Source organism: Ochotona curzoniae, unplaced genomic scaffold (genome assembly GCF_017591425.1).
Source record: "Ochotona curzoniae isolate NIBS_2020 unplaced genomic scaffold, NIBS_Ocur_1.0 scaffold_4506, whole genome shotgun sequence".
NCBI lineage: Eukaryota > Metazoa > Chordata > Mammalia > Lagomorpha > Ochotonidae > Ochotona > Ochotona curzoniae.
In genome coordinates this window covers 80,099,110-80,243,288 of record NW_024467119.1, presented here as the reverse complement: position 1 = coordinate 80,243,288, position 144,179 = coordinate 80,099,110, and the positions used below count along the sequence as shown (strand labels likewise).

The window sequence follows — 144,179 nt, the reverse complement described above, 5'->3', positions numbered from 1 at the left end:
CAAGTCGAATGACCTGGAAGAAATGAATAGGACCTAGGAGAGTAGTCACGGCTCAAGTTCTCAGATCCCATACGATTGCCAGTCGCAGCCTGGGAAAGCAGTCAAAACAGCCCAAATCCTTGGGAGCCTACACCCATCGGGGGACCCAGAGGAAGTTCCCGGATTCTGGTTTCTGGCTCAACTCTAGTCATTGCAGCCAGTTGGAGAGCAAACCAGCAGATTGAAGATCTTTCTCTCTGTCTCTCCTTCTCTCTGTAGATCTGACTTTCTAATAAAAAAATAAATAAATAAATCTTTAGGAAAAGAAAAAAGAAATGGGTGCATAACAATTTACCAAAATTGAATCATGAGGTAATTAAAAATCACAATGGACCTATAACTAGGATGAAGATTGAATCAATAATTAATTTCTTCCCAATAAAGAAAAGCCCAGGACAGCATGGATTCACTGCTGAATTCTACCAAATGTTTCAAGAACCTACCACAATCTTCCAAAATAGTCTCAAAACAGTACAAAGACAGACAATTCTTCCAAACTCTTTCTAGGAAGCCGACATCACCTTAATACCAAAACCAGATAAACATACCACAAAATAAGAGAACTACAAACTAATTTCACTGATGAACGTAGATACAAAAAGCCTCAACAAAATATTAGCCAACAGAGACTGGCAACGCTTCAGACATATCATTCACCTGGACCAAGTGGGATTTATCCTTGGCATGCAGAGTTAATTTAACACTAACAAATCGACAAACGTGACTCACCACATCAACAAAATAAAGAATGAAAACCATAAGATCATCTCAAAAGATGCAGAGAAGGCATCTCATAACATCCAACACCACTTTCTGCTGAAAACCCTAAGCAAGTTAGGCATAGAAACAATTCAAGCAATATACAAAAACCCAATACCAGCCTCTTACTGATGAGGAAAGGTTGGAAGTTTTTCCACTGAGTTCTGGAACTAGACAAGGATGTCTGTTTTCACCACTGCTTTTCAATATAACATTGGAAGTGTTCGCTAGAGCTGTTAGGCAAGAAAAGAAATTAAAGAATTCAAATTGGAAACAAAGCATTAAAATTAAACCTGTTCACTGATAACATGATTCTATACATAGGAGACCCAAAAGACTCAACAAAGAGACGACTGGAATTCACAAGAATTTGGCAGGACACAAAACATCAATGAAATTGGCAAGATGGTTTCCTTATATTAAAGAGAATATATGGTATTTGTCCTTTTGTGTTTGACTTATTTCACTGAGGATGATGGTCTCTAGTTGGAACCATCTCATTGCAAATGGTATGACTTCATTCTTTTTAATGGCTGAATAATAAGGAAACCATCATGCAAATTAGGCTTTTATGTTTTCTTTTTGTCAACCGTGTGTTGGTCATTTAGTGGTGTGTTTTTTAGACTCTATGGTGATGTATTTTTTTTCTTTATTCGTTTTGTATTTAACTTCATATCTGTTGTCGACCTCATTTTGTGACTTCTCACAGGAATGTATAGTGATGGAGTAACAGAGACAACCATATCTAGATGTGAAGCTACAATGCAATATAAATCCCTATCTCCAAATCAAAGATGGACTCCCAATGAAACTGTTGGACATGCCTACACAATGGGATACTAGGACTGTCTGACACTGTTTATAACAGCAATGCTGGGACACACTTAATAACAGACTCATGGAATTATAACTTGTTGTGAGGGACTATACTATTGTAAGAATATGGGGAAATCAGTCAGGGGGAGGGAATTTTGGGGAGAATCTCAGACCCTAATAATTGTAATTGTAATAAAAAAAAACTCAATGGGAAAAACCAATGAAAATACATTGATGGCCCTAGTATACACAAATAACTCCATGGCTGAGAAAGAACTTTTAAGTACAGTCCTCTTTAAAATAATAGAGAAGAACCTCAAATGCCTGGGTATAAACCTAACCAAAGTCACCTATGACAAAAGTTACAAAACACTTTTAAAGAGAGAGAAATAGAAGATGGCGTTAAAAGATGGAGAAACTTACCATGTTCCTGGATTGTCAGGATCAACACCATCAAAATGTCCAGTAAAATCAGCCAATCCAAAAAGAATAAATACCATTGTGTTCTCTCTGATATAAAGCAACATTCATGCAAAATACATAGCAAACAGTTATATAGGTGAGCCTGTGTATACAATTACGTTCATAGATAAATTGTACATTGGAGACTAGCATACCCTGGAAGTGAAGATACTTGTAGTACCCCTCTCTACTCCCGAATAAAAGGGGGACTCCCAATAAAACTGTTACGTATACTTTGACAATATGATACTGGATTTTATACCATCGACTATAGCTAAAATGCCATAATAATCTTAAATGGCAGAATATTAGACTTGTGAATGTTGCTGAAGAACTCTACTATTGTAATAATATGGGGAAAGATAGTGGGGAATGAGGGGAATGGAGAATGAAGAGGGAAAAAGAGGAGGTTGAGGAAGGAATCCCTGTACTTATAAAACTATACAAAGGAAGGGAGGGGAAAACTACACATGGATCTCAAAAGTTTTACTCCGGAATAAGCCTCTTGCACTCCTATGCTTCATGAGCTTCTTGGAGTCTCTTCTAGTTACACAGATAATTCTCACAGCTAAGGACATGAGAACTGATAAGCCATGCACATCACCCAAACTCCACCCAGCTGGGCAACCAGTGGGCTCTTGACCACCAATCCGCAGGGCTACAGAATCCAGGCCATCAAATCCCCTCTGTGAGCCATCTGGTGGTTTTCTAACAGAAAAACAAACTTGCTCAAAAGCCTTCCTTCTTTGCCTTTTTTTTTTTTTTTTTAAATGCAAGAGCTCAATTCACCTGAGCAGAGCAACAACCCAGGTACAAATGAATATAAGTCCACTCCCCTTCCCACCGACTAAACTAAACTCGGCAAGATCCAGAAATTATTGTCAGAAATATAATGTATGGGAAGAAGCAGACCCGCCCAAGATAATGCTAGTTTTCCATCTGACTTAATATATTCAATGTGTGCAGGGAAGGGAGAAGGCATCCAGTGTGAGCTCTTTATGCTTCAGTTCTTTGAAAAATTGAACCTTTACTACAAATAAGATGTTAACTACACCTTCTTCCCCTGCAAACTTTTACTACTTTAATCTTGATAACAACCCATGTGTGAGAACCAAGCTATCTGAGTCATATATGGCATTGTATTTATTGCTATATAGTGCTTGTAAGGTAAGCCTTACTGGACAGTTGTTAATAAGTATTTATTTAGCATATCAACCACTCGGATACTGGTAGATCACATCAAATACTTGAAAAACCTTATTTAACACCAAGGGATTCTTAATGTGAGAAAACCCCTGAGTCAATGTGTAACCTTCCTCTCTAAAAACGGACTGTTTATAAGTTCTCCACTCTTACATTCACTCAAAACCATTTTTTCTGTGAATTTCCACTGAGTATAGATACAGCACAAGCCATCACAAAGTTTCCAAAAATAAAAATTCCACAAGGACCAACAGTTGGACAGAAGAAAAAATACAGGACCACTAAAAGTAATCTGCAAAAATGCCACATGTGGCAGACATAAATTCCTGACTACACACAGGAATCATTTGACGAGCCTTAAAAAAAAGTACTAATAACTGGGACACAGCCCAAGAGACTTTTATTTAATTGATTTGGGATGCAGCCCAGGCACTGGTATATTTTTAACAGCTCCCCAGGTGACTCTGCAGTGCGGCAGAAGTTGAGAGCAGTGCTCCAGGAGTGTACAGAGGAGGGACACGGGGCTGTGGAGAACCTTCACGCACACGCCCTGTGTGACAGCCAACCCCACGCATGGATGGTCTGGATAGAGGATGGACATCTGGTCACACAACATGCCAGACCCGATCACAGATGAACGGTGGAGCAGGCCCATAGGATAACTGCCCATGCCCTGTGGAGAGCTACTTCCTTCAATTCCATCTAAGTAGGTCCTTTTGAGTCAGGGAGTACATACATACCGCCATGAGGAACAGGAAACCTGGAAGCATGGAGCTGGGGGTGGAAGAAGGATAGAAAAAAAAACACACGGTACCCCACTAGAAAGAAATATTTTAAACCAAGCAAAAATGTGAAAAGGAAGTGGGAGGGGCCCTCAACATGGTACAGTGGGCACTAAGCTTCTGCCTTGTGGTGCCAGCATCCCATGTGGGTAGAAGTTCATGTCCTGGCTGCTCTGATTCTGATCCAATTCCCTGCTGATGGGCCGGGAGGACAGCAGAGCACAGTTTCAGATCCTGAGGACACTGGACCCACATGGAAGTCCTGATAAAAGCCCACCTCCAGCCATTACAGCCGTCTAGGGAGGAAAATGGCAGATGGAAGATCTTTCTCTGGGTCTGTCTGCCTCTGTTTGTCTGCCTCTTTCTCTCTGTAACTCAGCCTTTCCAATAAAAATAAAATAAATCTTTAAGGAAGCATTCATGGATGTTAAATTTGGATAAAGCATGTTCTTGTGAGGCAGCAAGGGCAAATAATAGGCTAGAAATTTGGGCAGAGTGGGCCCAGTGACATAACCTAGCAGCTAAAGTCCTCACCTTGCACAAATCAGGATCTATATGAGTGCCAGCTCTAATCCTGGCTGCCCCACTTCCCATCCAGCTCCCTGCTTGTGGCCTGGGAAAGCAGTCAAGGATGGTCCAAAGCCTTGGGACCCTGCATCCATGTGGGAGACCCAGGAGAAGCTCCTGGCTCCTGGCTTTGGATTGACGCAGCACAAGCCGTTGCAGTCACTTGGGGAGTGAATCGTCGGATGGAAGATCTTCCTCTCTATCTCTCCTCCTCTCTGTATATCTGACTTTCAAATAAAAATAAAATAAATCTTTTTAAAAAAAAATTTGGCAGAGTGCAAAAGTAGTGGGTCTCTGGGCAGTGAAGTTTAGAACTGATATCAGAATCAATAAAAAACCAGCAATAACGGGTGAGCCAAGGAGCAATGTAATCAAAGACCTGTCATGTGTTGCAGCGCATGGCTTGCCTAGAGGAAAGGACTGAGTGGACCTGTAAGGCTAACCAAGCCTAAGCTGAGGGCACAGAGAGGTCAGCTAGGAGAGCAAAGGTCAGAGGCATTGCTCAGGGCCATGGCAAGCAGGGGGCAGAGGACAGACCCCAGGCCCTGCCATGGAGGGAGTGACAGGACTTAATTGGATGGCAGGAGACAAGGAGAAAGAGATCAAAGATGCTCAAAGATTTAGCTCTTAGTGGCATAATTAACAAACAGGGTACTCGGGAGAGAAGCAGGTATAGCAGAATATAATGACATCCACGTTACATACATCAATTCTGCTTCAAATGTTACCATGTCATTGGTTGGGTCTAACATTAACAACTAGGCAGAATTTTTAATGCAGAAGCAGATACATGGGGTCATATTGCCCGACATATAGGTCGTTAGAGAAGGTCACCAGTGCATTCTCTGAGGACTATGAAGATGAAATGGCACTTTTACATGTGCCAAGCAGGGTGGGGGTGAGAGGAACCTGAGGGAACTGTTGGACCCAGAGAGAGACAAGCACAGTCTGGGATAGCAGACTGAATGAGAAAGATCCCAAGAGCATGGGGTGATCTGTAACAGCCAGTGTGGCCAAAAAAAAAAATCACTTTTTTGGCCAATTACAGATCAAAAACATTAGTGTGTTTTTGAGGCATCCTTACATGTGATGCAAGAGCAAGACCTCAGGGAGTGGAAGGTGGAAGACAAGGAAGTGGAGGTGATTAAGTCTGCACAAGCAGAGACAGCAGGATGGAGCACTGGGCATCCACTGCAGCCAACAGAGAAGTACTGTTGATATGGGTGTGTGCAGACATATAGAGTCCTTGCCGGGGAACTTTAATGCCAGAGATGGTTGGGCCAAAGCAATCAAGGGTAGGGATGAGGGAACAGGTTTCCAGAAAGAAAACCCAATCCATTTTTCTTGGAGGCAAAAGGAAAGGGGAGATGATTAACAACAAGACAGCTCAGAAAGCTTCAAAAAGACAAGGAAGCCCCAAAGCGTGATGACCTAGATTTTCTCAACGAAGCAGGCAACAAGGGTGCCTTCAAAAGAGGGGAGAAAGAATGCTGCCCAGAGCTGCTGTCTGCCACCAGATGGAAGCTCTTTTATGGACTTGCTGTCGCCCAGGCAGCCCACCTAAAGTTACCAAGGAGTGTGCCCAGATCAAAGGCATGTTTATAAGCTCCTGTTCAAGCCTGATTCCCCCTACAGGTCTTCAGCCAATCCCTTTCACACCTTCAGTGTAGGGTGCCAGGATTTCCTCAAAAGTTTGCAAATGTTACCCTGCTCTGCTTCAATCCACTCATCCCATTTCAGCCTCACTGCCATTCTCTTCCCCCACAAGTCTCCCATGGCCCGTGTGGGCAGATGCTCCACTCAGCCTGTGCCCTTGAACAAGTCACATATCATTGGTTCTCGCCTGGAAAATGAAGGGCAATGATGATGCTATGCTGCCTCCAGGACAAAGGGCTGGTGTGGATGAAGTGACAAATGGCTGAGCAATTTGCAGTTCGGAAGCATGGAGAAAAGCTGGGGGATCATCTCTGCCTGGCTGGGCACAGCGTAGCTCAGCCAAATACAAAGGCCACATTCAGACCTTCCCAGGTGCCGGGGACCAACAGTGAGCTGGCCAAATGAAGCAGAATCCGAAGATAAAAGAAAATCCCTCAACAAAACAAGGCTGGGGAAAGAGGGTGCCCAGAGGAAGCAGATTGGGAGGTGAGAGGGTCAGGGGGGATTCAGCCACTGAAATTCGCCTGAACAAAGAAGGCATTTCATGTTTCTCTTCGGGGTGCAGTATGCTAGTGCACACACTGAAGACAGCACACAGGCCCTGTGGCCATCCGGGAAATCCATCTGATGGAAAGGAAGAGGTCCCAGATAGGCCCTTTCTTTCCAATGAAGCCAGCTGCTGTGCCATTTCAAAGCTTTCATAAGGAAATGTCACTTTCAGCACACTTCTCTCCTAAAGGGAGGCAAGGCGAAGCAACCCCTTTAAGGGCAGACTATTTGGCAATTTTTTATACTCAACCAGAAACTTGCTCCATATTAACATCTTCGTGAATTTTGGAGTCTTTAAGAGATGATCATGAGGGCAACACTTTATAAGAGCCTCCTGAAGCCTGAAAGTGGCTGAACTTGTTCAGTCCTGTTGATAGTCCATGGGGCTATCTAAAGAGTACCACAGTGACCCCTTGGGGTCACTCACACTCCAGTTTGTAGCATAGCCCAGGGAATCCCTAAGGCACCCTACCCCGTGTGAGGGACCCACTGCCAGGTGTTTGAATACTGTACAGCCTGGTTGCTTAATGCATGGCCCTCACCTACTAGACAGCGATTATCTGGACAATTCCTGCTCCCTAAGTCTGTAGTCTATAGGAGAGTAGAGAGAGAGGTGGGGGGTCTTGGACCTGTGCTCCAAGACTTTTCTCCAACACGCAGCTCTGGGCTTCAGTGCCACAGCCCCCATACCTTGTGCCCACCTGCTCTTGGCTACCCACGCCCCAGTCTCCAGCCTGCTCTGCATTCTACCTGCTGCTCATTACCGTCACCAGTCTCCAGCTGATAAGAGACACAACTTCTCATTCCACATCCTCGTTGTTCAGAAAGGTAAAGGTCACCCCCAGCTGCAGGGCTGTGATCTTATGGCACCGTTATCCCGTTCCTTTCTCACACACAGTCCTTTTGCACAGAACACACAGGTGTGGGAGTCTATCCTGGTGTGTCCTGGTCTACCCTGGATTCTCTTCCCATGCTCCTGATATCAGGTCTTGATCCAAGTCATCCTTTCCTAGTCGTTATTCATGCCAACTTTCCTGTAAGACTCAAGTTCCCCATCTTCCCTGCACTGGATGTCCAGGGTAGAGAGAGGCAAACTGTTCCTGAGCTAGTCAACACCAGCAGACCAAGACTTCAGCTGTGGATGAGATCCAAATTATTTCTAAGGAGTTTTCTGGACCCTAGCCTGAAGCTCTTGCTTTCTGAAGTTCCCATAAGAACGACTCTAGCCTGTCTTCCCTTTTCAATGTCCAACTGGCCATTGTGAATTCCCGTGTGTGTCCTTCTTTGCACAGAGTGTCTGGGCATTGCCTTCCCTAGAACTCAGCAACTTCTGAGAATTTTCTCCCAGACAAGCATGCCGGTGCACCACTGGGACTGCTGAACCTGAGGGTTCAAACCAAACTCCAGATGGGATGCAAGTTCGCCTCTCCGCTAGTTTGAATGGTATACCAATGTCTGTGAGCACTGAGCACCCACTGATCCTCAACAGGCACATGCACCCTGTGTGTACACACACACACACACAGAGCCACTTCCTAGAGGACATAATTCTTTCAAATGCTTACTCTTTACCTCTCCTAACCCCTCGTTCATAGGCTAACTCTATTAGACTGCAGGTGGGTGACAGCATTGATTGTTTCAGCTGGCTCTGTTCTTCTGCAGATCATGCCAGCTGAAATGTTATTCAGCCTTTCTCCGAAATGCAGGAGACATGTGTTGCTTTGTCCTCAGCCCTGCTGAAATCAAGACAAAAGGATATCACCTTTCTGTGTGTGCATGTACATTTACCAAATGCAAATTCAGTGCTGCAATGAGTAATAATTGTTTAAAGGCTATGTTTCCCACAATTTTGACATATGCTAGCCAGCAGCTTTTCTGCTTTCATGTCCAGTATATACCTACGATTTATTGCACACGGACTTAGCAGAGAATAAGAACGATACCAATTACAGCAACATTAATACAATTTCCTTACTGGAAATCCACTCTAACACTTTCTCTGCCAAGCTTACACCAGCCAGTTCTGATCACTCCAAGAGCTCTCCAAGAATTGAAAATCAGCAAATAAATTGGAAATAAAAAACTGCCCTATGCTCTCTTCATATTAAAGCCAGGAAAAAGAATCATCTGTGCAAGGTCTGATTAATGGGGTGAATCATTCACTTAATGGAAGCCTTAACACCAGAGCTTATTCAAGTAAAATAAAATTCAGACCCACAAATATGGCTCCTAGCTAAAGCCACAAGTCATGTGTGCCGTTTCACATCACCCAGAAATGGGCACACAAGATACATCTGGCTTGAAGCTTAATCACTGCTGTCATGGGGAGCGGGGTGGAAGGGTGTGGGAAGGTGCTCTTTCTGTATCACTGACCCAACCACCATATTAACTTGGATTCTCAACCCAGATACAAGAAACCCAGTGTATTTTCTGTTTGGGATCTTTTCTCAGACCAGGCAAGCACTGACTTGTCAAGAATTGAGAGCAGAGGCAACCCTGGCAGCCTACTGCAGACCCATCCCATAGCTTTCTCTTCAGTAGTGGAAGCCCCCATGGAGGCTGCAGGGGCCACAGGTGCTCCTCAGGCAGCCTACCCACCTGCCAGGACCCCACACGTCCTCCCTGCCTCAGAAGTCACTCCCTTCGGGGCTTGTTTGTTCACCAGATTCAACAAAGCACGGCCACCACATATTACCTGTCCATGCCATTCTTGACTGCCAGGTGCCCTCAAGCCACTGCTCACAACCAATTGAGAAGACATGTCCAATTGTTCCTCATCTCCCTTTCTCCCCTTCTTCCTTCTCAGACTTACCCGTGTCCCAGCTTCCTATCAATGTGCATGCTCAGGAGAGCATTCAAGACACATCACGGTAGCCTAATAGCTAAAGTACTTCTCTTGCATGCACCAGGATCCTATATGGGCACCGGTTCCTGTCCCAGCTGCTGCAATTCCCTTCCAGCTCGCTGCTTGTGCCCTGGGAAAGCAGAAGAGGATAGCCCAAGGCCTTGCAATCCTACACTCGTGTGGGAGACCTGGAGGAAGCTCCTGGTTCCTGACATTGAATTAGCAGTTGCAGCCACTTGAGAAGTGAACCAGGGAGTGGAGGATCTTTGTCTTTCCTCTGTGTACATCTGACTTTCCAATAAAAATAAATCTTTCTTAAAAGGACTAATACAAAGGATTAACAAGACATCACCATCTTTACAGATGTTAACATATCCTGTTTAACTTTATTTCAAGTTGCAAGTGTAGGTCTGACCCATCACAACACTCCCACCTCCCAGCGCAGATACTCCATGGTTTTCAAGATTCCTCTCACCTCTTTGCCAGCTGTTCCCCTTGTCCCTCCATTGTCCTCAGTCCTAAATCTTGCCTTAACTGCCCCCTACACACTGCACTCTCCACTCCCTCCTTTAACCTCAACAAATCTGTAAAACAAACTTTCTAGGAAAACTCTCGCCCATAAACTCAAGAGAAAAAGGAAGCAGTAATCTCTAAAGTGAGTTTATAATTCATTCCTGCATTGCTGGGGTGGGGGAAGGAGAAGCAAATGAAAATGAATAAAGCCCTCATCTATTCATGGCAGACTGAAACCAATTTTCTGCGTTTTTATGTAAACCTCTAGGATGCGATAAAATTAACCAAAGGGTTACTAGGTTAAACATTTGAAGAGTTCATTTTAAAAAGTTATGATTTTCAGGAAGCAAATGTAAAAGTTACATGAACAAACAATATGAAAAGAGGAAATACGGTCACAAAAAGGACATATTTTCTCTTTCTCTCTCTCACACACACACAATTAAAGTGTCAATGAAATTAGCACTTTTCCAATACAAAATTAGGAAAAATCATGCCCAGTGTTGTGGGAGAAAAACCTTTGTGATCCTTTGGCACAGCAATTTTTGAAACTAGTAGTCTTTTTTTTTTTTTTATTTAATTTTGACAATCCTTACAAATTTAATTGGGGTAAAAAAGGGTCAAGGTCTAAAGGGGGATATAGAGGAAGAAGCCCCACCCAATCTCCCGCCCACCCCAAGTCCCGGAAGTGGGGTGCGCTCCGAGATACTCGATCAAGTGGTTCCAATAGTTCACTATTCATGGGTCGTTGCCAGTCTCGCCACCCCAATCATGACGTGGTCATTGAAGAGTTCATTGATTGGCTCAGTCCCGTCTAGGGTCTCCATTTGCCCAGTCTCTGCTGCCAACAGATGGCTGAGGTTGTTGCTTGATTTGTCCTGTCTTTCCCTGGTTAGGACTCCGAGTCCGGTGTCTCGAATGGGAAGATCCTCGAAGAAATTTTGAGGTATTCCCAGTCCAGATTCCTGCTGTTTTAGTAGCATAGGGCCCATCACAGTCCACTGCCCCGGTCAGCTGGCGGCTGCAGTTGCTGGGCCGGTTCTGTCTCCACCCATGTCTTCTTGCAGTCCCGCCTGGTTCCACCCTGGACGCATTTGTCCCTCGCACGAACTAGTAGGAGTTGCAGCCCAGTCAGGGCGGCCCACAGTAGCCTCAACCAGGCCCACCTCCTACCCTGGCTTGCCAGTATATATGGCATACTAGCCCAGTCTGTCCCCAGTACCCTTCTGTTGCTACAACTAAGCCCAACAACCCTCACCAACTCTGGTTGTAGCTTACTCTAGTGGGATTGGTCAGCCTAGCCTGGTTTTCACCCAATCTGGTCCACATGAGGTGCACAGGCGCTGTGTCCCTGCCTGGTCTAGTCTACCCCCCACCCAGCTCCCGCTCCTCAGTGTAATTTGCTGTTCAGCTAGGGAGCCTCCCCTTTTTCTCCTGTCAGCTCTGCCGCCTCCTTTCCTGGTTCTCACTTGTGTTGGTTGGGTGCTGCGGCTGCATCCGACTCAGGCTACCTCACCTTGGCATTCCAGCCTGCGTGTTGCTTTTGTTACAACCGGACCTGGTTCGACCCACACTCTGTTCTGGCGGTCAGATTCACCAGTGGATGACATGAACAGATTCAGCCTGATCTGCCCCCGACCCATGCCAAATGCATGCCAGTGGGACACTTTCTATGACCTCTTGGCTGTTGCCTTGCATGTTCCTTGTGCTGACTTGCAGGGTCTGTGTCCTGCCAGAGGAGTTGAAACTAGTAGTCTTAAAAAATTCAGATTCACTCAGTAATTCCACTGCTAGGAAAAATTCTAAGAGCAGAAAAGTTTAAAAGTCAATTTTAAAGCTTGCAGCAGCAATGCTCATCACAGCGAATCACTGAAATGACCTAAAGATTTACTGAGACAAGACAGTAAGAGAATGCTTTACTGCAATGTACAGCTCTATTCATTTAACAGCATCATGAAGCAGAATAAAGATCTAGATAAAGGAGAAGATGAAAGGAAATGCCCCAAATTGTTATCACTGTTTTCTCTGATAGATGAACCCAATTGTGCTTAGGTTTTTTTTTTTTTTAATCTGGTATCTTCTAATTTTCCATGATGGATATGTGTTATACTTTTCCAAAAACATACTTTAAAAGAAATCACCAATAAACTATGCTTATCCTCAGTCCCCTAAGTCTAGAAATTCAAAAAGCCCAGTGAACTCCACTTCGCTGTTTCAACCTCAGATGCATCCTGGTACCTTTGTGATGGCCACTGGGACGAAAAACATCCATAGAAGGTGTAACAAGGCATTCTAGCAGAAACTGACAGAGCACAGACACAGGCAGAGCATGAACACAGACACACACACACACACTCACACACACACGCACACACACCCTACCTGCCTTCCCCAGTGAAGAGATGTAACAGACCGCAGTCTGTGCTGCCGTGTTCTCTTCTCCCGCCAGGGTACCCAACTAAACTTCATTCCCCAGCTTTTCTTGATGAGTTCAGTCGAAGAACACAGCAGATGTAACACAACACCATTTCAAGACCTTTCTCTAAAGCTTGTCTTCCTCTTCTTTCGTCCTGTATCTCCATCCCTGTCTCGCCCCTGCCTCCATGGCTGGAAGTGGAAGGACTCACAGTTTTGAGAACTGACTGAAGGGGCTGTCTCAAAAACAATATCAGCCTGATGCCATCTGTACTGCTGTAACCACTTGGATGTTAGGGTTTGTTTGCTTGTTACTGTAATACACTCTCACCTACTCTGACTCCAAGGCCATAGAGGAAAGTAAAGAAATCCACAGAGAAATAAACCTGCAGTAGTTGTAGCAAGCATTTAGCCCAGTAAGATACCTATAGTCCTTATCAAGGTATCTGGATTCAATACCCAGCTCCTGATTTCAGCTTCCTGCTACTGCAGACCCTGCAAAGCAGCAGTGATGGCTCAAGGAGTTAGCTCCTTTCCACCCATGTGGGAAGATCTGGATGGAGTTCCTGTCACCTGCTGACAGCCTGGCCAACCCCAACTATTATGGGCATTCTGAGAGTGAACCAGCAGATGGGAGAGCTCTCTATTCCTCTCTGCCTTTCAAATGAGAAAGTAAATTTTTAAAGAAATCACCACTTTCTTTTGCTTCCATTAACAATGATTAGGAATTTAGTGTATTTATACTTCCATCGGTCAAGAAAAGATTGAAATCACTTATCAAATAATATAATAAGGATTTAAAAGAAAATCCCACATTGGTAGAAAGAGAAAATCCAGCAGCCCCACAACAGTGATGTGGATGGAATGATGAAGCATGAATCCGACCATTACATCACCTGGCAACTGAGAAGGGCTTCAGAAAATAGAAGAAAACAGACCTGTTTCTTAAGAAACACTAAGGTTGTCCTTGAGTCATTGTCAAAAGACAGACAGCAGGCATTACCAACGAGACCCTGAGAAACAGGAGGGCCGCTTCTTCTAGCAACTTCTCAGCATTTGCAGAGACAGACCTACCCTTTGGCTCCTTCCTTATCATGCACACCCTTGGTGCCCTTCCTGCTCACCCAAGGTGAGTGATGCTCAGACTTACTTGATAGCAGCAACCAGCCCATCTACTTTGTGGAGGAGGAGATTTGAGGAGTCTGCCCATGTGAGCAACCAGGTTTAGGAATCTGGTGATAGGTGATCGTCAATAGCTACAAATAGGCTTGCTGATCACACCTGGCTGAGTAAGCTGCCTCAATTGTTTGCAGCACTTTAAAGCCTGGGCTCTCTGGAGGATCGCCTGCTCTGCCATGCGTTTGCAAGAAAGTATTGGAGAAAGATAAGGAATGTAACATTTGTTGCTTACTGGTAATAACTCACAACCCCTCCCCTCCCTTCCTGCATAGCACTCGTTTCATCAGTATTACCCTGAAAATTCACTAGAGGCTCCATGTGCCATCTATCATACTTGAGTACAACTGTGCTGACCTGCACATCTTTTTATCATTAGAGATAAGTCAGGCGCTGCAGCACACTTTTTTTTCTCCCCTCCCCCCCACCCGACTTCGTCTATGATTTCTGAAGTGAGTCAGAAACAAAACTCCCTGGGAAACAAACTGCAGGCAAAGAGGCACACAGTCATTTTTGCTAGACTCCCGTGATGAATTAATTACATGTCAAAGACATCCTTAGCTGAACCACAGTTCAAGAAGGCTCTCAGCTACAAACAACAAACCCCTTCTATGCACATTGAACTCAGAAAAGCCAGCAGATTAGCCCCCACAGGGTCTTGTTTCTCTACTGCCATTCATGAGAAAGCCGGTACAAGAATTTGCAATTGCAGGGAAATTGGAGAGGAAAGGGTCCCAGGCCTAGAGATGTGTTTGGCCTAAGGGCAGTTTTAAGTGTTCCAGAACAAAGTGGAAAAGGTCAAGGAAAGGGTTCAGCTTTCTCTAAAACAGAGACCAAGAGCTTTGCTTAACTAAAATCCTAACAAGAGCAGGAAAGAAACTCGAGCTGAGGCTTGATAGCACTTTGTTGTCTTGGATGAATGCTCAACTGAATTGTCAGAACTCATAGAAAATCAAACTGTGTGTGATGCCTAAAAGAGCAGCACACTCTATAAACAAATAAAAGCCATCCTTCATCATGGCTTAGGAGTGGTGGCCCCCGAAAATGCATTGCCCGTGGGCTCCAAGTTTCAGAATGGCATTGCACCATCAAAACAGCCAACTGGAGAGGTCTGCCTGCTGTGTGCATTCCAAGCCAGCCTGGGCCACTCCAACCTTGGCCATCTAGAAAGGATTAAGGATTAGTTATCATTTCAATCCTATGAAAGAAGATCTGTATTTCTTTTTGAGACCCAAAATTCTCTAGAGGATGGTGCTTGCCAATGCTCTGAAAAAATAATCTCTCAAAATTCTTGCAACCCACTGGGTTATGATTTCATCTCATGAAATACAACACCTTTACATTAAACCTCATAAAACTAAATCCCACTGGATCTCCTCCAGACTTGGAGAATAAGCAGCTCTGTTGGTGATGCTTGGAAAAAATGAAGTCCAGCCCATTCTCACTGCACTCATTCCCAGCCCGGGACCCATTTTGCAAGAAGCACATTTGCTTTACTTCCACACAAATGTTTTCATGTGATTAAGCTCAAACATAATTGATCTCGCAAATGTTTCATGAATGAAATAAAACATCCAACATCGCCGTGCTAATTCCCCTCAAAAGGAACTTTGAAACCATAACTTTTTCCACTTCACTCTGGCTTCCCAAGGTGTGGCTGCCATCTCTGGATCTTCTGATTTCTCTTGTATGGTCAAGATGTAAATATGAGGGTCATAGAGCAGGATCCTGTATGGGAATGCCTAGGTATGCATTTCAGCTCCCAGTACCAGCTTCCTGCTAATACAGACCCTGGAGGGTAACAAATAATGGGCTACCAACAAGCATGTGGGACTACTAGGCTGAGTGTTCAGTACTTTGACCTGACCCAGGCACTGAGAAATAGTAAGTGGAAAAGGGAACTCACACTCAGTTATAACAGGATCAGAAAGGAATAAAATGAAATGAAATGTCTTTCTGTCTAAACAGAAATTCATTTCAGTTTCCATTATGCTATTTAAAAAGAAAAGATTCATTCAAGTCTTTTGAAGGAAAGAGTCACAGAAAGGGAGAGACATAGAAGGAAAGAGATCTGACTGCCAATTCACTGCCCAAATGGCCACAAAGGCCAAGGCTGGGCCAGGCCAAAGTCAAGAGCCCAGAACTCCATCTGGGTCTCCAATCATATTAATAGGAAACTGGCTAGGAAGCAGAGTAGTTGGGAAACAAACTGACATTCCAATATATGATGTTGGCATTGCAAATGGTAGCTTAACTACTACAGTCTTGAATCAAGAACTAGAAAAAGCACTTAAGTGACAATATCTCCATGTAACATACACACCTATAAAGCAAATCTGCATGTGTTATCATCAGTAGATATGCATTTTTCCCAATACTGTGATTCCTCTACATGAGATCATTATTTAATAAAGATTTGAATAAGAAATGATAATATATTTATACCTAATGAATTCTTACCCTTTCCTCACACTGATCTTCAGTGTTTCCATTTGTCAAAAGTCAGCTCATACTTCATTAAGATGTCTCTCTTTGCCCCATCAGGACGGTTCTTGATTCCACATGTGTTTTCACATGGCCTTTGAAACTATCCTTTTGATGACAGAGGTAAATGCCAGGGTAGGGACCATCCTTTACGACAACGATAATTTCCATAGACTTCAGCACATACTACTTGAGATAGAGGACAGTTTGTTGGCTGGGAAAAACTTTACCCCAACTGGTTATTCTTATGGTGGAAGGGAGTTCCCATTTTATTCAACAAATAGCTACTGAGTGGCTCTGTTGAGCTGGCAGCCAGTGTAGTCATACAAAGAGGATCCCTAGAGAGTAATAATTACCAACTCCATATAGAAACTATCCTCATGGCCCAGTGCAATAGCCTAGTGGCTAAATCCTCACTTGATATGCACTGGATTTCCATATGGGCACTGGTTCATATCCCAGCTGCTCCACTTCCCATCCAGCTCCCTGTTTGCGGCCTGGGAAAACAGTTAATGACAGGCCAAACCATTGGGACCCTGAACCCACATCAGAAACCTGGAAGAAGCTCCTGACTCCTGGCTTTGAACTGGCTCAGCTCCAGCCATGTGGCTGGTTGGGGAGTGAACCAACAGAGGGAAGATATTTTTCTCTGTCTCTCTTTCCCTCTGCAAATCTGACTTTCCAATTTAAAAAAAAAAAAAAATCTTAAAAAAAAAGAAAGATACTATCCTCATTCATGCATCTTTAAATGGGGGATTTTATAGGCTGGACTTGCCCCTTTCCTTTTCTACATACAGATTTATGTGGATGGATTCTCAAGATTCAAACCATCGCTATACATGGGGCCGGGGTAGGGGAGGGGAGTGCAGGTTGAGGAGTCCGCACATTTAGCTTCAGCCTGGAAATTCCAATGTTCTTCAAAGCTCCTAAAGCATTCAAGTTCCTAGACACTCATATCGCCACTTAACTGTAAACCTTTATTAATAATTAATCCACGGTCAGGATCTCATGCCTATAAATACATGCTTTCCACCACTACCACATTAGTGAGAGGAAAGAATATCATCTCCATGTCTCAAGATAAGAAAACATGTGCATAAGAGGTCTACCTATTCTTTCTCCCATCAAATGACTATGAGCCGTGAAAGCTTAAGAACCCTGGATCTAGGCCTCCTTTATCTTCTTTCACTTGTAAGTCACAGAGACTGTAAATCAATACAGACAAGAGAGGTTCTCTGTCAGAATGTTTCTCCCACCAACATTGGCTGGTTCTAGAAGACTTCCTATAGACTTTCTGGCTGGTCACTTGATGGTAGATAAAGGACAGTACTTATATTCCTACAGAGCTGGGAAGGGACTCTTTGTGGTCCCTCTTTCTCACATACACATAAAACTCTTGTGCTCTGAACAACTATTTAAAAACCTGTAAGATGATCACATGCTCTTTAATTAATTTCATTACCATGAGAGCCCTTACTGATCACCTTACATCTCTCTCTACAGACAAAAAAAAAGAACCTAGGCTCCAAATTTTGAAATACAATGATCATGAGGCATAAGACCTTGAACCTTTTAACCTCTAGGCCTTCTCCAATTATTTTCAACTATAAAATAGAAATGCTATTTTTCAGCAACATATTTATGAGCATGAACTGAGCAACATATTTCTGAAAATACTTAATACTAACATTATTTATGGCAGTGGTTATTGCTATTGCAATTGATAAGCTCAGGCTGAACATCCAGAGGCCAATCTCACTCTAGACCCATTATTCATTTCACACACACAAACCCTTTCATAGTATAGAAGAAGAGAGCCCAGTAATGGGATGCATCAAGTTAAGCTGCTGCTTGAGACACCTACATCCAATACTACAACATTGCACCCCAGCTGCTCTACTTCTGATCCAGCTCCCTGGTAATATTTCTGAGAAGGCAACAGAAGATGATCCAATCATATGCACCTGCCACACAAAAAACCCAAATGGAATTCCTGTTCCCTAGCTTTGGCCTGGTCCAGAAGGGTCTATTAGGACCATTTGGGGACTAAACCAATGGATGAAGATCTTTCTAACTCTTTGTAACTGTTCCTCTCTCTATCTATTTATCTATGTTACTCTGATGTTCAAACAAATCAAGCCTCTTTTTAAAAAAGCTAGTGGATAAGCATATTGAATCTCTAGAAGAGATGTATAGATTTCTGGACACATGCAACTTACCAAAATTGAATTCATGAGGTAATTAAAAATCACAATGGACCTATAACTAGGATGAAGATTGAATCAATAATTAATTTCTTCCCAATAAAGAAAAGCCCAGGACACCATGGATTCACTGCTGAATTCTACCAAATGTTTCAAGAACCTATCACAATCTTCCAAAATAGTCTCAAAACAGTACAAAGACAGACAATTCTTCCAAACTCTTTCTAGGAAGCCGACATCACCTTAGTACTAAAACCAGATAAACATACCACAAAATAAGAGAACTACAAACTAATTTCACTGATGAACGCAGATACAAAAAGCCTCAACAAAATATTAGCCAACAGAGACTGGCAACGCTTCAGACATATCATTCACCTGGACCAAGTGGGATTTATCCTTGGCATGCAGAGTTAATTTAACACTAACAAATCAATAAATGTGACTCACCACATCAACAAAATAAAGAATGAAAACCATAAGATCATCTCAAAAGATGCAGAGAAGGTCCAACACCACTTTGTGCTAAAAACCCTAAGCAAGTTAGGCACAGAAACAGTCTAAAACACAATTCAAGCAATATACAAAAGCCTAACACCAGCCTCATGCTGAATGAGAAAAGACTGGAAACTTTCCATCTAAAACCTAGAGCTAGACAAGGATGTCCGTTTTCCACCCCTGCTATTCAACATAGTATTAGAAGTTCTCACTAGAGCTTTTTAGGGGAAAGAAAGAAATAAAATCACTTCAGGCTGAAGACAAGGAAGTCAAATTATTCCTGTTTGCAGATGTTATGATTCTATATACAGAAGAAACAAAAAGACTTGACAAAGAGATTATTGGACACATAAGAATTTGACAGGGTATAAAAATCAGTAAACACAAATTGATGGCCTTAATTATACACATATAACTCCATAGCTAAGAAATACTTGTAAAAAAATCAGCCCCATTCAAAACAGCAGAGAAGAATCTTACATTATCTTGGAGTAAATTAACAAAAGAAATGGAAGCCTCTATGATGAAAATCATAAAACATTAAAAAATGAAACAGAAAAAGAGATTAAAAGATGGGAAATTTTTACTATTGTACTGAATTGTTAGAATTAACACTATCAAATGACCATATTACAAAAAAACAATATTCAGATTGCAATCCCAAACAAAATCCCAACAGAATTCTTCTGAGAAATAGAGAGAAGTGATACAAAAATCCATTGAGAACACTAGAAACCATAACCATAAATAGCCAAAGCTATCAAAGATTAAAATTCAAGCTGGAGGGATCACAATTCCAGACCTCAAGACATACGACAGGGCAGTGATCATTAAAACAATCTGGTAGTGGTGTAGAAACAGAGAAGAAGATCAGCATAACAGAATAGAAACCCCACAAGGGAGCCCAGGCATGTACAGCCAACTCATCTTTCACAAGAGCACTGAAAACAATCCAGGGGAAAAGTCTGGTCTCTTCAAAAAATGCTGTTGAGATAACTGGATAGCGGCCCACAGAAGTAAGAACAAAAACACCCATCTTCAACCTTATACAAAAAAAACCATCTCTAAATGGATCAAGGACCTAAATCTGCACCTGGAAACCATCAAACTTATTAGAGGAAAACATAGGCAGCACTCTGCAAGATATGGTTGTTGGTAACAACTTCTTAGGAAAGTCATCAAAAGCAATGGCAGTCAAAGCCAAAATACACAAATCGGACTATATCAAACTAAGAAGCTTCTGTGCATCAAAAGAAATAATCAATGAAGCAAAGAAGCAACCAACAAAATGGGAGAAAATCTTTGTACACTACACAACAGATAGGGGACTAATATCCAGGCTTTACAAAAAGCTTCAGAACTCAACATCAACAGCCCTGTTAGGCTGAAGGAATAAAGAGAGAAACAACCAACCCTGTTAATTAATGGGCAAAGGAAATGAGCAGGTATTTCTCAAAAAAACAAATTCAGATGACTAATAGACATATAAAAAATCCTCAGGATCCCTAGCTATCAGGGAAATACCAATAAAAACCACATCAAGATTCCACCTAATTCCAGTGAGATTGGCCTACATTCAGAACTCTACCAGTAACATCTGCTGGCATGGCTATAGGGAGAAAGGTACCCTCCTTTATAGTTGGTAAGCATGTAGACTAGTGCAGCCACTATGGAGAGTGCTAAGATGACCAAAAATTGATCCACCATAGGACCCAGTTCTCTCTCTCTTAGGAATATACCCAAAAGAAGTAAAATCTGCATATGAGAAACTGACCTGCAATCCTATATTATCCCAGGTAGCAATGATGCTTGAGTCCTTGCACTCATGATCCCTATACTGTAGGTATGTTTTAAGTTCCCAATTCTTGGCTTCAGCCCTAGGCCTAGCCCTGGCCATTTGGAGATGGAACCAGCTGATGGGTGTAAGCATTCTCTTGCTAACTGTCTCTATTTCCCTATTTCCCTCCTTCTGCTACTCAAATACATTTCAAAAATTTTAACTCATGTAAAATGAAATTAAAAGTTAAATTTGGGGCCCGGCGCGGTGGCGCAAGTGGTTAAAGGTCCTCGCCTTGCACGCCTGGGATCCCATATGGGCGCCGGTTCTAATCCCGGCAGCCCCGCTTCCCTTCCAGCTCCCTGCCTGTGGCCTGGGAAAGCAGTCGAGGACGGCCCAAAACTTTGGGAACCTGCACCCGCGTGGGAGACCCGGAAGAGGCTCCTGGCTTCGGATCGGCATAGTATCGGCCCGTTGCGCTCACTTGGGGAGTGAATCATCGGACGGAAGATCTTCCTCTCTGTATCTCCTCTCTGTATATCCGCCTTTCCAATGAAAAAATAATAAAAATAAATCTTAAAAAAAAAAAAAAAGTTAAATTTGGTTTAGTGAATTTTTTAAAGTCCTTGCATATGTGCAGTCTTTGAAAAGTTAGCAGAGGGACCCATAACCTATTCTGGCACAGTATGTTAAGCCACCAGCTGCAATGCCATCATCTCACCCAAGTGCCTATTCAAGTTCTGGCCCCTGATACCATACCTGGAACAGCAACAAAAGATAGCTCAAGGACTCTTTTTCTCTCTGTTTCTCTCTCTGTCACTTCCTCCCCCTGTGTAATTTTCCCTTTCATAGAAAATAAACTTTTTTTTTCAAGGAAAATAGTTATCAATGGGAACTGGCTTGACTCCAAGGGTATGTAGCAATGTCTGGAGAAGGGTTTAGTGTGATAATTTGGGGCTGGGATCAAGGGAGAAACAGACCCCCAGAACTGGCTGTCCTTCCTCTCAGTAGAGGGAGCATCCAAGAAGACAGGAGCATACCTGTGCGAGGAGCACCTAGGAAAGGTCAGCAATGAAAATACAAGTCCAGGCCCAGCTCTAAGGTGACAGCCAAAACCCAGCCCATCCCCACTATGTGTAGAACTAAACGTGCAAGGAGGTGCAGCACTGTAGCTTGGGAATCAACACCACTGAAGAGGCTAGCAGAAGTGTCCTCAGCAACAGCAAGCAGGAAGGAACAGGAGGGACACAGCAGCTGCCCAGGAAGGGTAGGCTTTCCAAGCCAACTGCTGATGATCCAAGTGAGCACAAAAGATGTATCTGCACAGAAAACTCACAGGTGAATGTTTGTACCAACTGTATTTCTAATTGCCAAAACTTAGAAGCAGGTGCAATGTCCCTGAGTATATGATAAACTATGGCCCACCTATGCAAGGGAATATTACTGCATAATAAAAAAATCAAATAGCTCTTCATCTATGAAAAGATGTGGAGGGAGACCAACTTCATGACAGAGCAATATAAGCTGTTCCCTTTGATGCCAGCCTCCCATATCACAGCACCAGTTTGAGTCGCAGCTGCTCCGCTTCTGATCTAGTTCCTTGCTAATGCAACTGGGAAAGCAGCAAAAGATGGCCTGAGCAGTTAGGGCCCTGATACCTATACAGGAGACTTGGATAGAGTATCTGGCTTCTACTTCTACCTTGGTCCAATCCTGGAAGTGAACTGCCAAATGAAAGATAGCTCTTTCTCTCTTCCCTCTCTCTCTCTCTTTCAAGCAAACAGAATAAATGTTTAAAAAATAAGAAAAGAGAAAAGTTAAAAATCCTAATGAAGGAAAGAAGCAAAGTGGGGGTGGAAGGGAGGGAGAGAAGGAGGGAGAAGAAAAGAAGAAAAAAACAGAAGAAAAAGAAAAGGCATGAAACAATCTAAAAAACTAAATGAAATAAGTCCGTGTGAAAAAGCTATATACCATATGGTTTCAACTATATGAAATTTGGGAAAAAGCAAAGCTCTAGAGATTGTCAAAGAGCAGTGATTGCCAGGGGCTGTAGTGTGGGAAGAGGGGAGACCGAAAGATGGAGCACAGTGGATCCTTAGGCCTATGAGACTCTCCTTGGCTAATGCAATGGTGGATATGCGACACGATACACCTGCTAACCCAATACATATATGCAATGCAAAGAATGCATCCTAATGGAAATCAAGGATTTCATTTAACAACAGTGTATCAGAATTAATCATCAATTATAGCAAAGAAATTATACTAAGGCAACAGGCTAACAACATAGGAGAGGTGTGCAGGGAAAAGGAAATAAATGAAAATTTTCCTTCCCACGCAATTTTTCTGTAGCTCTTGAAGTCACTCTAAAAATTAGTCTGCTCATTGTTATTTTGAACTTGAGTTCAAAATATTTAGTAACTTGAGTTCAATTAGTATCTATGCTAATGGAATAGAAAACGAACCTGGTGAGTAAGATACGCCTGTCCCTTCTCAGAGTGTCTGGGTTGGATTCCTGGCTCTAGCTCCTTATTCCAGCTTCCTGTCTATACTGCGAGGCAATAGAAGCTCAAGTAATTGGAATCCTGGCTCCCACTTGGGAGACCTGGATTACATTCTAGGTCCCTGATTCTGACCCTGCCTATTGTGGGCATTTGAGGAGTAACCCAGTAGAAAGGAGAATGCTCTCTCACTTCTGCTATCCCTCTCTTTGAAATAAAAAAAAATTTCTGAAAAAAATCAGAGACGTCAGCATTGTGGGACCACAGGTTAAGCTGCCACATTCACTCCACATCAGAGTGCCAGTCTGAATTTTAAACAAAGTGATCAAAGCAAGGATTGCTACTGGCTAATCATTGAGGAACTGCAGAAACTAAGTGTGGATAACTCCCAAGGAGATAAGCTGTGAAAGAAATGATACTGAGATGAGAAATGTAGAAGGTCATAATACAGGAAGGATCTGAACACCTCATACACTAAGGGAAGACCTGTCAAGGAAAGGAAGCCTGGAAACACAGCAAAAGAGAGCTGACTCCTGCAGAACCAAGGTCAGTGAAGAAGCCAGGGCAGAAAGTGGACTCATGTCTTGGAGGGGGAAAAAAATGAATATTTTTAAAGATTCTTTGCTATTTTAATAGAGAGTTTTTGAAAGATAAAGAGTAGTAAACAATTATCAAGCAGGAGAGAAGCTAGATCAATTTTTCTCTCCCACCATCCACCTGACCCTCAGACTCTCACAGACCAGCATCAGAAGCACTAAACAAGCTGACACTGTCCAGTTTGGGACTGGATTAGGAATCAGGGATCCTAACCACCCTTCATTCCCTCCAGCCCTCCATCAGCATCATTTCCTTTCGACGTGGCTAAGTTCCCGTGGTCCTCTTGGGACCTCAGCTGCCTCACCTGTTCATACAGCAGAAACACTATTTTCCCAGTCTCGGGTTGGGTCCCCAGTGACCTGACCTTTTGGAGTTCTTTTGTTGCTAAGATCAGCAACACTGCAGATGGGCCACCACTTTCACTGTAAGTAAAGCCTTCTGGTCAGGGAGATTTTCCTGATAACATCATGGAGAAGAAAAGCAAGTCAACCAAGCAATGTTCTCCGTGGAAATTTCCAATCTCTATCCTCCCCAAAGTCAAAGCAACCTCAAAAGATAAACTTCCACTTTGAGGTCAATATGACTCTAAGTAGGAGCCAATGCTAACGCTAACCCACCCTGGAATTCATTGAATGTTTTTTAAGCCCTTGTGTTTATATCAAGGATAACTGCACTGAGGTCATCACAAAAGCACTGAACAACCTCTGAAGCAAAAACATGCTACATGTCTGTATAAGGACTAGAAATCTTAATCTCAAACTTTCAATATCATAAGCTGCCATGTTTTAATCAAGATAGAGGACGTTCAAGAAAGGTGGGAAAAGACAAGCAGACTAAAACCACATCACATTCCTGTGCATGAGATCCAAGTTTAAAGACCCAAGGCGTCTTATACCCATATATGAACTATCCTGGTCTAAGAAGTTTAGCAAAGTATGCTTTAGTCAGAGGGTTTCCGCAGAAGACATTCCAGCCCCATAGCAATGAGTTGGCAGGTTTTCCCTAACCTCAGCCCCATTCCCTGACACTTTCAGTTGGCCCTGCTGCAGCATCTGACAAAGTCTGAGCACACTGAAAGTGCCAGGGATGGACCATGGGACCACGCTACTCAGCCAAGACCATGATAACTGCAAAACCCTTGGTAATATCCTCTTAGCAGCACTAATGAAACCCGAGAACTGATAGTTCTAAATGGCCCCCAACCCATTTTCCTGGAGTTTCTTCAAGCCAAGCAGGACCTGGGATGGGGACTCTCCCATGGCCATGCTCTTTCTATCCTCTCTGCATATCACAGCACCAGTCTTCAGGCCCTGAGCAGAACCACAGCACACACTCGGGGGGAGACACCACCCATCCTTGCTGTAGAACGTATTCACCTGAGTCACAGAAACCAGAAACTGGTCAGAATGTTTGCTACCCAAATTACAGCTAGGGGAATCAGGTTACATCTAGGTCAAATGATGACCAAGAAATACAACTATATCTAACCAAGAAGCATCTTAGTCTGTGCTGCTATTTAAAAATTACTATAGAATGGATAATTTATAAGTCATAGAAACATATTCCTTAAGGTTGTGGAGGTTGGGGAGGCCCAAGGTCAAATGGTAGCAGCTATTGACTTCCAAGTTGGCTTCATATTGCTACATGGCTCACATGGCACAAAGGGTGGCAGAGAAAGAACCCACGTACAATGTACAAGGGCTCTGCATCATAACTTCCTCAGCTCTTAGAGGTCCTATATTTTATTTTTTTTTAAAGATTTATTTTTGGGGCCCGGCGCGGTGGCGCAGTGGTTAGGGTCCTCGCCTTGCACACCCGGGATCCCATATGGGCGCCGGTTCTGGTCCCGGCAGCCCCACTTCCCTTCCAGCTCCCTGCCTGTGGCCCGGGAAAGCAGTCGAGGACGGCCCAAAGCTTTGGGACCCTGCACCAGCGTGGGAGACCCGGAAGAGGCTCCTGGCTTCGGATCTGCATAGCACTGGCCGTTGCAGCTCACTTGGGGAGTGAATCATCGGACGGAAGATCTTCCTCTCTGTCTCCCCTCTCTGTACATCCGCCTTTCCAATAAAAACATAATAAAAATAAATCTTTAAAAAAATTTTTTATTTTTATTTTTATTGGAAAGGCGGATGTACAGAGAAGAGAGACAGAGAGGAAGATCTTCCGTCCGATGGTTCACTCCCCAGGCGGCCGCATCGACTGGAGCTGAGCCAATCTGAAGCCAGGAGCCTCTTCCGGGTCTCCGACGCGGGTGCAGGGTCCCAAAGCTTTGGGCCGTCCTCAACTGCTTTCCCAGGCCACAAGCAGGAAGCTGCATGGGAAACGGGGCTGCTGGGATTAGAACCGGCACCCATATGGGATCCCAGCACGCTCAAGGCGAGGACTTTAGCTGCTAGGCTAAGCCTCTACATGAGACACTGGCATCCCATATGAGCACTGCTTCAAGGTCTGAGTGCTTCACTTCCAATCGAGCTCTTTGCTAATGTGCCTGGGAAAGCAGTTGAAGACGGCCCAAGTGCTTGGGTCCCTGCTACCAATGTGAAAGACCATGCTGGAGTTCCAGACTCCTGGCTTGAAGTTCCAGGTTCCTGCCTTCCTCCTGGCCCAAGCTCAGTTATTGCAGCCATTTGAGGAGTAACCCAGGAGTTGGAGGACGTTTTTCTTTCTCACTCTGCCTTTCAAATTAAAAAAAAAAAAATCAATCTTAAGATATTTACTTTATTTCTTTGAAAGGCAGATATTTACAGAGATAGAAAGAAAAAGGTCTTCTACCCAAGTGGCTGTAATGGCCGGAGCTGAACTGATCCAAAACCAGGAGTCAGGAACTTCCTTTGGGTCTCCCATATGGATGTAAAGTCCCATGGCCTTAGGTCATGTTCCACTGCTTTCTCAGGCCATTAGCCAGGAGCTGGATGGAAAGTGGAGCAGCCAGGACATGAATTGGCACCTATATGGGATGCCGGTACCACAGGGTTGGGGATTAGCTGTGTCACCACCATGCCATCCCCCAATAAAATAAATCTTGAAAAAGAAAAGACATTCCCAGTAAGGTTTATTTTGCCTCTGGCAGTAAGAAGTGTAGTAGAAACATCAAGGTTGCCAGAGTGGCTCAGAAGTCCCCAGGTCTCAGTCCTCACTCTTTCTAGAATCTGCACTTCAGATTCCACTTCCAGTTTCCCAAGAGGAGGAAGATAAAGAGGCCAAATGCTTCGTTGCCAGACAGCACTGCCTTCCGGTCTGGGAAGGAATGTTCTCTGCGTGCATCACTGACCAAGGCTGAGCCACAAGGCAGAAAGGGACTAAGAAAAGGGGTTATGTAACTTTCAGCAACTTTCTACAAAAGGGCAAGGGCAAAGGAGAAGTCAGCAGGGAATGAGACTGTGAGCCAAGTCCCGGTGCTCTAAACAGATGGCCCCTTTTTTCCAGGAGTTAAGTGGCTTTCACATACCTGCACTTCACCAGTACTGTTTTGTTCAACGTATTCACTTCATTTATTTCAGCTCTTGAGGCCAGTGTTATTAAGGCTCTTCATTGTATTCTCCTAGGAGTATTTCCAGAGCCTAGTGGAAAGCCTTCTATTCCAGCCCTTCCTACCACTTGAAATTGCTGTGGACAGCTCATATTTCAATATCAAATTTCTGTTCATTATGTTTATTTCAATATCAACTTTTGCAAATTCAGTTACTATGCTGGCATTTTTACCTTGCTCTGCTTATAATAAGGGACGTAGAATTCAGTTCTATGGTTTTTATTCATCATTTAAGATGATTTAGGAACACCAATGACTACACGGACATGAACATACAGCATTGTGATTGAGGGCACTTCCACAGTTTTTGCTCTGCGTGTGTGGGTGGTATGGGGGTAGGCATAGCTGTCTTCCACAGCTTTTGTTCACTGAAGCCTGCACACTTGCATAGCATGAGACAAGCACATAAAACAAAATTGAAAAACAATTATTTATTGGCTCAGAGAGCTGTCTATCCTTTTGGGGAAAAAAATTTCAACCCTGCCTCACACCATACACAAAAACTTAATTCCAAGCCCGCTAAAGGTTTAAATACAAAAAATTTCCAGAAATTCTAAAAAGACTGTAGAATATTTGATTTATGAAATTTTTTCCTTATGAAAGATTTCCTTGAACGTGTCAAAGAAAACAAACTATAACAAAACAATTTTTGGCTAAATTATTTCTGCATATAAAACAGACATCATACATTTAAAATGACAGAGAGGGGGTGAATTCACATGAAATTCATTTCATCATTTTTTAATTCTGTTTTTTATCTGTTTTAAAAGAGAGCTCCCAGCAACTAGTTCACTCACCAAATGCCTGCAACAGTACTGACAGAAACAGGCTAAAAGCCAGGTTCTTCGAGCTCCATCTGGGTCCTGCAGGTGGCGTGACAGCGACCCGAGCACTCAAGTTGTCACCTGCAGCTTCCCAGAACACACAGCAGTGAGCACTCAGCATTAGAAGTGGAGCTGGGACTAGAACCCAGGCACCCTGATAATGGGATGTGGGGAGACCACGTATGTTAACCACTGAGCCAGATGCCTCTCTCTCATTCATTTTGTAACATGTGATATCAAGAATGCGTTAGGAAAATCTATAAATCAACAAGGAGCATGACAGAACATAGGAAACAGGAAAAAGAATTTGTCCACTTGATTGAGAGAAATTGAATGACCCATAAATACACAGTAACTACCATAAACCTCACTTGTCAGTGAATTTAAAAAATGAATGACATTCATTCATACCCATCAAGTGGTGACAGTGTATGGCCCCCACACTGCATGTAAGGACACAGGGAGGGCTTTCTCAGAAACTGCCAGTGGGGGATTCTGTTAACAATGCAGACTACTACCACATACCCTTAACTCAGCAATTGCATTCCCACGCGCATCTCCTGGAAAGCCACTCAAATGTGCACCAGAAGACATTGGAAATTACTTCAAAAGATAAGTAGGAAAGGAGACTAAAAGGTAATTATCGGACCTGTTGCAATAGCCTAGTGGTTAAGTCTTCACCTCACATATCCGGGATCCCATCGATGCACCCAGCTACACCGATGGGATCCCAGCTGCTCCGTTTCTCATCCAGCTCCCTGCTTGTAGCCTAGGAAAGCAGTCGAAAACGGCACAAAACCTTAGACCCCTGCCCCCACATGGGAGACACAGAGGAAACTCCTGTCTCCTGGCTTTGGATCAGCTCAGCTCTGGCCGTTGCAGTCTCTTGGGGAGTGAACCAGCAAATGGAAGATCTTCCTCTCTGTCTCTCCTCCTCTCTGTATATCTGACTTTCCAATAAAAATAAATAAATCTTTTTTTAAAAAAATCACTGTGTTACAGATATTATACTGTTTTTTTTAAAGGTAATTGCATTTTGGTACAAGAAAAATTGAAAATCATAACACTTTTCCTATTATAAACTTCCATGAAGTTTTTAGAGATCTTTAAATACAAGGTTTTGTAATTAAAAAAAGAAAAACTCTGCAAGCAATCGAATGGCCCACCAGGAGAATGGGAAAATAAGTGATTACATATTCATCTAATGAAGTGCCATAAAACACTAAATGAAGAAGAGGGAACTCACGTGTTAGGCGTGGGTAAACATCCCGAACATGAGGGGGAGAACAAGGCACCCTCAATCACGTGCCATGCCCTGCTCACCTCTTCTTCCGTCTGACTTCAACCCTTCCTTCAGGCCGTTCCTGAAGCCCTAATCGCCCAGACACAGTCCCTGCTGTTCTCAGTCTTAGTACTTCTCGTCATGGACTATGAAATACACCCCAACAGCTGTACAACAAAGTACGCCCAGTAGGGCCAGTGTCATGACACAAGGGCACAGCCACAGCCCGAGACACAAGTATCCCTTCTGGGCACAGGCTTGTGTGCCTGCTGCTCCAGTTTCAATTCAGCTCTGTACTACTGACCTGGCAGAAACAGAACAAAAAGGTCCAAATGCTTGGGTCCCTACAGGGAGACCTGCAAGCTCCTGGTTCCTGGGTTTGACCTGCTCCAGTCCAGCCTTTTTAGTCATCTGAGGAGTGAACTAACAGAAGGAGGCTCTCTCCCTCTCTACTTTACAGCTCTCTGATTTTACAATTAATAAATCTCTAAAAAGAAAATACGGTCCCAGCCTTATTACTTTGCCAATAATCTTTTTTTTAATTTTTTTTCTTTGTAAGATAGATTTACAGGGAAAAGGAGAGACACAAAGAGACAGATCTTCCATCAGCTGGTTCACCGCCCAAATGGCTGCAATGACTGAAGCTAAGCCAATCTAAAGCCAGAAGCCACGAGCTTCCTCTGGGTCTCCCACCTGGATTTGGGACAGACAGAACCAAGAACCTGGGGAATCCTGCACTGCTTTCCCAGGCCATAAGCAGAGAGCTGGATAGAAGTGCAGCAGCTGGACATGAAATTGAAGCCATACGGGATGCCAGCACTGCAACACAGAGGATTAGCTTGCTATCCACCACACTGGTTCCTTGAAAATAATTTTTTTTCTGATAATGTTTACATAGTTGATTAAGGTACAAAGGGTTGAGGACCAGGGGAAAGTGGATGAGGCCATTGTTTCCAAGTTTTCTTTTTCTTATTCCTGTATTTGCGGGAAGGAGGGAGCGAAAGGGAGACGCCACACCCAGCCTCCCAACTGCCTCAATACCCAGGGATTGGGAACAATTACCTGATGTCATCACAGGGTCCCCAATGTAGAGCATGCTCCAAATGTTCTATTCAATTGGTTTTGATATTTCTGAAAGGCTGTATATTTCCCTGATCCAAATATGAGGAAATCCTTCCAAGGTCCATTAGCTGACATAGTCCACCTTAGAGTCTCCTTTTGACCAGATATTTGCTGTCAATGCTTGGCTGGGGTAGTTTTCCAATTTGTTCTGCCCTCCACCCTCTGCTATGGAAGCAGATGTCCTCTGCAGGCTCCAATGGACTGCCATATCCTCCATGTACATCTGGGTGTGCCATCCATTGCTACATCTAAGCCACTGAGGAGGCCCAGTTCTGACATATGCAAAAATCCGATAATCTTTTACCTACAGCCCAGGAACAAAAATCCTATAATTCTCCCCATGATTGGAGTTCTGAATCCAGAAATTCAGCTGGGGGAGTCCCCAAATAAACCTTGCAAGAGGTGACCCCAGACCTGATTCCTGTGTGTGCTTGCCAATACGGGTTCCAGCTCAGGCCGTCACACACATCAGCCTACACACACACTGGTAGTTGCAATTGCTGCATCATTTCTGTCTCCAGCTCCATCTCTCAGATAAGCCAATGGGTGCTGTAGCCCAGCCTAATCCTGCTTATCACACACTCAACCCTCATAAATACCAAATGGGTACTGCAGCCTAGTCAGAACAACCCCCAACCCTGGCTCCTGTGCTTGCTAGAATGTGTAGCAAACTGGTCCAGTCTGTCCCAAATCCTATTCAGCTCTCATACACGTCAATGAGCGATAAAGCCTAGCTCAACCCAACAGACCCTACTATCCAGGCCACACTCATGCCTGTGGGTGCCACCACCTATCTAGCCAGTTCCACCCCCAGCCCTAGATCTCATGCTCACCAGTGGCAGTTGCAGCCTATCGGACAGGTGCCCAAAGTTTCCCTATTGGGCCCACTCCCAGTCCCAGATCTTGCACTCTCAATGTGGTTCTGCAGTCCAGCTTGAAAGGATTTTCTCCCCCAACCCCAGCATCTGCCATCTGATGCTGTGGCAAAGCCCAGCAAGTCTGCACTTACTCTGGCTCATGCATGCACCAGTGGATACTGTCAGTTAGCCCAGCCTGACTCTCCCCTAACCCAGTTCATATATAGGTCAACAGGTATCATAGCCCTATCTAGCCTGGTCTGCCCTGGTCCGCCATGGTCCCAGTTCTCACACTCACCAGTGGGAGCAGGGGCACAGGGGAGGCCCCTCATAGTCTCCCTGCTTGGCTCGCACTCCCACCCAGCGGTCTCATATGTGCTACTGGGTGCTATGATCCAGTCTGACATGGCCATCCTCACCTTGACATTTGTCAGCGGTGTTGTAGCCTGGCCCAGCCCAGTGTGCTCCCAGTTATAGCTCCTGCTGGTGGGTAATGCTACCTAGCCCAGACTAGCCAGCCCCCAGTTCCAGCCCTAATGTGAACTGACTGGTGCTGCAGCCCAACCCAGCCTGTCAAACACTCTGTGCTGATTCTCAGATCTACCAGTGGATATTATGAACTGGTCCAGCCTGGCCCGCCCCAGACCTGACCCCAATGTGTTGCCAGTGGGTACCATAACCTGGCCTGATCTGAGCTGCTCTAAGCCTTCTTTCTTGTGTTCACCTGCAGGAACTGAGTCCTGACAGAGGAGTTCCCTGAGCTTCTGTACTGGGCCTCCTCCCAGTGATAAATCATACACACATCAATGGGTCATTTGCCCAGCCTGATTTAGTCCACCTCAAGTCATGGCAGGAACCATGGACTTGCCCAATGGGTCCACACCCATTCCAATTCTTACTTTTGGGTGTTACAGCCCAATCAAACCTGGTCCATGCCCAGACATAGATGATAGCTCTTGCATGGTTCAGCAGGTACCAAGACCTAGCCCAGCCCGGCATACACCCACCAGGCTCTCACAAGCACCAGTGGGTGCTGGACCTGGACCTAATCCACCCCAGACTTAGTCCACACCCGTGCTGAGGAACACTGAAGCCATGCCCAGCCCAGATCACTATCCCCATTCCAGCTCTCATACTCACCAGCAGGAACCACAACCCAGCAAGGGCATCCCCTTGGTTCCCCAACAAGGACTGTTCCAGCTATAGGTCCTACATGTACCAGTGGTTGCTCTGATCCAGCTCAGCATAGACCAACCCAACCTGTTCCCAATCCCAGTACTCATGAGTATCGGAGGGTTCCATGGTCCTGCCTTGCTCAGTCCATCACCACCCCCAGCTGTTAAGCAATCTAGTGGATATTGCAGTTCCACAGTAATGGGCCCACATATCCCCCAAAGATCCTGCCCCCAGACCTGGTTCTCTCAAGTGTTAGTGTCATGGCCCAGCCTATCATGACCCATCCCCTATTCCAACACTCAGTGGCAGGTACTGTTATCTATTCCTACCAAGTAAGCCCCCAACCCTAGCTTTAGTGTGCACCAGTGGGTGGTAGGTAGGTATGGTCAATGCTAACTAGCCCAACTCAGGTCTCCCACTGGGGCAGGGGCATTAGTCTGACCCAGAAATGTCCTCCGGCCTCCCCCCTCCAAAGAGCTCAGTCTGAGACCCCTCACTTACTTCTAAGTGTATGGTAGCCTTGTCAATGAAAAATCCTCCAGAGGTCATTCCTCACCTGCAACATATTCCCTTAGCGGTCCTCCCTCCCTCACATTCTCAATCCCCTTCCCTGAGCATTCCACAGCCCTTGCCAAGGATGCGAACACATGGGTTCCCCAGGCCATTCTTAACAACTCAGTCTTCCAGTGGGGTGGCATGCTGGCCTAGAATTCTGCCTGCCCACCAGAGACCCAAGATCACTGAAGGGTTCCCAGTCTTGGTCCTCTGACAGGCATGCAGGTCTGGGACCTTACTCTCCACCCACCTGGGACACAAGTGCGTGCATAAGACCCCTGGCATGGCCCACGGGCACAATATGCTAGCTGTGCCCTTCCCCTCCCTCCCCACCACCTGCCCTTGGAACTGAACCACATGCACAGTCTCAGGCCTGCTCAGACAAGCCCCAGTGAGCCCCAGACCCCAAAGCTCATGGAAGAGAGTGAAGCCGCCAGCAGCTCTGGCTCTGCGAACGCAGAAGGAAGCTACCGGTGGCTCCCGCTCCACAAATAATCATTTATTTTTTCCAGTAATCTTTTTGGCCAAAAATCTTTTCATTTTCATTTACCTTGGATAATTTGATAGCAAATGCTTTCTTATTTTAATATGTGTTAGGAAAAAAATGAAATTTTAATGGGCTAATTCTTTTCTATTTCTTCTATTTCTTCTGCCTTATTTCCAGCATAAAGCTCATAACACACACTAAAATCAGGAAGCAAATTTGGAAAAGAATTACATTAAAAGCTAGGAATCAAAGTGAGTTGACAAAAATACATAGACATAACACTTGGAATAAGAGTGAGACCACCGTCTAACAGCCACATCCCATGAGAGTGCCTGCATTCTGGTTCTGGTTCCTCCTCTTCCGCTTCTCGCTACCGCGCATCCTGGGAGACACCAGCTCATGGCTCTTGTAGTTAGGTCTCTGCCACACACATAGGAAACTGCAATCTTGCTTCTTCACTTCAGCCTGGCCCACTTCCAGCTGAAGCTGGCATTTTGGGAGCAAACAGCAACATGCATGGTTCTCTGTCTCTTGGTCTCTGACTTCATGTCTTTCAATTAAATAAACATTTAAAAGAGAAAAACAGACAAAGCATACAGAAGTTATAGAAGCATATAAGGGCTGCTGTTATGGCACAATAAGTTAAGCTACCACCTCCAATGCTGCCATTGCATATAAGCGCCCATTGGAGACCCAGCTGCTCCACTGTTGATCCAACTTCTTGACGATGTGCCTAGGAAGACAGCAGAAGCTGACACAAGTTCTGATACTCACTTTGGAGACCTGGATGAAGTTCCTTGCTCCTAGCTTCAGCCTGGCCCAAGCCCTAGCCATTGTGGCTATTTGGAGAACAAACCAAAAGACAGGAGATCTCGCCCCCTCTCTCTCTCTACCTCTCCCCTGCCCCCTCTCTCTTTCTGTAACTTTGTCTTTCCAATAAATAAATAGGCTTCTTTGAAGAAGTGTATCACTAATACTACAAATTTGCTTGCGAAGACCCTTTCCTAGTATGCAAATGAAACACACATCTTCAGTCATGTGATGTTGGGTATAGGAAGCATCCCTTTAGCCATGAACAGTTTCTTCTGGTTTGAGCAGCCAGCAGCATTGAATACAGACAGAAAGAATACTGAAGTCAAGAGAATGCGTAACAAATGCTATCACTCCCTACAAAGACCCAAACATGAGAAAAATACTCCTCCCAATAAATCTGAATTTCACAAATGTGTGGCCTGATTCCCTAAGTGAACATAGGGGCCTCTAGAAAAGGTCTTAGTAACCTTAAGCTAAGAAGCAGAACCAGAGTTAAAATGATTAAATAAGTGCAGTCACCTTTTCCCAGAAAATGCAAGGGCTTTTTTCTGTTCTTGTCACATGGCATTTGTTAACGCCTGAGTTTTTCATTATTCCTTCGTAGGATGCTGGTGATTCCCAAGTATTATTTACAGACAATACAGTTTCTGCAAACAGCTGCCTGTAGCTTGTTCTATGATTCAAATTCAGGGATTCAAATTGAGAATCAATTGTTCAACTGTAAAGAAAATAAAAAAGAAAGGAGAAAGTAAAGAAAAGCATTTATAGCTAAAAATATATCTATAGGGGCTGAAACAATAACTCAACGAGCTAATCTTTGGTTTACAAGTGCTGGCATTCTGTATCAGCACTGGATCATGTCCCGCCTGCTCCACTTCCAGCTCCCTGCTTGTAGCCCTAGAAACAGTTGAGGATGGCCCAAAGCCTTGGGACCCTGCACCCATGTGGGAACCGGAAAAGGTTCCTGGCTCCTGGCTTTAGACTGGCTCAGCTCCAGACATTGTGGTCATTTGGGTAGTGACCCAGCAGAGGGAAGATCTTTCTCCCTGGCTCAACTTTTCTCTGTAAAACTTCCTTTCTGATAAAAAAATAAATAAATCTTAAGAAAAAAAAAACAGAACTCTAGAACTTGAACATTGGCATAAGCCAGGGGTCATCATTTCAATAGGTTCCTTTCTTTTTACTTGTGAGTAATTTATCTCTCTGTCCACATTTTGACAGACAGTGTCAGACAGTATCCAGATCTTGAAATAGCCCTCAGTTCTCATGGTGCTGAACAAACAGAATCTTTTCTTTGTGAAACGCAAGGATGTTGGGGAGTTGCTTACTAGATTTACGCCAGAATATTACCTACTAAGGTCATCATTTATACAACCCAATGGAATCAGTCAGCTAACCAACAAGTTTTATGGTTGTCATAGGACCAGAAAACAATCATTGTGGACAAATTTGTCATATTTCCATTTCTTTACCCCTGCATGAGTATCTGCAAGAAGAAAATTAAAAAAAATCTTCTCTAGTTGTAAAGTCAAGTCAATGAAATAATAATGGAAACATTGCCCAGAAATATCCTTCTTTTTCTGACCATCCCACCAGCTTCTCAACTGTATTTTCCTAGACATAAATTTATATGGGATGTTACCTTGGCACCATAAGATGTCTGATTTATGGTTCTACTGCTATCCATTTGGAGTTCTGAATTGTTTTTAGAATCACATAAAATAAATAAGAATTTGTCCTAAATCTACAGTTACTGAATAAATACATTTAATGAAGTTTGTTTTAAAATTAACCTAAACCAGACTTTGGTTTATATGAAAAAGTTCCCTAGGGAACTGTGTTTTACATTTGAGACCCTGATTTAGCCACAAGATTTATAAGGGCACATGAAGAAATACAGGTCCCCATTGGGTGATGAACCCAGGCTGAGACATAATTATGATTCTTTGCTCTCCATTCCATTACAAACTGCTCCCGGGAGCCCAGAGGCAAGCTGCTTGTCAAAGGAGAGTATGAATGCCATGGAACATGACCAACCTGCACCACCTTCCCAATACCCAAGCCCAAGGACATTAGAAACGGTGTCCATCTCCTCAGTGGGAACACACTCCTCCCTGGAAACCAACAGCAGCACTCTGACTAATGACTTCAGAGCTGCACTGAGTGGGATCTGTTTGCGCATCACCGTTCCGGGCTGCTGCTCACGTCTGGTGTAAGCACCGTGGCTGGACCCATGAGCCTAAATGAAAAATTATGTCTCTAAGCAATATGTGTAAACTAGTCCAATACTGGAAAATGGAAATTTTCCTTATAAAACAAATTAAATTGCTTAATAACATGGTGAAATTTCTCAGGAATAATGTCTCACACTGGGAAACCTGATCTTAGTGCCTGTTTTACTTGCATATGTCACCAAATCATCACTTTCTGGGGCAGAATAAGAGAATTGATTGATCAGCCCACAGGGAGGCACCATAGATGGAGCTACAGCATTGTTCAGGTGTCTTTTTCCCACTGCTACATCTGTCCTTTAATTGTAACAGCCAAGACCTGAGCCACCCAGAAAACTCCTCAAGGAAGTCTGATCATCAACAGCAAGATCTCAAGAACACAGGGGCTGGATAGTAAATCCAGTTATAGGACAAAGGCAACCAGTAACAAGATCAGAGGACAGAACCTGTGCCGTGTCTGGATGATAGCCTCTGCCCTCAGCCACACATCCTCACCTCTGCTTCACAAGTTTGCATAGCTCAGTACAGCAGGAGTCCAATATTGCAAGATAGTAATAATCGCCTATAGTGGCTGCCATAGTGGTATACCAGGCTGAGCTTCAGCCTACAGCACTGGCACCCCTTACAGGTGCTGGTTCAAGTCCCAGCTGCTCCATTTCTGATCCAGCTCCCTGCTGATGCTCATAGGAAACCAGTGCTCAGGCCCATGCATCCAAGCAAGAAACCAGTAAGAAGCTCTTAACTCCTAGCTTCGGAGCCAGCTCTGGCCATTGTGATCCTTTGGGGACTGAACCAGCAAATCAAAGACGTCTCTCTGCCTCTTCTTCCCTTTCTGTATGGTCTTTCAAATAAAAATTAAGATTTCTATAAATCATCTGCATAATATGAAAAACACCATGTTAACAATTCTTGCTAAAAGAATAAATACACCCACCTTATGAGCCCAGCACAGTAGTCTGGCCATTGATTATTACCTTGCAACCGCCAGGATTCTATATGGGTGCCAGTTCATGTCCCCGTTGTTCCACTTCCAATCCAGCTCCCTGCATGTGGCCTGGGAAAGCAGTAGAGGATGGCCCAAAGCCTTGGGACCATTCCCCTACAAGGGAGACCCAAAAGCAGCTCCTGGCTCCTGCCTTCAGATGGGTTCAGCTCTGACTGTTACAGCCACTTGGGGAACGAACCAACAGATGCAAGATTTCTTTCCTCCTCTCTTTTCCTCTCTATAACTGTCTTTCAAATAAAAAAATAAATGAATCATTTTATAAGTCACTTGCATAATATGAAAAACATCATATTATCAGTTCTTACTAAAAGAAATATAGCCATTTTATACACATATCTTTTTTATACTCAGGGTAAGTAGGTACATAAACAATCAGAATTATACAAATCTTACGAGAACATCAAGACAGTTCTTTTTCAAGTGTTTTGGGGATGTCTGATGGTCAAATAGGTTCCCTGTGGAGAAACAACTTGAGTGAAACATCGGTCATTGTAAATTGTTGATTCCTAACATCACATTGTTGGCATGCTTCTTTTGCATTTCTCTTGAGACTCTCCTATTCCCTTGTGCATTTATCAAGATGCCATGATTATCTTTCAACATTATTGTATCTCATAATACCCACTATGAACATTTCTTTGTATTTTAATCTTATAAGTTTTTTTTTTTTGCGTATTCCTAAATCAGCCTTCTCTAGATTAGAGTTCATTTCATCAACCAATGTGTGTAGGCTCAAACCCACCAGCAGGTGTTGTCTGCCTTGGGGCATATAGTTTAGCTATTGGGCAGTGGAGTCATAGATATACCTTCTGATTCCAGAGGTTAGGCCAACTGGTTCATGAACTACAGCCACACAAAGTCTGCTACTAAACCTCTCTCTAGGTGCTACATGAATACCATGTGAGGTTTTTCCAAGACTGCCAGCCTTTCTCTTGATCTCCTACTGCTTCACAAAAGTGCAATGACTTAAGTTGCCTGCACCTTATTCCCAGTCCTCAAAGACTGTTTCCATACCCATGGGCGAGTGGCAGTCCGAGGTCTGGGGCAGCAATCACCACTACACCTTACCCAAGAAGAATAAACTTCACTCTCTCTGTTGAACTCACTCAGCCCAAATGAAAATATGCTGGTAAGCTTAAAAAAGAATATGTGCATTGAAATACTCATTCTAAAGAAGTAGAAATATTTTTAACAATTGACTTTCTGTGCTAGAATCTTCCATGTTTATAAGTGTCCATTCTACCCAAAGTAATTTCTATATTCAATGTGATCCCAGTCAGAACACTAAAGGCATTTTTTCCCATCCAGAAAAAGCAATGCTAAAATTCACATGGAAACACAAGGGACACCAAATACTTAAAACAATCTTTACAAAGGCAGCACAATACCAGATTTCAGGACATACTACGGGATGGTTACAATCAAAACAGCCTAATACTGGTGAAAAAATGGACATGTGCGCCAACAGAATAGAATAGAAACACTGAAAATTAATTCATGCTGCTATAACCTACTAATCATTGACAACCAAACTAAAACTAATCCCTGGAGAAAGCACAGTCTCTTCAACATTTGATATTGGGAAAATTGGATTTCTGCATGAATAAACATGAAACTTACACCTTATGCAAAAATGAACTCATGACAGATCAAGCATCTAAAGTTATCATCAAGATACCATCAAGTAACTAGGGGAAAATATCAGGGGAACTCTGCAGGCATTGGCATCAGCAAAGACTTCTTGCAAAAGATGCCAGAAGCGTAGGCAAGAAAAGTAAAAACGAACACGCCAGATTACACCAAGCTAAGAAACTTCTATAACATAAAGGAAACACTCAACAAAGTGAAGAGGCAATTGACAGAATAGGAGAAAATATTTCCACACTGTAAAGGATTAATAGCCTGAATCCATAAAGAGCTCAAGAAACTCAACAACAACAAATAAATAAGAAAGTTAAGAAATGACCAAATAACATGAACACACATTTTTCAAAGGATAAAATACAGATGGCCAATAGACACATGAGAAACACTGAGGCTCCCTAGCTGCTAGGGAACTGCACAGGAAAACCTCAATGTGGTTTAAGCCTAGTTAGAAAAGCTTTAATTTAAAAATCAAAATATAATAAATGCTGGTGAGGGTGTGGGTAAAATGGTATCCTAACACAGTGTTGGTGGAAATGTAATCTAATATGACCAATATAGAAGACAGTTGGAGATTCTTCAAAAATCTGAAAATATAAGCAACCTATGTCCCAGCCATCCTGCTCATGGGAATTTACCCCCTGAGAAATCAGTATATGAAAAAGCTATTTGCACCCTCATGTTTACTGTGGCTCAATTCACAATGGGTAAGTCTTGGGATCAATCAGATGTGTATCAATTTGTGGTTGGATTTTTAAAATGTGATATGTATATATTATGGAGTACTATTCAGCCATACAGAAAAGTGAAATCCTGTCTTTTACAACAAAATGGATGCAACTGAAAACCACTATACAGAGTGAAATAACCCAGTCCCAAAAGGACCAATATTGTATGTTTTCTCTAATATGTGGTCATTACAAAATACCAGGAAAAAGGGATAGAAATGAAGAAGTCATTTCATGTGACTGTTGTTTGCTTATACTCCTGTGGAACTGTGATCTTGCTATTTTTCACTTACTTAGTGATTCATTAGACTCATGATAATAGAGTAGAATGAAAAATTAAAGGAAAAAATGAAGTAAGGAAGAGAGAAGGAGGTGGACTGAAAGAGGAAGAGGAGCAGGGAGGAAAGCATGGTTATCTTCTAGAATTGTACCTATAAAATACGTGAAATCTGTTCCCTTTATATTAAATGATTTTTAAGTGACCTTCTAAAATCAATAGCAACTTGATAAAGCAGCAAGGAATACCAAAACAGAAGCAAAAGCAAATGTAAAGTGCCCACGACATGAAGACATCTTGGACATCCGGAAGAAGTGCTCATAGCACAAAATAGGGAAGCCAGATGCAGGTTCCACCAAGCGAGCAATCAATGACGGGTGAAAGTGAGCTTCATTAGTCAGAACAGGGCAATTTCTCTGCTGCCAAGGAAGAACAGACTGTAGATCTCATTGAGCAAATAGGGCAGAGAAAGAAAAACAAAGTGAAAGAGTATGTCTCATTGAGCAGAGGTAATATAGAATATAATGTGCTGCCCACAAGTCAGAAAGAAGCCAGAGTAACATTTGCTGACAGTGTGGACAGAGCAATTCATGAGCCATGCAGAGTGAACCTTTGGGCTTTAATGTATATCTGCAATCATCTGGCCCTAACCAAATGGCAATGAGACACCATCACACCCCACTTGGTAGTGGTCTCCCGTAGGAATGCCTTTCACTTTCAAATGAACACTCACCCGGTAACTTTGTATGCAATCCCAAACACAGTCTCACAGTTAAGACTTACACGACGTGCTCATGCAATCACACAGAAAAATCACCCATATTATATGTTCAGGAAGCATTCTGAAGCTGCTCTCTCACTTTTTCCTCCCTTTTTGGCTCAAACCTGCTTGGGCTTACCATATAAGATGCTCATGGCCAATTAATAGATGTGTTTCAGTTCATTTTTGTTGTGCTTTTCAGCTGCAGTTCCTTGGGCAGCATGTTGAACGCAGGCAAGATATTTATCTGGCAACCACTGAATTACCTTAAAAGCTTTAGGTTGATGGCACTTTTTACAAGGGAAAAAAGTCACTGTTGTCAAAGAAAAACACAGAACAAAAAGAGAGGAAACGGGTGATGGAAAGAAAGAAGAAGAAAAGTGGTCTACTCTAAATGGCAGGATGGTACATTACCGGAAAACAGACGGAGGGACTGCAGGGCACAGTAAGAGGAGGCCGTGATTTCTACTTGTCGCCTTTTTCTGCTTTGCTCTCGGAGGTGCTGGCCATCAGAAGCATGGGGACACTCTAACCTGCAGTCTCCGCCCTGTCCTACTTCCCTGCGCTTTGTCACCTTTCACCTTGGAGTGCCTCTCTCTGAGCATCACTGTGATGACCAGCCCCCTGAAGCCATGCGAAAGCTCAAGCACAGACCAGACACTCTCCCGTTAGTTCTGGGTGACCTTGGTCAAGTGTTCCACCTTTTCTGAGGCTCATTTCCTTGCCTGAATAAGCAGAAGCACTGGTGCAAATAATGCCACATCCCCTTTCCAGTCATAAACCTGGAAGATTCTACAATTCTTTTTTTTTTTTTTTTGAATACTAAGCCACATACTCTTCTATTTCCCAGAGTTTCATGATGGTTCTTGTGTTAGAATTCTGATGGCTGTCTTGGGTACTACAAACCAAATCACAAACAAACCAAAAATGAATAATTCTGCTTGTGATCATAAAATAAACTTGATTTTTCCTAACTAAATCCTGCCTGGTTATTGCAGGTAGTTTAAGTGCTGCTTGGTCAATGCTTGTGAATCAATTATGTCCTAATAACTCAATCCAGTTTAATAGATGCCCAAATATAATTATAGGTTTGCTTCCTAAGGCTTGTGCTTCATTATATGTAATTTTGGTTTCATAGAGCTGGAAAAAGAGGGAGAGAGACATCCTCAGGATCATGCAGCCACCTTCATCTGCATGGTTAAGAGATGAGTTACTCCACGCTTCTTCAAATCTCAGCTCACTTCCTTGCCACAAAGAGATGCATACTGGGGCCTGGCATGATGGCTCAGTGCCTAAATCTTCACCTTGCAAATGCCAGGATCCCATAGGGTTACAAGTTTGTGTTCCAGCAGCCCCGCTTCCCTTCGAGCTCCCTGCTTGTGACCCGGTAAAGCAGCAGAGGACGGTCCAATGCCTTGTGACCCTGAACCCACTTGGCAGACCCAGAAGAAGCTCCTGATTTCCGATCAGCTCGATTCTGGCTGTTACAGTCACTTGGGGAGTGAACCAGTAGGTAAAAGATCTTTCTCTGTGTCTCTGCTTTCTGTAAATTTGTCTTTACAATAAAAATATTAAAAATATTTTTTTAAATAGAAGGAAGAACTCTTGACTAGTCTCCTTGCACCTCAAGAGGCTTTGAAATTTCACACAAATTGGTGCAAGGAGACTAGTCAAGAGTTCTTCCTATCTCTGCAGGGAAGGACATCGCTGCAGAATGAAGAAGCAACAGCGAGCAGCTGACTCTGTCCATTACGTGCGTGAACCGTTTCAGTTTCCTAGACTCTGGCTTCTGATGCCTGAGTGCCGGAGCCCAGGGAGGCAGAGGAGAAAGTAGCCACAAAGCCAGCTTCCAACCTGCACAAGAATAAGACGTGAAATGAAACTACGAAGGAGAAGGACTCATCCAAATGCCACCCTAACAGTAAAGTTCAAGTTCAGAAATATTTCTAAGACGGGAGGAATACATTCACAACAGCTTCCAGCAACTTCAGGAAGAAAAGAGACACAGAAATGCAACCTGTTATCTATACACATGGACACATTGAGTAACAACTTAAAGGTCATTAAAATAATAATTTAAAAAAAACATAAACAAGGAGTGCCGAAATACAAAGTACAGTGTCCAAGGTTCGTGACTCAAATATAAAAGTGTGGGAAAAAGAATCAGAAAACAGAGCAAGCTGTAGTATCTTCTGGTGGAAGGATGTCAGAGTGTGGTTATCTGGGTGACCAGCTGCTCACAGGTGGCTGTAGCTTCCCGTGTCACTAAGGAACAGAGAGCCTGGTCTCCGGGAATGGCTGGTCCAGAAACACAATTGTTGTCAGTGCATACAAATCAATCAGACACCGATCACACACTGAAGCAGCTGATGGTGAGCCAAAGGATGATGCATGTGGAGAGACAGGGCTGCACAGCCCTGCCAGCTTTTGTCTCCCAGCTTTTGGTAGCTTAGCTAATCAAGTCCTCGAGCCTAAGTCAGCTCAGAGGACAACCAGCTGATATCAGCTGCTGGGCTGCCAAGACTCTCCTTGCGCCTCCTGCAGCAGGAGCCTGTTACTGCAGAGGCAGAGTGGCACCAGTGCTGTCTGAGCTCATGCCACTGTGTTCAATTGGCAGCCTGGAACTGTTGATATTGGTCCACAGGTTGCATCACACTATGAATCAATACATCACAGTAAACACAATCTAGGTTGTAAATACTTTAAGTCCAAAAAACTGAGCCCAGTTAATTCTGTAGTTTGTGGTGAATACATATCACCTTTACATGATTGTAAAATTGAGAAATTGTAAGCCAATCTATCTTAATTTGGGGACTTCCTAAACTTCCTTCATCAAGAAAGCTTTATACAAGACCAAAAAAAAGATCTGCTAAACTAGACATTGTTTTTTAGGGACTTGGTAGGTTATCTTCTAGTGCCATCTCTTTATGTCCTCAAGGACTGGCAACCGCCATTTGGCACAGCATGCAGCAGGGCAGCGTGGGACGGCACCCCTATCCTGGAGCACCAGGCACCCACTCCTGCTGAGACCAGCCTAAGCATCTCCACGTGGCATGATGGGAGCTTGGAGGTTCCTGGCAACTTTGCTCGTTGAATACTCTGCTCTAAGTTTTCTCCTTACGATCAATCCCATTTTGCATCTATACCACTAAACAGTGAGAACAAGCAGTAAACCCACTTTACAAGACACCATATTCATCTAGATTGAACCACAATCAACTTGTTGTATAATTATTCTCTCCAAACCCAGCCGTGGAATAGAATGGTCACTCCCATCATCACACAGCCTCAGATTCTGCCATCCAGAAGTTACAAAGCAAAGCAGAGTCACATGTGAAGCTTTTGCCTGGCTATTTCTGCCCCTGCCTTTGCTGAGACCATTCCTTTCACAAACCTGAGGCCTCTCCTTGCTGCTGTTACACATAGGACACAGAGAGATAAGATGATTCATCAACAGCCACTGTTGCTGCAAGAAAACAGCATTCATGGGCCCGGTGCAACAGTGTAGCGGTTAAAGTCCTCATCTTGCACATCCAGGATCCCATATGAGTGCCAGTTCTAATCTCAGTGGCCCTGCCTGTGGCCTGCGGAAGCAATTGAGGATGGCCCAATGCCTTGGGACCCTGCACCCGTGTGGGATACCCAGAAGAAGTTCCTGGATCCTGGCTTCGGATCGGCACAGCACCAGCCGTTGCAATCATTTGGGGAGTGAATCACCGGATGGAAGATCTTCCTCTCTGTCTCTCCTTCTCTCTGTATATCTGACTTTGAAATAAAAATAAATGAATCTAAGAAAGAAAGGAAGAAAGAAAGGAAGGAAGGAAGGAAGGAAGGAAGGAAGAAAGAAAGAAAGAAAGAAAGAAAGAAAGAAAGAAAGAAAGAAAGAAAGAAAGAAAGAAAGAAAGAAAGAAAGAAAGAAAGAGAAAGAAAGAAAGAAAGAAAGAAAGAAAGAAAGAAAGAAAGAAAACAGCATTCAGAACCCTCCACCAGGCTCAAGAGTGGCATAGTGGCATGGTGGCATGGTGGATTAGGCCACCATCTGTCATGCCAGAATCCCATATGTACACCAGGGGCAGAGAGTCCCAGGAGCTCCACCTCTGAATCAGCTTTTTGCTAATGTACCTGGAAAATTGGCAGAAGATGGCCCAAGGGCTCGAGCCCCTGCACCCAGATGAAGAGAACCCAGCTGAAGCTCCTCACTCCTGGTTCAACCTGGCCCTGCTCTGGCCATTGCAGCCATTTGGGAAGTGAACCAGATCGCTTTCCTTCTCTCTCTACTTAAGTCAGCCTTTAAAATAAATAAATCAATCTTTTATAAATGGTTCATTTTATATTTTCTAATGTGGTAGACCAAGGTAATATGAAATGTCAATTATCTAAGATAACCTCCATGAGCATTTAAAGTTTCCAAAAGATTAGGTAACCAACGTATAGAGCCATGCCGGTCAGCGTGGTGGGGTGGGGCAGGAATGGGAGGTTGAGAATTACATCATCTTTATCCAGACCGACGTACCAGTCTTTACTCTGACAATGACGCCCCATCTGAATCATCTGCAGAACACTGCTCGCATTGTCCTAGTGGATTTTACAGAGCTGTGCGCTAGCTCTGTCTGAGTTACTCTTTTCCAAGCACTGTTTGTCTCCTGTTTCTAAGGGAGAAGGTCAGGGCTCAGGATGGAGGCCAGACTCCAGATGTTGTGGCTCTAACTGTCAGAACCAAATTCACTCTTTCCGTTTGGATTGCCTCTCAACAACAGCACGTGATTAGAAAAGAGAATGGCCCCATGCCAGAAAAATAAAAATCTGTTCTGTGTTTTTGTTAAGTATATAATTTTTATGTTTAACCCTCAATGCAGGGTAGTAACAAACTACATTGTTTATGCACTTGCTATATGCAAAGCATAACACTTAGCCATAAGGCTATGATGATACAGAAAGATATATGTATATATGTATATATATATATGTGTATATATATACTCATTCCACCACCAGGCGTGGAATCTGGATGGGTTGACAGAACATGTTTCTAGTTAGCAATGGTTACCCCAAGGACATTACCAGTGATGATTAATTACAAGGGATTTCCTTGGAGTGCCAAAACTCTTTCCCTCAGTTAATATTTCAACTACTTGTCATCTATTTTGTAATACAATTTTGAGTTAAAAAATCCAAATTCCAACAACAGTCACAACATTTTTAAAATAATTAGATCTATTTCTAATTTAGTGAGCCTGATTTTCTTTTGAAAGTGCCGCAAAGTAGAAGTCGGGTTTGTTTTTTCTCTTCCCGGGATGATGGTGTGGACTCGATTCTTGGCTCTGACATCCAGGGCTGCGTGGAACTCTAGCTCTGCTAGTGACTTGGGATTTTGCTTGGGACCTGGGGCCGTGTCCTAACACCTCATTACATACACAGGGCCCATTCCCAGAGGAAGTCTCTGTGTTGGACTTGGCCGCCACAACCCACTACTGACTACCTGGAGGATACAATGATAAATGGCACCATATAACGTACTTACTGTATACTTCTCCTAAGAACTTTATGCTTTTAACCCTCACAACGTGCTATTACTACCCCCACTCACTGATGAGCAAATGGGCAAAGAGAGTCGAAAAAAACCCATCCAGGATCTCACAGTTCAAATTAGCAAAGCCAGTTTGGAACCTTGTCTGATTTCTCCCACCAGCCTGTCCCATGCATCAACTCGAGAAATGCTCACCTTTCCCAGAGCCAAACACATACCTCAGATGAACCACAGAGGTGCTCTCTCTGCTTCCAACTACACAGATCCAGAAAAATCTCTGCAGTCCTCATCCCCCGCCTCTCCCCTCCCTGGGGAGTGCTGGGGTCTGCCCTTCCTCCATTGGCCTTTCCTGTGCCACAGAAAGCAAGAGCATCGACAGAGCTGGGAGGATTCTTCTATCGTTTTCTCCTCCATCTTCAGTCTATAAAATTTCCTAGTAATTGACATTTTGCTGGACATGCTTTCGTAGCTGGCTCACCTCAAAAGGGAAAATTTTTTAAATAAAATAAAACCTTCAGTGAAGGCCAAAACATGCATATTCCTAGTTATAGCGGCAGCACATTTGGAGTTGCTCAAGAATTTTATCTGATTGGGAGAAATTAATTCAGAAAGTGCCTTTCTTTTCAAAAAGCATTTTAATCACTCAGGTTAGAGTTTTATACAAAACACTCTCTCAGATATATAATACACATCAGTGTTTGAAGTGTTATTTCGTATGATTTGTCTTTGCCAGTAACACTCTCATTTTCCTAAAAATGAATACCTATAGAAAACTCCTATAGGAGTGAATTAAAATTTCTAATTACAATCATACAACTTTTGGAGGCTCATCTTGTACCTCTAAGCTCTAGGTAATGACTCATATTTCTTTAGACATCTTCACAGTAACCTGTCTTTATTCTCTCATTTTAGTTGAGATTACCAATTGCAAATTCAAAGGAACAGAATCATAACCTATGAATTTTACTGTGACACTAATCAAACCATAACCATAGAGAAGGATTCATGTAGTATTTTTCAGATATTAATTTGTTCACTAGCCCCAACTTTACAGCACATCAATCCATAAAATCTGTATTTACCGATCGGCAAGCAGAGGGGATCTGAATGCTAGGCAGTACTAGTTATCAATCAACAATAGCTTCTTAAGCGTTATTCAAAGCAATAAAGTATGTGCATAATTGAGTATTTTAAAAAGTTCTCTCTCTCTATCTCCCCTTCCCTCTGTAAATCTGACTTTCCAATAAAAATAAATAAATCTGGAGAAAGGAAAGAAGGAAGGGAAGAACAAAAGGAAAGAAAGAGAGAAAAAAAGAAGCGAAGAAATAAAGAAGAGAAAAGAAAGCTGACCCGGCATGGTCCCACAAGGCACCAGTTTATACCCTGGCTGCTCCACTTCCCATCCAGCTAACTGCTCCCTGCTTGTGGTCTGGGGATCCTGTACTCACATGGAAGACCAGGAAAGAAGCTTCTGGCTCCTGGCTTCGGTTCATTTTGGGTCATTGTGGCCACTTAGGGAGTGAACTAGCACACAGAAAAATCTTTCTGTCTCTCCTTTTCTCTGTAAATCTGATTTTCCAATATAAACAAATCAATCTGCCCCTCTGAGCTTAGGACTAGCTGTCTCACAGAACTAGTCAACGAATTCAAGATTGAAAGTGACATGTGTCACTCTCAAATACAGTTATTCAACTTCCGCTGATGAATTCACCAGCAGTGCTTTGGGGAGAGCATCTTAACGTGGGAGAGCCATACCCAAAGCAGCTGAGAATGCTGACCTGGGAGTAAAGCTGCCCTGGAAGGGTCCTTGGCCTGCCTTGCATTGCTGAGACACCTTTGCACTGGTGAGAGACAAGTTTCTATTGTTGCATGGTGTGATTGTTGGAGCAGTAGAACCTCAGCCGTCCTAGCTCAGAGTGCTGTATGCGATCCATGACTTGCATCATACTAACACCTGAGCCATAGGTGCTGGTCTCATGTAAGCTAGTCAACTGCCCCTGTCTTTAGGCCAGTTATCATTGCCACACTGCCATCTTACAAATGAACGTGAATGTATGGCGATGGGGAGCACTGGAAAAAAGAATTTCCGTAAATCAATGTACATGACTTTATTTTTAAGGTCTGTAGTAATACCTAATATCTTGTATTTTATGGAATACAGTGCGATAGTTCAACATGTGTACCCAGTCTAACCGATCGTTCCAGACAAGCAGCTATTCTATTTCCTTACTATAAAGCGCAGTCGCCTTACTGCTGTGCAGCACACCAGAACCTGTTACTTTGTTCCCACTGCATTCCACCATCTATTCCCCTTCCATTCCCCCACTCTCCACACTTCCTGGACTCCAGTAATTGCTAGTTAAAGTCAGACTGATGATGTGTGCATATATACACACATTTAACATCCGTATATGAGAAAATAGGAGAGCTTGTCTCTCTGTGTCTGGCTTTCTTCACTATACATAATGATCTCTAATTCCATCCATTTTTACTGCAAATGTCAGGATTTCATTAATTTTTATGGTAGAATAATATTCCATCATGACTTACACCACATGTTCTTTATCCATTCATTCATTGATGGACTCTTAGGTGGATCCCATGCCTTGACTATTGTGAATTTTCTTTATTGCTATTGTTACTGGTTTAACAATTATTTATATGCTAGAAAAACATAGAAACAGGGAAAGACAGTGACATTGAGAGCAAGAGAGACCTTCTGTCTGCTGCTTCACTCCAAAATGGTCACGAAGCCAGATCTTGGGCAATTCAAACCCAAAAGCCAGGAACTGCATCCCAGTCTCCCACATGTGGAGGAAGAGCCCAAGTGCTTGATCATCTGGAGCCCAACACTTGATAATCCAGGGATGTGCTGAAGAGCAGAGCAGCCAGGACTTGATCCAGTGGTCCAATATGAGATACAGGCATTGCAATTAGCAGCTTAATCCACTATGCCACAACACTAGCCCACTTTAATTTTAATAGGGAAATCAGTGGCACACATCTTCATGACCAATGTTCAAGCAACCTACCCTTGCTGCTAAAGGAAAGACCACTTACCCACCATGTAAATCAACTCTGTGTTAGCTCAATTAGTTCTGATAGTAGAATACAGGTAGAAACAATACAGGAATGACTTCCAGCTGTTTTATACTAGTACAAATTGATTTATCTGTAGCTTTATAAAATGCCTTCTGAACCAGAAGAGCCCCACTCATGTGACATTGTTCCTTTCCAAAGCTTCCATTGCATGAGGGAATCGTTCCAACTCAACCTCACTCCACCTTCCCTGGCTACTGCCCTCATGAGAAGCAGAAGCGCGGCTTTCTGAGGATGTTCACCAGGAACCAGCAAGCTCTGGGTCTCCAAGCACATTGTGCCTTGAAATACATGAATGGGAACCCTGGTTCAGAACAGCAAGAGTAACCATTCTCAAATGCTCACTGCATTATTTTTCCCAAGTCAGTAGCCAGCAGTCAGCAGACCAGAGGGAATGACTTGAAAATTAACTCAGGGCCTGACGGCGTGGCCTAGCAGCTAAAGTCCTCACCTTGAACACCCTGGGATCCCATACGGGTGCCGGTTCTAATCCTGGTGACCCTGTTTCTCATCTAGCTGCTTGCTTATGGCCTGGGAAAGCAGTCGAGGACGACCCAAAGCCTTGGGACTCTGCACCTGCAGACATTAGAGGCCCGATCAGATTCTGATTGGATGGATGGAATTAAGCCCCATGGCGCTTGAAGAATTCCCTCTTCCCATGGTTACAGAGCAGAGCAGGGCACAGGCTGCGTGTTCTATCCATGGTGATGCAGTGACAGGTCAAGGAAATCATCCCACTGGCTACTTAGAAAGTCTTTTACGATACTTTGAGAATTTCTAGAGAATCATACACCCTTTCCCCCAAAACTTCAACCTGAAGGAAGCTTGGTTTGAAGCAAGCTCAACCCATTTCTTCTTCTGCTTCCCATCCCTGCTCCACTTGCAAGTCGTCTGAAAGAGCAACCAGCCTCCCCAGTGAGCGTCCACCACACCAATCAGAAAGGGCTAGAGGTAAGTCTTAGGCCTGTATTCCAGAGAACGGATCACGGAACAAGCTCAACTGAGCCTGCTCGTCCTGAAGCTCTAATCCAGACAAGTTTAGATGTGGAAGGGTTTCTGGAATCCTACAAATAATAACTGTAGCCATAAAAACATGCTTTCCCCTTATTTTCTTCCAGGGCAGAACTTGTCATGAATTTCTTCAACCAATTAAGGTTTCAAAGAAACTAACAGAAAAAGGAAAAAAAGAGAGAAAGAGAGAGAGAGAGAACATAGTCAGACACTTCACAGACTGGCGGTGCACCAGCAACCAAATTTAATATTTGGACATGTTCCTTCTCTGTAATATTTCATTACCTAATGCACCACTGGAGCATTCAAAACTATTAAGAAATGTAAGTGATGAAACTTCTTTTAAGCTTCATGTCAATGAATTCAGATGGCTCCATCTACATGTGATGGAAACTATAGTTTGAAATTACTCTCCTCGCCTGAAATTAACCAAAACAAATGCTATTCCAAAGAATAGACCTGATTGTCTCTGAGAATTTTGTGGCATCCTGAAGCTGAGCATGTCATACAAGGATGTATCCCTTCTGTGGCCAGCACAGAAATCCACAACGCTAGAGAAAAACCCAAACACACACGTAAAAGCCTCTAGAAGTGCGTCGACGGAGCCTAACAAAGGGCTGTTTGTAGTGAGATGTGACTCGAAAGATCCTACGTGTGTGCAGGAGGGCGGATTCCATGTGTCGGCTCAGAGCCAGCAGGCTTTATTGTATTGACTTTGTGCTCTTATCTGATGGCCATAAATTCCAAGCAGAGTGAAACAGCAGCTTAGCCAGTGACCCCTGCTGTTCGCATCAGACAATGGAGCGCTCTTTCGTCCCGGACACACCGCGGCCGGGACACATCACCCCCTGTGAATGGCCTTTGGTGTTTGCTGTTTCCATTCAGGACTTCCTAATGTAAGCAATTAGGAGCTCCTTCCTTCAAGGGTCCCATCAGCAGTTGCAACACATCAGGGAGCCATAAACCACAGGGGCCCCAGAAAGACACAGAGCAAGCTGAGAAGAAAGGGGCAGCGGTAAGGCAAGTGCGCAGAGTGCCAGAGAGGCAGAGCTGACACGGACGGCACCTACAGGATCCCCAGGACTAAGGAGTGACTGCGGGGCAGCCAAGGCCAGCTCGTGTGTTGTAAACAAACAGAAAAGGAGAGGGGTGAGGTGGAGCGAATGTGAGCCCTCCCCCACAGGGCACTGCGGCTGGATGGCACCGCTCCCCCTCCTAGGAGTTTGTTTTGATTTGTTTTGCTTTTTAAGCGGCACCAGCCCAGGATGTACATAGCGCATGCCAAGCCTCCCTTCCCTTCTCCCAAAATCACTGGGGCTACTTTTTCATTAACGGGACAGCACAAGCAATGGACCAGGTCTCTTCCTGGGCACCAAGCCCCCAGGGCGGGCCTCTGTGGCACCCGGAGGCCTTCGCTATCCACCTTCGGTCAAGTTCGAGCTCCAAGACTGGGGTTCTGTGGCAGCTGTAATTATTCCCATCATTCAGAGTTGGGTTGCTTGTCGTTTTGTATGAGAGCCCCCAAAATCTCCACTCGTGGCCTTCAAGCCTTGGTCACCCAGCAAGGTCCTCCAAGGCCCAAGAGATTTCAGGTAGCTTGAGGATAGCACGCCAGCTTGGAAACCACGGCTCCCCACCCCTACCCCCAGCAGGCCCCTTGGCGGACAGGGGCTCCACTAGTCAGGCCTCATGGAACACCGTTCCTGATTAGACTCCAGGCACTCCTGGGGCAGGCTGGGCCTCCCTGTACTTTTCGTTTGCGTCCCCAGGTCGGCCTTGAAGCAATTTGCAAAATAAAGGCGACGGGCATAAGACTTCAGACTGGGAGCTGGCAAATTGCTCTCCCTCTAGGGGAGACCCTTTGCTTCAAAGGACAGACGGCCAAGGGTCTCGGTGTGCAGCCTCTGGTTGCGTGGTCGCAGATCTTAACAGTTAGGGGGCCAGTGGCCACCGCACCTGTGTTACCCGAGTGGCCGGTGCGCTCCTCCCTGGGTCGCGGGCGGAAGGAGGCCCTGGGTGAAGCAAAGAGACTGTCATCCCCTACGCCCTTCCGCAAAACCGAGAAAGAAAACAACTGTCCTTTCGCCTAGCGCACACAGCACGAAGGGTCTGGGAGCTTCAGTGGCAGAAACCCAGCCGGACGAGCAACGCTGCCTGGTTTGGGGGAATGGCTCCCCCGGATGGCTGCCGTGAGTCCTGCCGAAAGGTCCCCACGCCGGCCCCAGTCGCAGCTGGTACAGCCTGGGCGCACGCAGCAGGAGGAGGACTGGATCGCCCCCTTCCCCGCCTCCCACCCCGAGGCGGGCCTGCGCGTGGGTGCCGGCCAAGCGACAGCGCTGGGGAACGCTGCCGGAAGTGCGGCGAGATAGGCCAAACGCCGTGGCTGTGCCCCTGTAACGACATGACTTGAAGAAGTCACCTAACTTTTGTGTGCCTACTTAAGTGCAAACGGGTGACACACCAGGCTTGGGTGAGAAGGCGAGGCCCCTGGCACAGCCTCAGCGTTGGCGCGGGTGGCCCTTCTCAAGGGTAAATGCGTTCGCCTGGGCTCGGTGATGGAGAAGGGGTGCACTGCCCAGGAGGTTGTACGTTTTAATCCGGAGCGAGCTTTACCGTTTAACCCTGGGGCAGGTGGGCCCGGTGTGGCCAATTGTGGGCCCAGCAGCTGGATTCCAATCTCCCCCGCAGCCGGTTATGGAGTTATGGAAATGAATAATCCAGCCAGCTCCCCTCCCCCCAGCTGTCCTCAGCCCCACCCCCTCCTGGCTTTCCTTCTTTCCCAGGAACGAGAAATCCACAAGTTTTTACTTGGCGATTCGAAGGGGAGGGGTGGTGGGCGTGCATGATTCCTAGGCGACTCCTTCCCTCCTCTCCCCCCCCCCAAAAAAAAATCACAGTCGAATCTCTGAGCAAGAGAATGAGGAGGCCCTGGTGGTTCAGGAACTTGCAGCCGGTGCTGGTTTAAAACCACGCCACCGATCGCCCTGGAGCGATCAGGGAGCCCGTTTTCAGGATCCGTCAAAGTTCTTCAGTGCCCTTAAGCCGCAGGAGACAGCACCAAGCCCAGATACCGGAGGGGGGCGGGATCTTTCTACAGGTCCACAGCATCGGAGTGGGGTGGTATCCAGGGGGAGGGTATCAACCTTGGGTGCCCCTTCACCGGTCAGCAGGATGCCCGGAAAGCACTTAAGCCAGGGTTATGGTGCACACCCAACACCTCTCACGCAGCGTTTGAATGACTGCTGCTCCCGTAGCTAAGACGGGGCAGGTACCAGACGCGCGGAGAGGCAGGTAAGCAGGGATCTCGGCGCGTAAAGCACAAACGGCAAGATCCTTCCTCGGCGCGAGAGGCAGACACGCTGCGGATCACAAGGCCAAAGCCAACAGCAGGAGCGAGGCGAGCCCAGGTGTAGGCAGGCGCCGCGGCAGCCCCACGTGGAGCGCAGTTGTCTGCCGAGGTGGACAAGCAGCGGTGGTGCGCGCAGGCCAGGCCACCGAGCGTCGGGCTTGCGGGAGCCCGTCACTGGAACTGCGTTCTTCGCCCTCGCCCCCTGCGGGAACTGTTCTCTGCCCGCTACACCTCACGGCCCCAGCCACTGGCTCGTCCAGCAAGCGCCACCATGCCACTGTGCACGCGCGATAGGAGGGTCACTGGCTGGAAACGGAGGGAAAGGGAACCGGGCGCGACCCTGCGTGAGAACGTTGCAACCTGGGGTTGAGCACAGGTGACGCGGCTGCATCCACGCGTGTCAGGGTGGGACACTGCGCGCTGCGGGGATGGGGGAACCCCAACTGGAGTCGCGGCGCCCTCTGGCGGCCAACAGGGCCGCAGCGCTCCTCCAAACAAAGCCGCTCCCGGGGGTTGGGGGGACCACAGGGGAGGGCGTAGTGATGGGGGCACCCTGAGCTCACCCCGGCCCAGAGTCCCAACATTTATCAGAACTCGGGCTGTGAATCCGCCCTTTGGTTCGAGGTGCTTCTGTTGCCTCTGTGGTTGGTTTGCAAAGAAGCTTGTGTTGGAGGAGGGGGTGGCTTGGAGAGTTTGGGGGACCCTAGGTGCACGCCCCAAGAGCCATGGTGAGGAAAAGCGCCCCTAGGTGGCCGCTCCTGGTGCTGAGCTGGCAGAGCACGCGCGTCCAAGAAAGAAAGATGCAGCGCCTTTGGCAACCGTGGTTCCTGCAATCCACAAGGCGTCCTCTTTTTCCCCCTTCCCCCACTCCCCGCTTCCGCCTCTAAGTCCCTCAGGCCGGAGTGTTCAGGCCCGGGGAAGGACCCGAGGTCCCCCAGACGTTAACCCCCTCCTATGCGCCAGCGGGCTGGAGTCTGAGATTTGGGGAGGGTGGAGGGCAGGGGCTGCGCAGGCCGCTGCATCTTCCGGAAGGAGAAGGACTTAGGGGAAAGGCGCTCGGCGGAGGCTGGGTGGCCAAGAAGGAATCACAAAGTGCCCATATTACATGTGAAAGAGTTTCCATCTCCGGGGGTTATCTGACTCTGTGGCTTCCCCACTACCTCCCGCGGAACTTGGGGCGATTAGGGAAAGGAGCACCTGCACCCCCTCCTCCACCACAACACACACCCTCGCCTGGTACACTCCCCTCCCCTCTCCTGGTCCCCCACTCCCGGCAGTAAGCCGTGAACTTACTGTCTGTAGTCCTCAAAGCCACGCGAGCCCCAGTTCCCCGGAGAGCAGAGGCCGACCTTGAGTGTGTGCGCTCCCGCACGCCCGGCGCCCAGCTCGGCCACCCCGGGTTACCCATGGGACGGAGGAGGCACTGCTGCCGAGGGAGGCCACGCCTGGCCCCTTCGTGGAGCTCTGGGCAGCCCTCCCTTCTGTCGTCGCCCCTTCGCAGTCTAGCACATGCTCTCCCAGGGCCTGGTACCGGCCACCAGCCCGTCCCCAAACCCGGACCGAGAGCCACCCACCCTGCGGCCCTGCGTGGAAAAGGGGTGGGGACGCTTTGCCGAACGCTGGCAGGGGTAGCGGCTCGGGGAACTGAGTCATCGCCCCCTTCGTGGAAGAGGGCAAAGACTTCAGACACGTTCGTTTCTGCAAGGGCCCGAGCCCCTCCAACACGTTGCGCCAGTATTTCATTGTTCCCGCGCTTAGTGCAGAAGGCTGTTCCCAAGGCCCTGAGCAAAAGGAAACGGAGGGCTCAGGGTGGGGGAGTGGATCCCACTGGGCCCAAGCTGCCGAACTTGCCGGGAAACCAAGCTGGCGAAGGCTCCGAATCCGCCCCTACCCCCACCGGGCACAAAGAGCACGCGGGGACCGCCCGGACCCTGGCTCTGGGGTTCTCGGTTCTGTGCCACAACACGGCGGCGCGAGCGGACCCCACGGATTTGGGGCCCAGGTGGGGATGCAGCTGCGCTGTGTGTGTGTGTGTGTGTTGGTACTCTTGCCAGGCCTGCCTGGAGGGCGCGGGGGGTGGGGCGGGGACGCAGTCGGAGAGGGGGGCGCGGCCCGAGCCTCCCGGTGGAAAACCCGCCGGAGAAGCAGTGACCAGCCCCCTCCTCGGATTACTTGCCTCTGGCTCCTCCCCTGCCCCCTCCCGCGTCCCCCCACCTCCAGATTTGCATAAAAAAGGCCAAGAAAACTCTGGCTGCGCCCCAGCCCGCGGCTCACTCTGCTCCCCCGGGTCGGCGCCCCTCGGAGCCTAGCCTGCGCCGTCCAGCCGCAGCCTCTCTGCACGGCCGCTGGCCGCCAAGAGCATCACCACCTTCCTCCGGATCCGGAGCTCCGGCTCTGGCCACCTCGCGCTTCCCCGGCTCCCTCTGCCGCCCCGGCCCCCGAAGGGTCACGCGACCACTATGCCGCAGGGCCCCGGCTCGCTGCTGCTGCTTGTGCTCGCCTCGCACTGCTGCCTGGGCTCGGCGCGCGGGCTCTTTCTCTTCGGCCAGCCCGACTTCTCCTACAAGCGCAGCAACTGTAAGCCCATCCCGGCCAACCTGCAGCTGTGCCATGGCATCGAGTATCAGAACATGCGACTGCCCAACCTGCTGGGCCACGAGACCATGAAGGAGGTGCTGGAGCAGGCGGGCGCCTGGATCCCACTGGTCATGAAGCAGTGTCACCCGGACACCAAAAAGTTCCTGTGCTCTCTCTTCGCCCCCGTCTGCCTCGACGACCTGGACGAGACCATCCAGCCGTGCCACTCGCTCTGCGTGCAGGTGAAGGACCGCTGCGCGCCGGTCATGTCAGCCTTCGGTTTTCCCTGGCCGGACATGCTTGAGTGCGACCGCTTCCCCCAAGACAACGACCTCTGTATCCCTCTGGCCAGTAGCGATCACCTCCTGCCAGCCACCGAGGAAGGTAAGCCTATCCCTGCCAGCCTGGTGATGTGGGAGCCCTCAGCCCCCACCTCCCCAACCCGGCCCACTCCCAAGGAGCAGGGGGTGGAGTAGGCGTCCCCGACAGGGCTACGCCGTCCCTGCCCTGGCACCCTTGCCATCTTGATTGGAATGTGAACCATTCCGCCCACCCACCCCTAAGCTCCTATTCTCCCACGATGCTGGGGAGTAGGCTTTTTTCTTTTTTTAAGCAAACAAGGAGGGGCCAGAGGTGGCTTCTCTCCTTAGCCGGTTCTGCTCCAGCTGCTGGTTCCGGGCCCTCACTCCGCAGTGCATGCGCGCCGGTCTAGGAGCACCGGGCAGAAACTGCTCTCACCCACGACGCGCCACCCGCACGGTTTCTTGGCACTGCATAGCATTTCCCATGAGGTGTACACACAGATAAGCCTTGAAAACTATTTCTCTTGGGTTTGATCTTGTCCTCTGCCAAAATGTGTTTCCCAGCACTGGCCGGGAGTGTGTGCGGAAAATGAGTTGGTGATAACCGCTAGGTGCTGGGGAGAGCGGGCCCTACAAGAGACCCCCGCGGGAACCTCCAACACTATCAACTTTTATCTTAGGAGTGGTTTAAATTAACTGGAGAGGGGGAAAAACATGCAAAAGAGAATTTCCCGAGTTTTGTGCTGTTTTTTTTTTTTAAGAGGGGGAGTTCCTGTGCAAAAACCATCAAAGCAATGAAAACCTCATGGGCTCTTGCTATTCCCCCCCCCCCAAAGGAAAACATATACAATGTGTCTGAGCTGATTTAAGTCCCCCTGGGATACAAAGGGGGCTCCCTAATCCCGTTCAGGGCTTCCATTGCATCTCCCCTTCCATCTCTAATTGTTTTCCTACAGACATCATTAGCTAAAGAAAATGCATAGTTATTTAGCAATCTTTCCTGGCAGGCACCATGAGTTTGCAATCATCTTATTGGTTAGATTTCTAATTTATTGCAAATGTTTGGCATTTTTCAGACATTTGTCCAACATAAAGCATAGGCCAACAAGTACAGGTTAGTAACATTTTATATACCTTCTTAAGGCTCCCAATTAAACAAGTTTCATTTTGTTTGGGTAAGGAGCCTTCAGGGCTGCTCTATGTGTGTGTTTCTGTTGCTTTCCCCCCCCCTTCTGCTGTTTACACTCAACATTTCTCCCCCAAAGTCTCTTTGCTCCTGCAAAATAAAGGTTTATGTTATTCAAAATCTACTCTTTGCAATTTTTTTTTCCTGATTGGATACATAACTTCCAAGTCACAAAGTTTTCTTTGTGAAAATTCAGTTTTATATCTGTGGATAAGAACTCATTTCACCAACATTTTTTTTAAACTACTCATTTACAAATGAGAGAAACAGAACATTTCCTTTTTCCTTTTTCCCTCCTCCCTAACGCTGCCACCCCAAAAAAAGAGAAACATCAGACTCATTTAGAAAAACTTTCAGTAGACTGTACTTATGGGCATCACCTAGTTTTGCTCAACCTCAGGGATGTGATTGATGAGCCTCAAGAATAAGTTTGTGTTTCCTTTTAGAATTTGAAATAGGTATTAAAAAAAAAAAACACGGTGGGTGGGGGGAGGGCAAGTAGAACCTGGAGCAGGGAACATGCAGATAACCAAGAAATAAATACTGCCTAATCCAAGCCCAGGTTTGGCAGAAAGCACCCAGGGATGTGGACCCCCATGGGGCAGGCTGCTGTGAGCAACACAACATCAGCACCAACACCCCCTCCCAGACCAGACTTCAAAACACATTCAGTGAAGATGCCAGGGAGCCCAGAACACTGACTGTCCAGAAAACAACAGTCCCTCGGCTTAGGTTCAGGTTTCCTCAATCCTCTGCTCTCCCCCACAAGGATCTCTAACCTTGGAGTGCCTTCTCCCTAGACAAGGAGGAGGATGAACTAGACAGCTGTACCCTGTCCCAGGTAACCATGGCTACACACCATCATCATATTCTCCCCAGCTCACCTGCCCCCATCCCTTAGCTGGGAGTCATTCTTAGATAGAAGATAACAATTTCATTATTTTACCCGAACTGACAAGGTCCTACCCTGGCAGAGAGTGTCCTGGCCTAGATAAGCCTCTCTGAGTTGTCTGCAAATGCCACTTGCTGATTCTTTACTCAAGAATGTTCTTCACATTTCTAGCTCCAAAGGTATGTGAAGCCTGCAAGAACAAAAATGAAGATGACAACGATATAATGGAAACTCTTTGTAAAAATGACTTCGGTAAGTACCCCACAACACTGATGACAGGTTTCACATGCCAGCCTGGTCTTGGCCACTAAAAAGTAAAGGGGACGCAGCCTGAAGCTGTTAGTCGGTAAAGGTAAATTATAATCCTGGCTCATGTTTTCTAAACTCATCTCCTGTCGGGTTCTACTTCCATCCTCATTACACTGATCGGAATCGAGTTTTACTTGCTGAGAGCCATTCTTGTTTTAAGCAGTCATCACACCTTGTACCATCATCTCCTCAGCTACTTTTCAGGTGCACGAGGGTGGAAATATTAAAAGGAGTATTCACAAAAGATTCAGATTGGCCACTCACAAAAAAAAAAAAAATTCCTCTGGTATCAGGATCACAGTAAAAGAAATACCCCCAATGAAACAGTTAAATACATCGTAACAGAACAGGGTACTAGATATTATGTCTTTGCCTATGTCTCCAATGTCATGATACACTTAAATAGCAGAATGTCAAACTCATAACTGTTAAAAAATTCCCACTACTTTTACTTGATCCATAGCCATTATGATTCGATCCTCAGTGTTCCCCAGTAGTGAATATGCAAAGCACTGGGTAATCACCTGTAAGCTAGGCTCCTGGAGTATAGAAGGAAGAATGGTTTACTGATAAGACTTTTGTACCACCTCAAAACACCACTTTAAACTGCTTTTTAAATGTAGTCTTTTTTATGAAGTCTTGTGAACAAGTCTAGATGTGTTTGCCATTGTTTTGTGTATTCGTTGAGACAAAACTCTTAGAAATTTACTTTGGCAACTTGTCATGATGACTTGGTGCTTGGAGACAGTGGAAACATGTGTGATACATTGCCCACGTTCCATTGAGTGTTTTGAGGGTAATTCGGAATTCAGAAGGTTTGTAGCACATGGAATTGAGAGTAAGTTTTACCTGCAACAAGGCATTTTGAAATCCATTCATATGAGGGGTCTTCAAAAAGATCATGGAAAATATACATTATGGGGGGAAAAAACGATACATTTCAAAAAATTGGGGACCAAAGTAAACTTTTTCAAGAGGCAGAGATACAGAGAGAACTTTGCTCCTCAAGTTTGCTCCCTACATACCTGCAAAAGCCACAACTCAGCCAACCTAATGCCAGGAGCTGACGGCTCGGTGCAAATCTCCCACCTGGGAGCGAACTCAGGCACTGCCATTGTCACCTCCCGGGCTCTGCACAGGCATCTGGAGCCAGCAGCCAGAGCAAGACTCCAACCAAGCATTCTTCTTATGGGGTGTGGGTAACCCAAACACTATGCCAAAGGCCTGCCCCTCATGCTTATTTTAAATCCAAGTTTCCATGGAAATAAGACACTCCCTTGAAGACAGGGTGGTAAGTGGGCAGGAACTAGGGCCTTTGTTGGCCCAGGAGTCTTCCAGCAGTACCCCCTCTACTGTTCTCAAATTCCCAGATGAAGGAGCTTGGTTAGACACAGATGAGTATGAAATTCAGAGCTGACCAGACTCCTAAGATGTTCTTTTGCATCAAGCCTGTTGCGAGGCAGGCACCTGTTGGTGTGTTAGCAGGGTTGGTACCTCTTCAAAGGATTTATTCAAACTAAAGATTGAACTCTTTGGGAGACAGAGAGATAGCCCCTGCCTATCGATCAATAACAGACCCCAACAGCCACATGAACATTTCTACTTATTTGGCAAAGCCCAGTCTGCTGCCCAACAGCCCCAGGTCTTCTCCAGCAGGTCCCTGGCTGGTCGCAGTACCATCGTGGTCGCAGTGTGTGGAAAGACTTCACACTGCTGAAAAGGAGAAAGAGAGGAGGTAGCTCAAAGGTTAAACCAACCCTTCTAGAGCCACAAGAGTAGAGGGGGGAGGGCTGAAAGGGTTTTTTGTGTCTGCATTTATAATTCAAAATAGCTGAGAGCCAGATGTGTAAGCAGCAGATAATGCCAAGCCAACAGAGCCTCACTAACACACAGGGTTAGGGTTAACAGCACTAAGTGTCCCGTCTTCTTAGAGAAAGCCTTGCGAAGCAACGAAGCAACATTGAAGTCGTTGTACTTAAGGGGTCTTGTGTACAATGTTATTTTCTTATCTTCCCACTCACCTTTTGACCCATAAGAGGACAATGAATCTGAATTTCAGGAAGCAGACCATAGACGCTTGTGGCATAAACAGTATTCCATACTGTTTCTCTTTCTTAGGAGGTAATGGAGGGACAGAAAGAACAAGTGTAGCCATTGGATTTATTTATTTAATTTAAATCATGCAAACAGCATCCCACTCTTCCTAACTGCATGCTTAAAACACGGGGAGGGATGCAGACCATCTCCTTACCTCATGGGTGCAAGTTCTGGTGAATAAAGAAGGGCTTTGAATGATGTTCCCATGCATACAGCCCATGGCTGGACCCACGAGTACTATCACCTGTGCCTGCTGCTACATCCTGCATCCCAGTCACGTCTCCCACAGTGGGAAAGCTTAGGCTGGGGCCTTGGGTCACTATGGTTGGTCCAAGCTACAAATTCAAGAAGGAAGTCCCTGATGTTTTGCCATGGTGGGTGATTGCAGAGTTATTTTAGAACGGGAAAGGAGGAAGAAAAAGAGAGGGAATGTAACCTTCTGGTTAAAATGGAGTTCTGTGATGCATGGAGCACCGGAATATTCCATGTCACTCAATGAAATTATGTCTCCCAAAAGGATGGGGTATACTGGCACAGCATGCCCTGTGCAGAGGCCACAAGAACATGGGACATGTATACCCAGTTTGTTCCATGGCTTATCAACTCAGAACTCAACACTGAGGGTCAGATGTATATCCTAAGACAAAAGTATGGTTGGCCCAGGCACCACATCTTTGATGTACCTGATTTGTGTCATTTGCTAGTTGACTGCAAAGCGATCCTTAATCAGATTCCCCTCTGAGATGGTAAAGAAAGGCCCAGAGAGTTAGACATACGTACACACAAGTCCCCCTGGTACCGGGGTAAGAGTTCATGAAATCCTGCCCGAGTCAGAAGGCCACACTTACACATAATTTCCACAGAGCAGCTCCCAGTGGCCCTGACGTTGGGCAGGTGACCATTATGAGGGAGGTGAGGGTGGACAGTACCTCAAGAGATCAAAAGTGGTGTCCTTGGAGCTCAATCCAACCTCATCTATTGTACTCAACTTTTCTGGATTTGCAAGCAGAGGACTTATGGAAATGATCCCTTTCAACCCAAAGATTCTATCCTTTCCCACCTTCATGGATTTCCTGAGATTTAATCCCAGCCTGTATATGTACAGGACTTTGGGAGGTTGATTTTGTTTTGCTTTGTTTTCCAAAAGCACGCTGTTCATGTCTACACAATGTGTCTTTAATAGTAAAACACTTAGCTTTTGGTCTTTACATACTAATGAGTCGACATATACATTTTTGGAAACCACATATATGTGATGTGTAAATGCCTTGGCCTTGGATAGGCAAATGAGAGCATGTGAGGATGAAGTCTTCAGAAAAACACTTTTATGGCTAAACATGTTGTGCTCTTAAAAAAAGAAACTTGCCTATTTTTTTTTCCCTCCTAGTTACTTTACAAAATCAAATGCAGCTGTAAGATCAATTCTCTTTCCCTGTAATCTGTTCCTTAGAAAACAATGATTGTGTGATACAATTCCCTTACAGGTTTGTCCAAAAACCTCTCCCACATAATAAATGGAGTTTCAAGTTTACAGCCACAGAAGGATCGGGTTTCACCCAAGAGTCAGGCATTCTTTTCAAGCTGAAGTTTCCAATAGGGGAAGTCATTTGTTGGGGAGAGCGCCACCAGCGCGCAGCCTCCCGAGGAACACAGGGCTACAAGAGAAGAAAACCCTAAGAGGGCCTGGCGAATACTTGGAGGCTTTGTAGCCATCAAGCCCACCCTCGGCTTACGGCCCCGGACAGTCTCATTAGCAGCAAGTGGGGCATCTAAGCCACGCAGTGGGGGGAGGGGACACGGGCAGCTGGCACTGCAGGCCCTCCCTCTCTAACTGGTGTGATTCTCTCTGCCCCCTGTCTTGCTAGCGCTGAAAATAAAAGTGAAGGAGATCACCTACATCAACAGAGACACCAAAATCATCCTGGAGACCAAGAGCAAGACCATTTACAAGCTGAACGGCGTGTCCGAAAGGGACCTCAAGAAATCGGTGCTGTGGCTCAAAGACAGCCTGCAGTGCACCTGCGAGGAGATGAACGACATCAACGCCCCCTATCTGGTCATGGGACAGAAACAGGGCGGGGAGCTCGTGATCACCTCGGTGAAACGGTGGCAGAAGGGGCAGAGAGAGTTCAAGCGTATCTCCCGCAGCATCCGCAAGCTGCAGTGCTAGGCCTGCGTGTCCGCAGCGCCTCCGACACGCCAGCTTGGCTCACCGCATCAGCTTGCACTCACACAGGTCCGGTTGCCCAAGTACAGTCCCAGCGGCCGCGGTGGCGCCAGCCCCAGCCTAGGGCCACCTGCGTCCCCCTGCCTGTCGCACATCCCCAGGATTCCCTGAGCTGTAAAGCCCCAAGAGGCCTCAGGAAAGAAAGGTTGTCTACTCAAACCTTCTAGAACCACCCAAACGAATAAAGCCATCAATATTTTTATGAAGTTCTAAAATGGCTCACGTTAAAGCTAGTGTTGAGTAGGTCCAATGAGGACTTGGCTCTGAATTTTTTTTTTTTCCAGTTTGGATTGAGTCAACAGATGTTCGCTTCCTATGAAGGGTACCCTAGCTGGCACATTGATCTATTTTTTTCCTGTGGCCCAAACCTGTGGGTCACAAGCAAAGCCCCGTTGAGATAAAGCTGGCTGTTATCTCAACATTTTCCCTGCTTCAGGCCTGAGACTCAAGCTCTAAGTTTTAGAACAATCCGTGTGTCATTTACAACTTAAACCGGTGCCTGTATCACATTCCAGCTATAGCAGTACCACTTATGAGAAATACACTAACCGTTCCTTGCAATAAAGGGCAAAACAAATAAGTGTTATCACTGATCTGAGTACTTTTAAACCTAGTTTAAGACATTTTTTTTACTTACGTTTTGCAAATTAAACTTTTATAGCTTATCTGTAATATACATGGTAGTTGACCTTAAAAAGTTGTAAAAATATTGCTTTAACCAACATTGTAAATATTTCAGATAAACATTATATTCTTGTATATATAAACTTCCTGTTTTACCTAGTCCTTGTCTTCTGTCTTTGTCTCCCTAGTAGGCGTGGGAGGGCCCCGCAGCTGAGCACTCACTTCTGGGGGAAAATGGGTTTGTTGCTCAAGGGACTCAGAAAAGTCTCCCCCACACACCCCACCCATGTGCCTGTCTCGTATCTCATTGGCTTGGAAAACCCTGTGGGAAGCAGAGAGCAGCAAGTTCCAACCAGGGTTGCCTCTTTTTCATCTCCATATGCAGCAGAGTACCTGGGTCCATGAACTTTAGAAGCTCTGCTGCTCCTTCCCTCCGATCTTTGCAATGAAAAAAAATAACCCTTGCAAAAATGTTAACTCCTTCCCCAAAATGAAACACTGACCCTCAGGTAAAGGCAGCCAGGACTGGGAGAGATTCACTGAAAGGAAGGCAGTGGGGAGGGAGTAGTGAAAAACTAGCATGGGTAACAAGGAAGACAGGCACTCCACACGTGCTGGCTTGGTCCACTGCTGCTGCTGTAACTACCACTCTGGATAGTTCATGAATCACTAGCAAGTTATTTCTCACAGTTCTAGAGTCCACGAGCGGCCAGCAGAGGGCGGTGTCTGTTGAGGGTCCGTCCTCTGCATTGTAGATGGTAGGTGCCTTCACCCGGCAGAAGGGTCAAACAAGCTCCTTGGGTCTCTTAAAAGGATGCTATTCCTGCTGCAAGGATTCTGTCCTCACTGAAACTCCAACTCCTTTTGGTTTTTTTCCCCCCAAGATTTATATTATTTTTATTTGAAAGGCAGATTGACAGAGAAAGAGAGGTCTTTTATCTGCTGATTCACTCCCTACATGCTCCCCATGGCCAGAGCTGAGCTGATCAAAAGCCAGGAGCCAGAGGCTTCCTTCATGCAAAACGCTTCTTCGATTATGGGACCACCACAGAAAATGTACTGGATATACAAGGAAAAGCAACTCAGGGAGAGCAGTCAGCATTGGTGCACACCCCAAGTGTCAGCCAAGACTGGAGCAGGTGCGACAGCTAACAAGTCTGCTTCTGTTCTACTTCCAAGCAAACCACAGAAACATCTTCACACATACACACCCTTCCAGCAAACAGGCCTTGCTCTTGCAAAGCTTACCTGGGTGACTGAATGTAAATAGCCACAGTTATAATCTGCTGTATCTGATAAGCTACATAAAGTCAGAGAGTGGCTAATGAGTGAGCGTGGCAGTTTTCCCATTTGAAATTGTCACTGGTGTTCTCGTGATCCTTTCTCTTACCCAAGCACTAGCCAGGCCCGATCCTGCTCAGCTGCTGAGATCAGGCAAAATCAGGTCTGTTCAGGATGGTATGGCAGCAGACTCCTGGGCTTCTTTCTCTGATGGCATTTTAGAGCTGAGTTGGAAAGCTTTGTGAGCACACATCATGCATGCAAAGCCCTTCAAATCTTCCAGCATGAAAAGTTAACAGAGTCCACTGGCTGGGCAGTAGACTTCAGGTAGCTCCTTTTGTTTTCCTTGGCACTTTCACTGGACTCCACTTTTGCTCCCACAAGGCACCCCTACACTATAAGGGAGGGACTTTTGGGCCAAGGCCAGCACTCACTTTAGACATTTGAAAAGGGACAACATTAGGGACACTGGAAAAGGTGGAGTGGGGGAGTGATGGGGAGCAGTAAACCACGCATTCGGGACTCAGGAGAGTGAAGCAACAATACAAAACATCAGCACCAATGGAAAGATGCCACCTGGGAGAAACCCACCTGTCCGAAAGCCTTCTCCTTAGCCAAGCCAAGAGGCAGGTGCTTGCCTAATGAGATGCAGCTCTGGAGGCAGACTCCTTCGGCTGTGTTCGTTCAGCTGTGGACTCAGGCTACCATCTGCTTCTCCTGATGAGCTTTCCGAACTGCCCTCCTCACCTCCACTTCCCATCTTTAATGAGCTGTGAGCCAACGTCACGTGCTTGGGACACAGCAGGTAGATCTCGGCTTGCTTTTTCATTTTTCTCTCATTGTTTGGTTTGCCATAGTGGTTCAAATGTACATGGCTTATTTGTTCTCAAAGTAATCGTGATGTGATATTAGCAATGATCTTTTCAAACATGAGATTTCTTTTGCAGGTCAATGAAAAGTGAATTTCACCCACTACCAGGAAAAGGAAGCAAATAGAGCAACCTGGCTTTCTGAGCCTAACAGGATTCGTGTTCCATCAACAAAACTAAATGCCCCAAGCAAGGAGCTGCTTAGAAAAGTTAAAGGGCACTAAAGGATATATTTCCTATGCATTTAATCTCCTTTTTTTTTTTCAGATTCTCTTCCTTTTAATTGCTTGATAAATGACTGTTTTAAAAAGAAGAAATTCTGAACCCTGCACGGTGGCCTAACAACTAAAGTCCTCACCTTGAATACAACGGGATCCCATATGGGCACCAGTTCTAATCCCAGCAGCCCCACTTCCCATCCAGCTCCCTGCTTGTGGCCTGGGAACGCAGTCGAGGACAGCCCAGTGCCTTGGGACCCTGCAGCTGCGTGGGAGACCTGGAAGAGGCTCCTGATTTCAGATTGGCTCAGCTCCAGCCGTTGCAGTCACTTGAGGAGTGAATCATCGGATGGAAGATCTTTGCCTCTCCTCCTCTCTATATATCTGACTTTGCAATAAAAATGAATCTTAAAGAAGAAATTAAATGAGTAAGAGGTTTGACCCAAAGGACAAAGGCTCTGCCCCCATACACAAAGCTGTGTGATAAAAATCACAGGATTAAAAAGGATCTGTTTTATTGCAAAATATCCTCCAGTCTTTGTTACTTATCCTCTCATCAACTGCTAACTCGGCTGGATTTTACACCTTTCAGTTCTCAATGTTATTGACAGAGGGTTACATTGAAAAGCCAATCCAGGGGGCATGCATTATGGTACCACCTGTTAAGTTACCATTCATAGTGTCAGCATCCTGTATCAAAGTGCTGGTCCAAGTCTCAGCTTCTTCACTTCCATCCTAACACCTTACTAAGGTACCCAAGAAAGCAGCAGAGGATGGCCCAAGTTCTTGAGCATCTGCTACCCATATGGGAAACTGATAGAGTTCCAGGCTCCTGGCTTTGACATGGCCCAGACTTGGCTGTTACAGCCAGTTGGAAAGTGAATCAACAGACAGAAGATCTCTGTGTTACTTGGCCTTTCAGCTAAATAAATTTATTTTATTTTATTATCATTTGTTTAATAATGATTACATGGTTGATCAGAGTGGGAAGGATCAAGATTTAGGGAAAATTGGGTGAACTCATTGCTTCCAAATTTGCCCTTTCTTCTTGTTCCTGGAGGAATGGCGAGACAAAGGGGAAAACCACTCATGACTTTCCACATGTTCTGGTACCCAGGGATGAGGAACTGCTACCTCGTATCAACCCAGAGTCTCAATGTGTACATATTCCGAGGGTTCTGTCCAAGTGGTTTGGATAGTTCTGAAATGCTGCCAATTTCACCGATCTAAGGATGATGTCACCCTCCCAATGTCCATTGGCTCCATTTACCGAGATTTTTTTGCTGTTATCGTTTGTTTGGGGTAGTTGGTTCTGTTCTGCTACAGCACCAAATGTGCTGCCATATTAACCTTTTACAACAGGGCCTGTGTCCACTACATTTTTATTATCTAGGGCACGTTCTTGTAGGCGAGTCCAAGTGGCTGGCCCAGGTGTTCCAAGCATCACCGAATTCCCCACCCCTGGGGCACACAAACTTGACATCTACCTAGTAGGCAGGCCTCAGGACCCGGGACAGGAGACCCAAGCCCTGCTGGACTCCCCACCCCTGGGGCTCATAAACCACATCCACCTCGAAGCTAAGCCGCAGGACCCAGGCCAAGTGACCTGAACCCACCAAATCCCCCACCCCTGGGTTTCATGAACCTGGCACCCACCTAGTAGGAGGGCCCTGGGACCCGGGCCAAGCCTCACCAGATCCCCCATCCCTGGGTCCTACGAACCCAAGACCTACCTAGTATGCAGGCCCTTGAACCTGGGCCAGGAGACCCAAGCCCTGTCAGATCCTCCACCCCAGCGTTCACAAAACTAATACCCACCTAGAAGCTGAGCCCTAGGATCTGGACCAAAGTACCCACATCAGTTTCCCTGAGCTCAGGAACCCATCCGCACCACACATGTGGGCCCCATAACCTGAGCCAAGCTACCCAAGCCCTGTCAGATCTTCTGCTTGGGGCAGCACAGATCAGGCCAGGTTACAGTACCCACCAGCACACACTGGGGTCAGGTCTGTGGGCTGGCCAAGCTGGGCCAGGTCATAACACCCACTGAGAACCAGCACGGGGTGTAGGACAGGCTAGTTGGGCCACAGCACCACCCAACTCACATCGGGACCAGGTCTGGGGCCTGGCTGGGCTGGGGTAGGTAGCAACACCGGCAAATGTTAAGGTTAAGCAGGCCATGTCAGACTGGACCAAGCACTACTAGCTCACGTGAGAACCAGAGAAGGAGGGGGAGGGTGAGAGGGTATGAGATTGGCAGAGGGGTCTCCTCTGCTGGACCACTGCCCCTGCTGGTGAGCATGAGAACTGGGATGGAGACAGGCTGGTTGGGCTTTGCCACAGCACCAGTTGGCAAGTCCTGGGACTAGGGGGCAAATCCTGTCAAGCTAGACTGCAGAACTACCTGGAGAGTGCAAGATCCAGGACTGGGAGTGGGTCCAGTAGAGAATCAGTGGGTTCCTCCCTGATGGGCCACAACTCCCACTGGTGAGCATGAGAACCAGGGCTGGGGGAGGGCCTGGTTAGACAGGCAACGGCACCTACCAGCATGAGAGTGGGCTGGATAGTGAGATTGGTTGAGTTGAGCTAGGCTTCAGTGCCCACTGACATGCACGAGAGCTAAATGGGATTTGGGACAGACTGGACCAGTCTGCTGCACATACTAGCACACACAGGACCCAGGGCTGGGGCCTAGTGGGAGTCATTGGGGGTCACTCCAACTAGGTTAAAGTTTCCACTGGTATACATGAGGATCAAGTGTGTGGTGGGCAGGGTTGGACTGGGCCTAAATATCCATTGGCTTGTATAAGAAGGGTTGGAGACAGAACTGACCCAGCAATTGCAACTACCAGTGTTGCAGTACAGGTAGTTTGGGGAGTGAATGAACAAAATCTGTGCATGGGTGTACATGAGTGTGTTTCTTTCCTCTGTTACTCCCTGTCACATAAATAAATTATTTATTTATTTAATTTATTTATTTATTATGTAGAAACAGGTCTGGTGTAGTGGCACAGCCGGCTAATCTTCTGCTATGGTGCTGGCATTCCATACAGGCAGCAGCGTGTGTCCTGGCTGCTCTACTTCCTCTCCAGCTTCCTGCTAAAATCCTCAGAGAGCAGTAAAGGATGGACCAAATCCTTGGGTCCCTGCACCTGTGTGGGAGACCTGGAGGAGGCTCCTGGCTCCTGAATCCCAACCAGCCCAGTTCTGGCCATTGCAGTCATGTGGAGAGTGAATCAGTGTGGGGGGCGGGGGGCAGAACTCTCAGTATCTCCTTCTCTCTAACTCCATCTTTCAAATAAAAATAAATAAACATTTTTTTTAAAGATTTATTTTTATTATTTTTTTCATTGGAAAGGCGGATATACAGAGAAGAGAGACAGAGAGGAAGATCTTCCGTCTGATGATTCACTCCCCAAGTGAGCGCAACGGTCTATGCTATGCCGATCCAAAGCCAGGAGCCTCTTCCGGGTCTCCCACACGGGTGCAGGGTCCCAAAGCCTTGGGCCGTCCTCGACTGCTTTCCCAGGCCACAAGCAGGGAGCTGGAAGGGAAGCAGGGCTGCTGGGATTAGAACTGGCGCCCATATGGGATCCCGGGCATGCAAGGCGAGGACCTTAACCACTGCGCCACCGCGCTGGGCCCCAATAAACATTTTTTTAAGTAGATTTATTTATTTATATTGGAAAGGCAGGTTTACAAAAAGAAGGAGAGATGAAATAATCTTCCATCCACTGGTTCACTCCCCCAAAATTACCACAATGACTGGAGCTGAGTCAATCCAAAGCCAAGAGCTTCTTCCAAGTCTTCCACTTGGATGTATAGTCCCAAGGCTTTGGGCCATGCTTGGCTGCTTTCCTAGGTCACCAGCAGGGAGCTGGATGGGAAGTGAAAGAGCTGGGATATGAACTAGCATCTAATGGGATCCCAACGCTTCTAAGGCGAGGATTAGCCAATTGGGCCATGGCACCAGGCTCTTCTCCATGGATTCTTTATTCAGGAATTGTACAGAAAATGTTTAGATTTCATTTAATCAGTAGTAATTATTTACACAGATATGAACATAAGGTCAACCAGAAGAGAGAGAGAGAAAGCGGTGGCAGTGGAGGGGTTTTCTCGCCAAAGTAGTCCCAAAAAGCAGCAGGCGAGGGGTGATTCATGCCTTTCAGGCCATTAGACCACCCAGTGACTGTCTTACACTTTCACAAAATGATAAAAGTTACTCTCAAAATCATTGCCACCTTAAAGGATGTTCACGATATCTTCAGGACAATCTTCAGCTAGCAAAGCCCACTTCTTCCCTAATTACCCATGCACTAACCACCGTATCTAGGATGGCCTCCAAAACCTTCCAACAAATACACTCATCTAAAAAAACGAAACTCGCAGGGCCAACATGGTGGTGTATCAGTGCCAGCAACCCGAATGTTTGCTGGTTCGAGTCCTGACTGCTCCACTGCCCATCCAGCTCCTTACCTTGTGGCTTGGGAAAGCAGTAGAAGGTGGCCCAAGCCCTTGGGACCCTGTATCCACATGGGAAACCTGAAAGAAGCTCTAGCTCCTCACTTCAGACTAGTCCAGCTCCAACCATAGCAGCCATTTAGGAAGTAAATCAGAAGATGGACTCTCTCTCTAACTCTGCCTTTAAATAAATAAAAGAAAGAAAGAAAGCCAGACACCCCAAAACAATGATATCTTCTTGCTGGTGCTTTTACAACTGGTCTTGTTTCAAGCCCACTAGAAGGACAAACATCTGAAATCAGGAGAAAATAAAATCAGTGTTTTTCTTTCAAGAGGATTTACTTATGCGGGCAAAGCATCTGGCCTAGCAATTAAGCAGCTGGCTTGGGATGCCCTCATCCCATATTTGGCGCCTGGGTTCATTCCTGGATCTGGCTCCTGGCTTCAGCTTCTTTCTGGTGCCTACCACCTGTGTCGGGGACCTACGAGACTTGGACTGGGTATCTGCCTGTCAGTTCTGACCTGTCCTGGCCCCAAGCCATTGCAGGCATTAGGGGAATAAATGAGCAGGTCAATCATCTTTCTTCCTCTCTCTCTCCCTCCCTCCCTCTCTCCTCCTTATCACTCAAATACATAAATCAGATCATTCCATGTGCTTTATATGACTTGCACAACAGAAGTACAGTATGATCTTGGTCATCAAGCAGTATAGGAATTAGGACAGCAAGTTCCCGGTTTTTATTAGAAGCAGTAACACAGGACAGGGGTTCCTGTAGGCACCCCTGAAAAAGCAGGGGTCCAGCCTCATGACCTAGAGGTTAGAGGGCTAACGCAACCCCGAGGAGAGTGATGCAGAAAGCAATTCCCCTCTTTTGATCTACACATCTCCATCTGTATGGGGTCAGTGTGAGGAGCAAATGACATCAGACTCGCGCCCTGGGCACACTGTAGGAGTTTGACAAATATTAACTACTTTTATGGCTAGGACAGGCCGTCTGGCTTCTAACTTCATAAAACAAGATTATTATAGGAAGCAGAGGCGGAAAGAAAACAAGGGGAGGGGCTGGAGGGAAGTCCCAGCAAGGCCCGAACTGTGGTTTCCCTGGTTCCCCTCCTGCCGAGAACTCCTGCACTCAATAAACTCCAGTGACCCCAGCTGAACCTGCCTGCTGGAGAGCAGAGAGCACAGCGGTGCTTTTGTTGTTGTTTTGTTTTTGTTTTGCTTGCTTGTTTGTTTTCTGCCTCTTCCTTTTTTTTAAAGATTTATTTTATTTTTATTGGAAAGGCGGATGGATATACAGAGAGGAGAGACAGAGAGGAAGATCTTCCCGCCCGATGATTCGGCCCAGGCGGCCTCAACGGCTGGAGCTGAGCCAATCTGAAGTCAGGAGCCTCTTCCAGGTCTCCCACGCAGCTGCAGGGTCCCAAGGCTTTGGACTGTCCTCGACGGCTTTCCCGGGTCACAGGCAGGGAGCTGGATGGGAAGCAGGGCTGCTGGGATTAGAACCGACACCCATATGGGATTCCAGCGCGTGCAAGGCGAGGACCTTAACCACTGCGCCATCGTGCCGGGCCCTGCCTCTTCCTTTTTTTAAAAAAGGAGTTTTTCCTTTTCTTTCTCAGGCCCAACAGAACTGAAAAATGTTGGCTTGTCCTAAACGCTGCAGTGTAAGCCATTCAATTCAAAGCAGGCATGTACCAACCTCCCCAGAGGACACGGGTACCACACACACTGCCCGCTGGACGCTGCCACACTGCTGTCCCCCTGTTCTCAATGAATCAGAAAACCCAGAACCTGGAAGCTGAGTTTTGGGGAACATTATTTCAGTGAACCAGCTGCTACCTAAGCTTAAACCACATGGCCCTGGGCTGTGGGACTACCCTGGGCCAACACACATGGATATCAAGGGTCCCCACCTTATAAACAGCTTGTGTTCCAACCTGCACTTGGAAGGCCATGGCTTAAAAGGCAGTGTGGGGAAGGTGTGACTAGTGACTAAAGTCCTCGCACTGAACGTGCCGGGATCCCATATGGGCCACTTCCCTTTCCACTCCCTGCTTGTGGCCTGGGAAAGCCATGGAGGATGGCCCAAAGCCTTGGGACCCTGCTCCTGCATGGGAGACCCGGAAGAGGCTCCTGGCTTTGGATTGGATCAGCTTAGCTCTGGCCATGGCGGCCACTTGGGGAGTGAATCATTGGACAGAAGATCTTTCTCTCTGTTTCCCCTTCTCTCTATAAATGTGCTTTTCCGATAAAAAATAAATCTTTAAAAAATAAGATAAATAATAAAAAGCAATATGCTCCTTCTATGTTACCCATCATACTTAGGAGGGTCTGAGCCAGCTCACATATTATGTAACCACAGTATGCCTAAGCCCTGTCCATTTTTTGCCTCCCACACTCACCCTCCCCCCCGCCCCAATGCTAGAAGTCTATAATACTCAAAGACAAACAGTTGGGAATGAAATAATAAAAGTTGAGTATCTTTCCTTTGTCTAGAGCTTCTGTGCCTGAGCCAAAGCAGATTTCAGCAGAGGATACAAAGCTTTATCCAGTTAGGGCAAAGGGCCAGCGAACACAGGGAACTCAGGAATCAGCCGCTGGGCCGTTCTGCAGGATTTATGCCAGTGTGACAGTCAGGACTCTGCACACACAGAAAGGCAACATTCACCACTTCTTTGAGACTTTTCCATCGCCCAAGGAGGAACCGGCTTCAGCGCCCCATCCCCATTAAGAACAGGTCCACCTCTGATTCAGAGGAACAGGTGCCTTCTGCACAGAATCTCTGAGCTCAGACATGCTCTGCGATGCTCGCCAGGGATGCCCGCACGGTCTGGAGATTGGTGCCCTCAACAAAACGGACTATACTGTTGCCAGTGCCTACACCATGGGTCTCTCTCGCTATCCCACATGTGTCCCGTTCTGTACCTTGAGCCATCATCTGCTGTCTCCCGGAATACATCAAAATGCAGCTGGAATGGCAGGGGTGCCACAAGGACCCGGACCAGCACTGTGATATGGGATATGTCACAAGCAGTGGCTTCACTCACTGCACCACAACCCACTTATTTTTCATATACAAATTTGACTAGCTTCAAAGAATGCAGACATGTTTAAGGATATTCTGGAGTTATCTTTACATCTTGCTGGGTTGTCAGGAGGACTCAACGAGCTAACTCAAGCCAAACTACCTGGAGTAGTATCTGACACCTAGGAAGCACCTACCAGAGGAACTGCATTTGTGCCACTGCACCGGGCCTTCTCCAAGCTGGAGACTCAGCCATCCTGATTCCTCTGTCTGGAACATTCTTCCCAGGGCCCTGCTTGTGCCACAGGCCAGTCTTGGAATGCAGGCAACAGCAGCCACATCAGCTGGAAATGTACCCAGCAAATTCTCAGACCCCCACCCAGCCCTACTGTATCAGAAATTCCAGCAAGGGTGGGGCTGGGGTGCGGATGGGGGCTCTCATCTAGCAATCTGAGATCAAAAAGCCCCCCATGGGCTTCTGTTTTCACAGCCAAGGCTGGAAAACTCAGCCACGTGCCACGATGAGTTGTACCTGAATGTTCATTCGGCTCTAAGCCCATCTGGGTGTTCAGTTCCTCAACAGTAGAAACACTTGTGTCTTGGTGGTCAGTTAACGATCCAACCGCAAGGTCCCTGCAGGTGTTGAAGATCCTAGCCATCACGACCTGGAGTGAAGTAAGCCGCTTCCTGCGGTCCAGATGAGTTCACAGTATGCCATGACTTACGTCCCAAACCATCCCGCCTAAGTGTTTCTGCTCAGTCCTTCGGTGTAAACAGAGGGTGCACCCCTGAAGGGAGACCAGCTGTGGCTGATTCTGGGGAATCACGCACCTCCTGCAGCAAGGGGTGGGGGGAGAGCTAGGATAGCTGAGCAGGTGCGCGACCATGTGCCTTCGCCTGTTAAAATGAACACCTGTGAAAACATCCCTTTCTCTCCTTCTCCCTTCCCCTCTTCCGCACCTCCCTTCCCTTCTTTTCGCATGGCTTCTACATCCCCATAGTTTTTCCTACCCACCTCGGGTCCCGCCTCCACCCTGTCCTCTGGGGAACACCCAGCTGGCCCTGGCGCAGCAGCGCAGCAGACGGGCGCGCGACGTGGTGCAGCGACGCCGGTTGGCGGACGCGCTCCACCACCCGAGCCCCCGGCCCGCGCGGTGGCTCCCAGCAGCGGCCGTGGGGTCGCCTGCCCCTCTGCTCCGGAGGCGGCCCGGCCGCACGCAGAGCGCCAAGGGGCCGGTGTCTCACCGGCCGGAGCTGCAGCCGCCACCGCCGCAAACTCTCCGCGGCCAGGCTGCGCGCTGGTGGGCGTGGGCGCCCGCCCGAAGGATGGCTGCCCCTGCGGCGGCAAGCAAGGGGACAGCAGTGCTGGAGGCGCCCCCGCAGCTCAAGCAGGTACCGGGCTCGCGACGGACGCAGGCTGCGGGACAAACCCCCGAGGCTCACACGAGTGTGCTCCGGCCTTGGGGTCGGAAGGGGTTAGGGCCTCCGGGCAGGTGTAAGCGGGCCTACCGTTGGTTCTCTCTCCCTGCCCTCCCTTCCGTCCTTGCTTTCTTGCTTACTTGTTTCACCCTCCGCCCCGACCACCCTCTTCGCCTTGCAGAGACATCCGTAGCCATTCCCTCCTCCTCCATCCTGGGCAGAGGCTCGGGGATCGGAGACTGGGCGTTGCGGGAGGCGATGGGTTTTGGCTGAGCTGCTTGTTTGCCATCACCTGAGTATGATGTGCAGGTATCCCAAGCAGCAGCTGGACCACCGTGCCAAACCCTAACCTCGGCAGCTGGATTTTCTTTTCTGAATGGGGCAGCTGTCTGGAAAGGCTATGATTGACAAGCTGGATTCAAATGCAACTCGTGGGGACTGTGTGTTGAGAACTCTGCAGGCCAGAGGACGGGGGAGGGTCCGTTCGTCTGGGGCTTGCCTGCTACCCTCACGAGGCACAGCCCCTCTGCTAACTCCACCCTGAGTGGGATGCACAGCCTGCCCCTTGGTTCCCGGGTGCAGCCTGCCCCTTGGTTCCCGGGTGCCGGGGAACAACCATCAGGTGGGAGCCTCGGTCCCTACCCTGAGGACCCGAGCCAGAAGCTGCATCTTAACTGCACCCCAGGGTGATGCAGTAGAGTCCCACAGAGAAATTTGAGAAGGGCTGGTCTCAGTCGGACTTTAAGGAAAGTGGAGTTACTGAGTAACCCAAACGTGACAGTGCCCCATCCTACTCTACTTCACCCGCTGCTGCCTGTCTATATTCTTTTGATTGACCAAGCTGTGCCTTCCATCTTGCTGGTTGCTGGCCTTCCACCTGCTGGAGCAGAATCTGTCAAATGACAAGGCTTCCATTAATACCAAGTGATTAAATGCATGAGTTAACCAACACACAGCAGCCTACAGTCTCATGATCCAGACCCCAGCTCCCAATGTCCCTTCCTGGGCAGACAGCATCTTCCTGTTCCCCATTCTTCCCCTCCAGCTGCAGCCCCTGGGGTAACAGCCTACCTTAGATATTAAAAAAAAAAAAAAAAAAAAAATCAAGGCCTGCCATAGTGGACTAGTGGCTAAAGTCCTTCCCTTGAATGTGCTGATCTCCCATGAGTGCCAGTTCATGTCCTGGCTGCCCCCACTTCCCTTCTAGCTCCCTGCTTGTGGCCTTGGAAAGCAGTCAAGGATGGCCCAAGGCCTTGGACCCCTGCACATAATGTGGGAGACCCAGAAGGAGCTCCTGGTTCCTGGCTTCAGATCAGCTCAGCTCTGGCCTTTGTGACCACTTGGGGGATTAATCCAGAGGGCAGAAGATTTTTTCTTTGTCTCTCCTTCTTTCTGTAAATTTGACTTTCCAGTAAAAATAAATAAAAATTTTAATCACTTTTGTCGGAAAGGCAGAGCTACAGAAAGATCTTCCATCTGCTGGTTCATTCCCCAAATGGCCACAACAACCAGAACTGAGCCTATCCGACGCCAGGAGTCAAGCGCTTTTTCTGAATTTCCCTGGTGAGTGCAGGGTCCCAAGACCTTGGGCTCTCCTCTGCTGCTTTCCCAGGCTCCAAGTAGGGAGCTGGATGGAAAGTGGAACAGCCGGGACACGAACTGGTATACCTGGGGTTATTACAACAGAAGATTAGCCGGTTAAGTCATTATGCCAGTTCGGATGCTTTTTTTTTTTAAAGAGATTTCTTTGTTTTTATTTGGAAGGAACATGCCAATTTTATCCGCATTACAATGGACATTTATTTTTTCAGAGTTTAGGAAGCCAGTGGGCAGAGCCATCTCTTTTGTAACACATCAGGGAGAGTCCTTCTTCGTCTCCTCCAGCTCCAAGTGACTGCACATGGTTCTGGCTGGTGGCCACACCACTCCTTTCCTGTGGCTTCGTGTTGCTCTACTATGCCTGGGTCTTGGGGAAATCAAGACCCCTTCTCCTTTGTCGTATGAAGGCACCAGACATGGGATTTAGAACCTATGCTGAAGATCCTAATTACTTCTGCAAAGACTTTGTTACCAAATATGGTCACATTCACAAACAGTGGGGGTTAAGACACAGACATACCCATTATGGGTGGACACAGGCCAACTCAGGACAGTGTTCTTGGGATGAGGACTGGTCTGGATTCTCTGCAAGGCCTTGCTTTTGCCTGGGTTTTTGTTTCTAAGTTCAACACGGCTACCAGTAGTGAGCTGGAACATTTTTCTCCATCACTTTTCTGCTCCTTTGTATGTCTTCTTTTGTGAATTTCTTGTTCATGTATTTTGCTCTTTTAGAATGTTTGTCTCTCTTGGCCTTCTTCGTTCTTTGACATTTTTGTCTCTCGTGTCTGTTGTGTGTTCCCCGGTTTCACTGCGCAACCTGTTGTGATGGGCTGATGTGAGCACCCGGTGATGACTCTCGTATTTGGGTCCCTGCCACCCAGGTGGGAGACCTCATCAAGGATGCCAACATCAGGCAGTAGCTTAACCCACTGCACTACAATGCCAGCCCCCTGTGTCAGTTCTGCAAGCGCATTGTTTTATTTGTATTTCATCCTGCATTATTCCAGTGCTAGAGAACACCACTGTTTTTCACAGTTTGCATTTCCCTTTAAATGCTTTAACAGACAAGACAAGGAAACTTTCGTAAGAGTCTTTTGGTTTGTTTTCCAGGTCTCTCATACAAAGGTTTCTGTCGATGATGCATGGAAGTAAGTATTGGTTTGTTCTTTTTTTTTTTTAATGGTTGTTTTACCAAAAATTAGATTTCCGCTTTCACAGTTTGAGAAATTTGAAGGAAGTCATCATTTGATTTGTAAGTGTACAGGGACAGAGAATGTGAGGCTGAGGGCCAGGTGTAGGTGACAGGGCACGGCAGACCAGGCTGCACAGACTCACGCCTTCACAGGGTGGCCCACAGGGCACGGCAGACAAGGCTGCACAGACTCACGCCTTCACAGGGTGGCCCACAGGGCACGGCAGACCAGGCTGCACAGACTCACGCCTTCACAGGGTGGCCCACAGGGCACGGCAGACCAGGCTGCACAGACTCACGCCTTCACAGAGTGGCCCGTGCAGTCCCACGCACCTGCTTTGACACATCCTTCCGAACACAGAGCTGTGGAGTCGCAGTCTGTGGGAGGCTCATGACACAACTGCTTTTCTTTGTGGATTGCCTCCCTGCGTACTGAGACCTGCAGAGGATCACGGCCTGTGAGCACCAGAGCAAATCCAAGAAAACAACGGGCTGTTTTGTTTTTGTTTTGTTTTGTTTTGTTTTTTGCATGATAGGAATCCATGATAAATATATTCCTACTCAAAATAGGAAATAATAATTACATGCATATATCAGTTTACACTTTTTTTTAGATTTATTTATTTATTGGAAAGTCAGATATACAGAAGAGGAGGAGAGATAGAGAGGAAGATCTTCCGTCCGATGATTCACTCCCCAGGTGAGCACAACGGCCGATGCTATGCCGATCCAAAGCCAGGATCCAGGAACTTCTTCTAGGTCTCCCACACGGGTGCAGGGTCCCAAGGCTTTGGGCCGTCCTCGACTGCTTTCCCAGGCTACAAGCAGGGAGCTGGATGGGAAGTGGAGCTGCTGGAATTAGAACCAGCACCCATATGTGATCCTGGCACGTTCAAGGTGAGGACTTTAACCGCTAGGCCACGCTGCTGGGCCCGGTTTACACTTTTAAGATCACTGCTATGGAAGCTAACCCGCTTGAGATGTTTTTGTTACATCCACACAAACAGATTGCTCTCACAAACTTACTTGTCTAAGTAAGTCCCATAGTAGGTGAGTGATGAATTCACTCCCTGTAACACGCCTTAGGTCAAATTGCATTACTTGCATAGAATATCGAATATTTCTTTTGTATTTAGCACTATCAAAGCTCATTTTTCTTCCCACTCCTTCATGGGAACAAATGTATGTGCTTTTATGAGATTCTAGAAATCATCTTTTTCTCCTGAATTCGTCTTTCAGTGGTACAAGACTGAAGCTTTTTATTTCGTTAACAGGGAGACAGAAAGAGGGAAAGAAAAACAGAGAATCCTTCCCTCTGCTGGTTTAGTTTCCAAAGGCCAACAAAAACTGGGGCGAAGCCAGGAACCAGGAACCCCTTCCAGGTCCCCCACAGGGTGGAAGTGATCCAGTGGCTTAGACCATCATTGGCTTCTTCCCAGTTATATTACCAGGTTGGGAAGAAGTGATAGGACTCGAACCCAGGCTCTCTGATAGGGAACTCATGCATCCAAAAGAGGCAGGTTAATCTGATTCACCCCAACACCCACCCCACCACGTGATTTTATTTGAGCCTCTCAGTGGGACTTCTGCCCCGTCCTGAAGAGGTTTGCATCCATCTGGGTACCTCCCAGCACATTCTAAGCCAGAGAGGCTGAACTTGGGCAGAAGTATTGCCTAGGCTCTGTGAGCTCATTTCTACACTTCCTCCAGCAGGGGGCGCCCCTGGGATTTGCATGGGGCCCTTTGCTGTTTCACTGGGTACCAGTACCCAGTACCCAGGTCTTCCAGGCAGAGGCCAAAACCATATGTAACTGTAAAGGCCTGAGATGGACTGGTTTTGTTGATGGAATCAACTTCCCCTCCCCAAGCCAAGCCGAGGGAGGAGAGTCAGGGACAGCACTGTAGTGAAATCTTCCCAGCCGCTGCGTTTGACGCCCCGGCGAGCCCAGCCCGGGTTTTGTACTCCATGGGAGTGGCTTGAGGACGTCTCCAGATGACCTCGTTTGCCTGTTGCAGGCTGCAGCAGCAGCGGATGTACAAGCTGCACCGAGGTCACGAGTCCATGCACGTGGAGATGGTCTTGATCTTCCTCTCTGTGCTGGTGGTCGCCCAGATCGTGTTAGTGCAGTGGAGACAGAGGCACAGCCGGTCCTACAACGTGAGTCACCTTGGGCTGCTGGACACCGCCTCCAACTGGGCTGCTTGGTTTGCCCTTTCCTTGTTGTCGCCCGACTGCTCTGGTTTGAGTCAGCGTTGCTCAAACAGGAGCAGTTTTGCCCCCAGATAGCTGTGACAAACCCAAAGTGGGGAGCACCATCTGGGTCTCCCACCTGGGCGGCAGGGCCCTGATCCTTGCACCATCATCTGCTCCTGCACGGGACCCACGTTAGCACGCCTCGGACCACAGCAGCAATCTGGCATCAAAGGTCAGTGATGCCAAAGATGAATTATTCAGCTGACTTTTGGCAGGTGAACAACTTCACCAGTGGCCTTGGTGGGGGTAGGATTGGGCCGTGCTGGCACGGATTAGGGCTCCCAGCGCCGTCTGAGTCACACTCAGGTGCCTCCATGGTCATGGTTTCCATTTCCATAGAAACGCACTTCTGCAAATGCTGTGCTGACCTCACATTTTTTTTAAAGATTTATTTATTTATTAGAAAGTCAGATATACAGAGAGGAGGAGACACAGAGAGGAAGATCTTCCGTCCGATGATTCACTCCCCAAGTGAGCGCAACGGCTGATGCTATGCCAATCCAGAGCCAGGATCCAGGAGTTACTTCCAAGTATCCCATGCGGGTGCAGGCTCCCAAAGCTTTGGGCCGTCCTCAACTGCTTTACCAGGCCACAAGCAGGGAGCTGGATGGGAAGTGGAGCTGCTGGGATTAGAACCAGCACCCACATGGGATCCTGGGCGCATTCTAGGCAAGGACTTTAGCCACTAGGCCATGCCACCGGGCCCTGACCTCACATTTTAAACGAAGGATTCCAGCCCCAAATCTCACTGTTATTCACTCTCATAGTGAGGGAAAGGCTCTTTTAACATCTACTATGATGTATTTATCTACAAAATGGAAATACCTAGAATAAATTTTATGGGATCTTTCTATAAGGAAAAAAAAAAACCCTAGGTTCTTAAAGAATCAGCCACTAGCTCTCTTCCATCTTTGCAGTTGATAATGATTTCTGGGTTTCAGGCAGGAAAAATGTCCTGTCTGCACTCTCCCATAGCTGTGGACTTCGCACAGGAAACTCCCTGTCCTTGGAAGAATAATGCCACATAAACATGTGGCCTTCACACTGTGCCAGCCCAGTCTCCTGCCATCTTTATTGGACGGTTTTCAAAGTGGCCCATTGCACAGAGATTGTCCTTGTCTTGTCATGGGTGAGGTTGCTCCTATGTCAACTCATTGAAGATGTGGTCACTGCACCATTTAGGGCACAGCACACACACTGGCTTGACCTGGCCACAGCTAGGCCTATCTGGGAGTCAGGCAGCCCCTTCCAGGCCTTAGGCCATTGGTATTCTGACTCTAGGTAGCTCAGGCATGGTGGACCCAGGAAGGCGTTCCTGAGCCTCCCAATTCTTAGTTAGCTGAAGCCATATTTTATCTCTTTTAAGATCATTTATTTATTTTAAAGTCACAGTCACAGAGAAAAAGAAAGACAAAGATCTTCCTCTGGTTTTACCCCAAAAATGACAGCAACAGCCAGGATGGAACCAGACTAAAGCCAGGAGCTAGGAGCTTCATCCAGGTCTCCTACATGGTGGGCAGGGGGCCCACTTCTACTACTTTCCCATGTGCATTATTACCAGGGAGCTGGACGGGAAGTGGAAGAGCCAGTGCCCATAGGGAATGCCAGCAAATGATCGGGTGACTGTGATCATGGCCTTTCTTGGGGTGATCCCATCTGGCACTTTGTCAGAGCCAGGCCCTAAGCAAAGATGCCCCGTGGCAGTTTGAGACTGATCGGGTCTCGGGCGTGCCTCTCGGAAACTACTGGATTAGCTCGGAGACGTGGGTGGACTCTGAACTGTGTCCTCAGCCACCAGCCCGTTATTGGCCCTGTCCCAAAGAAGCAGAAATGCCTTCCCCGCTGAGTCCCAGCATGGGAGACTGATCCCCCCCCAATGCTGTAAAACTCCTTGGACAACCTATTCTGTTCCCCTCTCAAGAGTTCTCTTGCAGAGCCAGTCCTCAGAACACAGCCTCTGCAGGAATTCTTCAGGACGTCTACAACCACTTGAGCTAGAAATGACTCCGAGGGCACCAGTAGCCTATTCTATCACTGGTTTCTACCTTGCTTACTATGTTCCATATGAACAATGAAAAAGACACTAGGCCTAATGCATTACCCAACCTAATGCCTTTGGGATGGAGTTTGGCAAGTGTATTTCCATAAATGGTAGAGGTAAAATAAATAGCTCCTCTACACTGAAGCAAGCTTCCCAATTGTTTCTCTTGGCATCCAAGATGCTATGGATCCATCAGAACTACTGAGAGCTTTGAATGAGTTTGTAAGACTCATGAAGTTTCTGACTTTTTTCTAGAAGGACCATATAATAAAGTTTATTTATATGACGTGATACTGTAATTTCCACCAGCATATTAGTAATGTATTAATTGTAATTACTATAATAATAGTTGCCATTATAACTATTGTAATTACCATAATAATATATAAAATTGCTATATGAGCACATAACAATTTATACGTGAGTGACTATTGTTAAGGCCGTGACAAGTGCCTTTGGTACATTAGCTCAGTTACCCTGGTAGGTAATTATTTTTTATCCCCCTTTGTAAAATATGCCGCAGAGATTAAACAACTTGGCCAGAGTCTGAGAGCTAATTGGTTGCAGAGAGAAGGCTGGAATCCAACCTCACTAGTCCTTTGCTGTCCTATAAAGAACAAGTTCCCTAAATATTGCCGTCTATGGTTTCCTTCTCTGCAAAAGACCAACACCTGAGACAGGGACCTAGCTGGGAGAGCTGCCAACAAGAGCCGTTGCTGTGTGGGAAAGTCTCCCATGATGACTGACGTGGGTGTCAGCTGCCACTAGCGGACTCCGAATGCATTCAGGATATAGTCCATCTATGATATTTATGCGAACTTCACCATACCCTACCAAATTGGTTCGCTGGTGAAAGATTCCTTCTCTCAATGCTCTTATGACACTAAACTGACTATTGGGCTGGTGATCTACATTCTGTGGGTTGGGCTTCCTTCTGTTTGTGTCAAGAGCGATACATCTGCGTACTCAACCTTGTCACGCACTTCCGTTGTGTCACATGCTGTTTCCAAGGCTGCGTCCATGGCTGACTTTTGCGATGCAGGAGCTAGAAGAAGGATGGTAAATGGGTGGGTACCAGTTTGGGAACTGGAAGGTTGTAGCTCCTTGTCTACCCACATGATTTTTGGTTTCCTAATCAGTAAAATGAAGAAATTTTGAAAATAGGAAAGTTTTCTGGTTCCAGTTCTAACAAAAATCTCGGATGGCTTCATTTTCGTTTTACAGCGAAGGGGGGGAAATGAACAAACCAAGTACCCACTGCTTTCCTTGGACCTACCCGAGAATTGGACACATAGGGAAAAGTGGCAGCCTGAAAATCTCCAGAGACAGACAAATGAGGAGGAGCCAGCCAAGACCTGCCTCTGGTGGCGGAAGCTGCTGCTGCCAAAGAGCTGCCAGGAAGAACTGCTGGACGTGAGAACAAGAAGCTCCCAGGGACCACGGTCTCAGCGGTGCCCTGTGCCCTGTACTTCCGTAGCATTGACTTCCAGGAACCCCAGCAGGTTCTTATGGTGAGGAGCCAAGAAAACCTTTCCTACTTCGAGGGCAAAGGAATGGGGAGAATAACCATCCCAAATGTGACCAAGAGCGTTCTCCATACCAAGGCCGCAACAGCAAAGGGAACGTATTGTGTTGGAGCCTTACGCAATGAAGGGGCGAGAAATCACCCACACCTGTCGTCCTCTGCTCCTCTCTCTCACCAAAGGGAACCTCGGAGCTGAGCAATATGCATGACGGCCACAGTCCGAGGGCAGAGGCTGGAGCCCATTGCACCAGCCCACCCCTTGCCACTGCACCAGCGGGACGCCAGGCAATAATAGTGCGTGAATGCTCAGAGCGCCACAAGGCTTCTGTCCACACAAGGCGTTTTTAAGGAAACCACAGAGCCAACAGGGGAGACGTGAGAGGGAATTTGTGGAAATGAAAGCCTCTGGAACCAACAGCAAATGCTGGGCATAACTCCTACTGAAGTTAGCACAGGATCTCACACTCAATGCCTATTCATTCCAGGCCCTGCTACACGGTTTGCCACGGCTGTGAGCCAACCACAGCGTCAAAGTCATGCCAAAAGAAGAAAAGTCAACTTGAAGAAATACAGCAAGCCTCAGAACAAGATTCTTCTCTATCGGAGACAATAAAATTATGAGACTAGGAATTCTTTTTGAAAGATTTATTTTTGTTGGAAAGTCAGATTCACAGAGAGGAGGCGAGACAAAGAGAAAGATCTTCCGTCCGATGATTCACTCCCCAATCAGCTACAACATCCGGAGGTGAGTGGATCCGAAGCCAGGAGCCAGGAGCCTCTTCCAGGTTTCCCACTCGGGTGCAGGGTCCCAAGGTTTTGGGCTGTCCTCGACTGCTTTCCCAGGCCGCAAGCAGGGAGCTGGATGGGAAGTGGGGCTGCCATGACTAGAACCAGGACCCATATGGGATCCCAGTGTGTGCAAGGCAAAGACTTCAGCCACTAGACTACTGTGCTGGGCCCTAGATTAGGAATTTAATACAATTCTGTTTAGCATTAAAAGAACTAGGGTTAATATGGCAAAGTCCCCAATGGGAAAAGTAGATGAATCCCCCTGCCCATCGGGCCGCCCACAGAATTAAAGAAGAATAACTTTGTGTTTATAAAATGATAATATTGCATGGTAAAAATTAAAAGTAAAATCAAGAAAGTGGGTGGGATGAGGGAGGGCCAGAAGGCAGGGTGAACAGATCATTGTATTCTTTTTTTTTTTAAAGATTTATTTTTATTATTTTTCATTGGAAAGGCAGATATACAGAGAGGAGAGACAGAGAGGAAGATCTTCCGTCCGATGATTCACTCCCCAAGTGAGCGCAACGGGCCGATACTATGCCATCCGAAGCCAGGAGCCTCTTCCGGGTCTCCCACGCGGGTGCAGGGTCCCAAAGCTTTGGGCCGTCCTCGACTGCCTTCCCGGGCCACGGGCAGGGAGCTGGAAGGGAAGCAGGGCTGCCGGGATTAGAACCGGCGCCCATATGGGATCCTGGGCGTGCAAGGTGAGGACCTTTAACCACTTGCGCCACTGCGCCGGGCCCGATCATTGTATTCTTAAACCTGTCTACATGAGAGACGTAAAATTTGTTGCCTTTGTTGAAACAAAAATTAGAAAAGTGTACATATTTTTAATTATCCAGAATAAAACTAAAAGAAAAAAATTGTTAATGTTACTAAAGGATCATCGTTACTGATTCCATGGACAGAAATGCAATATTAAGGAATGTTTTAAACAATTCCATGTCCCCAAATCTGGATAACACAGAAGAAATGGACTAACCTCTTGAAAGATACAAGCCACACAAAAATCAGAGAATTAGATCATGTCAATAGCCGACACCTGTTTTTAAAAGGTTGAACCAATACTTAATAACCTTCCTAAAATAAAAGGCCCCAGAGCAGATGGTTTCACCAGCAAATTCTACCGAACATTTTAAGAAGTGATACCAATTCTCTATAGTTTCTTCCAGAAAACAGCAGCAGAGGGAAAACTTCCAGTTCATTTGTTGAAGCCAATATTACCCCCATATCCAAAGCAGGCAAAAGGGTCCAGTGCGGTAGTCTAGTGGGTAAAGTCCTCACCTTGTACGTGCTGGGATCCCATGTGGGTGCTAGTTCCTGTCCCAGCGGCACCACTTCCCTTCCAGCTCCCTGCCTGTGGCCTGGGAAAGCAGTCAAGGACGGCCCAAAGCCTTGGAATCCTGCACCCATGTGTGTGTGTGTGTCTACCTCTCAGATTTTTTAGAAGACAAGAAGTGAATAAATGAAAACATGTTTCTTATTTCTGGGTTGGAAGATTCGGTATGAATATTGTTAACACACCAGTTCTTCCCAGCTTCTATAGAATCTGTAGATTCCATACAATCTCCATCAAAATTTCAGCTAGCTATTTTGTCTGTAGCAACAAACGTATGCTGTAGATTGCACTGGAAACACAAAAGACCCAGATTAAGGCCAGGAGGATAGAGGTGGAGGAGAGCCACTACCCAAATTGAAAATGAATGTAAAGTTATAGTAATCATGTATGATTCTGCAGTATGAGGTCAGTGAAGAACAGACTTACAGAACAACAGCCCACAAACATCCCACACATATATAAGTCAGATCATGGGTGTCAGAGGAACAAGTGCACGTCCGTGGGGAAGGAACACTCGGCAAGAGATGACAATGGGCTGGCATCGTGGTGTATCAGGCTAAGCCTTCCTGTATGCGCTTCAGTTCATGACCCAGCTTCTCTGCTTCCATCCACTTCCCTGCTCATGTCCTGGGAAAGGAGCAGAGGATGGCCCAAGTGCTTGGGTCCCTGCACCCATGTGGGGGACACTGAGAAATTCCTGGCGTCAGATAGGCTCAGTTCTGGTTGTTGTGACCATTTGGGGAGCTAACCAGCAGATGGAAAAATCTGTTTCTCCTCTCTGAAAATGTGCCTTGCTAGTGACAATAAATCTTAAAATGATGGTGGAAGGATTGGCCATCCATGTGCAAAAATATATAAATGTACCCACACAATCTATATCCTTTACAAAAATGTGTTCAAAATCTCAAAATGGATCTTAACTCTAAATGGAAAACGCAAAACAGTAAGACTTTAAGATGACACAAGAAAAAAAAAATCTAGATGAAGCTGATTTTGACGATGGGTTCCCAAACATAACACCAAAAGTGTGATGCACAACACAAAGCAATCGTAATTTGGATTTTAAGATTTATAAAGGAGAGAAAGAGAGGAAGGTCCTCCATCCACTGATTCACTCCCCAAAGGGGCTGCAACAGCTGGAGCTGAGCTGATCCGAAGCCAGGGAGTCTGGAGCATCTTCCAGGTCTTCCACGAGGATGCAGGGTCCCAAGGCTCTAGGCCGTCCTCAACTGCCCTGCCAGGCCTCAAGCAGGGAACTGGATGGGAAGCAGGGCCACCAAGATTAGAACCAGCGACCGTACAAGATCCCGGCACAAGCAAGGTGAGGACTTAGGCAAGTAGGCTACCATGCTGGGTCCAATTTTATTGAAATTTAAAACTGTATATGATATATTTATTGTTTATTTTTATTGGAAAGTCAGATTTACAGAAAGAAGGGGAAATAAAGACCTTCCATCCACTGGTTCATTCACCAAGTGGCTTCAACGGCCAGAGCTGAGCTCCGATCCGAGGCTTCCGGGTCTCCCACGCAAGTGCAGGGTCCCAAAACTTTGGACCATCCTAGACTGCTTTCCCAGGCCCCAAGCAAGGAGCTGGATGGAGGTGGAGCGGGAGGGACATGAACCGGGGCCCATATGGGATCCCGGTGTGTGTACAGTGAGGACTTTAGCCACAAGATGGCCACACCTGGGCCCTGTGAAAAATATTTTTAAGAGATTGAAAACAATCCTGGGGAGGTTGGGAAATTGGATGGGCCTTCTCCATTAATACCCCCCTTTAAACATGAAGGAAACAATATGGAAAAAATAATAGTCTTACCCACTTTCCTGTAGCCCTTGACCCTTTTTACCCTAATTAACTATGTAATGATTGTCAAAATATTAAAAAACAAACAAAGAAAAAGAAAAAAGCAAACCACTGGCTTAGAGAAAATTTTTGCACAGCAAACACCTTTAATAAAGAACTCCTATCAAAACTATAATTACAACTCAATCACAAAATAAATTTGGGCCCGGCACGATAGCGTAGCAGTTAAAGTCCTCGCCTTGAACATGCCAGTATCCCATATGGGTGCCAGTTCTCATTCTGGCGGTCCCACTTCCCATCCAGCTCCCTGGTTGTGGCCTGGGAAAGCAATCGAGGATGGCCCAAAGCTTTGGGACCCTGCATCCACATGGCATACCTGGAAGAAGTTCCTGGATCCTGGCTTCGGACTGGCCTCAGCTCCAGCTTTTGTGGCCGCTTGGGGAGTGAACCATCAGATGAAGATCTTCCTCTGTGCCTCTCCTCCTCTCTGTATATCCGCCTTTCCCATAAAAATAAATAAATCTTTTAAAAAAAAAAGACAATAAATTTGCCAAAAGTTTTGAATTGCCAAATTAATTGCCAAAAATTAAGAAAAGGCCTCTCACGAAGGAGGTCATACAGTTGAGAATTAAGCATGGAAGTTTATCATCATCATATGTCATGAAGAAATTACAACCTGAAAACAATAATGAAATTCCGATATGTACCTGTTCTGATGACTAACTTCTAAGACTCTGGGAACACCAAATGTTAATGAGAATGTGCAGCTAGCATCATTGTAAAGAATGCAAAATTGGAAAGCTACTTTTAAAGATTTATTTTTATTATTTTTTTTATTGGAAAAGCGGATATACAGAGAGGAGAGACAGAGAGGAAGATCTTCCGTCCGATGATTCACTCCCCAAGTGAGCGCAACGGGCCGATACTATGCCGATCCGAAGCCAAGAGCCTCTTCCGGGTCTCCCACGCGGGTGCAGGGTCCCAAAGCTTTGGGCTGTCCTCGACTGCTTTCCCGGGCCACAGGCTGGGAGCTGGATGGGAAGTGGGGCTGCTGGGATTAGAACCGGCGCCCATATGGAATCCCGGGCGTGCAAGGCGAGGACCTTAACCACTTGTGCCACTGCGCCGGCCCAGAAAGCTACTTTTAAAAAATCCTGTGATGTGAGTGTTTATTTGAGAAGGGGAGAGGGGGAGAGTAGGGAGGCAGAAAGCACTGACACCGCCCTGCTGGATCACCCTTCCAAGGCTCGCAGTGGCCACGGTTGTGTCGCAGACAGGTCTGCCGTGTGGTGACAGGAGCCCAGTTCCCTGAGCCATCACCACTGCTCTCCAGGAATCCACGGGTCAGGAATAGCCCCGTGAGACACAAGCATCTTAAATGATGGCCTAGCCCAAAACAGCCACTCCCAGAGACAGTGTGGCAGCAGTCTCCTGCCGAGCCGGCCGTAGTCTCACTCCGGCAATCACTTCACTAGGTATTTAGCCATTTGAAATGGAAAGCCAGTTTTTGCACAAAACCTGCGTGCAGATATTTATTCACCATCACCCATAAAGCTGCCCTTTAAAGCTGATGAAACGAACACCTGTAGCACAGCCAAGCAAGGGGCTGTTATTCCATAAGAGAAGGAATAAGCCACCAAGCCATGGCAGAGCTGAGGGACAACCTTCAGCATGAGAAGGCCACACCTATTAATAAAAGCTATTTGTTACACACACATGACTCCAGTTCTGTGACCTTCTGAAAGAAAACAAAGAGCTACAGAATGACCCGAGATCGCCGCTGGGGAGGAGTGGAGTCAACAGGTGAAACAAGGAACCGTTTCAGGCAGGAAAATGAACCTGTGTGATCCCAGCATTGTGCAGCAAGGCATCATGCATTTGTCCAATCTCAGAAATTCACACTGTGAAAAGTGGACCTTAAAGTATGCAAACTTTAACAAGTCGCAGGAAAGATTGGAACATCTCCAGAAGAGGGGCAGACTTGCAGGGAATCTAAGTGTGTTACAGTAAATGAACCGACCCTACTGGAGGGGATCAGAGGGAAAGCTGCCGGCCAGAGTCACGGATCTGAGTCTGTAAGGTGAAGGCAGCTGCACACAGCAGGCAGCACACAGGCCCTGTCCTGTAACTGTTTACATTGTGTCCCAAGGAATTCTGGTGTGGCCATGCTGATACCACCACTGTAAATGTGTGATGAAATGGAAAGACTAAATAAACAGATGACAGGTAGGAGGCGCCAAGTTACTGAAAGTTGTGGTAGTTTACGAATAAGCAAGTGCAGGAAGTCACCACAAATGTAGCAGGTGCACACACAATGTGTGAATCATTTTGTACACTGAAGATACTATTGTTTGTGCATATTACAACTCTGAAGGTATTATACACAAAATATTATTTTCACTTCATTCTATGTATGAACTGGGCTACATGCTGAGGAGGAAATGAATACATTTTAAAATCTCAAAATCGCATATGTACATTATTTTTTAAAGATATGGGGCCCAGCACAGTGGCCTAGTGGCTAAAGTTGTCACCTTGAACACAATGGGATCCCATATGGGCATGGTTCTAATCCCAGCAGCTCCACTTCCCTTCCAGCTCCCTGCTTGTGCCTTGGGAACGCAGTCGAGGACAGCCCAATGCCTTGGGACCCTGCACCCGTGTGGGAAACCTGGAAGAAGTTCCCGGATCCTGGCTTCGGATCGACATAGCATCGGGCGTTGTGCTCACTTGGGGAGTAAATCATCAGACGGAAGATCTTCCTCTCTCTCATCCTCTCTGTATATCTGGCTTTGTAATTTATTACACAAAATAACAAGGAGAGGGCCCGGCGTGGTGGCGCAAGTGGTTAAAGGTCCTCACCTTGCACGCCCGGGATCCCATATGGGCGCCGATTCTAATCCCGGCAGCCCCGCTTCCCTTCCAGCTCCCTGCCTGTGGCCTGGGAAAGCAGTCGAGGACAGCCCAAAGCTTTGGGACCCTGCACCCGCGTGGGAGACCTGGAAGAGGCTCCTGGCTTCGGATCGGCGTAGTATCGACCCGTTGCGCTCACTTGGGGAGTGAATCATCGGATGGAAGATCTTCCTCTCTGTCTCTCCTCTCTGTACATCCGCCTTTCCAATAACAAAATAATAAAAATAAATCTTTTAAAAAAAATAACAAGGAGAGACAGTAAGTTCTTACATCTATAAGTTTACTCCCCAAATTTAACGCAATGTCCAAGGCTGGGCCGGGCAGAAACCAAGAGCCTGGAATTCCATCCGGGTAGTCTAGGTGGGTGGCAGAGGCCCCATGCCATTGTCTGCTGCCATTCTAGGTACATAATCAGGGAGCTGGATTGCAAATGGAGTAGGCAGGATTTGAACCAGCACTCCTAAGGGACTCAAGTGTCCCAAGTAGCAGCTTCGCCCACTGTGCCACAATGTCAGCCCTAACTTTTAATAAATATGTCCATCTTCTGAAGTGATATTTTTGCTCAATAGGTTAGGTCCTGTGGGTGCCCTGAGCTATGTACACTAGAGCACTAATACTAGAAATACTTGAAGCAAAGAAAATGATGTGCTTATTTTATTTATTTTTTTTAAAGATTTATTTTTATTATTTTTTCATTGGAAAGGCGGATATACAGAGAGGAGAGACAGAGAGGAAGATCTTCCGTCCGATGATTCACTCCCCAAGTGAGCACAACGAGCCGATACTATGCCGATCCGAAGCCAGGAGCCTCTTCCGCGTGGGTGCAGGGTCCCAAAGCCTTGGGCCGTCCTCGACTGCTTTCCCAGGCCACAGGCAGGGAGCTGGAAGGGAAGCAGGGCTGCCAGGATTAGAACCGGCGCCCATATGGGATCCCTGGCGTGCAAGGCGAGGACCTTTAACCACTTGTGCCACCACGCCGGGCCCGATGTGCTTATTTTAAAAACGTAACATGAACTGCTCTGTCGTGATGCCAAAAAGTGCGCGTAGAAGGTAGATAAAGGTAGAATACTCTTATTTTGTTTGGAATCTTAGTATCTGGATGTTTTCAAATAGTTACATTTTTGGCACAGTGTAGACAGAGAACCTGGATATGGGGATTTTTGTCTTTTGACATGATAGTCTTGATGTTGTATAGACTTAGGTAGGACCTCAAGGTCAAATTATTTCCGATTCCATAAAGAGCATTTAATTAAAAATAAAATGTCATCAAATGCCACCCTTTCCACCTTCTTCGAAGAGAGCCTAGCTTTTCTGTCTTCAGGAAGTAAGGAGAGTGCCAGGAAAGAATCCTTCCACTGCTCCATAGAAGACCTGGCAACGACACCCACGGAGCTCGGGTTTCAGACACACTATTAGCTTGCCTCAATACGCAGGCAAATAATTCACCACAGATTGAAACACAGAGCTCTCTTTAAATCGAACTTCCTGCCTATTAATCGCCGTGAAACACAAGAAAATAGTGCTGTGCCAGTAGAACTCTGTTAAAGTCCAAATCTTTTGAGAATGAGGCAAGACGCAAATACTCAGCTACAAGCACCTACATGCTTGCACGCGGGTAGACCACTATCAAATCTCCTTTCCCAGTTCAAGTGACAAAAGCAACCGTTTGGGTTGATGTGGAGATAGAAATTCAAACAGACTGAATCTCTAAGGACTTTTCATGAGCCAAGCTCCCATACCTTTCTCTTGTTTGATTATGTCCACACTTTCCTTCCTTGCCTTTGTACTGAAAGCAACAATATTCTTGGAGGCTTTTACTTCCACGGAAATGTTCTGTTTACCTTTGAGTATCACTCACCTTTCTGCACGCGCACACACACACACACACACACACACACACACACCCTCACATACGCACTCACGTACACACACACACACTCACACACGCACACACACATACTTGCACTCACACACACGCACACACACACGCTCACACGCACACTCATGCACTCACACACGCACACTCACACACTCACACACACGCACACACACGGTTGTAAATAGTTCAGGATTTGTAGTGCAAAGGAAGTGAGCATCACATCACTTTTTCTTTCCTTTCATAATATTGCATGGCTCATTCATCATTCTGCCCAATTAGACAAATGAAAGATACCTTTGTTTTGACTCAATCTGCAATTCTTCTCAGGTTCATTACGTGCATGGCAACAAGAAAAAAAAAAAAAAACATGGTACCTCTGGGCCGCATCCGATTTGTCAGGAAATTCCTCCTGCTCTGATGGGTAGGTGGGGAGAAGGCGAGTGATATGATCCAGATGCAGGGGCCGCCCCGCGCCAGCAATGCAGATGTGTTCCATACTCGTATGCCCAGATGGCGACCCCTCTGGCATCGTTAATGGGTCCCAGCTGCCAGGTTTCCTCCTTTGCATGTATGAGACGCGCATATTTCATGTGTTTATTTATGAGGCACAACATTCCTACATTTCATATGTGGCAGTTACTATTAAAAATGAAAAATTTTAACTGCTCTGGAAATTGATAAAGAATCTTTCGAATTGCTGTGAAAGGTGGTCCTGGTTGCAAAACGATTCCTTATACAATTATTGAATTTCTAATACAAATGTCTGGCCTTCCCCCTTTACATGTTGAGAAAATATGGGACTGGGTATACACCTTAAAGATAAGTTAAGAAAATTAAATATTTGCATACATAATATGTTATAATTATGCTTTGTTTTCTTTTTGTTTCTGATCTCCAAAGGCTTATTTTTAAAAGTCTATACATTGAACATTGCTCTTTATTGCTAATTATATCCAGGCATCAAGTTAGAGAAGCTTTGAGTCTTCTAGAAATGGTACATAGTTATGGGTCCACAGGGAGAAACTGGTTTTAGAAAAATATAGTCCAAATGTAACACCAAACTATTGTAGAGTGGTACTCTGTGAATGTGAGGAAATGGGTTAGGCTTGTAAATTTTGCCTTATGATCTAAAGTTTAAAACAGAAAGGCACAGTACTTTCACTAAGTTGAAATGAACTGAACCTTTTGTTAAAAAAAAAAAAGCCTTGAGTGTTTTTACAGGAGAAAGGCAAAAGTGAATCAAACTCTTCAAATAGAGGCAAACTGCCAATGACAGATGATCCGACTGGAAAAGATGGAGCCTATGCCCACTTCCTCCTTCAGTTTCAGACGTAACGAACTTTGAAAGTCAACAACTGGCTAATTTAGGACAGATAACTATCTCCATGTTCAGCAGCAGGAAACAAAATACTGAGGAGATGATTTTTTTGAAGGGACTGCACACTTTTTATTTTCAACAACAGTGGGTGAGAGTTTAGTGCCAAACCAAACTTGGGTACCTAGCATGTGGTTTCAGGTTCTCAAGCAAACTTTTCCGCTTCTTGAAGGTAATCCTGTTTTTCCTGTTTGTGTATATCTCATTCATCTCTATTTTTAACATGAATTGAGAAGGATGGAGGTCTTCCCTCAGCTGGTTCTTTCTCCAAATTGATGCAACAGCCAGGTCTGTGCCAGGCCAAAGCCAGATCAAGGAATTCCATCTTGATCTCCCACACGGTTGATAGGGGGCCACACACTTGATCCATATTCTGTAGGCCTGTTGAGGTCTTTAGCTGGTAGCTGGATTAGCAGCAAAGCAGTCGGGACTCAAACCTGCACTCGAATATGTGATGACATGACCGCATGGGGCAGCTTCACCCACTCCACCACCACAGCAGCAGCCCCTCAGTTTCATAACTAGAGGTCAGACTAGTTACATTGACTACACTCACAAAATAGGATGGAAAATTAAAGCAATTCTCTTATTCAGGCAAGAGTAAAGAATATTTACTTTTCTCTGAAAGTATTCCCTAAACTATTGAAAGTACGTTCTAGGATATTTAGTTCCTGCACTCTCCAGATATCTCTGTCAGTCTGGCTCCAAATGCTTCCATTCAAACATTTGTGCTTCAAACACCTGCTCACTGAAAAAAAGGATTACCAGCAATTCCAAAAAGAATTCATGGCAATGGAGCAATCAAGACAGAATGGGGGATCTGGGAAATGCTTTCCCATCTGACAAATACTTGGGATTTCAGACTTGTGTTGTTATCAACAAAGACCTTATTACAGAAGCCAAATATGTGACCCTGCGCTCTTCCTACTGAGTCTTGCCTTCTCACCATGCACATTAAGAAGTGGAAGAAAGGGGCTGGCGCCATGATGTAGTAGACTGGGCCTCATTGGCTCCTGACTGCTCCACTTCCCATCCAGCTCCCTGCTTGCGGCCTGGAAAAGCAGTTGAGGACAGCCCAAGGCCTTGGGACCCTGCACCTGCATGGGAGACCTGCAAGAAGCTCCTGGCTTTAGATCAGCTCAGCTCTGGCCATTGCAACCATTTGGGGAGTGAATCAGCAGATGGAAGACCTGTGTGTGTGCATGTGTGTGTGTGTGTGTGTGTGTGTGTTTGTGTGTGTGTGTGTGTCTGTGTGTCCTTTCTTTGTAAACCTGCCATCCAAACCAAATAAAAATAAATAAATCTTTAAATTATTCTTTAAAAATTAAATAACTGATGGGGATTTTTTTTTTCATGTGCTCAGGATGATAAAATATGGTACAACTAGCAGGTGTAATGAATTGATCATGAGGCACTTTACCAGGAAGCCAAGATCCAGGCTCCACATCCTGAACAGGGCACATTGAAGGCCACCAAAAATAAAGCAACATGCTCACTTTAGACAAAACCAGTTTGCCATCCCCCTTCTATCCATTCCTGGAGGTGATAGGTGGTTAGTTTGAGTGTGATCAGGAAGACCAAGGGGCTCCACTAACTGTGCAAACCTCCCCAAGAAAGGTGAACAGCTGTCTCAGGCTGGCTCTGAGGAGTAGCAGGTGCTTCACTCCAGGAACCACATCCAGTCAGTGACCCCTTACAACACATAGTTTCATCTGTCATGCTCTGTGACCTGTAAGATCAGGGCCAGCCAGGTTAAAGGACCCTCTGACAGCTACCTGGACTTGGGTCAGGGCTACGTAGAAACCCAGAGGGGTTATGCAGAGGAACAGGAAATAATATGATCCACAGTCCCTACCATGGGATGCCTAGAACAGGACTTAGTGACTAAAGCAGAGAAAGATGGTGCATTGCAGACCCAAATGCCGGAGTCCAGCTCCAGCTGAGTTCGGAACTCGCGAAGGGTGCGTGGATGAGGTGTAAAGAGGAAAGAAAAAGATGGACCACTAGGATTTCATGATCATAATGGACAATGCGGGAAAGCTGTCCGCTTTATTTATACAAAATCAGTCAAACTCTGGCTCAGACTTTTTACGTCACAGTCAAGTGGGTGTTTCTAAAGATAACTCTGCCATAGTGTTACTTAGAAGTTCCTGCTGCCAGTACCTAGAAGTTCCTGCTACGATTCTTATCCTACAACTCAATCTTGTATCACAAAGAAAAGGGGAATCTAAAGAATGAGGAAAGAATGAAAGCCTAAATCTAGATCCCTTGATTAGCACAGGCTCAATGGGGACAGCCAAGACAGTAGGAATGATAAAGGGCCCCATTTGCAAGACACTGACCTCCAAGCTCAGGCTGAGCAAAAGGTTAACCTCACAGTAGCAAATGCCAGGATGGATTAGAATTCTTCCGCAGGGTGGTCCAGTGTCCATGCAAAAGAAGGTGGAGCTGCATTCAGGTGGTTGTAGAGACATCCGCCGGGTGGGCCCTGCCAAACAGCGGGAAATTCCTTGCGGCCCTGGCTGCAATGGAACACTCTTCACCCCTTCATGTCCCCCACATCTACTGCACGGACCCCAACACCCAAAGTCAGGGGCAAGGTGCTCCAGGCTGAGTTGAGGGTGTACCCTGCAGAGTGCGTGGGGAGAGCAAGTAGACCAGGTCCCAGGAGCTTCTCTGAGACCTGCCCGCCACTTCCTCCTTTACCCCACTGTGCCTCCTTCACACAGGGACATGGAAGTCCCAACGGCCCTGAGCTCTGTGTAGTGCAGCTGGGTTTCTGGAGGCTTTCCTATTCTAGCTATCAGCACAATACCCTCCATCTTACGAGTCAGTGAGGTGCACTTGTCCAAAGCTGTCAACATTCCAAATGCCTTTCATCTTGGTCAGATAAAAGGAGGGGGCAAAGATACAATTTGGATTTTTACTCCTTTGAATTTTCAGCTTAACATGCCAGTTCTCTCCACAACTGTACCTGTCCATTTGGATGGTGTCCAGTTGCAGGCCGTACAAGTCAGATGGTGCAGACTTTGATGGTGAAGGACCTCTGAATCTGTAGTAGTGGAGATGCTGGAATGGGGGGGTTGACAAAGCACTAGGGCACCACTTGGGATGTCTACATGCCACCCATATTGGGGGGTCTGACTGCCAGTCACAGCTCCTCTACTTCCAATACAGCTGCCTACTAATATGCACCTTAGATGGCAGCAGATGGCAGCTTCCGATGCTGGGCTTCCTGTCACCCACATGGGAGACCCACAGAGAGTTCTGGACTCCTGGTTCTAGCTTGGCACAGTCTTGACTGTGGTGGGATGTTAGGGGGTAAATCAGTGGATGGGAGATTCTCTGCCATTCACATTAAATGAAAAGATAAATAAGTAAAAATAACAGAAGCACCATTCAGGAACAGTCATTAAAAGACTTCCTGTCCCTTTCTCTGACAGCTCGTGACCTTGTTTCAGATGTGGGTGGTCCCCGTGTATTTCACAATCAAACTCTATTGGTGGCGTTTTCTCTCTCTGTGGGGCGTGTTCTCCGTCATCACCAGCTACATCCTCTTCAGAGCTACCCGAAAACCTCTCTCGGGGAGAACCCCCAGGTATGGATTCCAGTCCTTCCTTCCCCTCATTCCCGTTATTTGAAACATTGAAAAGTATATTTGATTTCCATTTCTGTGGGGAGGGTTTGGGGGTGTTGTACTTTCTTTACTATGGGGGAAATTATGTGGAGATCAACTGGACAGCTGTTGGTCACCACTTGTAATTTAATGGCAATGTAGACACATCTGTAGAATTTATTCCTGCAGGTACCAACTGGTTAAAGGCATGCAGAAGAGAAGTGAAACTATCATTTAGAATTTCTAGAGCCCTATTTGCATGTTTATTATTAGCACAGAATTTTATTCACCCTCTGAGTTGTGCCATCCATATTTTAAGATAGAGCAAGAGTTGAAAGCTTGTTTCAGCTCACCAATATCTAATAAATTGTCAAGTAAAGGACAACTTATTGCTCTCATAATTGTTGAGGCTTTCCTGTCCTAATGATCACATTAATCACCTGACAATGTCTTGAGGTTGTCCATCACAAATCGACTCAAAGTACATCTCATCTCGTAACATGCCAACTATTGCTGTCCTTGTTCCAGGGGCTGGATCCCAAGCCCCATCGCGATCAACAGAAAGGAGAGGAAGCGTGTAAGACAGCAATATGACAATTTCAAACATTGATTGCTTTAGAGAACAAGCCATGAACTTCTATGAAATTCTTTTATGATTATCCAGCCATTTTCTCCTAGATTTTAAAATCTTATTTTGAAAGGCAGGGGGCAGGCAGTGGAAGAGAGAAATCTTCTATCTACTGGTTCACTCCCTAAATTGTTACAATTGCCAGTACTGGGCCGGGCTGAAGCCAAGAGCTTGGAACTTCCCTCTGTGTCCTCCACGTGAGAGACATGGGCACGGGGCACAATGTGTGAGTTATGTCGGATTGGGAAGGGTAGCTTGTTTTGGGCACATCTCAATGCTCTTTTTGCTATCCCTGGATGTATTCCTATGAGAATGGCTCCTTTCTACCACCAGTGGCTGATGCTAGCTGACTACAGCTGGACTGCACACACCAGCTTGCTCTGGGCAGTGGAACAGCGTTATAAGAAACCCCCCCACACTGCCTCTTTACCTTCCATGGCTGACTATCTCTGGAGGCTGTGGTGCCTTCTGTCTCACGCCTCCCACCCAGCCACCTCAGCTTCTCCCCACCCACACAGCCCTGAGCCCTCCAAGATGCTCTCAAAGCCAAGTGGCTCAGCTGAGAGCGTCACACACACTCCACTGCTGGCACAGTTAATGGGGCCTCTAGAAAAGCAATCATAATGCAAGGACTGGAGACCAGAACGCCCCAGGAACTTCATTGAATCTTTGCTTTATCATCATATTCTATATGAGTTGTGTCTTTGCAGTCTCCCATTTGGAAACAGAGAATTTCATTTCAGGCTAGGAATGTTGGACATCAACACAGAAGACAAGTCCCAGAGAGGGGTCTCTGCCACCAACAACTCCATTGAAAGCCCAGTTGTGGGGGCAGGCATTTGCACAGCAGTTAAGATGTTGTTTGGTTTGCCCATAACCCATATTGTGGCTCTGCTTCCAATTCCAGCTTCCTGCGAACACATAACCAGGGGGGCAGCAGGTGGTTTCTCAAGTGCTTGAGTCCCTGCCACTCACTGAGAGACCAAGATTAAACTTCTGGCTCCTGACTTCAGCCTGGCCCAGACCTTGCTTTTGCAATCATTTGGAGTTGGAACCAGGAGGTACAAGGCCTCCATCTGTTTAGTTTTCAAAATAAAATGAAAATAAATAATGAAAAAAGAACAACTAATCTTTCCATTGGTGGGAGTCCATGCTGTGGGACAGAGAAGGGGAAGTGAATTTCCTCTCACTACAGTTGGGTTGGCTGCAAGTAATGAAGTTCAGGTTCAAGGAAACAGGCCACACGCTGGCCACAAAGAGCTGGGCTTGACCCAGATCAGTTCAACCAAGGCCAAGTTCTCTCCTCGGAAGCTTCTCTGAAGGAGAAGTGCAATTCTGTGTCTTGCTCATATGCCTTCCAGTGTATACCTGAGGAGCAAGGAAGTTCATAGACTAAGACATGGAAATTCTAACACGTCCATAAGAGTGATGCGACACATTAAACACTGAATGTGCCAACTCTCTTAAGCATCACTGCATTCTCTCACATCATCTCTAGAACAACTTGAGTTGCTGGTGCCATCACCTTCATGTCATAAATGAGACAATTGCAGGAAAGAGTGCCAAGGAAGCTGCCTGAGGTCCCATAGGCACAGTCCAGAATTTCAGTCTGAGAGGAGTAGGCTGTAATGCTGTGGTGGCTTCCTTAAATCAACAGACCACTTTGCACAGGGAAGACATACGGTTTCAAAAGTTGTTAGCACTGAGACATCTCCAGGGCTGAGAGGTGCCCTTCAAGGCGGTATACTGAGTACTGAGATCAAGGCGGTACACTGAGTACTGAGATCAAATCATGCACACTCCGGTGCTGGCTGGTGTTGGAGATCCGGGCATGGAAACCTGCTCATGACTTGCCTCTTTCCCCATCATCTCCCCCTTTCAGGAGCAGACGTTTCCACTCGGATCTGGCTGCACTGGGCAGTGATCCAAACTGCTGGGCACTGGCCAATGGGGAAATCTGATAGCTCAAGAGTCAGTGGAGCAGAAGAGCCCTCTCTAGCCCCCTTTACAAGTGACACAACCTCATGGTCACTTAAGCCATTTTAGGTACCCACACAGGTGTCTGACTATGCATAGCCAACAGGGGTGCAACGTACCTGTGTGGAGCAGGTGCTAGCCACGAGACTCTTGTTTGTCAGTTTGCTTTGAGAGGAGAAAGAATCTCCCCCATAGAAATGACAAAAATGACTGCTCATTTCTCAGGCTACCCAGAAACTCTCCCCTCCATTCCAAAATTACAAGGCCCCTTATGGCGGGAACTCCATAAAATAGAGCATCTTTTCGAATAACATTAAAGGGTGGGCATTTAACACGGACATCAAGGTGTCTCTTGAGACTCACATTCCATGAATGGGGGGGCCTTGGTTTGAGTGCTGGCTCTGCTTCAGGTTCCAAATTCCTGCTAATGCACACCCTGAGAAGCAGCAGGTAAAGGCTCAGGTGTTTGTGTCCCTGCCACTCATGTGGGAGACCCGGTTACAGTTCCAGGCTCCCAGATCAGCATGGCTTAGTCCTGGATGTTGCAGACATTTGGGAAATAAGCCAGTGGATGGAAAAATTTCTCTCTCTCTCTCTCTGTTTCTCTCTGTTTCAAGGAAATTTTGTAAAGTCTAAAATGAGACAGTACTGAAGTATTGCATCAGTAATGCCACAGAACTAAAGCTCTGTGTGTACTGGCCCTAACAGGGAGCAAGCTGGGGAAGGCGAGAGGGCAGGACAGAGCTCAGAGAGTGAGGATAGGAGGCTGGAGGCAAATTTCTGCGGTGAGAGTCTGAGAGTAAGTTGGGTTGACAGGTAAGAGATGAGGTTTCAAGAGGATATGAGAGGAATGGTCAAGGGGAAAATGGAGCCTCATGCTGTGTTGAGCTCTTGCTCCAGCTTCTTCTCCACCACCTCCTGCTCCTATGGGCTTCTCATGTGGCCCTGCCAGAAATGGAACTAAACATCCCCCTCCTCTTCTCGCATCCTCACAGCAGTGAAACAGCCACATGGGCCCTTCTGCAGTTTGTCTAGGGGCCTTGGTTGCCAGTGAAGGAGGAAGCAAGCAGGATAAAGAAAGGGGCTCCTTCTGGATCCTCTCCACTCCCACCTCCCAACCTCATCTCCACTGAGACACTGCAAGTGCTGGGTTTCACAAAGAACCCATCCATCCAGCACAAGGAAATGAGCCTCCTCCCTAGGGCCAGGAAGAGGTATTTTATGGGTAGCAAGGAGCTGGGCCAAGGGCTGGGTCCTGAGAGGTGATAACCATGCTGGGGAGGGGCAGCCTAGCAGAAGGGAAGAGGGACTCCTAGTGGGGACCTCGAGTTGTCTTCTCCTCACTTTTTATCTTTTGCTTGTCTACAAGGCACTCCTGCTGAAGTCACTGTAGGTTAACCCAAGGTCCTGGAGGTAATACCCCAGGGAGAGTAATCAGTCCTGGAGGCCATTTTTACAGGGAAGCCTAGATCAAATACACATGTAAACATGACCATGATACTCAGTGTTATCTCATTTGTTGCCATTGTGTCCAACCTTGAGGTTATTCTTGAGTTTAACTCACAAGTGTATGCAGTTCAGTATGGTGGGTATGGGAATGAAACAACAGAAACACAAGCTTTGTTTGTATCAGTGGTAACAATGACGCCATTCTCACAGCACTCTTTGTTTCTCCCCAACTTTCACTCCACAGATTGGTTTACAAATGGTTTCTTCTAATCTACAAGCTCACCTATGCCTTTGGGGTTGTGGGTTATTTGGCTATTATGTTTACAATGTGTGGATTCAATTTCTTTTTCAAGTAAGTATGTTCCATTAAGTTATTCGTGTCTTTATGCACTTACTTGCTGGGAACACTCACCTGGTCCCCTCACCTCATTTCTCTATCTGGAAGTATCCAACCCTCTAACTCTCTATATGTCAGGTTTTTAAAAGCAGCTATCCACACGCTCACCATTGGAGAAAATCAGCAGAAAATTAAGAGAGGAGCATCCTGCAGAATAAGTGTATAATTTAGAAGCTACAAAGAGAATCTCTACTTGACCCTACTTTAAATGTCGCCAGTGAAAGCAAACCTATCATTGTGAGGCCATAATTCTTACTGGACTTCAAATTTCCCTTCCACAAAATTATGCAGGTTCCAAACAGTCTGTGTATCTTTTTTTCTTAAAATTTCTAGAGCTATAATTTCCAAGCAGCTTTCAGCTCCTTGCGACTCCTGAGACTTAAAAGATGAAATAAGTGCAAAATACACATAGCATTTTAAATACAGTTTGAAAAGCATTTCATATTGATAACGTCAGGAAATGATAGTATTTTATAGGAAATGATGAGTGTTTCATCTGTTCAATTCTACTTTTCTAAAGTAACTAGAAGAATATGTAAAATCGTGATTCAGTGTCATGGGTTGGTTCTGAGAAATGCATGATGAAACAATCTCATCATTGTGATAAACATCACAATGTGGACACTAGCAAACCAAGAGGGCTACGACGCCACTAGGCAGTATGATCTTCAGGGACCACCATCTTACACGCAGTGTCACACGGACAGGGACATCGCTGTGCGCTGCATCACCAAGTATTTGTGGCTACACCTCCATTGGAAGTATTCCTTCCTAGAATGTTATTTCTGGTTTCCATGAAAACCCTTTTTGTTGGGGACAGACAGAATAGGCGAGAACTAAGAACAGGGACTTGTGGGGGACGGGTAGTTGCTGAAAGATAATTAATAGGGTAGCAATTCAAAAAGTCTTGGGAAGACAAACAGAAACTGGGGAACTCGTACCTGTGTCCCAGAATGTGCTCCTGTCCAGGGGGAGTGTGCAAAAACCTGTTGTGAATGTGAGTCGCAGAGCAGAGCCTGGAGAAGCTGCCCAGGGTTCTGGCCACAGGGCACACAACTACCAAAAAAAACAGCTCCAAGAACAATCTCCCAGGTCTCCTCCACTGAAGCTCCTCTGGATCTTTGGGAACATAACAAAATAGAAGAACAAATCAGCAGCAATGGACTTGGAAGCTAAGGAAGGTGAGCAGATGCAGAAGTAGCCTTGGGAGAGGGAATTCCTCCTGTTTTCTAGTAGGAAAAGCATAGGTCATTGGACAGATCTACTATCGCAAGTTTAAAAGACACTATTCATGTCTTTTTAAAACTTTATTTTTATTGAAAAGTCACATTTACAGAAAGAAGGAGAGACAGACAGAAAGATCTTCCATCTGCTGATTCACTCCCCAAGTGGCCACAATGGCCAGAACTGAGTCGATCCAAAACGAAGAGCCAGGAGCTTCTTCTGGGTCTCCGATGTGGGTGCAGGGTCCCAAGGTTCTGGGCTCTCCTCGACTGCTTTCCCAGGTCACAAGCAGCGAGCTGGATGGAAAATGGAACAGCTAGGATTAGAACCAGTGCCCATATGGGATACTGGCATGTGCAAGGTGAGGGCTTTAGCCACTAGGCTATCACACTTGGCCCTGTTCATGTCTCTATAGCATCTGTTTATCATACCTTATTTACACGGGTGTAGGTAGCTATAAAATGTTAACAAAATCACTTGGGACTATAGTTTTCCAAGACTATTACCTGACAAGGATTTAACAGCCTTATCCATGAATTCTACCAGGAGGCGTATCAAGAACACCACCCCCAGGCTAAGCAGGAACTATTTCTTACTCCTCGTTGTTGTCACTGTATTACAGTTCTTTCCTATAGAGCCACAAGTGTGTCACTGTGCTGTTCTTTAGTAGATTAGGAACATACACTGCCCTAGACCTGGAGGGAACAGTAATCTTCAGCCCCCACTGTCCTAATTCTCAAAAATATGCAGGAACATGTTAGTATCCCCTGTTGTTGATTCCAAAGATTCCATATCTTCTAAGTCTATAAAGCTGTCTGCCTTCACCACTTCCTCCTCAGATTAACAGCACAAAAATAAGCTGCACAATTATAAGAGGAAGGCTCCAGAGATGGGATATTCCACTCTTCTCACACCCTCCTCCTTGCCCCCAAAATGGTCAAACTCAGCACACCAATGCTGGTTTCTAAGACTCTCTGACAAATACCATAACCAACCAAATGACTGAGAATCAGTTCTGACTTTGTAGAGGTCCTAACATAAGGCAAAGCATTGTCACAAACTTGCAAATCATTCCTCCATGAAAACATGACAGTGGTGGCAAGGTGACCTCAAATTTGAGCTTTCATTCCTGGTTTGGATTTGTGCAAATTGTATAACACTCCATGTTTTTACATGCAAAAGTCAGGGGATGATGATCTCCATGTCAAATATTTCTTAGGTAGGATCAAATATTTAAAGCATGCTGGGGACCTGGCATGGTGGCCTAAAGTCCTCACCTTGCACACACTGGGATTCCATATGGGCACCGGTTCTAATCCCAGTGGCCCCGTTTCCCATCTAGCTCCTTGCTTGTGGCCTGGGAAAGCAGTCAAGGATGGCCCAGAGCCTTGGTACCCTGCACCCAGAGCCAGGCTCTAGGCTCCTGGCTTTGGAACGGCTCAGATCTGGCTGTGGCGATCACTTATGGAGCGAATCATTGGACTGAAGATCTTTCTCGCTGTCTCTCCTCCTCTGTATATCTGACTTTGCAATAAAACAAATAAATTGTTAAAAGCATGCTGGACAATTGAAGCAGAGTGTCCAGTCACTTCTGATGAGAAGTGGACGCACCTGACAAAAACACCTCCTAGATCAAGCATTTAAGTCTTCCCAGGCAATTGTACTCTATGCTTGTTAAGGCTGGGAAGCACTGCCCCGGTGGTTCTGAATGTTAGCTGCCCGGTAGGGTTATCTGGGGTCAGGGATGCTTCAAAATTGCTGGCTATCCAGCTATCCAGGTCCCTTTACTACAGCCACTGACATCATCATGATGGGTGTGGCCTGGAGATGGGGATTTTTACAAGCTGCCCACATCTTTCTGTGTGCAACCAACCTTGAAACCGCTGCTTGAGATCAGCTTATCTAAGCACTGCTGTCCTGAGAGGGATTCAGAGACTCCAGTAGCCTTTCCTGGCCCCAGTTCTGCTTTCTGCAGCTTTAGTTACTCATGGTCAACCATCCAAAACTACAAAATGGAAAATTCCAGAAATAGTAAGTCTCACATGATGCACCGTTGTGAGTAATGCATTACAATCTGGTACTGTCCTGCCCTATCCCGACAGGACATGAGCCATCTTCCTTGCCAGCGTATCCACACTGTATACACTGCCTGCCTGTAAACAGCCATCTCTCTTCCCAGACTGACTTCACGTCAGTGCAGTGTCTATGTTCAAGCAACCCTTACTTTACTTAATATAGACCCTAAAATGCAAGCTTGTATTGCAGTATGTTCTTGTAATTGTTCTCTTTCTGTTACTATTATTAAAATTTCACTTTGCCTAGGTTCTACTTAAGCTGTTTCATAAGGATGTATGCATAGGAACAAGCATGACACATGTAAGGTTTGGTACTATCCCCAGTTTCAGGCATCCACTGGAGGTTTTAGTGTGCATCCTTCACATGTAAGAGCAGAGCACTGAATAATTCCCCTGCCAACTGACATTGAATGGTGCCATTTGAGGAAACTGGAGAATTTCTCATTCTTCCATATGAGACAACAAAAAAAAAAAAACTAAATAAAAAATGGGGACAATGTTGACAGACTCTGCTGACACAGTGGCAGGGTGTATTCTGCAAACTCCAGCCTTCCTCTGCCTCCTGAATGCCAGCTGCTTATTTTCTTATGCTGTTGTTTTCAACAGAATCAAAGCTAGAGATTCTATGGACTTCGGCATTGTGGCCTTGTTCTACGGCCTCTACTACGGAGTAATGGGGAGAGACTTTGCTGAGATCTGCTCGGATTACATGGCCTCCACTATTGGGGTGAGTGCTATTATTCTCTGGTGTTGCATACAACACAAGATCTGGTTTCCTCTCACATACTTGCTTTCATTTTCAGACATAGTTAAATCTGTCTCCAGGCATTGATGATTGTTCTCTTCAGTCCTGTCTTGGTCCTTCCAACCTAGTAAGACCCTGGATTCTTCTTGTATCAAAAATGTTCTTGGTAACTAATGGAAGATACATTTCTTCTATGGAATAGTTGAGGTTGGGAGTGAGGCATCCTTATAAATAAAATATGTTACTACTTATCTGGGTCATCAGAGCTAGCATATTCTAACTTCCAACATTTAAAAGATTAATCAAAGGCCAATCAGAACAAAGCCCCTCTATTTCTTCCAAAAATTCTGCCTAATGGAAATATAAGTCCTACCCAGTGCTACTTAAACACTCCAGAATCAACAGTGCACAGGGTATAGTTTTCATGAAAATTGGTTCTCATAGGTAGCATCTAAAAGAGCAGGAAATATAAAAAGTATGCTAAATGGACTGTGTGTACTGTGTCTGGCCTTTTATAAAAGAAAATTAAAAATTGTGTGATTTTTAAAGCAGTTTGAAAATTAAAGTTAACACTAGACATATCCTTTCAGTGAGATGGATTCCAGATATATCTATATATCTATATATCTATATATCTATAGATAGAAAGATATCTAGATATAGATAGATATATAGATATAGAGATAGATAGAGATAGATATCTAGATAGATACAAATATAGATCGATACAGATAGATCTATAGAGACAGATATCTACATAGATATCTATAGAAGATAGATAGATATATATAGATAGATATAGATATCTAGATAGATAGATAGATAGATAGATAGATAGATAGAGAACATTCATCTGTGGCATTACAACCAAGGTCTCCAGGAACGATGAACCCATCCACTTTAGGAATTCAGCCTCCTGTCCTCTACCTGCATCTTGGTGCACCCTCAAATAGGAAGTAGAGAAACAGGTACAAAGAGCAAGGGAAGAGTGAACTTCCTCTCTCCATTCCTGGAGCAGGGCAGGCATGACCTTGACTTCATCATTCTTTCCTTCCATCACAGGCTCTGTGAATACTCTTGTCCTTCTGCCTTTGGCATGCCCTTGCTATGTTTCATCCAAGGGGACAACTGCTTTTCTTATAAGGTTTAAGACTCTCCTAGGTAGGAACTCTACTACTCCAACTAGAACCAGACGACATGTACTCTAGACAATCTCCAAAGCTTTGTTCTTTCTTCTGAACAGCAGCAAAAGAGAAGGGTTGAATGTGTCCTCTTCTCCAGTGGAGACTGCCTCTAGTTGAGGCAGTTGACTCTTTCAGCACCAACTCCCTGCAGACTTCCCACCTCATCCCACCCCACCAGTCAGAAACATCTTGTCACTCTCTGTCATCATTATGCCAGCTACCAATCTATAGAAATCACATTGGCTTAGCCACCAGTGACTTACACTAATAGAATGAGTGTGTATCTATACTCAGACCTGTGTGCACACATGTACATGTGCTTGTTATTGAGGTTAGAAAGTAGCAAAAAGCAACCTCTATCCCCATGCCAGTCCCTAAGTCTACACACCAGGAGTGGGGCTATGTAGACAAAACCAAACACCCTGGAAAAAGGAATGAGCTACTGGACCATCCAAAACCATTGACGAATCTTACATGCATATTGCTGAGTGAATAGAACCAGTCCAAAAAGGCCTCCTTCTACATGATTCCCTTTAGGTGATGTTTGGAAAAGTACAACTGTAGAGCATGTTAATGTGACCGGTGGTTACCAGGAGGTTAGAGAATGAGCAGGGTCGGCCAGGTGAAGCACAAGAAGTTTTTGATGGTGGAGAAACTGTTCTGCATAGTCCTTCCATGGAGGATCCCTGGCACAACATGCATTTGTCCAAATCTGTGGAATTTGGCAGTTGAAAGGCTGAACCTTAATAGATGTGAACTGTGAAGACCCTTAGCAAGTCAGAAAATCTTAGGCTAACATGTGAACAGTAGGGGAATGAAAGACTCTTACTGTATCACATATGTGTGAAATAATCTCACTGGTGGAGGTTGGGGAGGAGGACAGGAATAGATTGGGCAGGAGATGTTGACCTCCATAACTAGAAATGAGTGATGACTACAAATCTAAAAGTACAGTGAACCAGACATAAACGTTGTACTCTAGGTAATGCAGTTGTTGTCCTCAGTAGATGTGTATCCCAAAATTGAACAGCTATGTCAGTGGATGACTGATAGTGGAAGCTGCGTTTCTCACTGAGTGGGAGATGACAGACAGGCTAGAAGGATATACACAATAATGGGGTAACATTGGAGACGGGCCAACACTGTGGCATAGCAGGTGCCTGCAGTGCCAGTGTCCCATAAGGGTGCTGGTTCAAGTCCCAACTGCTCCACTTCCCATCCAGCTCCCTGCTTGTGGTCTGGGGAAGCAGCGGAGGATGGCTCAGGTCCTTGGGCCCCAGCACCCACGTGGAAGACCTGGAGGAAGCTCCTGGCTCTGCTCTGGTTCTCTGGTTCTGGCTCTATCTCTCTGTAGATTTGCCTTTCAACAAGATAAATAAATCTTTTTTAAATTCCCATTTAATTCCTCTTATCTAATTCCTATTTTTAAAATATGTATATGCAAATAAATACATGTAGCATATGTATCCACCTGTATCATTACACACAGATATATTTCCTCAGCTAGCGGTCCCTGGACCAGGGACACCCAATTGCCATAAGCACATTCAGCATCCAAATCCTATTTTCCAATAAAATAAACCAGAGCTTCTTGAAGAAATGGCTGGTTAGAGATCTGGGCAAGAAATTTCCACTTTCATCTTAGAGAATCACAGTCAGAAAGTAACAAAGTGCCAAAAGCAAAAGAAAGGACCCAACACTGAGAGGATGTGTCAAACAGACATGGAAACAAACCAAAAGATCTCCAATGGCCAGAGCTGCAACTGGAGCAACAGAACAGTAGTAGCAATAGTATAGGGTTAGAAGCCAAAGCATTCAATAGCTTTGAGTCCACAATGATACAGACAAATCGTTCAATAAACAAAGAGATGGAGGTGAATAGACAAGTATGTGCAGATACGGGTCCATAATCTGAGTTGTTACATTTTGGGTCAACTTGCCTAGGCTACACTTTCCATTTATTTGGTCAACCACTGCTCAAAATATTGCTGTGAAGATATTTTATAGATATGCCTGACATCCACAGCCAACTGATTTTTTCCTCTTTTTTTTTTTGTCAATTTTATATATTTTAAAGGCAAAGAGGTGCCAAAAGCTTCCCATCACAGGATCCTTCCCAGATGCCTTCACTGGCAGGACCTTCATTGGGCCCCAGGGCCCAAACAGGGAACTGAGAATTCAACTGAAATCTCCTGTGTGGGTGGGTGGCAGGAGCCCAGCTATTGGACCCATCACTGCTGCCTCCAAGCACCTATCTTAGCAGAAATGTGGAGTCAGGAGTTAGAGTTGGGAAGCAAAGTCAGGTACCACTGAAGTGGGATTCAAGCACTTTATCCGCTAGGCTATCCATCCACTTCCAAACATTCAGATTTAAATAATGGAAAATACCTTTAGCCAATCAGAGGCCTTAGAAGAAAATGCTGGTGCTTCCTAGAAAAGGGATTTTGCTTAAAGACTGCATCGTCAGGTCTTGCCAGCTTGCAGCCTGCTGACTAGCACTACTAATTTCTGACTTGACAGCCCCCACAACACATGAGCCAATTCCTTAAAACAAACTCAGTAATAATGATACTAATAGATAAAACTAGCTTTGGCCATTCTCTGTGCTGTCCTTACATCTTTTTTTTTTTAATTATTTATTTGAAAGGCAGAGCTACTGAGAATAAAGGAGAAACAGTGACGGGGGAGGGGAAGAGATCCTCTATCTCTTAATTCACTCTCCAAATGGCTACAATGACCCGGCTGGGCCAGACCAAATCCAGGAGCCTGAAACCCCATCCAGGTCTGCCATGGGACAGGAGAGGGGAAGGGCGCAAGCATATTAGCAAGGAGCTGGATTGGAAGTGGAGCTCAAACCTAGCATTCCTGTGTGATGCCAGCATGGCTGGTGCTCTTTCACACTTGCTAGCCTTCATTTATATTTTTTAAACTATTACAAAATGAACACTTTTTTTAAAGAAAGCTTCATCAGGAGCCTAATAGCACTAGAAGATACAGATGCCCCCAAGTTTCAGGACATTGTCTTCTAACAGTCTGGGTGTTCCCATCAAGAATGTGGGAATTAGAAAAGAAATTGTGGCCATCCTTGTGGTGCAGTGAGTTTGCCCACTGTCTATAATACCAGCATCCCACATGAGGACCAGTTTGAGTCCTGACTGCTCCTCTTCCAGTCCAGCTCCCTGCTAATGCACCTGGGAAAGCAGTGGAACATAGCCTCCAGGTGTTTGGACCTTTTCCACCCGCATGGGAGACCTGGATGATATTCCAGGCTCCTGGCTTCACTTTAGTCCAAACCCTCTTGCAGACATTTGGAGAGTGAAGCAGAAAACGTAGTCTCTCTCTCTCTCTCTCTCACTTTCTCAATCTCTCTGCCTTTTGGACAAATGAATCTTTCAGTGAAACAAACAAAAAAGAAAACACTGACTCCTGGGTTGACTCCAGATGGCTGACTCAGAATCTCCAGGAGAGGAAGGGGAAGGGTGACTCAATGGGCAGACATATGTAACTCCGCACTACAACCCCAAATTAAAACAATCCCTGTTTTCCAAAGGAGCCCTAAATGTGGAGCGTGGATTAGATGTTATAATTAGCAACGTGCTTTGCATCCACTTGGGATTCAGCGGGCTATAGCCTGAAAATCTCCACCCTATGCTAGCACTGTTGCTACAGAAAATGGATTCAAGGTCTGAACCTGCTTAGAAACAGTGAGGGTTCAGAGAGCCAGGGGCTGCCCACCGCAGGACCAGACATTGGCTTCCCTATCTGGGTATGATGAGTTGTCTCCTTTCCACCAATGCTCTGCTGTTTCCCGTCCCCCAAACCCCCACCAAAGTTCTACAGCATCAGCGGGATGCCCACAAGGAGCCTGTCGGATAATATCTGTGCCGTCTGTGGGCAGGAAATCATTGTAGAGCTTGATGAAGAAGGACTCATTGAAAATACCTACCAGCTTTCATGTCATCATGTGTATCCTTTGTAAGGGAAATGAATCCACTTTCCTCATACCTCCTCCTTCCCTTGCTGCCTTCCTCCTGTCCACAGCTTCCATCCTTGCATCCCAGACTTTCATCCCCCAGCCCAGTCTTGCTTTTTGAGACTTTCTGATCATCCCTGCTAACTAATGAACTGGGGTGAGCTGCCTCCTCCTCCTCCAGTGGTTTCCTTTTAACAGAGAACTCACATTGCATGAGAGAAGAAGGTGACACCTTAGCAGGGCTGTGAGCTGGAGAAGCTGGGGCGAGCCATCAGGGAGCAAGCAGCCAAGGTGAACCAGCAGAGATCTTTGCGAGTAAGAAGAGTGAAGTATAAGGTTCAGGAGGAACTCAAGGCTATCCAGATGGAGCTGATGTTCGAACCTCAGTAGCCCAGAAATAACCCCTGGGAACGGACTGTCCTGGGGGCACCCCAGGAAGGACACCAGCCTTGGTCTTCAAAACAGGCTGCATAGGGAGTAGAGCTCCTTGTACAATGAGGAGCAGCCCACGTTTCAGCATCTGATTTCGGGGTCACATGACTCTTCTATCTATGCGTTCTAACTCAAAGGGCCATGTGTTAATTAATTTTTTAGGAGTAGTTTCACACAAGCCTGGGCCTGGAAACCAGCATTCTCCAGGAACTCCAGGAATCCCTAAGAAAGTCTTCAATCGGGCCCGGCGTGTGGTTAAGGTCCTCACCTTGCAAGCCCGGGATCCTATTTGGGCGCCGGTTCTAATCTCAGCAGCCCCACTTCCCATCCAGTTCCCTGCCTGTGGCCTGGGAAAGCAGCCAAGTTTGGCCCAAAGGTTTGGGACCCTGCACCCGCTTCAGAGGCCCAGAAGAGGATCCTGGCTTCGGATTGGCTCAGCTCCAGCCTTGCGGCTGCTTGGGGAGTAAATCATCGGACGGAAGTTCTTCCTCTCTGTCTCTCCTCTCTGTATATCCACCTTTCCAATAAAAATTAAAAATAAATCTTAAAAAAAAAAAAAAAAGAAAGAAAAGAAAGTCTTCAATGCACTGCAATACACCAGCATCCCAAGTCCTGAACGAAGCTATCTGTGCTTCCTCACCATATAATCATGGAGACCAACACTGTGTTGGGGTTGGCCAGTCATCTGTGTTTCATTTGAAGAGAAGAGAAGAGAAGAGAAAAGAGAAGAGAAGAGGAGAGGAGAGGAGAGGAGAGGAAAGGAGAGGAGAGGAGAGGAGAGGAGAGGAGAGGAGAGGAGAGGAGAGGAGAGGAGAGGAGAGGAGAGGAGAGGAGAGGAGAGGAGAGGAGAGGAGAGGCCCTCCCATCCAGCTCCCTGTTTGTGGCCTGGAAAAGCAGTTGAAGATGTCCTGAAACCTGGGACCCTGTACCCATGTGGGAGACCAGGAAGAAGCTCCTGGCTCCTACCTTCGGATTGGCTCAGCTCTGGCCATTACAAGCACTTGGGGAATGAATCTGTGAACAGAAGATCTTCCTCTCTGTCTCTCCTCCTCTATGTATATCTATCTGACTTTCCAATAAAACCAAATAAATCTTTTTAAAAAGGAAAGGAAGGAAGAATTGAAGGAAGAAGAAAAGAATGAAAGGAAGAAAGAAAATGGAGAGGGATCATTTACCTGTATTTTATAGTACAAAAATAACTTCAAAGTTCTGGCATGATGCAATGATTGAACCATTTGTCATTTGCTGCTGAAGCCCACCGAATTCAGTCAGTCATGTCTTCGATGTCCAGTGCCTGTGATTCAATTCTGTTGCATCTGGACAGTTTCCATTTGTTCAATCACAAATCAGTCCAGATTCATCTCAAACACATGGGAGCCTTTACTCCAACATTTAAACCTTAACAACTTAAGAGGAGGAACACGAAGATATCCCATTTGCAATTCTACAGTGGATTTTTTTTTTCAGTGTAATCTCCTTCCCAAAAAACTATCACTCTTTGCAGAAATCTTCCAAGCTTGGCCTTGGTTTTAAGTAAGATTTCCCTTTTCAAGTATTGGAAGCGAGCCCCTTGCCATTTGCAAGTGGAAACAGTTTGCCCTTTAAAAGCCCTTAGGGATCATAATACATGTGTACATATGTCATGTAGAATGTATTCACCTTTACATTTGCTTTGCAGGGATTATTATTAATGGCTCATTTTAGCATGAGTCATATTAATAAGAAGTGGGCAAGCATGAGTCATATTAACAAGGCAGGCTTATCTGAACACTGCACTGGAGCGGGTCTGCCAGGGTGGGTGTGTGCCAGCACAGAGAGTCTGAAGATGAAAGAGACTGTTAAGGAGGGGTGGACCTTGTGGGGCTGGTTCTAGGACCCCCATCCCTTTGTTCCCTATCTGGAAGATGAGACTCTGCTCAGGGTTATTGGAGTTAGAGTTCAAAATCTGCTGTTTTACACCATTTTATAGTCATCCAAGCATGTTGCTATAAAGAGCCTGATTCTAAGCTTAGAAAGTAATGGAAACTCTTAATTGCCCTTACCACATAGTCATGTAGTAGTGAAAACAGACATTTCCCCCCTCTTCCTCATACACACATTTGTTGGGAAGGGAACTTCTACATCATCGCTGTTTAATGTGGGTCTGTGACAGACCAGTCACAAGATCAGTGTGCTTTGGCCTGGAAAGCCACATCAGGAGCAGCAGCTGTGGGAATCAATCAATCAACAGGGCGGATCTCATTACAAATCATTTTACCCAAAGGGAATTTGAAAACAAGACTTTCCAAAAATAATTGGTTTTGCATGATTTGATCAGTGTCTCCTAGGCGCTACTTAAGGTTCTGAGGGCCTAGCAATGAGGGAGACACAATCTCACACACGTAAGAACATAGATGCTATGAGCAAACACGGGGTTCACTCTTGAGTAAGAAGAAAAGGGCCGCCTACTGGACAAGGTGATGAAGGCACATGAATTTGTAAACACCTACAGTTTGAGAACTGTGTTTATTAGTTTCATTTCTCATTCAGCAATGGTTGGCTCCTTACCAGTCATAGAGTTAAGGGAAAAAAATGTATGAAGCTCATAGGAATATTTCTTAGGCTTATGGCCACAAATAATTTGCACTCGTCAATGTGCCTCCAATCAAGAGGTAACAAGTGGTGAAGGATAAGTAGAATTAGGAAGTGCCATGAGAAATGTATGATGCAGCAAGTAGGAACATACAAGGACACAGTTCCAGAAGACATCAAAGCGAGAAAGCACTGTTACAAGGGCAAGAAGCCAAGCAAATCCCTTGGGAAGGGCGACTACTGCTCCCACAGGCTCCCTGTCCTTGGAGGCTTAGCTGTCCTAACTGAATTCCATCATCTGCCACCCTCTACCACCAGTTCCTGGAGACAGGATCATTTCCATGTCCCCATGAAGCAGGCAATACCCTTAAAATGACTGGAAGTTTCCCTAACAAAAGACATCAGCTTTCATGAATTCTGCATTCGAGGCTGGTGCATCGTTGGGAAAAAGCAGACTTGCCCTTATTGCAAAGAGAAGGTTGATTTGAAGAGGATGATAAGTAACCCGTATCCTTTTTGAAAAGTTATGAAATATTATCTTAAGTGTTTCTAGGGGTGCATTCTTCAATCCATATTCAACAAATATATTAATTTTGAAGAGTGGCAACAATTTCAAACCACCTATTCAAAATGCCTTTAGATATCTTTCCTTCTATGTCTGTGTTACCATCCCAGTGTGCAAGTTAAATGCCAACAAGAATTCCCCTGCTCGTGTTCCATAGTTTCTATATTAAGGGCATTGATGGAAATGTGATGGAACATTACGAAAGATAGCTTCAAAGGCAAAGCAATTATTAACATGGATGAATGGACATTAAAATGCAAAGAGGTAATTAGGATGGATGAGTGAATGTTAAAAATATGGAGGCATAATTAGGATGGATGACTGGACCAGTGGTTAGATTGTTAGACTGGATGAGTGGAAAGCAGGTGGACAGACACATTGGATTGAAATTGTGAAAGTCTGAAATGTGGAGTAGGGCATACAAAGAAGAGTATTTTTAAAGTTGTTCCAAATGTTTTCAAATTCCTGGCTTTGCCTCACCCCTTTAGGCTGCACCTTACTGGCAATGATGTGGAGAAGTAAAGACCCCCCAGACCTGGGCAGCTGATGGCAGTCACTAGGCTTTGCCAAGGCACCAGGGATGCTTGACTGAAGAAAAAACAAGTTTCACTGAGGTCATGGGGAAGGTAATGACCCCCATTCAGAACCGACCACAAAGGCTTAGTCTTGGCTCAAAGATCATGGTCTATCTCTTCCGGGGGTAATGGCATAAATGGTAGCACATGCCCCTTAAACAGATGAGACCAGAGAGGTAGAGATCAACTGGTCAAGTACTTTCTTCTTCTTCTCCTTGTCCTTCTCCTCCTTCTCCTCCTCCTTTCTTCCCCCTTCCCCTCCCCTCTTTCTCCTCCCCCCTCCTCCTCTTCCTCCTCCTCCTCCTTTTTCTTCTTGGCAGCCTTTGGAGTAACAGGCAGCTATGCTTTGCAGGACTAAAGGGATCCTGGCCCCTGGGGCCCCCTGGATCCCTTACTCCTCACCAACTCCAAAGCTGCAGAGGCTCCTGGGAACAAGGTCCCCATCTCTGAGCTCTGAAAATCAAGGAGGGATGTTCCAAGAGGGAATCAGAGAGGGAAGCACCATCAGTAGCTCTCTGGATGTCAGAGTGGTGTCATGGCAACAGAGACGCCTACTGCCCCAACCTGCCCAACCCCAGCCTGGACCTCCTGGCAAGTCAGTGCCTGAACGCCAAGCTGCGGGGGACTCCCTCTCCCCTCCTCCTTTCTTTTACCCACAGTCCCTGCATTCCCTTTCTTCTAGGAGGAGGGGATTTTGTACTGATGAAGCTGCAGTCCCTACATGTTTGATATAGATTAGTAAGAAGATGAAAATAGATGTCACCTTTAATGATGGTTTAAATAACAAAGGGCAATTCATTTTGCATTATAGCCTTGAGAGTCTAAACTGTTGAATGCTACATGTTTTCAAAAGGGCTACACTAGCCGATCTGTTCATGAAAATAACTATTAATTCTGCTAATGAAAAATTAAGCCACGTGCATAAAAAGCATGATTTGTCAAGAAAATTTACATATTTTGTTAAGGGGAATTTTTAAGTTTTCATCTTTACGTTCATCTACTTAAAAGGCAGAGCAACAAAGAGAGAATGAAGGAGGTGAGCAGGGGGGATGGAGAGAAAGGTCTTCTTTCCAATGGCTCACTGCCCAAATGCCCTTAAAAAACCAGGACTGAGCTAGAGCAAACCAACAAGCCCAGAACTCAGTCTGGGTCTCACACGTGAGTGGCAATTGAATCACCAGCTTCTGCCAGCCAGGATACACAGGCAGGAGGCTGGTTCAGAAGCAGCACTCAGCATGACATGGCATGCAGGTGTCCCAGAAGGTGACTTAACTCACTGGGCCACAAGACCAGCTCCACCTGTTCTAACAAAAAACTACTATTTCACTGAATGTGAAAAACTGTTCTTTCATGTGTAAAATTACCATCAGTTCCCTGAACACAATTTATCAAAGAGTACAACAAGATGGAGAGAGGGGATGTCTTCTGGAATGTACTAGCGTCATTCTTTTAAAAAAAGGAACATCATCATCTCTGATGTGCTGACCACAGGCAAATTCAGAGCTAAGCTTCTGCTCCCCTAACAACAGTGTCCACTAACCTTAGTTTCCTCGCTTCCTCCTTTTCTTGCCTTTAATTTTATTTTAACAATTTTGGTTTTGAGAAATTGGGTGTGGTATAAGTAGCAATGACAATGGTATAAAAATCATGCAAGGGACTTTTAATTCGCATACAGAATCATCGAGAAATGATATGTCCACATATTGAATTGCCAATTGTATTTACCAATGAACATATTGCTACTTGGCTGTACAAATCACAACCTCCTTAACTGAGCCTTAGCTGGGAGCGCACCCATTTTCTCTATGGACAAATCCTGGATTGGCTTCGCTATTTGGTGGCCTGGCAACCTGTGGTAATAGGAATAGTTCAAGGCATAAACTATTCTCTAGGGCTGCAGTAGAGCAGCCCGTGTACGCCTGAAGCCATCTCCTGCATAGGGCAAGATTTTTGGACCCTAGGCCTTCTATTTAATATTGATATCCTTTTTTAATTTTGTAAGAGTTTTAAAAACTAAAATCCAATATCACACGTAAAATGATCTCTGTGGAAAGAACTCATTAAAGTGTGTTTTCTTCTTTCCCATTGCCATCATCTTCTAACCCACACATGCAATACATTTATTACATTCTTCTCCAGACATTTGACCTCCAATATGATTAATTATTATCCCATCTGTACAGTGTCAAGGATTGCAAACACACACAGCATTTAGTTACAATGGCTACCAGCTCGTCAGTCTCTTCATAGTATGGTGTTGTTCAGTACTATGGTTTGGGGCCAGTGTTGTGGCACTGCAGGTAAAGCCACCACATGTGACACCAGAATCTCATGTGGAGACCAGTTTGAGTCCCACATGCACCAGTTCTGATCCAGATGCATGCTAATGGCCTGCGAAATGGAGCAGAAAATGGTCCAAGAGCTTGGGCCCCTGCCACCTACATAGGGGGGCTGGGACGAAGTCCCTGGCCTTGGCTTGGCCTAAGCCCCACTGTAGTGGCCATCTGGAGAATGAACCAGCAGAGGGAAGACTTCCACCTTTCTCTCTATTACGCTTTCAAACCAATAAATATTTTCTGTTTTCTTAATTTTTAAAAAAATATTGATTTTATGTTTATTAGAATGGCAAATATTACAGAGAGAAGGAAGGAGAAAGAAAGATTTTCTGCAGCTGCTGGTTCACTCCCCAAGTGGTCTCAACGGCCAGAGCTGAGGTGAGCTGAAGCCAGGAGCCAGGCGCTTCTTCTAGGTCTCCCATGTAGGTGTAGGGTCCCAAGGCTTTGGGCCATGCTTCACTGCTTTCCCAGATCACAAGCAGGGAGCTGGATGGGAAGTGGAATAGCCAGGACATAAACTGATGCCCATATGGGATCCTGGTACATGCAGGGTGATGATTTAGCCACTAGGCTACTGCACCCTGTTTTCTTAATTTTTAAATTTTAATTCGTAATTAGTTTTTAACAGATTGAGTGTGATTTGCAAGTAGAATCCTAAGAACACGATGGTTTCTGGCCACTGCCTTTTTCTGCTCTGTGTGCAGCTTTGTGAACAGAGAAGGGCTTGCTCTCAGAGCTCTGGCCCAGGAGCCATGCCTCCTCATTGGGCCACTGCTGAGTGTGCCAAACCCACCCAAGGAATACACAAGTGGAAGGACTATCTCCCTTCTCTTGTGCCAGTTGGTTCATACCCACACAGGTGCACAGATGTGTTCCCCATCCATACAAAGACATGCATGTTCTCTTACACTCCACTGCTCTTACCAATATCTAAAGCCACATCAAGTTTATTGTAGGTTTGTCTTCCACTCCATGAAAGCAAGGCATTTTATCTGTCGAGTTTCCCCACTATATGCCCAATAAAGCCACATCCAGCATAGCACCCAATAAGTATCTGTTGAAAGAATAAATGTTATCTGGCAGGAGAGAACAAATTAAACTGAAGACAAAGAAGACAACCAGAAAGAATTAACCCAAGAATGATATGTGGCACCCCAAATTAACTCATTTTAAGATACTAGCTGTATTGTTAAATAGTCTTGTTAAACAGCACATATGGCACACTACGTGTTACTCTAAAATACTGCAAGCTGCTGCACATTATAGGAAATGGAAAAGAAATACAGTGATTGTGATTTTGCTTACCCAAATATTGGTGGTGTGCTTAAGCTAGTTAAAATAGCACCAATCAAAATCATGCATGCAAGTTTTGACCTGTTGGGAACTTTCCTTTTCTGTGCAGCCCAGGGCTGCCATATCATGATAAATCTATCCTTTGGATTATTAGCTTTAATTCTGGCTCAGTTCTCTTGGCAGCAAAGAATTGCACAAGTCAATACTTAAATACTAAGCATGTAAAAGGGATTAAGCAATAAAGCATGATCCTTGAATTTATAATACACTTACAAATAAAAAGATTTTAAAAAGCACACTAAAGGAATCCCTTCCATTGCTCTTGGGGGCACGCACCCTGTGCTTCTCTTGTGGGAGCTGCCTGAGGGCCGTGTGTGCAGTGCTTTGGAACTCTCGACAGATGAGCCAGGCCCACCTGCATGGAAGACCGATTGGCCCTCAGACATGTCAATCAGCACTACAGAATCTCGGCGGGAAATGGAGATGCTGTCTTTTTTCTGTGATTTAAGTCCTTACACTCTAATTCCAGTTTGGCAAAGAACTAGGCATATGTGCACCAAGAAAAGACTGTGCAGCAAGTTCACCAAGAATGATCCCAAAGTCATGGGAGAAGACCTGACTCTTACTTTTTTTCATAAACTGTTACCAAAAATTTTCTGATGCTTCTACAATGAACATATCTAACATTTGCCATGAGTACAATAAACACTATTTTAAAAGATTAAAACTAGCAATTATGAGGTTATTATTGCTGTTTAAATTCCTGAATGATTTAGATTAAGCCAACATTAAATCTGGTTCTCTCTCTCTGAAGATTCATGTATTTATTTATTCATTCATTCATTTGAAAGGTAGTTACAGAGAAAAAAAAAAAGAGAGATTGGTCTTCTATCTGCTGATTCATCCCCTAAATATGGCCAGGGCCAGGTTAAAGCCAGAAGCTCGGAATTCCACCCTGGTCTTCCACAGAGGTGGCAGAGCCCAAGCCCTGAGGTCATCAACTGCTGGTTTTCCAGGATCCTTAATAAAAGACTGGATCAGAAACCCAGTGCCAGGATTCAAATTGGCACTCTGCTATGGAACTCAGCACACACAGTGGCTTAACTCACTGTATCACAGCACCAGCCCCCACCTGATTTCTCTTGCTACTCCACAGGTTGCCTACCATAGGAAATATAGAAGAGAGCACAGTCGCCACTGACGCAGTGGTAGCTTAACAGGGCCTCCTTCAGAACCCACTATTTCACCCCAGCACCCTCCTGGGAGTCCGTATGAGAAACAGCAGCTCTGGTTGAGTCCACATGGCCTGCAGCCTGTTAGGCACTTAATGAACTGATTTATCTGTCGATCTTTCCTCAAACAGTAGAATCCCTTATAGCCGTGCTTAGACCCATGACAGAAAAATAACCATTTCCAAGCAATAAGATATAAGGTAGAACATTTACTGGAAAATAATAACCATTTAGAAGCAATACTATGTAAGGGAGAAAAGACTTATAGGAAAAGAAGAGCAGTAGCTAGCACCTCCTGCAGTCCCTCTTCATACCCCACCCAGACACCTGCGCGTCCCAGGTTCAGTGAGGAGCTTTGTCATGCTCGCCCCTTCAGAGGGGTGCTAACCAAGGGTAGTACACTCTGGGGTTTGCTTATAATACTGCAAACCCTCAGCCCCCAAGGATGGTGAGACAATTATCCCTACCGCAAGATCAGGAAAACATTTGGGGTCAGGTCCAACATCATGGCCAAAATTCCCAATCTACTAAGATAGGTCTTTCCAACCCCAGAGTCCATTCGGCCACAGAAACCCCATCTTGGTTGATATAGAGGCTCGCTTCCTTGCACAGTGGTTCCCAGAGTCAGGAGAAAGGCACATAGAACACTAGGTGGCTCTTAGCAAAGAATGATACGCTGACATTTATGGTGTTTAAATCTTGATGACCAGCATTAACACATGCTAGTGGTATCTATCTTTAAATTCTCTTGTATTGGACTATTTTGAGACATTAAACTTTTAAAAATTTTTAGAAGGAAAAGCAAGGAAGACTTTTTCTGGAGTTAGAAATTTTTTTTTCCCAAAGATGAAAAAATAAATAAATAAAACAACTAATGTCAGGATGAATGACCAAAAGTAACTAGACACCAATTAGAATTGAAGCAGGTGCTGAAGACGTAAAGCAGCGTGTGGAAGACTGTTTCCCAGGTCTCCCAAACTCAGTATTCCATTGACTGTCACAGCTTTGTTCTCATGGGAAAACACAATTTAGTGTTCTTTGTCTTCCATGTCCTCTCCCGAGTGACTTTGGCTGAGGAAATCTGTTAGAGAGCCAGCCAGACCCTGGTTCCCACAAAGGTACCCCCTTTGGCATTCTGTTTCCTTTCAAGATTAATGGGGATCCACAGTTCTTGGTTTCCAAGATGGCATAGCAAGTTTTACTGAATGTCCCCAAAGCTTTCCCTCGGTGCTCTTGAGAGCAAATACAGGGAGAGGTGATGATGCTTGGATGAGGCAGAGCTCACTCTGTGGTTACCAGCGAGTCTCCTTACAGAAGGCTAACTGACCTGACCCAGTTATTTGAAAAATTCAGTCCATTTGCATTCATTCCCAAAGAAGGGAGCATTTACTTTGTTTCATTCAGATATAAATAATGGACCTCAGATCATGATCATCTTGTAGACCCACCATTCCGGATCTGCTGTTTTTGTACAAGGTCACATCTTAACAGTTTCAACAGTTGTAGTAAGCCAGTCATCAAATGAAAGTGCATTCACATGATTATCATATAATTGTTAAGCCCATCATAACTTGGCCTGTAAGGACCACAACTAAGATCAAGTTTGGCTTTGGCATAGGAACCTAGGACTTGATGGCAGCCCTCAAGTTCACCCAGAACATGGCGTGCTGATCCTCCTCGGAGGGCCACTCCAGGTATGTCCTGGTGTTCATGATCTTGCGCAGCTTGCAGAAGCGCTGGGGGATGGCCTTTTTCTCAATGGGTTCCAGGAGAATAAGAATGGCAGAGTCATTGTTCTCATCAAAGAGGCGGAAATGCGAGAAGTCCAGCTCGTACTTGCACCACTCACTCTGCACAAAGTTCTCTGACAGCACAAAGACAGTCTTGTGACTCTTCTCAATAGAGTCGATGATGTTGTCGATGATCCACTTGCCAGGAACAAAGTCTCGCTTGTGAAGACACAGCCTGAATGGGGGGTTGAAGTTCTCCAGCTCCTGGACCAGAAGGTTCTCCACCCAGTAGGAATCCTGCTCACTGTAGGACACAAATGCATCATAGCAGATGTCCCTGCTGGGAGCTTTCTTGGGCTTCCTTTTGGCCTGCAACCAGGCCCACATCATCTTGAGGTACCACAGTCCGTGCAAACGGTGGCATAGGACCCCTGTGAGCAGCATCAACAAGATGAGGGCACAGCACACGCCAGACACTACAGCTGCCTTGTGACACTCAATCACCGACAAGCGCACGTCTTGCACCCTCTGGCCACGCACGTGGGATGGCGAATCACACAGGTAACCCTCTGGCCAGTCTGTCAGGACCTTGGCCAGTGCTTTCTGCTCCTGCATGAAAGACAGGAACTCGCAGGAGCAGATGAAGTTGTTGCCTCCAGCTTCCAGAGTCTTGAGCTGCTGAAAGGCCTCTACTTGCTCCTTTGAAAAGGTGTTGATTGTGTTCCTGCTTATCTTCAGCACTAGTAGCATGGGTAAGGAGGCAGCCCCTGGCAGAGTCTTCAGCATATTTCTGCAAATGTACAGTTCTTGCAGCTTTGGCAAAGTCAATGAGAACGAATTGAGGTTGTTGTTACTGACATCCAACACTTGCAGTGTCTGCGGAATGCAGGAGGTTAGACTGTGAATCTGCGTGCTGGATAAGTTCAGACGGGCCAACTTCTCGGGCCACTGACAGGTGTCAGGCATAGCGTGGAAACCGTTCCTACTGATGTCGAGGTCAGTCAGGTTCTTCAGCGTCAGCAGAATCTCTCCAGTTCTTTCCAACGAAGTCAAATGGTTTTGCCTTAAAATCAACGTGTGTAGGGAGGGCCAGGCATTCTCACAGGCTGAATTTTTCAAGTATTCCTCAACCATCAAATTCTCACCAAGATCCAAGTATTCTAATGATCTCAAATGTTGGGAAAATGAACAGGGCACCAGGAAAACCTTGCTGTTTTCTACTGTGATTTTCTTAAGTCTTTCTGTGAGGGAATAGATAGTATGCATATCATAAAATAAGTAGAACTTGGGGATATGCAGGCTACGTATCGTTAGTGTTTCCACGTTACCTAGATCTTGAATTGTGTCTTTATCAACCATCTGAAAGTCACCAATTCCATTCAGGGTACAGTCATCAAACTCTAATTCTAATAATCCAGTAGTGTAAGTCAATAGTTTCAGTACCTCATTACTGCTCTCGTCGGTGATCTTCACATTTCTGAACGTGAACTTTGTGATCCGGGGATTCAGTTCAGTGACAGTTAGCCCCGAGAAACGGAAATAGTTCAGATCGGTCTCTCTCAGCTCCAGGTGGACCACAGAACTCAAGAGGTCTGGGAAGATGTCCAACAGCAAAGTCGGCTGTCTCATATTCAGGATCAGGTGACTGATGTTCTGAATGGACCTCAGGCCCTCAGGCTCGTAATCCTGGAGGTTGGAGGCATCAACCTCCAATTCCTCCAGGAAGCTGAGGCCAGCAAAATCCTTCCTCTGAATCTTCATGAAGGTGTTTGGGTTTCCTATGCGAAGGATTCGCAAACATGCAAGGGGAGAAAACAGAGGCATCTCCCCCAGGGTTCTGTAAGGGTTTCCCAGTAAGTTTAAGAATTTCAGAGAAGAAAGAGGCCTGAACCAGGCAGCTGACAAATTAGATAGAAGATTACTGGCTAAGTCCAAGTGCTCAAGGCTGCTCAAGGAGGAGAAAGAATCTTCGTCGATCATGTGAATTCTATTGGACGTCAGCCTCAGAGCTCTCAGCTGCACACACTTTTGCAGATCACTGTGGCCAATAGAGGTGATCTCATTGTTGGACAGGTCAAGGCTTTTCATGGTTCCCACAAGTCCTGATGGAATAGACTGGAAAGATCTGGAGCGCCCATCACAGATGCCAGCAGGGTCGCAAGAGAGGAGATCTGAAGACCCTTCCTTGGAGGAGCTGACAATGGCCCCCAGGGCCAACGCTGTCCACAAAGCAAGTGGCATTGCCCAAATGATACGACCTACAAGTGAAAGAGGTACAGATAAGCAGCTGCGGTTAACAACGTGATTAACCCTGATTCCTGAGCAGTGCTGTTAGGGGCTTTAACAGACATGTCGCCAAACTAACAGGCAAGGGGATTAAAAAAAAATGAGCTCTCAGACACATCCAGCAACGCCAACAAGGATGTTTGATTTGCATGAAGTGATTTCAAAACACAACTATCTGAAACTTAAGACATGGGTGGGGAGAACAAGTAGCTGGCAAGGCAGAAACGAAGCACACAGCATAAGGAATGAGCTAGACTTAACCATATGGATTACCAATCACCTCTTCCTGCACACAACCCTTCTTGTAGGTAAGCTTACCTCTTCGCTTTCGATGCATGGCGATCTTGCAGAATCACTTCCCAGCTCTCCAAAGACACTACTGGCTGAGTGAAGTCCCTGCCCAGTACCAACCCTGCCTGGTACCTACAGCTAACAAGCAGGAAGAGTGTTGGAACCCCAGGCAGAACAAGGTAGCTTTCTGGGTTGGCAGACACTCTGCTCCACAGACTCTATCTTTCTGCAGAGAGGTGTTCAAATTGCCTTGGACTGTTCAGACGAACGGGGAGAAACGCAGCTGCCTGCACCACAACCGTGCACCCACCTCCACGCCCTGCATCCAATGCTCCTCCTTCACCCCTTGCCTTTGCAGGCTTTCGCCTGTATGTGCTCAAGTGACTAACCCTGCCAACACCATCTAAACTATTTAGCTGTAAGAGCGAAGCTCTTTATGGGTGGAACTAGTTTTGCACAGGCCAAGATTCTGAAAGATTCCCAAGGCCTAGGCTATATCATGTATAGCGCCCCCCTCCAGATAAGGAAAAACAAAGAATTAAAACCTAAGCATGTCTAGGTAGGGCGTTTAATTACTCCTAGGGTCAAATGCTGATGCCCACACCAGTCTACTGCTGCACTTGTCTGCTTTGCTTTTTAAGTGGGTCATGCATATCCATTCTGGAATTTCCTTGTTTCCCTGCGTTGATGAGATATGCTTGGTTCTATTTTTTTTAAAAGCCCATGATTACTGTAAAAAATTTTTGGTGCATTTGGACATAAAGTGTGCCCTGCTGGTGCCATTGCCATAAGCCCCATCTTAGCTTGTCTCCATTCTGCCTTTTTGAATGCAACCCGCATGTGCTAGTCCACTGGGGCTGCTACAACACAGGCCTCCCCCCGCCCCCCCCCCGAGTTGCTCACTATGCCCCATCTCCGAGGGGGCATAGCATGCTATAGTAAAGGTCCCCACTCCCTGCCTTCTTTCACATTGGCAGGTGACTTTCAGCCTTAATGTTTCCTATTAACTTAATTATAAATAAAATAGATACCCCAAAAAGTAGCTTAAATGCTTCTAAAAGGTACTGGTTAACTATTGGAAAGTTTTGTAAAAGCTTAAAAATGTAAATGTTCTTTGCTTGGAATAGGAAAAACCTAACATAGTAACAAATAAGTCATTTTTCCAATCGTCATGGTATTTGTTTTATTTCCTCCCAAGTCTGGTCACCCTAACTTCCCTTTGATCTTTAGTCAAGGCTGAGGGAGATCCAAGTCCCATCTGCGGAGGTGTGCTCTGGGGCAGCTCTCAAAGAGGATGGGCGATCCGCGTGTCACACAGCATTAAGCCGTCCATCTCAACCCTGATCCCATAGGGGCTCTGGTTAAAGTCTCCACTACTTCCTTTCTGAGCCAGCTACGTGCTGACACTCTAGGACAACCAGGACGGCCCGAGTGCTTGGTGGGGGAGACCAGAAGAAGTTCCAGGTTCATGACCAAAAATAAATAAATAAGTAAATAAATCAACGAAGGTTGAGACACCTACAGCCCTGTCTTAGGGTGCCTGGCTTTCAGTTGGCTCTGCTTTTGGTCCCAGTTTCCTGGCAAGAGACACGCTGGGAGGCAGCAGATGGCGGCTCAAGGAGTTGGCTTCCTGCCATCCATCAGGAATCCCTGGATTGCCCAGCTTGTGGGCATGAAGCAACTCATAGAAGCTGTTTTCTCTGCCTCTCAAATTAAAAAAGGAAGAAGAAGAAGAAGAAAAAAAAAAAATCTCAGAGGCCTGAGTTGTTTACAACCGGAACACTTTCTCTTTGAAAAAGGAAAAACACTTCCCTGACCTGCACCTAAGCACTAAACACCACATTCTCATTTGCGGACGCGCAGAAGTTACACAAGGGGGATTTCCAAGCAGTCCGATTTCAAGAGCTGGACTGTGCTGACATGCTCTCAAAAATGCCCTAGGCGGGGACCCAGGCAACGTTCCGAGGAAAGAAATCAGACCCGGAGTCTGGAAGCTTTCCCGCTGGGGAGGAACTAACCGCCCCTGCTCGGGCCGCAGGGCCACCCGGTGGGCTCGGCAGAAGCGCCCAAAGCGACCATTCCACCCCCGGGATCCCAGCGGGGACTCGTGGCCCCACTACGCTCGTGGAAATCGGGCCGCGAAGGCTCTGTCCCCGGGCTGAGTGGGCGAGCATCTCTGCCGCGCCGCTTCCTTTCCCGGAGGGCTGACCCCAGCCGGACCGGGTCTTGAATTCGGCCGTCCCCGTCGCCCCGCGGCTACGTGAGGAAAGCAGGCGCCCGGTTGCGGTTGCCCCCGCCGCCGAGTGCGTGACCCGGCCCGGGAACCGGGATGCAGAGCCCGGCGGCGCGCGCGCCGGTCCCCACGACGTACCTGGGGACTGCGCAGAACAGCTGCAGCCTGGGGGCCGGCCCTCCCTGGCTCAGGGCTCGCAGCGAAGCGGGGTGCTCCGCGCGGCGGAGCCCTCTCCTTCTGGCGCTCTGGGTCCCCGGGGTGCGCGCCGTGGTGCCCGGCCTCCGCCCACGCGCCCCGGTGCCGCTGACCCAGCCCTCCCCGGAGCCGCCCCTGCGGGAGGGCTCGTCAGATGATAGGTGACCCCGCCCCCGGAGGTGCTTTGACCCCTGCCCGGTGCCAAGCCGGGGCGGAGGAGGGTGCTGCGTGCTTGGTGGGGGCGTGCCGGCAAGGAAAAGAGAACCGAAATAGGAGAGGCCCCGTGTGGGATTTCCCAGGGCAATGTAGTGGGGTTCAGTGCCCAAAACGGCTTTGGGTCATTCAGAGCCTCATACATCACCTGCCAGTCCTCATTTCCACTCCAGAGTTTTTTCCATGCTTGGAAGCTCCCATCCAAGTTTTAGGATTGAGCTTCTCTCACGCGTGCCCCTGGTTTATCCAGGATTTATCTCCATCCCCCCAAATTTGAGACTGGAAGTAACTTTCACCCACCACTGTCCAGAGCAATACAGCAAGACTTTGCCTGAGAAAAGATCAACAGCCCCACAATCCCACCCTTACATGTCCCATACTATCGTAGCCTGGGTGCACCACAGGGCTCCAACAGGCTTTGTTTTTGTTTTTTGTTTTTTTTTTTGTTTTTTTTTTTTAAAGATTTATTTTTATTATTTTTTATTGGAAAGGCGGATATACAGAGAGGAGAGACAGAGAGGAAGATCTTCCGTCCGATGATTCACTCCCCAAGTGAGCGCAACGGGCCGATACTATGCCGATCCGAAGCCAGGAGCCTCTTCCGGGTCTCCCACGCGGGTGCAGGTTCCCAAAGCTTTGGGCCGTCCTCGACTGCTTTCCCGGGCCACAGGCAGGGAGCTGGAAGGGAAGCGAGGCTGCCGGAATTAGAACCGGCGCCCATATGGGATCCCGGGCGTGCAAGGCGAGGACTTAACCACTTGCGCCACCGCGCCGGGCCCTCCAACAGGCTTTGTTAACTGTCACACATCAGCTGAAGTCAAGGAGATGAAAAGAAACGCTCTTACATCGCTGGAGTAATTGCACTTGATCTTCACAAATTGAGATCCGGAGCCCAGCAGGTCTCCTGCTTCTCTTTCACGCAGAGCCCGGAGGACGGACCAGAGCTGAAACCAGAATGCTGCCCTAACCGGGGGTTCTTTCTCCTACGTTGTTTCACATCCCCAGTTCTTTCGACTCATTCAGGCGTTCCCTCGCAGGGGCTGGTCATTGACTTTGCTGCAAACACACTGATGACAGATCTATGGAGGAAAAGCCTACAGATTATCAGAGCGACTGTGTTTGCCCAGGCGACCCCAGGCACAAAGCGACCGATTCAAAGACGACCCGCGTCTTGGGGCTTAATTTCCTAGTGGAGGACGGAGGCGGAAGCGGGCAGCTACAAGCAATTTGAGAAGGGTGGTAAATGACTTTCGGAGGGAGAACGAGAGAAAACGAGCCCGGGAACAGAAGTGCCTCTGGGCTGCAGGTGTGGCAATTGGCGTTCAGCCCCCCTGGTGAGCTGAGAGAAACCTCTGGTTTGTGCCGCTTCAGGAGGAAGATTCGAAGACAACTCCGCTCCCCTCTGGCAGATCATGTATGTATATATTTTTTTCACCTGAATCTCACCCAAAAATGCATGAATAATAGTTCCCATATTATCACCCCTTCTGTTCAAGTGGTCAGAGAATTTGCCAGAGCCACCAGCTAAGAGCTGACAAGTTTCCACATTTCTATCTAGTCTTCCGCTTGCTATTAGACCCTCTACAACTCTCTACTCACCACCACCCACATCCTCCTACCCGCCACCCCCACAAAGTCAGTTAGAAAATGAACAGACTATGAAAACGTGTTTAGAAAGAAAGGGAAGGCTCAGGATACAGGCTCACGTGTTGCCTGGTGGCCAGAATGTTTTCTGAGAGGGGCACAGGTGGATGGTGCTGGTGCTGCGTGAACCTCAGAGAGAGATGGTTTAGCGACACCTAACCAAAGAGTCTTACTTTGACCATCTAATTCCTGTACTTCTAAAGGAAATAAGGGGAGAGAGGAACACACCCTGTGCCTTTTCACATATTTTGTAAGTTAAACACATCCATCAGGAAGCACGTAAAGAAAGTCAGTCATGGGCCTGGTGGCGTGGCCTAGCGGCTAAAGTCCTCACCTTGAAGCACCCAGGATCCCATATGGGCGCCAGTTCTAATCCCGGCAGCTCCACTTCCCTTCCAGCTCCCTGCCTGTGGCCCGGGAAAGCAGTCGAGGACAGCCGAAAGCTTTGGGACCCTGCACCCACGTGGGAGACCCGGAAGAAGTTCCTGGCTCCTGGCTTCGGATCGGCATAGCATCGGCTGTTGCACTCACTTGGGGAATGAATCATCGGACGGAAGATCTTCCTCTCTGTCTCTCCTCTCTGTATATGTGACTTTCCAATAAACAAATAAATCTTTAAAAAAGGAAAGGAGAAAGGAAGAAAGAAAGAAAAGGAAGAAAGAAAGAGAAAGAAAGAAAAAGAAAGAAAGAAAGAGAAAGAAAGAAAGAAAGAGAGTCGGTCATCTGCAGATCTCATGGCACCCAGTCTATTCTGGGTCGATTTCATCTGCCAGTTTTGAAAACTGCTGCTCAGTGCTGTTTTTGAAGAAGAACAGGAAACTGCTAGACCTACATGGAACCAAGTTCTGACAGCACAGCATTGCATTCAAGAGAAGGCTTCTTTGGGAAAACAAGAATATTTGCAACTCAGAGCCTGCATGTGGAGAATTGTTAGGGTGAGGCTCAGGTCTCTTCTCATTTCTGTTGTCTTCTCCAGCTGGCAGAGGTGCTGCGGAATGCTGCTACTGGCTGACAGTTTCTCCTCCCACCCCACACCCCATCTCAATGTGGAACTCCCATCACCCCATATGATGGTACTCATGGGAGGCGGGGCATTGGGTCATGAGGGATTAGTCCTTGTGAATGAGATTAGCCCTCTGAAAACAGACCTCGGAGCTGCCTGTCTGGCCTGCCACCATGGGAGGATACAGGAAGAAGGCCATTGTCTAGGAACTAGGAGCCCGTTCCTCACCAACCACTGAAGCCGCCACTGCTTTTCCCTCTCCAGGCTCCAGAATCGTGAGAAATCGGCTCCTGCACTTTACAAGCTGCCAGTCTCCAGAATGGCACCAACAGCTGCACGTCCTACACTACTGGCCGTGGGTGTGAGACCAGCAGCCACTCCCGTAGCTAGCTGTCTAGCCAGAACATCTAAAACCTTGACATGTTGCTCCTAGGAAAAGACAAGGGCTCCCAGGGGCAGATGCTGTGTTATTTTCAGCTTCCCAAGTCTTCAGTTGCTGAAAGCACAATGGAGTTATTCACCAGAGACCGTGTTGTTTTCCTGTTTATTCTCAAAGACAATGAAAGCATCTGGTCCTAACACATATGTGCAAATGGAACTATCTTTTGTTGAGTTCAATCAGAGGTTATAATGCTAACATCTCATCAGCCCAGTGCCTGGGTAACGCTGGCTTGGATTGTGTTATTTCTGTGGCTTTCTTCTTGGGTCTTCCAGGCTTTCTAGCCAGTTGTTATATGTCAGGTAAAAACTGAGTATACATAGACCAAGATCAAGCCTGGTAAGAACAATCAATGTTTTCCAGAACTTGGAGGCTTTTGTAGCCAGCTCTGGGTACACAGGAGTTGCCATGGCATGCTATGAACTGAATGCCTTATTTTTTCTTCAACCATCCAGTTCATTAAGTTCCAGGTATCTTGGTGATTTTATTGGAGAGCTATTTACTGATGAGCTATTGAGCAGATCTTGGCAGTTTGAGCCATGAATTGCTGTAGTTCATGTGAAAGCAAGCATCTCCTTAAAGGTCTGTCATGGAGGAAATTTCCACAGCTAATCCCTGTTGCTGTTAAAGGTCTCTGTGGCCTGATATGTCCCTGAGCCCTCAGCCATCCCCTTCTCCATCTTCCTGAAGTACACAGCCCTCCAGTTCCACTTCCAGCAACTGATCTGCAAATCCCACTTTTAAGTTACTTTAGCTTTCTTTCTCTCCTTTACTTTTTTTTAATTACTGTTATGGAAAAGGTAGATATACCGAGAGGAGGTAAGACAGAAAGAAAGAGCTTCCGTCCAATGATTCAGTCACCAAGTGAATCATCGGCCACAACGGCTGGAGCTGAGCCAATTCAAAGCCAGGAGCAAAGAGCCTCTTTGGGGTCTCCCATGTGGGTGCAGGATCTCAAGGCATTGGGCCATCGTCAGCTGCTTTCCAGGTCACAAGCAGGAGGCTGGATGGGAAGTGGGGCTGCCAGGATTAGAACCGGTGCCCATGTAGAATCCTGGCACATGTAAAGCGAGGGCTTTAACCACTAGGCTACCATGCCAGAGCCCTCCTTTTTTTTTTTTTTTTTTTTAAGATTTAGTTATTTTTATTTGAAAGGCAGATTCACAGAGAGAGAAGGTAAGACAAGAGAGATCCTCCATCTGCTGGTTCATTCCCTAAATGGCTGCAGGAGCCAGAGCTGTGCTTCTTCCAGATTTCCCATGTAGGTGTAGGAGCTGAAGGACTTGGGCCATCTTCCACTGCTTTCCCAGGAATATTAGCAGGGAGCTGAATCAGAAGCACCACAGACAGAGGCCTGAGCTACTTTGCCACGGCACCAGCCCCTATTTCCGCTCTCTTCACACTAGTGTTTTCACAAGGAACCTGGGATTGAAGCCTTCTTCTGCTTCTTTTCATCCCAAGTGAAGAGCTGTGCTTCCCTCTTCCACACACTTGCGCAAACCTGAAAGATGAACCACAACCTTCCAAAGTCAACTGCTTCATTTGTCAGCCCAAACAGTTAACCCACATCTGTGTCAGGCTTCTTGGCTAACATCTCTTGGATTAAAAACATCAACATTAAATTAACCCAGAGTAGAAAGTCTGGGGCCAGTGTGCTGTGGCATAACCGGTAAAGCCACTGCCTGCAATGCCCACATCCCATATTGGCACTGGTTGAAGTCTAGGCTGCTCCATTTCTGATCCAATGGCCTAGAAAAGCAGCAAAAGATAGCCCAAGTGCTTGAGCTCCCGCATCCATATGGGAAACCAGAAATAAGCTCTTGCCTCCTGGATTCAGCCTGGCCCAGCCCCTGCCATTGCTTTTCTTAAAGTGAAGTTGATTTCTTCATCTTTTCCAAACCAAAGTCTTGATTGTTATTATCAGATTGACAGCTTAATTATTCCTCCACAGAAGAGCCTTATAGGTCAGTGGCAGTGGGACAAGACAAAAAAGACCCCGCTCTTCCCCCTGGCTCTGTCATTGGCTGATTGTGTGATCTTGGACAGTTAGTTGTTTGGGCTTCCTTTTACCACTGTGAGAATACGTTGGCTAATGCAGTCTATGAAAGCAGATCTTAAATTGGTGAGTGCAGCATTGATATAAGGAATTGACATGGTCATCCCAGCTATTGTTCTCTGGCTCTTTCCGGGAAACTTTCTTTAATCATGGGCTGTGCACACCATCGCATTTGGCCATTGCCATCCCACATCTGAACCCAAGTCTGTCACCCCAAAGCCCATGCCACTAACTGTGTCCATAGCAATACCTCCTGGAGGTCTTAATTGCATGCCCCAGGGTGGCACAGGTGTTCAAATACACGCGAAACCCTTGTTTTCGTTCTCCTGTCCCACAAATTCCTTCTAGAATGAGAAACCTAATCACAACCCACTCATGATTCCAGAAAGAATCTGATGGTGAAGACCAGTCTTCCTGAATCTTAAATCTGGTATAGTCTACCAACTCCCAGTTAGAAGTCACCAAGTTGAGGGGGATGTGTATCTAATGAGAATTACATTGCTGTAAGAAAATCTCTAGTAAACTAGGAAAAATCTATTGAAATCTCTTCACCAGTCAGATTGCTGGTAAATCTTTGCAGGTGGCACAACAGACTGGCATGTGTTGTCAACTTCCTCATAGCTGCAGCACAATGAGTCATGATATGACTCAGGCCCTGGGGCATGAACCACATGGCCATGCATTGTTCAGATCCCATTCTATTATGGCAACACAATTGGGTTCATTGTACCCATCAGGGTCACAGACAAGAATACTGCCAGCTTTGTAGAGGACAATCGAGCCAGCAAGGAGGAACTTCCCAAAGGATGTACCATGATGGTTTCTGATGTGTCCATATCTGCCATGGCCAGCAAAGTTGCTGTCCTCTTGATGATTATGTAGACAGTCACACTTGGCCCCAAACATATCCAAGTACAACCGCTCCAAAATTTTTAGTAAGTTTTTACACTAATATTTTGTGTTAAGGAATCTGAATTTTTCTTTTAAAGACTTGCTATGTTTAAAAGAATTTGACCTAGAACAGACTTGTAATTCCAACTTAAAATGTGTGTAGTGTCCCACCAAACCCCAACAGCCTGCATTCATGGAATCAACCAGTCACACATCAGAAAATTCCAGAAAGTTCCTAAAAGCAAATCCTGAATTGACCATACACTGACCACTGCACTGAATCCAGGGGAATGGAGTGTTACAGCCACCCATTGTCTCCCAGGTCCTGGTCTCTTCCCAGGCTTTGTTGTTTGAGCATCACTTTCACATACACCTGGTTTGCCACACCAATCGGTTCTGCATCTATTGACAAAACCAATCCCGGATCAAAAAGATCTAGAAAAAAATCACCCCTATCTGATGGGACCTGCATTCCTAAACTGAGCATGTGCTGGCTTGTACTATCATAATTACCCACGTGATACAGTGTTAACAACTGTTTACAAAGCATTGATAGCTAGGCAATATAGTATAACAATCTTTACATAGCATTTATATGGTATTAAGCATTATAAGTGAACTGGGGCTTGAAACCTGCGGCTTTCTATCTACATGGGCGTTCTGGGATCAACGGCTCATCCCTGCCCTACTGTAAACACAGAGGTAGTCCACAGGACTTTGTTTACATTTGCAATTTTAAGTTGAAAACCTTCTGTTTGTACAAATATTGAAATATTTATGTTACATGTTGAAACATTTAAGAGAACGTCAAGTCCACTGCCTTTGCAAGTGTATCCATTATTATTCAATCATTATTAATCATTATTCAAGAACTCGGAAGAGCTTTAAGTCAGACAACAGAGATAGCATAGCAAGGAGATCAAATCTATTACTTTATAAATGCAGTTCAAAATAGTTACAAGTTTACTTAACTGTGTAAACAAGACCAAACAGAAGACCAGTTCCCTTTAAAGTAATGTTTCCATTTTGAGAGAGTTATAGATAGCAAATGAAACTTGGACAGCTTCAGGATGCACAAGTTTTTAAAAATGTAAATTTAGTCATTCAAATATGAAATCACAAATCTAATACTTAATTTTTTATTCCGCAGACAAAAACTTTTCAACTTCTAAAACAAAAAGAAAAACAAAAACAGCAGCCAAGGGGTACATGGGCTTTGTGGTACAGTGAGTAAAGTCGGTACCCACAATGCCGGCATCCTAGATGAAAACTGGATCGAGGCCTAGCTGCTCTGCTCCCAGTCCAGCTCCCTGCCAGTGCACCTGCAAAAGCAACAGAAGATGGCCCATATGCTTGCGTCCCTGCACCCACCCATGTGGGATTCCTGGCTGAGTTCCAGTCTCCTGTTGGAGATTACTAGGGGGTAAAACAGTGAGTAAAAGTTCTCTCCCCACCCCCCCAAAAAAGTTCTCTTCCCATTTCACCCTCTTTCTCTGTCATTCTGCCTTTCATGTAAACAAAAATAAATGCATATGTATATATTTAAAATGTATATAACAACAACAAAGCAATCAACTTTGACCAGGTTAAATGTGTCCCTAAAAGAAGAACATTGCCAAGTGCTTCCTTCCTCCTCTGCTTCCCTGCCCATCCTCCAGCCACCATTGGTCACAGCTAGTCACAGGGTCTCAAGCACGGCTTCCAGCGTGTTGCTGTTCCACTCACTGGCTCAGCTCCAAAAGTTTCTACATCATTTCCCATTTAACAAGTCCTGCCCAAGGAGACCACACGGACATAACTCGTGCTAAACCCGATCAAAAGGGTGAGAAGAAATCTACTTTTCTAAGTGTCTCATGGTAGTCCACAGAGAGCCACAAACTTGACCCTCTGATCAAGTGGGCATTTCCCCTAGCTTTCCATAAGCAAACCAGTTCCTCTGGGGCTCTGAGCTCGGGCCACTGGGGCCATGAACAGAGCATCCTTAGGCGCTGCTATCTCTGCTACTGTTTGCTGGCCGCTTAGTTACTTTCTCTTCTGCAAACCTTGCCACCTGCTCACAGTGTTTCTCTTCCCAATGTCATCTGGAATCCCAGAAGACCTTGGCAATCACGAGCACGCCCTACCCCAGCCCCTGGAGTCTCAGACCCTCCACCTCCTCTGGCAGTACTTCAGGCATGCCCGGGACTTGGTCCTCACACATTCGGTCCACTCACTCCAGTTTCCTACACCTGGAGCAGATTCCAGGGTCCTTCCTTGCTCCCACCGCCTTTCATCTCCAGCAGATGCACTTGGTGAATGCTGGGGCTCACCGGGCAAACACTCAACAGATCCCGTGGTGTCCCATTCTCTTTGCATCATCTGAGCACTCACACCTGGCCCTTCAGGGTTGCTCCTGATACCAGGAGAGAGAACCCACCACCCTCTGATTGGGAAGACTCCAGCCTTGGGTGTTGACACCAGGCAGCATAAACGTGAACTCTAGCTACTCAGCGCACTGGAGCAAGGGCAGCCGCGGTGGGAAGACCTGCTGCAGGGAACTCATGCCAGGCTCTCCGTCCCTAGCTTCAGAAAGCCCTTGCCAGCTTCATAATCTTTATCACACCCTGACCCAAACCCAAGACTCTTTACCAGCCATGCTGCCAAGTTCAAGGTTGGCGGAGAGTCTGTCCTGTCATCCTTCCACTCTGTATCTCTCTTCCTGCACTTCCACATGAAAACAGCTGCTGTCATCTTATACAATGCAGGTAAACACTCCCCCACTCCCCTGGGAAAACATGCCAAGCTCTCCCAGCCACTTCCAAAGTCCTGCAAGGAAGGGTTTCTGCAGCCACTGCTGATGTTGGCCTTTAATTTCAAGCTCTCAAACCTGAAGGACCGCCCCTGCCTGCCTCCCCAGAAGAGCCAAGGTGCTGGGTTACTGTTGCTAGGTGCAATTCACCACTCCCCCCTTCACCAAGCTCTCTGCCTCCTCCACGGTCCTCCAGCCACGGGCAAGCCTAGCCACCTCACATCCTCTTCTGGAGGGGAAAGTGAAAGCCATCCGGAGAAATCCCCCCAACTTCCTCCTCTTGAACTCTTACCCAAACCGTGCCCGGCCTCCTCTCACCTGCCACAGGAGAAGAGCGAAGCTTCCTCCTCCCTGCCGCGGCCACTGTCTACACCCGCTGTCACCATCCCTGCCTGCTCTCAGCTCTCCGCGCCCTCACCGCAGCGCAGCTGCTGGCATTGGCACAGTCTCAGGTCTGGTCCATTGGTATTTTTAAAAGACACGCAAGAAGGTGATATTCGGCCTAGCATATGAGCTGCTTGGTAGGATGCCCACGGCGCGTGTCATGGTACCTGGGTTTGCTTCCGCGCCAGCTCCTTCCTCTGCCTTGCTGCCAGCGGATCATGAGAAAACTCAAGTAAATGAGTCCCCGCCACCCGTGTGGGAGACCCGGATGGAACCGTCAGCTCCCAACTTTGGCCCACTCTAGCCACTGCAGGCATTTTTAAAGAGAGTGAACCAGATGATGGGAACTCTGAAATTACAATACAAAATGAACTAAACAAAAACAATAACAAAAATAATCTCATCCCCTCAACTTCCCCTAGTGCGTCATTGGCCATCACAGCCCAGCTGCTTGGCGGAGTTGGTGTTTGCTGCCTCTAACCCTGCCCTCTCTTCCTGGTTTTTGTTCTGTTCCAGTCTGGCCCCCCCGGGTTCTTTCCAAATGGCCCTTGGCAAGCTCAACCAGACCACTGCCTCACCGACTCTCCCAAACATGTTTTAATTCTCACCCTCCAAGCTGGGAGAGGGAATATTACCACTCAGCACATCGTTTTTCTTCGTTAAAATGATTTTATTTGGAACTGGCATTGTGGTGTGTGGGGCAAAGCTTCTGCCCGTGATGCCAGCACCCTGTATGGGCACCAGTTAGAGCCCTGGCTGTCACATTTCCAATCCAGCTCCCTGCTAATGGCTGAGGGAAAACAGGAGAAGATGACCCAAGTGTTTGGTCCCCTGGCACCTACCTGGGAGACTGGCATTAGCCTGGCCCAGCCCTGGCCATGGCAGCTGTCTGGGGTGTGAACCAGAGGATAAAAATCTCTAAATAAATAAATAAATCCTCTTGAAAAGTTGGCTTATTTATGTGAAGGACAGAATCTCTCTGGGAGAGAGAAAGAGATACACAGAGAATACTTGCATGTGTTGCTCCTTCCCCAAGTATGTACAGCAGCCCAGGGATGAACAGAATTGGAGCCGAAAGTCTAGAAGTCAATCCAGAGCTTCCGTGTGAATGATGTGGACTTGCGCCATCACTGCTGCTTCCCAGGGTCTGCCTTAGCAGGACGCTGGGGCAGGAAATGAAGCCAAGACTCAAACCCTGGCTCCTGGATACAGGAGGCAGGCCTTGCACCTGCTGTGCCAACTGCCTACCCTCACCTTCAGTAACACATGGCTTCCCCTGGCATTCATGACCACACACTCAGTTTGCCTTTTCAAATCTTCGTTTGAAGCTTCTATTCTTCTGTCCCATATCCCAAGTCCATGGCCACCTCCCATGATGTTTTCTACTTTCCCTCTGCTCTGCCAGTAACTTTTTTTAAAAAAGGATTTATTTATATTTTCTTTATTGGAAAGGCAGACATACGGAGAGGAGAGACAGAGAGGAAGATCTTCTGTCCGATGTTCACTCCCCAAACGGCTGCAATGGCTGGAGCTGAGCCAATCCAAAGCCAGGTGCCTCTTCTGGGTCTCCCACATGGGTGCAGGGTCCCAAGGCTTTGGGCTGTCTTCGACTGCTTTCCTAGGCCACAAGCAGGGAGCTGTTTGGGAAGTGGGGCCGCCGGGATAGAACCGGTGCCCATATGGGATCCCAGTGTGTTCAGGGTGAGGACTTTAACTGCTATGTTATTGTGCCGGGCTCTCTGCCAGTAACTTTTAAACTGAAGTCTCCTGTCCAGACATCGTGTGCATGTTTCACACCTCAACAGCAACTACCTGCTGGAGACACCTGCCTACTTAGGCATCTCGGGGCTGGTGCCCACAACATGTCCCAAACTGAGCTCGGGAGACTTCCTGATGAGGTTCCTCAGGTGCTGGGCATCTCGGGAAATGGCACCCCCATCCACCCAGATGTGTCGGCTTGCCTCAGCATCCAGCCCTGTTCCTAAGGCCACTGCCTTCCTGCCGGCTCACACTCCTTCTCCCTCAGACTTGGGTTCATCAACCTTGCACTGTACCCAGAGCCTCTCCCAGCTCACTAAAGCATGGCAAGAGTCACCTTCATCAAATCTACCATCACCAAAATGTTCATCCCCACCACTAGCCACCCCATCCCCACCACCAGCCCCATCCCCTCTGCCACCAGTACCACATGCCAGAGACAACTCTCACTCCTCCCTCAAGGCACATACCCAGCTTTGTGTACACTTGCTTTGCAGTCTGCAACTCTTCTTGTAACTGTCCTCCCATGCGTGCGATCACGGCCTGGCTCTTGCCAGGCAATAAACAGGAACTCCGTTCAGTTTTATGCATTATTGCCTACTCAGTGCTTGCTCTTGTGCCATCAGTGTGTAAGCTAAAACTGCTGCAAAGCCAAATGCTCCGCAATGAGACACAGCCTAGAATGCGAAGGAGAATTTGATGAACGCCATCAAGTTTAGCAGATGGTGTGCAAAGTGTGGGTGGAACAATGATGGGAGGCAACTCCTGCTGGGACCCCATCTATAGCTGAGGTCACTGCTTGGGGTCTTGGTCTTGTGTGTATTTTTATTCCAATTACGAATCTGGGAGGCAGGTGGGATATGCATTTTTAGCCAAGGAGGCTCAGAAGAGTTCAGAGACTTTTCAAGTGACCCCAACTTTCTGGATCCTTCACTGACCCACTTGTCGTGCTGCCTATTCCTATGAGAATATTACTCTGTGATAATGTGATCAGACATTCAAAACAAAAGGCTAACGTTTTGCAGGGTATGTCTGTTGCCATTCTGTTACAAGGTTTCTGTTGCCCAGATGGATTTCACAACTCAAGTCTGATTGCTTCATAGGAGGACCTTAAGCAGAAATAAATCTCGCCTGAAACAACATTGTTTACTTAAAGTCCAAGAAGGAAGTCAAAAGGTGAGTGAACAGGTGTGGAATGAGCCTCAAATCTCGGTTGATCTTCCTGCTTATGAAAATCAGGTTTTGCATATAATGTACTTAACAGACTGCTTGGCACACAGTGGTGTAATTGCTGGTCATCTTCGTCATCACCATCATTGTTGCAGCTCTTGACATATTTCTTGCATACATGTTAAAGAACCTTTTACATATACTTGGCTCAGGGCTGACATTGTGGCATATTGGATAAAGCTGCCACCTGTGACGCTCACCCTCCATGTAGGCATCTGCTTGACACCTGCCTGTTCAGGGACATGTCCCTGAGAAAGCAGCAGAAGACATTCAAGTGCTTGGGGTGCAGTGCCCCTGTGCAAGACCCAGAAGGCTCAGCTCTGGCCATTGCAGCCGCTCGGGGAGTAAACCAGCAGACACAAGACCTTCTCTCTCTCTCTCTTTCTCTCTGTAAATCTGCCTTCCCATAAAAAGAAAGTTTGTTTTTTTTTTTTTTTAAAGCAAAAAGGTTAGAATGCCACAGTTCTTGTTCACTGTGAGAAACATCTTCCAACATGATTTTAAAGCATTTTTGGTAACAGAAAGGTAAAACAGAGGAGACAGTGGCTACAAATGGAGGCTCTGGTCTCTGCCAACACATCATTGCTTTAGAATGAATTTCAGAGACTAGTTCTGTGGTGTAGCACGTAAGACCACTGTTCGCGCTGCCAGTGTCCCATGTCAGAGCACAGGTTTGAGTCCTGGCTGCTCCACTTCTGATTTATCTGCCTGCTAATGCGCCTGGGAAAAACAGCAGAAAGTTGCCCACACGCTTGGACCCCTGCACCTACACAGGAGAAGTGGCCAGAGCTCCTGGCTGCTGGCTTTGGCCTGACCCAGGTCTGCTGTTGCAACCATCTTAGAAGCCAACTAGCAGATGAAAGATTTCTTTGCCCTGCCTTTCAAATAAGTAAATCTATAACAAACAAGTGGATTAATCAAAGAACATTAAGGCAGACCTGGCGCGGCAGCCTAGTAACTAAAGTCCTCACCTTGCACGCCCGGATCCCATGTGGGTACCAGTTCTAATTCCAGTAGCCCTACTTCCCATCCAGCTCTCTGCTTGTGATCTGGGAAAGCAGTCGAGGATGGCAAAAAGTCTTGGGAGCCGGAAAAGGCTCCTGGTTTCTGGCTTCGGATCAGCTCAGCTCTGGTCATTGCTGCCACTTGGAGAGTGAATCAGTGGATGGAAACTCTTCCTCTCTGTCTCTCCTCTCTGTATATCTAACTTTCCAATTTTTTTAAAGAACATCAAGGGATTCATGTAAAAATAATTTGCTAGGAAGTACATATAAGGCACACACAAAAAAAGCTTACTAGAGCCAAATGCTTAGTAGAGCCAAATGAGTACGTGTATTTATTTTATGGGAATCAGAAGGAGACATTTAGATGCCTGTCTGTATATATGCAAACCATCAGGTACATTAACAATAATAATAATTCAGCTAGCCGACATCTGTCCGGGCTGATGACGAAGAAAAGGGAATTGTGGGTCCTTTGGCAGAGGACATTTTAGACACAGGAAATTGCAGAACTTCCAGGGAAGGGGTAAGTCACCTTGGCCCCAGGCAATCCAGAGAGTGACTGTGTTCAAATTCCACTCTTGCATAATGCATTTCACAGAAATCTCAATTTTAGGAAGCAAAAGCGCTTGCTAACAAGAAACCTAACTTCCCTAATGGTATCGACAATGCCCAATGCCCAGCACTTGGCCCTGCCCTGCAGGAAGCCCTGCAGGAATCCAAAAGACAGGGGATGCAGAGGGAAGCTGGCCAGAGAACAGGAACCAGACGCATTCCCTTTGGCCAGGCATGCTGCTGGCACCAACCGCAGAGCGTCCAGGCTTCCATTCTCAAAGAAGCTTGAAGTCTAGTGGCACAGCCATCCCTCGAGCCACAGTTCCAGCGAGACTGCACGAGCCACGTCACACATGGAGGCAGCGTTCTCTCAGCTTCCCTGTGAAAGAATTATCCCTGCCCCGCAACATACTCCCAGTTACCAGCCTGGCAATGAGACTCACAGAGGTTGGAAGAAGAGCTGGTTTGAACTTCAGATCCTGGATTCCACTGACAACTTTAGCAAGCTTGCATGTTGCCAGGGTGAGGGTATGAATAACAATCTACTCTTGTCAAAAATCTCATATATCGTGGCACAGTAAGTTAAGCCACCACCTATTACACTGCCATCCCTTATAAGCACTGGTTGGAGTTCTAGCTGCAATCCATTTCTCACCCAATTTCTTGCTAATGTGCCTAGGAAAACCACTGAAGATGGCCCCAAGTTCTCAGGCCACCGCCACCCACCCGGACAGAGCTCCATGCTTCCTGGTTATAGCATGGCTCAGTTCTGGCTGTTGTGGACACTGAGGAGTGGATACGTGTATAGAAGATATCTCTCTCTCTCCCTTTTAAATAAATGAAATAAAACCTCTTAAAAGAGTCTCATGTCTTCAACAAGCAAGAGGAGGCAAAATGGCTGTATTGCCCAACAGTGGTAGAATGAGGAAGGTAATTGCGGCCTCCTCCTCAGCAGAGCACGGCTCTGAGCCTGGCAGCCTGATTCTGGCCTTCAGTGTCACTTGCAGCTTTCACAATACATTTTTGTAGGTACAGGGATTCCCCACCCCTCGCCTCACCTTTTTCCCTCCCTCCTCATTCTCCCCTTCCCCAACATTTCCCCCAATATTATTACAATAGTATAGTGTAATAATAGCCCTTCAGCAACAGTCACAAGTCCAACCTTCTGCTATTGAAGTGTGTCATGGCTCTGTAGGTGCTGGCAATGGTGGAAAACCCAGTAGCCTATTGTCAAAGTGTATGTAACAGTCCTCCTTTTACCGGGGAGTAGAGATGCATCCTGCAGTGTATCTTTTCTTCCTGGTGTGCTGGTCTCCATTATACAGTTCTTCGGTGAGAATGCATGCATACATATACACATATGCACATTTGTTCTGTATTTTGTATGAATTTTATCTTCTATGAGAGAATATATGCTGTTTGTCCTTTGGCATTGGTTTATTTCACTGAGCATAGTGATCTCTCATTGGGACCATTTGTTGCAAATGGTAGAATTTCTTTTTTTTAAAGATTTATTTTTATTATTTTTTTATTGGAAAGGCAGATATACAGAGAGGAGAGACAGAGAGGAATATCTTCCGTCTGATGATTCACTCCCCAAGTGAGCGCAACGGTCGATACTATGCCGATCCGAAGCCAGGAGCCTCTTCCGGGTCTCCCACGCGGGTGCAGGGTCCCAAGGCTTTGGGCCATCCTCCACTGCTTTCCCGGGCCACAGGCAGGGAGCTGGAAGGGAAGCGGGGCTGCTGAGATAGAACCGGCGCCCATAGGGATCCCGGGGTGTACAAGGCAAGGAACTTAATCACTTGCGCCACCGCGCCGGGCCCGCAAATGGTAGAATTTCATTCTTTATAATGGCTGAGTAGTATCACCTGGAGTAGATGTGTCACAGTTTCTTTATCCATTTCTCTTTCAGCAGGCATCTGGGTTGTTTCCATGTCTTCACTGTTGTGGATTGTGCTGCCTTGAATATAGGGACACAGGTCGCTTTCTCATATGTAGATTTCACTTCCTTTTGTTATATTCCCAGGTGTAGGGTTGCTGGGTCTTATGGTAGATCAAGTTTCAGTTGTCTAAGCATTCTCCATACTGACTTCCATATTGGCTGCACTAGCCTACACTCCCATCAACAGCGGAGTAGGATACCTTTTTCCAACATCCACACCAGCAGATTTTATCAGTAGGTTTCTATATGTAGGTCATTCACACTGGAGGTTGGTGAGAATGTGTTTTTTTTTTTTAATGCTTTTCCCTAACTGCTTGGGAGCCTGAGAATTATTTCACATGTCTATTAGCAATTTGAATTTGTTCTGTTGAAAAACGTCAGCTTATAACCTTCACCCATTTCTTAATAGGTTTGTGTGTTTTGCTGTCATTGAGTTTCTGACGCTCTTTGTAGATCCTGGATATTAGTTTCCTATCTGTTGTGCAGTGTGCAAAGATTTCCTCCCATTCTGATGGTTGTCTCTTCACTGTGTTGGCAGTTTCCTGTGCTGTACAGAAGCTTCTTAGTTTGATGGAGATCCATTTGTTTATTTTTTGCTATGACTGCCTATGTGTTTGCTGACTTTTCTAAGAAGTCTTTTCCAATGCCTATATCTTATAGAGTATTTCCTATGCTTTCCTTTAATAGTTTGGTGGTTTCTGGGTGCAGATTTAGGTCACTAGGCCATTAAGAACTGATTTTGAATAAGGTGAAAGAAGATTTTGCTTCTTACCTCTAGTTTTTAAAAGATTCATTTATTTTGGTTGGAAAGTAAGATATGCAGAGAGAAGGAGAGAAAGAGAAAATCTTTCATCCAATGATTCACTCCTCAGGTGGCTGCAATGGCTCGAGCTGAGTTGATCTGAAGCCAGGAGCCAGGAACTTCAAGAAGCCTCTTCCAGG

General features: G+C 46.3%; 3 protein-coding genes across 5 annotated transcripts; 2 read left to right on the top strand and 1 right to left on the bottom strand.

Annotated features, from left to right (window-relative positions):
* Nucleotides 1-56,522: 56,522 nt before the first annotated feature.
* Nucleotides 56,523-63,653, top strand: SFRP2 (secreted frizzled related protein 2). Its single transcript, XM_040967053.1, has 3 exons — nucleotides 56,523-57,081; nucleotides 59,249-59,329; nucleotides 63,349-63,653. The coding sequence occupies exons 1-3, from the start codon at nucleotides 56,580-56,582 to the stop codon at nucleotides 63,651-63,653; spliced, it is 888 nt and encodes a 295-aa protein (XP_040822987.1). The 5' UTR covers nucleotides 56,523-56,579.
* An 11,865-nt stretch (nucleotides 63,654-75,518) lies between these two features.
* RNF175 (ring finger protein 175) lies at nucleotides 75,519-117,799 on the top strand. The gene is made up of 9 exons (XM_040966603.1): nucleotides 75,519-75,584; nucleotides 78,321-78,358; nucleotides 80,419-80,560; nucleotides 97,767-97,921; nucleotides 102,238-102,345; nucleotides 106,296-106,416; nucleotides 111,451-111,584; nucleotides 115,000-115,101; nucleotides 117,517-117,799. Exons 1-9 carry the CDS (start codon nucleotides 75,519-75,521, stop codon nucleotides 117,635-117,637), a joined length of 987 nt encoding a protein of 328 aa, XP_040822537.1. The 3' UTR covers nucleotides 117,638-117,799.
* A 2,985-nt stretch (nucleotides 117,800-120,784) lies between these two features.
* TLR2 (toll like receptor 2) lies at nucleotides 120,785-139,057 on the bottom strand. Of its 3 annotated transcripts, none has more exons than XM_040966548.1 (2): nucleotides 138,977-139,057; nucleotides 120,785-124,583 (listed from the first exon to the last, which is right to left on the bottom strand). In XM_040966548.1, the coding sequence occupies exons 1-2, from the start codon at nucleotides 139,032-139,034 to the stop codon at nucleotides 122,218-122,220; spliced, it is 2,424 nt and encodes an 807-aa protein (XP_040822482.1). In that variant the 5' UTR covers nucleotides 139,035-139,057; the 3' UTR covers nucleotides 120,785-122,217. The 3 variants fall into 3 exon arrangements, 2 of the variants coding, with proteins under 2 accessions (XP_040822482.1, XP_040822483.1); XM_040966549.1 differs by lacking the exon at nucleotides 138,977-139,057 and adding an exon at nucleotides 127,274-127,372; XR_005882315.1 differs by lacking the exon at nucleotides 120,785-124,583 and adding an exon at nucleotides 128,192-128,221.
* Nucleotides 139,058-144,179: the final 5,122 nt, after the last annotated feature.

What these genes read in the sequence shown, in the direction of transcription:
- SFRP2 (XM_040967053.1), top strand. Translation starts at nt 56,580, where the DNA reads ATGCCGCAGGGCCCCGGCTCGCTGCTGCTGCTTGTGCTCGCCTCGCAC. An exon ending in CCTGCCAGCCACCGAGGAAG is followed by an intron (nt 57,082 to 59,248) that starts GTAAGCCTATCC and finishes TCACATTTCTAG; the next exon opens with CTCCAAAGGTATGTGAAGCC. An exon ending in TCTTTGTAAAAATGACTTCG is followed by an intron (nt 59,330 to 63,348) that starts GTAAGTACCCCA and finishes CTGTCTTGCTAG; the next exon opens with CGCTGAAAATAAAAGTGAAG.
- RNF175 (XM_040966603.1), top strand. Translation starts at nt 75,519, where the DNA reads ATGGCTGCCCCTGCGGCGGCAAGCAAGGGGACAGCAGTGCTGGAGGCG. An exon ending in GGCACAGCCGGTCCTACAAC is followed by an intron (nt 80,561 to 97,766) that starts GTGAGTCACCTT and finishes TTTCTCTGACAG; the next exon opens with CTCGTGACCTTGTTTCAGAT. An exon ending in AAGAGGATGATAAGTAACCC is followed by an intron (nt 115,102 to 117,516) that starts GTATCCTTTTTG and finishes ACTGAGCCTTAG; the next exon opens with CTGGGAGCGCACCCATTTTC.
- TLR2 (XM_040966548.1), bottom strand. Translation starts at nt 139,034, where the DNA reads ATGGGAGGACAGTTACAAGAAGAGTTGCAGACTGCAAAGCAAGTGTAC. An exon ending in GCAAGTGTACACAAAGCTGG is followed by an intron (nt 124,584 to 138,976) that starts GTATGTGCCTTG and finishes TTTCACTTGTAG; the next exon opens with GTCGTATCATTTGGGCAATG.